The sequence below is a fragment of the Astatotilapia calliptera genome, chromosome 13, assembly GCF_964374335.1.
Source record: "Astatotilapia calliptera chromosome 13, fAstCal68.1, whole genome shotgun sequence".
In the NCBI taxonomy this organism is placed as follows: domain Eukaryota; kingdom Metazoa; phylum Chordata; class Actinopteri; order Cichliformes; family Cichlidae; genus Astatotilapia; species Astatotilapia calliptera.
The window spans coordinates 22,305,820-22,449,998 of NC_137434.1; the positions used below are offsets into that span (position 1 = coordinate 22,305,820).

At 40.7% G+C, this 144,179-nt stretch overlaps 5 protein-coding genes and 1 long non-coding RNA gene across 17 annotated transcripts in view; 3 read left to right on the top strand and 3 right to left on the bottom strand.

Moving 5' to 3' along the window:
- The first annotated feature begins 502 nt into the window (after positions 1-502).
- LOC113034862 (atlastin-2-like) lies at positions 503-20,748 on the top strand. 3 transcript variants are annotated; one of them, XM_026189979.2, is made up of 15 exons: positions 503-849; positions 10,339-10,511; positions 10,705-10,911; positions 12,697-12,831; positions 12,971-13,075; positions 13,195-13,245; positions 13,336-13,392; positions 13,624-13,716; positions 13,950-14,088; positions 14,525-14,652; positions 15,172-15,228; positions 15,311-15,382; positions 16,241-16,672; positions 18,186-18,329; positions 18,758-18,897. In XM_026189979.2, exons 1-14 carry the CDS (start codon positions 777-779, stop codon positions 18,321-18,323), a joined length of 1,860 nt encoding a protein of 619 aa, XP_026045764.1. In that variant the 5' UTR covers positions 503-776; the 3' UTR covers positions 18,324-18,329; positions 18,758-18,897. The 3 variants fall into 3 exon arrangements, with proteins under 3 accessions (XP_026045764.1, XP_026045765.1, XP_026045766.1); XM_026189980.2 differs by having other exon boundaries at positions 18,186-18,359; positions 18,758-18,879; XM_026189981.2 differs by lacking the exon at positions 18,186-18,329 and having other exon boundaries at positions 18,758-20,748.
- Positions 20,749-22,459: 1,711 nt separating this feature from the next.
- LOC113034677 (equilibrative nucleoside transporter 1-like) lies at positions 22,460-63,037 on the bottom strand. 6 transcript variants are annotated; one of them, XM_026189501.2, is made up of 13 exons: positions 62,881-63,037; positions 37,374-37,461; positions 37,109-37,190; positions 36,432-36,607; positions 35,058-35,197; positions 32,891-33,025; positions 31,986-32,083; positions 31,707-31,788; positions 30,052-30,137; positions 29,691-29,799; positions 28,706-28,791; positions 25,399-25,601; positions 22,460-23,872 (listed from the first exon to the last, which is right to left on the bottom strand). In XM_026189501.2, the coding sequence occupies exons 2-13, from the start codon at positions 37,400-37,402 to the stop codon at positions 23,761-23,763; spliced, it is 1,338 nt and encodes a 445-aa protein (XP_026045286.1). In that variant the 5' UTR covers positions 37,403-37,461; positions 62,881-63,037; the 3' UTR covers positions 22,460-23,760. The 6 variants fall into 6 exon arrangements, with proteins under 6 accessions (XP_026045286.1, XP_080144412.1, XP_026045287.1 ...); XM_080288286.1 differs by having other exon boundaries at positions 30,052-30,128; positions 62,881-63,022; XM_026189502.2 differs by lacking the exon at positions 62,881-63,037 and adding an exon at positions 48,766-49,107.
- A 5,467-nt stretch (positions 63,038-68,504) lies between these two features.
- LOC113034920 (uncharacterized) lies at positions 68,505-72,362 on the bottom strand. Its single transcript, XM_026190093.2, has 2 exons — positions 72,081-72,362; positions 68,505-70,134 (listed from the first exon to the last, which is right to left on the bottom strand). The coding sequence occupies exons 1-2, from the start codon at positions 72,259-72,261 to the stop codon at positions 69,134-69,136; spliced, it is 1,182 nt and encodes a 393-aa protein (XP_026045878.1). The 5' UTR covers positions 72,262-72,362; the 3' UTR covers positions 68,505-69,133.
- Positions 72,363-76,558: 4,196 nt separating this feature from the next.
- adss2 (adenylosuccinate synthase 2) lies at positions 76,559-101,512 on the top strand. The gene is made up of 13 exons (XM_026189533.2): positions 76,559-76,797; positions 87,160-87,262; positions 89,069-89,137; positions 89,229-89,279; positions 89,471-89,537; positions 95,086-95,193; positions 96,870-96,951; positions 97,070-97,196; positions 98,300-98,454; positions 98,852-98,976; positions 99,648-99,745; positions 100,002-100,151; positions 100,261-101,512. Exons 1-13 carry the CDS (start codon positions 76,636-76,638, stop codon positions 100,311-100,313), a joined length of 1,350 nt encoding a protein of 449 aa, XP_026045318.1. The 5' UTR covers positions 76,559-76,635; the 3' UTR covers positions 100,314-101,512.
- A 27,947-nt stretch (positions 101,513-129,459) lies between these two features.
- On the bottom strand, positions 129,460-139,873 carry zbtb18 (zinc finger and BTB domain containing 18). 5 transcript variants are annotated; one of them, XM_026190410.2, is made up of 2 exons: positions 139,399-139,873; positions 129,460-134,499 (listed from the first exon to the last, which is right to left on the bottom strand). In XM_026190410.2, exon 2 carries the CDS (start codon positions 134,480-134,482, stop codon positions 132,785-132,787), a length of 1,698 nt encoding a protein of 565 aa, XP_026046195.1. In that variant the 5' UTR covers positions 134,483-134,499; positions 139,399-139,873; the 3' UTR covers positions 129,460-132,784. The 5 variants fall into 5 exon arrangements, with proteins under 5 accessions (XP_026046195.1, XP_026046192.1, XP_026046191.1 ...); XM_026190407.2 differs by lacking the exon at positions 139,399-139,873 and adding an exon at positions 137,235-139,097; XM_026190406.2 differs by lacking the exon at positions 139,399-139,873 and adding an exon at positions 135,816-136,240.
- LOC145419601 (uncharacterized) overlaps positions 139,756-144,179 on the top strand; it is an 8,479-nt gene continuing 4,055 nt past the window's right edge. The window contains exons 1-2 of the long non-coding RNA XR_013900896.1: positions 139,756-139,880; positions 141,760-144,179. The exon at positions 141,760-144,179 is cut by the window's right edge and continues 4,055 nt beyond it. This is a non-coding gene — a long non-coding RNA (uncharacterized LOC145419601). The remainder of the gene's footprint in view (positions 139,881-141,759) is intronic.

A 144,179-nucleotide genomic window follows, 5' to 3' on the forward strand; every position in this document is an offset into this window, starting at 1 on the left:
GTATTTAAAAGCTGACTGTTTCAACTTTTGCAGCAGTTTTGGAATGACCTGTCTACCAGCAGAGTTCTCTGTTGTATGATGGAAGCAATGTACAAAGCATTTGGTACAACTGGTCTGTTGGCTATTCTTGCTTATGCTGTTGCTGAGAAGAGCAAAATAATAATGTACAAAGAACTGAAAGAGTAACAAGTGTTAAAAGCAATGAAAAGTGTCCATTGCAGACCAGTACAGCATCCACACTGATGCTAATGATGCACCAGACAACAGCAAGACCATAAGGTATTTGAACTCCAGTTGAACTGCAGCAACTAATTGAGTCATGGCCTCTAACTTGGAGGTGCTAATCCCCCACAGAGGTCCTGATATCTTCAATAAATAAAGAATAACTATACTTTTTAAATTATATTTTTGTAGTAAACAAACCCTAGATGCCAATAGAAGTGCTGTCAATGCCCACCAGGGGGCTGCAGCTCACACTTTGGGAATCACTGCAACAGGGGGTTGAGAGAACTCATTGGTACGCCCCTGAAATCAGACTTTATGCTGGTGTCAGGGGGACGAAATTTAAAGTTTGAATTGGTGCAATGATTAGTTGAACGTGTGCTGTAAACTAATTAAAGAAACACTTGTTTTGCCTCTGGGATATCTGTAAATAGTTTGCATTGCTGCGGCAGCAGCCACGGGGCGGGATATAACTTCAGCAGAGTGCGCGAGGAAAAAAAAAAAAAAAAAGACGCTCCTTTGACGTCAGCAACGGTAGGTTTCAGTAGTCCAAGATGGCGGCGGAGAGCGGGTTGGTTAACAGAACTCACTTGGAGAACAACTATAGCCACGGACTCGATGGCAAAGGTAAAGTATTTTTATTTGTGCGAAAATACGTGTGACAGCGAGCTGATGGGGAGAGTGAAGCCGGGACAGCGTTTACGAGTTAAAGTGTTTATGTTTCGGTGGTCTTTGTCCCAGTCAGGGGGGTTTACCGTTAGCCAGACGTTTCTGTTTTCAGTTGGAGAGACCCGTGGTGTCCTGCCAAATGCCCCAGCCAGAATGTGTCTAGTGTAGCTCGCAAACAGAGGCAACTTGGTTTAAAGTCTGCGAATTTTACTTGAGTTGAAATGAGGGTTTGAGTCCTCACTGTTAAAGTGTGGGTTTTTTCTTAAGTAACTTGGGGAGAAAACGCAGCTGTAGAAAAGTGATTCCGACCCGGATACAAAATTCAAACGCGACACCTGTCTGCTCGTTTGTCCGGGCCGTCACTTTCACCTGGTTTCAGGAAGGACCCACGGCTTGTCCGCGCTTTTTTTTTTTTTTTTTTTTTTTAAACTTTCCACATCCTGCATGCTCACTATAAACTGCCTTAAAGTGCTTTCATTCTTAAGTTTGAAACCAATGTCCTTAAACCGGATTGTAGGCAATACAAATCGAGTAACGTCGCGCTAATCTCATCCCACTAATGACTGGGATATTTTTACATACCCTATAAGTAGTCTGCTCACTTTGTTAGCAGACCTAAACAAGGTAATTGCCAATCAGATCTGCATTTGCTTGTGTTTTTTAGCAGAAAATAAAAATATCATAGCCGTGAACCTATGAAGATAATGTAGATCATTTGTCTCCTTTTTCATTTAGGTTTTTTGTATTGAATTTTATGTATTTTGTATATTCCTTGGCAGAGTTACATTAGCCTATTGCCATTGAGTGTAGTTGTGATGTAATACAAAGCTCTGACTTATTAACAATTTTAACACAAACGAGAGAATTTAACGTTTTCCAGATGATGATAACATGTCTTTGTGATAAAGCTTCTTAAGCCTTCTTTTCATCCCAGTGGGCAACTTCTATACCGTGCTGAGGAAAGTGGTTTTGCCATTTGTGTTTTTATTTTCCCTCCCCACACATTTGTCACACAGATAACCTGAGTAAATACAATATTCAGTTTTTAAATGAGGATGTAATTTATTAATGGAAAAAAGGTTAGCTACCTGGCCCTGTGTGGAAAAAGTAAGTAGCCTCCCTTATAAAATATGACTAAACACATTTTTGTGACCTTTCACTAATCACACCCAGCCCTGATTACTGCCAGACCTGTTGAATAAATAAATTATGCAAACTGAACCTGTCTGACAAAGTGAAGTCGGCTAAAATGTCTTAAAAAGTAACACATCAAGGAAAACTCTACTGAAACTCAACAAATGAGAAACAAAATCATTGACATCGATCAGTCTGGAAAGGATTACAAGGCTTTGAAACTCCAGTAATTCACTGTAAGAGCCATTATAAACAAATGGAGTAAACTTGGAGCAGTGGCGAGCTTTCCCAGGAGTGGCCTTTGGGAAAGTATTCTGTGTTCTGATGAAACAAAAATTTAAACTTTTTGGAAGTCAGGATCTGGCCTACTTGCTCTAATTGATGGAACCATAAATTCTATTCTCTACCACGAAATCCTGAAGGAGACTATGTGACTAGCAAGTTCAACCGCACTCACATTATGCAGCAGTACAATGATCTGAAACACACCAGAATAGTCCAATTCTGAATAGTTTAAAAATAATCATTTTGGAGTGACCTAGTCAAGTCCAGTCTTAAATCCAATTCAAAGGCTTTGGCATGACCTTAAACAGGTTGTTCAATCTCAAACCCTCCTGTGTGGCGGAATTAAAGCACTTGCGAAAAAAGAGTGGGCAAAAATTCCTCCACAGTGAAGTAAGACTCATTGTTATAAGCCCTGTGTGTGGCACAACCAGGTGTTAGGTTAGGGACCAGTTACTTTTTCACACATCAGGTGTTTTGGGGCTAATTTTCCCTTAATAAATTAAATCATTAAAAAAAAAGAATATCTTTGTCTAATATTAAAATTTGTTTGTTTTTAGTTATAAATCAGAAAGGGGCAAATACTTTTTCACAGTACAGTATATTTAATTGTCTGCTAAAACTACATAGGCTACTACCGCAATCTTTTATAGCATAACTTTTTAGTAGATTTCATTTTAGGGTACAAAAGTTTTTTGACACCCAGGAAAGGGATTGTGACCTTCCCATAAAAGGAAAAATCCACAGGACTATGATAAAAATACTTTTAATCAGTTTAGAATAGAATAGCCTTTTATTGTCATTGTACAGAGTACAACGAAATTGGAGTGCCACTCCCTTGGTGCAAGTTTCAATAATAAATATAAATGTAAAATATAAAAAGTACAAAAAAACAATCGTAAGTACTTTGGTCTTAAAAGTTGGGTTTAGTTTACTTAACCTTAAAATACACGTTTGGTTATCAAATAACCATAAATAACATGAAAAAACATTTTGTTAAGTAAGATAACTGTTTACATCAATAGATAACCCCTGAGAGAGCTAGATGTCATATAAATAGTCTAAACCTGCAAAAATAAATAAGGCAACTAAATCTATATTCCTTTACAGGTAGAAAGAGAGGTGTGGAAGGATTGATTTCAACATGCAGCAAATTTTACAGGAAATCTGCCATTTTTTATAGATCGTGCCAGGCTAAACCAGCAGTTTGCATAGAGACAATTTTCATTTTACCTCATTAAGACTGTGGTCAGGCAACAAGATATCCTTTTCATGTTTAACCCTGTTAAACAGACGGTTTGATAAAAGATTGTAATGGCTTTTACCTGCAACAGTTCCTTCAGTAATACAGTGAACAGAAGTGGTGTGCTATATCTTTGCTACCAGCTGTGTGTAACAGAAAGGAGAGGCTGCAGCTTCACCATAAACCATCATATAATAGCTATTGGTCTAAATTGGACTGTTAACTTGCCCATGATACTTTTCACTGTTTTACTGAGCTGTGGTCATAATGGTATGTTGAAATCTACAGTTAATGTTAAATGTTGTTAAAACCTGTCACATCTTTCCCGTCTATGTTGCCATAACTTCAACTTGTTTTACAAATGTAGAAAATGGTCTGTTGTCAGCAGTTTAATGCAGCGTACATTTGTTAAACCAATTCAAAATATTTGACTGAATACTAAAGAGTTGCTGCTGTGACAGTCAGGAATCCTTATCGTGATAACCCTTATGTCTAGTTTGGAACACACCAGCTGACTCTGTGGCAACAACAACATTCACTCCGGTTGCTCTTAATCTGCACTTTGTCCTCGCAGACTTCACATTGGTCTGCTTGCTGCAACTCAACATTTCCCCTTGTTGACTCGTGTCCAGAGAGGCCAAGTCAGGTTGTCTTTTAGTGTTGGAGTGCAGGGAATTTAGCATAGCTGCATCTTAATAGCCTACAGTGAACTCCTCCTTCTTTATGCATTGAATAAAAAAGTATCACCTAGTAGTTAACATGTATATTCTGGATGTGCTATGGCTGGAAGAAGGAGTTTTAACCAAGCTTGTGACTAGCTGGTGTTACTAATCTGTGGTTGCAACAGTAGATTTTTGCTTGAAATTTTCTCCTTTTTTTCCCCCCAACACTTTAAATGCCATTTTTCTTTCTTGTGACTCAACTAGAAATGTTAATTGTTTAATCATGCTTGACTAACTGGATATGTTTTCTTTTTATAGTACAGTTTTACTCCCAAAGGCCAGTTTCTTTGTAATTTTTGCACTCCTACACAGATATTGCCTGTTTAAAGTAGGAAACATTCCATATTTAGACAGCTGCTTAAGTTACTGGACTGTAGCTTTATCAAAGTCTGCCTCAGATGTAGTGCAGGAGTCGAGGGGAGGGGGTGAGGGCAGGGAAGCTCATTTGGGATATGCTGCTGAGATGTAGGCTACCTTGCATACTATTCTTGCACTTGATAGTTAAAGATAACTGTGTAATGCTTCGGAAACCTTACTGCACTAACCTGATGTTCACTAGGGCTGGGTATCGTCACTGATTTCTAGAATCGATTCAATTCCGATTCACAAGGTCCCGAATCGATTCGATCCACGATTCGATTTAATTCGATTCGATTCAATTTAAATCTGGGAAATTTTGACAGTCAGAAATATAATTCAGATCAGTACATTTACATATTTTTGTATCTATAAAAAGGAAGCTGACACTCGCAAGACTTTATCCAAGCTGTGAGCATCACAGCAGATGCCTTTGTGTCAAAGTAGCTGAAGATAAAACACAGAAAAACATGTAGGTGATTTTCCTGGCCTGGGATTTTATAAAAAATATTCTGCAGTACATCAAAAACGAAAGAAAACCATTAATTAATGAACATTACCTCTGACGTTACAGCGGTTTTATTAGAGACACGGCTAAGCATTTTGCATTTTGAATAATTTTAAAAAGTTTAAATTTGTTCAGTATTGAACAGCAGAAATGAGGTTTTCTTTTCGGAAGAATGTAAAAGGGAAAAAAACAGCGGCCGACAGCGCTGTAAACAACAGTAGACTTGTGCGTAACAAGCAAGCGAATAATGAAGAAAGCAAAACTGTTCGAGAGAGAGAGAGAGAAAGAGAGAGGGAGAGAGAGAGAGCTGCGCATCGCAATGGAAGCAAAACAGTAAAAGAGTGAATTCATGACGATGTTTATGTGAAGCGTTTGGATCTTCTTTTGCTGCTGGTTCGGTCAATATTGTTTGGAGAGAGATCAAACTAACAGCCTTAGAATCAGCGCATAAAGGGCGTGAACACAAAGCGCGGACCCGGATCAGCGAGCTGTCGGCTTTCACTTTCAGCCCCGACTGTGAGAAAGGCGACATCTAACTGATTCTGATCCGCGGGTCACGCCCTGTGTTTAAGTCTATGTGAAGAATCCCTGTACCTGCTCTCATTTACTGTTTGGTGGTTCTTGAAATTTTGTGAGATGTCACCAGAGATTCTGGCATTTCGGACAAAATAAATTTATATTAAAAAATCGATTCAGGATTTTAATGAATCGATTTTACGTTATCCAAGCCAGAATCGATTTTAATCGATGAATCGATTATAAAAACCCACCCCTAATGTTCACCTCTACAAATGACAACATCTTGTACTATACTATTGTTTCCTTTACATTTCTTGTTAATCTTTCCGCCATTATTCAGATTTCGACGGCATAACTACAGATCACTGCAGGCACACAATGCACAAGTATTAGTTCTAGCAGCAGTATTGGTCAGTTGCAGACTTGCATTCTGTACATAGATTGATCACAGAGGAATAAATTGCCCTTTAGTGTCCTGATTGTGTTTACATATTGCTCCAGTGCCGATTAGAGCTGACTACACCACAAGCAGCACTGGTTTGCATGGTTGTTTTACACTTTGCTTGTTTACATCTTTCTGTCACAGAAATTGAGATGTTTCAATCCATCCCGAGTAGCATTGGAGCATTTCAAACAATAGTTAACTGATGGGGATTGTTTCACATTAACACTAGGGCTGCCACAAACGATTATTTTGATAGTCGACTAGTCACCGATTATTTTTGCGATTAGTCAACTAATCAGATCATCATCCATTGGACGTACAGCGTACAGCTTATTGCACCAGCAGCATCTGGTCTTATATAACTATCATTAGCTTACAGCTTGAAGTGTTTGTGCTAACTAAAAATAAAGACAAGATGGTAGTTTATTAATTTTTAATGAAATTTGCAGATTGTTTCGGTGAAGTTTAATAAACTCCTTGCTTTCTAAAATATAACAGGACACCGGAGTATATTCTCCAGCGTCTCACACTTCTGATAATCAGCTGTCTGCTTGACAGTTTTAGCTGTGCAAAAACTATAACTTTAATCTCAGCCAAACTGATTTACTCAGGAACAAATAAAATACTAAAGAAAGCCAAACAATAACATTTTTAAGTTATCTAAGTGACTTATATATATGTTTAACCTGACTAGTGAAAGACGGCGGTGGGTTTGAAAACGATTTGCCGGGAGTCCAGTGTTCTCACGGCTCTAGTTAGCCTTGCCCCCGCCTAGCTAACGAGCTAGTGGGTAACAGACGTCTCCGAAAACGTCGGAGCGCTTTTGAAAATATGTGGTGTCTTGATAAACTGAGCAGATATTTGAGGTTTACACAGCTACATTCTCGCCTGAAAATATGTTAAACGTTTATTTTGTGACCCAGAAAGAATAATAAGAGTAAAGTTAAAACTAACTAGCTGCCGCCATTGTTGACAGCTGCGCTATGAATTCTGGGACACAGCTTCTTCTTCTTCTTCGGGGTTTAATGGCAGCTGGCATCCTTGTACATGCAGTGCTGCCATCTTCTGTTTCAGTCCGTTATTACACTCTTAAATCCTACTACTCATTCCTGCGTCCTTTGTGATCTTACAAAGCTTCGACGACGATTTTAATAGTCGACATAATCGTGACTAGTCGACTAATCGTGGCAGCCCTAATTAACACTTACACTTATTAAGAAAATAAGAAGAATTTGTCTTCTAACGTCATCTAATGAGGGATCTAGTGTTTAAATGGCTTGTCAACTAGTCATGCATATCTCTAGGATTTGTGTGCTGCTTTATGCTTGTGTGATGCAAATTCCTCATCATCAATTGTGTGTCAGGGAATCGTGTAAGCCAGTTAACATCTGCTCTGTGCCATCATAAGATAACAAGTTAAGGAGGCTAATTTTAGGCCTGTCCTCATTTTCTGGAAGCGGAGGAGCAGGGCAGTGCATTTGCTAATATATCATGAAGTGTTGTAGTGAGTGCACATATCAGCAGAGCTAATGGGGTTTTACTGTCTGTTATGCTTTCTTGCATACTCGGCCTGTATTGTTTTTGTTTTGCAACATAGGCCCCTCACAGTCCTAGCAGAATAGTGTCTTTGTGTAGGTCTCTGCAGTCTGTGCCACTTCATTCTGCTAAGTGTTGCTTTGGTCTTGATGGAAACCTGCAGTGCCACAGACTAAGGAAATGCTCAGGGCTAATTTGTGTGCAGAGGAGATTACTGTAACTGCCCTGTGCTTACAACACTGCTGTGGCCCGTTTGCAGCTCCAAGAGGGTCTTTGGGTGTCCTATTTACAGTTGTTCTCTTAAGAAATATCACCTGATGTTCTCAAAAGCTTAAACTGTTAGACAGCTGTAATTAATCTTCAGGTTATTTAAAAAAAAAAAAATTGATTGTTTGCTTCTCCTTTGTGAGAAAACATTGAAAAACAGTGTTGTTGAACCCTGAAAACCTAGCGTAAGGTTCCAAAATATTAGACTAATGGTAAAGTCCAAAGATCCACATTATTAGTAGAAGTAGAATATTACAGAAAGAAAAGAAGCAAGACATCATAGATGAGGAGCTTAGAAGTCCAAGTATCACACCATTAGAAAAGTTTGACCCATCACCACAGAACTTTCTACAACCTTATACATTTCAGAAATTTTCCCTTTCCTTTACTTTGGTACAAATAGAAATTTATTATAGAAGTAAAGAATTAGGTAGACAAATATAACAGGAAAAAGGTTCAGTTAAGTAAGGCAGGACACATTCTTTGCTTCAACGATATTTAGTCAATCACGCTTGCATGCAAAGCCACTCCCAAATCCAATTTTGAGCTAGGAAAAACTTGGTTATAAAACTTAATTTGAACATTTAAAATGTATATGAAGTTAAGCTTAAACCCTAAGTCCACACTTAATGGGTGTCTCTCACAGGAAATACTGCTCCTTAGTTGCTTTAAAAGTTCTGCAAGAAGTTGAGGCGTTATTTCTATTATTTGTGTATTTCACAATCAAACATAACTGCCCAAATGGCTGCCGATCTGAGCTAGTTTTTAGTATGCTCTTAAACAAAGAATAATCACCTTTGTTACTTTCCACCATTGCTTTCCTTGCTGCAGCTGCTTATATTCTCTAAAGCACGCCAACTGTTCTGTGCTGGCTGTGTTCACTGCTGTGCTGCCAGCAGTGAACACAACTGTCACAACTGAAGCCCTCTGTTAGCTGATGTTCTGGTCATGTGCTCTGAATATTTCCTGATTGGCTTTGTTTCCCTGAGAAAAGACCTGTAACCAAAGTCATTTTCAAAAATATTTATTTCCTTTTTTAAAAAAAATTAAATTAAATTAAATTTAAAATCTGTGTATTCTCACATTTGAAGAACAGCAAATAATTCAATTTTGGCATTTTTCTTGATTTAAAAAAAAAAAATCTTTTGTGTACATGCTCTACCGGTACTTGCACAACTTTTTTTTTTTTTTTTTTTTTCCTTCTTCTTTAGGATTTCCACTTTATCTAAAAACATGCTCAATTTCTGTAAGAGGCCACGGACTCGCAAAACAGACTATTAATTTCAAGACTTGACTTTCTTGTTTAGTTAAAATGTTCGACTGAAATTTGTGTTATACATAAGTGATAGCGCTTTTTAAAATAACTTTCTTGTAAAATGACTAATGGCACAGCTTGTGGTCATGAATAGAAGAAGTTGTGTATAATTGCTCCATTTGTTTTTCAGTTAAACACACAAGTAATGCATAACCTTCCACTTTCATAATTGTGATGTCTTATCTTGTATTGTCAGTTTTGTTACTCCTGATAAATGCTTAGTATCTTGATGGTGTTTATGAAGCAGGAGCTCATAGTTATACATTTTTTTTGTAAATATCAGGACTTCGATGGAGGTCATGTACTTATCAAGAATGCCAAGCAAATTAGAAGAGACTGGTCACGTTGCTTTCCAGACAGCCCATTTGAATCTTGTGACAGACGTGACTGAGACAACTTGGTATGAATGGCTTGTAACCCAACCTGTTTCATAGGCTGTCAATAATTTATATTTAAGTACACAGTGAACTGTATATTTAAATAGTGTCATTTTAGCCTTTACCTGTGAATATTCTGAATCTTTAAAAGAAAAAATGATACAATGTTTTTGTTTTAAAAGATGATTTTGTATGTCATTCAAAGATGCAAGAAGCCATTCATCTGTAAATAATAGATTTTGGAGTTCATCAAACTCATGTTTACTGCCTTTATGCCAATGATACAGGAAGAAGTCAGTTTTTAAGGAAAGGGATTTAAGAGTTAGTAAATATTTACAGGACATTTTGGGGAAAAGGCTGAGAACAACACTAAAAGCACTGTCCTGCTGACTTACTTTACTTGTCCTTTTTTCCTGGCCCTTTGTGATTTTTCAACACATAGCTATTTTAGAGCTTGACCTAGTTGAAGGGAACCAGAGTGGATAGCAGTATTTAGCCCAATACACAAAGCTGGAAAGAGTCCCGTCTTTAGTTTGATCCATGTGGCATTTCTTTTTTTCTCTCTCTAGCTTTACAGAACAGTAGTCTAAAGGAAGTTATTTTCCTTAGAAATAAGGAAGTAAGCTTTTCCTTAGAAAATAAGCTGGTCGCAAAAGTCCCGTTTCTCACTTTATCTTTTATCATCTAGCATGGTGTTATGTAACCACTTTCATTTTAGCTTTTTATCTCCATTTGGTCTTAGGCTCTAAAGGTGTCAATGGATTCAAAGATTGCACCATTTCCCAACGCAAGGCTCCAAAACCTGAAGCGAAATCTGAAGATGACAATGATTTGTTTCCCAGAACCATGGATTTGGGCAAAAATATCAGTCCCACCCCCCAACCAAAGGAAGGGAGTCAAGAAAAAGATGTGAAGGTTTGATGTGTTTTCTACCATATTAGTCTATTAATGAGATTTAGGATATGTAAATATAACAATACTTTTATAAATGTTTGAAGTAAGCAACACTTAGGAGAATAATGTGACCAACTGAATTCTTTGAGGGTCACTACAAAAATCACCTGAACCTCCCCGACAAACCTGACTGTTTGCAAACTTGTGTCTTCAGCCTGTGGAAGAGAAAAAAGTGGCCGGGCCCATCCAGATTGTCCAGGCAAATGAGCACAACTTTGAGCTGAACGCCACGGCACTGGAGGAAGTCTTGCTGCAGAAACATGTGAAGGACCTGAACGTGGTTGTTGTGTCTGTGGCTGGAGCCTTTAGGAAGGGAAAGTCCTTCCTGCTGGATTTCATGCTGCGCTACATGCACAACCGGGTGAGACGACTGTTGTATTTACACTTTCTGTAGTAGGGATTTAAAAAATAAAATAAAATAAAATAAAATTTTAAAGGTACACATATTAGTTGCATTACATTTTCCAAATATTTAAAGAAATGTCAACCAACATGCATTTCTGAGCTGTCTCTTTCTGTCTGAGGTTTGCATCTTTTTCTCTCAGCCCGTGTGGCTGTTCTGGCTTCCTCCTACAGTCCAAAGACATGGAAGTAATTCTAAGCTGGCCATAGAGTATGGGAACATGAATGAATGTGTCTTTCTGTATTAGTCCTGGACATACACTAGAGACCTGTTCAGGCTGTAATCCACTACTTTCCCTATGACTTCTGGGATAAGCTCATTAAATTACACTGTGTCAGACCTGTTGTTGTTGTTGTTGTTAAAGAGTCATTATTTAATCATATTGGTACAACAACCCGGAGCATTAAAGATATTCTTTAGATATAAATAAAGACAGTCAAATTGATGTCTCCTCATATATAAAATTTACTACTTTCATTTGTACACAGTTTCACTGAGCTGAGATATAGATTAGTGCTAATTTTGAACCCAAGATGTGTTTACATGAGCTAAGTAAACATAAGAGTTTATCCTTGCTCAAAGGGTGACTATTGAGTAACATTTTCAGTCAGTAGAGATTGTGAAATTGGGTAGAAATGAACAAGGACAGCAGAGGACACTTCAACTAGTACTTGCATGCACAGGTGACGTGCAAAGACGAGTGCTTCCAGTTTTGATTTTGTACTGAGATACTTGCTGAACCAGGAGAGTAAGATTTTGAGTGTGGTCCACGTGAGCACAGTATCTTGTTTATTTCCTATAGAAGTGTAAACGGTGAGTCTTTGAGCCCCTCTAACAGCAGTTGGACACACAGAAGCAGTCAGGATCACCTTACACTTATTTTCAAATAACACACACGTGAACACATACCAGGAAATACAAAAGGGTGTTGCAAGTATGGTATTTCTCAAAGTTGTTGGGCATGAACATGGGCATTCATGAAGTTATTGATAATTAATTCAAGTTTATTCATGACTTAATGGTACCACTAGACTTAATAAGTGTGTGCAGCTTTTTTTTGTTTTTTTCCTTTTTATTACAGGGAGTATTGTCTGCAGGTATTTATTATCTGTCATCACATCACACTTGGACACTGCACAGATATGTACTAATGGGGAATCAGTACTCTGATGTACTCTGACCTTTAAATCACACATTTGCTTTGAAGCTGCATTTCCTATTTGTGGTCAGTGGGATAAACATTCATTGTCACAAAGAGTTACCATTAATTGACGTTTGTGCTCGCAATCACAGCAGTTGACTGGCAAAAATATACTATATTATGTGAAATTCTACATTAAGAAATCATTTTTTTATTCTACATTAAGAAATCATTTTTTATTCATCTGTTTGTTCAGCTTGTGTTGATATCTCTTTGAACAATGTTTAGTTGAAACGTGTTGCTGTAATCATCATAGATGCTATAAAACATGTTGATGGTGATTAACCTTTGGTTGCTTTTCCTTCATTTGGCATACTGCATTAGTCTTACATGCACCATTCCAGAAACGTTACAACACACTGCACTGACAAAAGACCTCGGGTTCGGCCCCATTGGGCAGTGTACCTGTGCAATTTTCACTTTTATCTTTCATCCTCTCCCAGTCTTAGACAGGAATTCACATGGATCTAGATGACAAACAACCTTGGTTTTCATCTCCCTCTGTTCCCTTCTCTGTCTCATCTTGAATCTTTCCTTTTCAGGATAAAGACTCATGGATAGGAGGTAATGATGAGCCCCTGACTGGGTTCACCTGGAGAGGAGGGTGTGAGAGGGAAACCACAGGAATTCAGGTCTGGAGTGAAGTGTTTGTGGTGGAGAAGCCTGATGGTGACAAGGTAGATACAACACCTCCACTCATTGCCAGACATATTTATCATGAACAGTTATTTTAATATTTTGTTAATGAATTTTCAAGCATTTCAACACAAACTTGTGCTGAATGTGTTTTGAACTCGTTTAATCTCATCCCGACAGGTTGCTGTGCTCCTTGTTGACACACAAGGAGCATTTGACAGTCAGTCTACCATAAAGGACAGTGCTACAGTTTTTGCCCTCAGCACAATGACCAGCTCTGTTCAGGTGATATTCAAAGCATGTCTTTTCTTTAAATATAATATATTTACATATTTATTTTAACATATTAAGATGCAAGCCTTGCATTACATTTAAGTTCTGTTTTTTGTTTTTGGTTCTTTCAGGTGTACAATCTCTCTTCAAACATACAAGAGGATGACCTGCAGCACCTCCAGGTTTGTGTCATTTTGTTTCTTCTCTCACCAAAAAGTACCATCAGAATATTCAGTTCTTTCATCGTCATTTATTTTTCCTTTCATATGAAGCTCTTCACTGAATATGGCCGTCTTGCAATGGAAGAGGTGTCCGAGAAACCTTTCCAGGTACTGGCTTTTTCTTTTCGCTGTGTTTGTTGCAATTCACAGTGTACATTGTTTGAGGTTTGAGTCAGCCCTTTTACTGAAAACAAATGTAGTGTGGACAAGTAAAAAACTAAAAAAAGAAGAAAAATAGCCTCATTTATTTCAGTTACAATGTTGTTGTTTTGTTTATTTTTTTTTTCATAAAATGAAAGATATTCTCTGAGTTTCTGTACTGTTGGTTTTCTCTTTTAGTCTCTAATGTTCCTCATTCGGGATTGGTGTTTTCCTTACGAATTCTGTTATGGAATGAAAGGAGGCAATGAATTTCTGGATAAAAGATTGCAGGTGAGAATTATATTTCAACGCAGATTCAGAAAATAAAAGGGGGGAAAAGTGTCGGAGGTTACAGGCTTCTAGACAGAAGAAACCTACCATACCATACCCTGATGTTCACACAATGATTATTGCTTCCTGCAGCACAAATAATTTTAACAATGTTCCTGTTATGGATGGCGTATCTCTTCTTGAAAAACACAAAGTCAGTAACAAGCTCACATTTTCACTGTGTGTCGATGCAGGTTAAACATAATCAACATGAAGAGTTGCAGAATGTGAGAAATCATATCCAGCACTGTTTCTCCAACATCAACTGCTTCCTGCTGCCACATCCTGGCCTGAAGGTGGCTACTAACCCAAAATTTGACGGCAGGCTGAGAGGTGAGAACAAGGCACAGTAGTAATGTAGACTAATGGCTAAAGACGTGGTAGGTGCTGGTTGTACACGGAGCCTGCTCAAAACATTGCAGATTGGCGCCTATATGTTGTAGCTGTTACCTCAGCCAGTTTCAACTCTGCTGTCACTCCCTTTCCTGTTCATGGCAGTTTTTCAACCAGTCAACTGCCATGGATTTATGCATGGCATTGTCCCTGTCAGGCTTAAAACCAGAAACCTGAGAGAGAGAGAGAGAGAGAGAGACGGAGAGAGAAAATTGTTTGAGTGGTATTTCTAACTTCAAAAATGATAGCTGTCCTAACCCTTGCTAATACTGATAAAAAGAGAATTACAACGTGTCTTCAGAGTGCCAAGTTTTACTTCTAGGATTATGTTGCCATAGCTCTTTGGACTGAAATTACATAACTTTCCATGTTTTAGACATTGATGAAGACTTCAAAAAAGAGTTGGCCCAGCTCGTGCCTCTTCTTCTGGCGCCGAGTCAGCTGGTAGAGAAAGAGATCGGAGGCAACAAGGTCACCTGCAAAGATCTTCTGGAGTACTTCAAGGTGGTGCATAATTTTAAATAAATACCAGTCTATGACCAAAATATGACCTATTGTTGTTAAGATAAAATTACATTTAAAAAGCGACAGAGGTCTCAGTGTATACAGGATTACAGCTGCTTGCACAAATGATTCCAGTGCTTTTCATACTGACCTCCTGCACTACAAATACAAAGCTTCAAATTGTACACCCTTCTGCCTTTTTTTTTTTTTTTTTGATAAATCACAAAAGCTTGAGAGTGAATAAACGACACATAGCAATCCAGAGCTTTTGGTAAACTGTGGTCTCACTGACAAAAGTATTCAGTTCTTTGTCATCAGATTTCATTTCTCCAACTTTCCAAAATAAGTGTGCCCAGTCATACTTGCATTAAATTTTATTTAGGGGTTTTTGCAGTATTAAGTCATTTTTAAAGATAACATCAGCCTTTTACTTGGAGTACTTGTTAAGTCACCTACCTGCCAGAGTGTTAACTAAAGAAACACTTTGGTGATGCTGAGACTCATTTTTCTTTCCTGCAGGCTTACATAAAGATCTACCAGGGAGAGGAGCTGCCTCACCCAAAGACCATGCTGCAGGTCAGTAATTGGGAATCTTTTAAGTCATCTCATTTTGATTAGGGTTGTGTTCAATCTTTTTGTCTTTCATTTTTTTTGATAGGCAACAGCAGAGGCCAACAACCTGACAGCTGTGGCAGGAGCCAAAGACCTGTACAGCAAGAAAATGGAGCAGGTAAGGACCGGTTTATCCCTGATATTCATCATGAATGAAGTCTAAAAGGTGCCCAAGTCCAGGGAGCAAATATGGGAATATCACTGCCTTATTAATTGACCTGCGCTTCCTACCTGATAATCACCTGGCATTTTGGGCAATAAGTTTCAGGCTACATTTTCCAGCCTGACAATAATCCCTGAGACATTGCCAGTGCAGTAAGAGTGTACCTGGATAGAAAAAATCCTCACAGTGAATAATAAAGTGAAAAGAAAGAAAGAAAGTGTACTTTATTGGTCCCCGTGGGGAAAATCCCTCTCTGCATTTAACCCATTCACTCAGTGAAGCAGTGGGCAGCCATTGGGCGCCCGGGGAGCAGTGTGTAGGGACGGTACCTTGCTCAGGGGTACCTCAGGGTAGCTGTTCAGGGGAATCGAACCCCCGACCTTCCGATCATGGGGCCACGACTCTACCTACTGAGCTATCCCTGCCCTTAAGTCCATTAGAATTGTACAAACTCTGCCTTTGCCTTATCAGTGCATTTCTATGTACGTTCGACCATGTTTCAGTAAATCACTGCAGCGTCCTTCCTTTTTTCTTTTTCTTTTCACAGTGCTGTACTTTGAGTGCTGGTAATTCTGATCGATCTAATTTTCATAGTATCGCAGTCAAGTATTTGCATGGATGCATTAAGTATATGAAAACTATCTTGCTGACTAGTTTTACATGACTGACTCAGGAAAATACAGTAAATATTTTCCTGTGTAAATGTAATAAGGTACCAACAAACAAACAGAATGACTTAGAATTTCATACTACTTAGAAATAAAAATTTAGAAGGAAAGACTTTCTCCTGATATCATCTCCTCCTCCCTACAGGTCTGCGGTGGGGACAAGCCTTACGTCGCCCCGGCTGATCTGAAGCGCTGCCACGAGGAGATCCGCGATTACTCTGTGTCTTACTTCCGCTCTGTGAAGAAAATGGGGGGCAAGGAGTTTTGCCAGCGCTACCAGAATCAGCTGGAGTCAGAGCTGGAGGAAACCTACACCAACCTCTCCAAGCAGAACGAAGGCAAAAACATCTTCTACGCAGCACGCACCCCTGCCACGCTTTTCGCTCTCATGTTCATCACCTATGTGGTGTCTGGAGTGACGGGTTTCATCGGCCTGAGCACCTTAGCCACACTGGCTAACCTGGTCATGGGCGTGGCGCTGCTGTCGCTCTGTGCCTGGGGTTACGTGAAGTACTCAGGAGAGTTTCGGGAGGTGGGAACGATTATTGATGAGGTGGCAGAAGCACTCTGGGTGCAGGTGGGTAGACAGTGTGAGAGGAGGGAGAAAAGTGTGTGTGTCTCTGTGTGTGTGCACAGACTTCAATCGACTGGCTTGGTTTTCATCTCCTAATTTTTTATGGTGGTTTTTTGTTTGTTTGTTTTATTTTTTTGTTGATATTGTGGCATTCCTTTTTTTTTTTTAAGTCCAAAAATCAGTAATAGTTCAGTGCCTTTATATACTGAAAGCTAGCCAATAAGAAGGAAATCATAGTGCAGAAGCACCAAAGATCAGTTTGCAATAGAGGTTTGTCCTTTTTACATTTAAACCGAAACGTACAATTATGAACCTTATCGATGCATGAGTGTTCATCAAGCATAATGATCAGCCAGTTGTAACTCAAAAGAGACAGATTGACAACCATTTGATCTATTAAACTGTATCTCTGTTCACTGCGTCATACAGCAGCAGCAAAGCAACGGTTACTAATGGGAGAAAGAACAAGGCTAACAGCAAAGAGTCAGTAGTTTGTTTTTCACAAATAAAGACAACATTTTTGATTTGAGCATCTTGTTAGACACTTGTCAAAGCGCTATTTGCTTGTAAAGTAGCCAAAAAAAACCTTGCAAACTCCAAGAAGGGCTTTTGTGAGGCACTACACTAAAGCAGGGACACATATATATTCTGCGTTCACAAACTTAATCATCAGACTGTTAGCACGAGGGTCCGTGCTGACATCTGCGTGCCTGCTGGTTTTTGACCATACGAAGCAGGGGCTCTCCCATTGAGAATTTACATATCATCACATTACATTTACATTCTGTCAACCAGGAATGACAAGTATAATCTAGACTTAAATGTGAGAAACTAGTGAAGAGAAATTACAGTAGCTTGCAGCCCAATCTGATGCTGAGATGAAGTGAGAGTAGTTTGAATAATTCAGGTGAATAATTGGTTATGTGGTCCATCTTGGGCCAGTTAATTATTATCCTTCTAATAATATCCACAGAGTATAAATCTGATGGATTTGTGTATTTGTTCTTACTGTTTTGTGTATTTAGTTTAAGTTGAAGCTTAATGTAAAAGTCATTATGTTAACAGCTTATTTTTCTCCAGGTTCATTATATCTGTGCACATCTGGTTTATTTTCTTCCTTACATGCTTCTCTTCCTCTTTGTCTTCTAGCCTTTTTTTCTGTCCTCTTATCCTGTTATCCTTATATTCACTTCACCTTACAGAGCTCCAGTGAAACCCAGCCAGCACATCCTTCATCCTCGTTTGTTTGCCTTCCCTATTTTTTTTTTTTTAATGTTTTATCACTCAACCTTCCTGTCTCTGTTTGTGCCTCTCCTGCTGTTTAGAGGATGGTAAGAAAGGTGAGCGATGTTGATTCCAGTTTTTGTCTGCCTGCATCATATCATTTCCTTCTCTGTTCTGATTTTATTTATCATTTTATTTATTTTTCCATCACTTCTTTCCCACGGCCTCTTCCAGTATCAGTGCCTGGTTCCCCTCTGTTTAACTCTCCCGTTCCTCCCTGCTTTCCTCTCAGGTCATTTCCAAACTTTTGGAGCCCGTCAGGAGCTGCCTGGCGTGGCCTATTTCTCTCCTCCCTTCCCTCCCGTCAGGAGCAACACTGGAATTGAAAGCTCTGTCTCCTCTCAACGACAACTACAAGAAGACCAACTAACTGCTGGTCAGCTGGTGGATTTGCAGACTCGTAAACGTGTATATCTTGTATCAAAACCTTCAGTTTGCTGGCCTCTTGATTTTTAATTTTCAGTCTGTTGATGCTGGATTTTTGTACTGGGTGTGAGCACGGAGCACGTCTGGGACACGGAGGCTGCACAAACGGTTTATAATTTTATTCTGTGTGGATAGAAACAAAGGTTTTCTTTTTCCTTGGCTTTGTTGTGAATCACGCGTCTTAAGAGTTTTCAGTTGTTTCCCTGGTCAGCACTTTGAAAAATACATCCTTTTTTTGTTTTCATTCCTTTTAAGTGCTTTTCTTCCCTAACCTACTTTCTTTTAGTTTCTGTCTCCTTTATCGACTATTTGTAACTGATAATCAGTTTGATCATCCGTTCATGCAGATCCTTTTTTTTTTTTTTTCTCCTCCTGCAGGTTCTGAAGCCAGTTACTGAGCAATACATGGGGGATAACATGAGACAGACAGTGATGAACTCTATTAGAGCCAGCTTGACAGAACAAGGCTCGCAGCAAACAAGGTTAAAGAGTGATTGATGCTCTTCCTCCTCAACTCTACCTGTTATCTTCATTATCATCATCCTCCACTGACTCGGCGTGTTCAGTCCTAGAACTGTGAAACTAGTTCAACACCAAAGCTGACCCACTTTTTTTGTTTTTCCTGCCAAATGTCCTTCATCACATAGCTGCCCCCCTCTTTATTTGCCTGTCGAGGACTTGAGGCCCTCTGCCTGCTCTGCTCTTCATCGCCCCCCAGTGCCTCAGCTCAGATATTGCATGTTGACTGAGCAGAGTCCAGCCTCCTGCCAAAACACCTGACAAATCTTCTCCAGTGTGCCATGCTGCATTGTGATGCATACTGAAGGCTGGCACACACGCGCACACAGATTGATGCTGGTAGTGAACTGCACTCGTATCATGATTAAGCTGTAATTCAGGGAAAACTGACACAGCTGTGGGCAGCTGTTATCAGCATTGGATGCAAACTGAATTCATTTCGTCTTACAGGCCAGCTCAGTTTACTTCCTCTTCTGCCTGGTGATAGCTTGTCCTGCAAGAACAGACAACTAATCGACTTAAAAAGCTCATGAAGATGTGACGCCCAAGTTTCTCTTGATTCTACTGAAGTGAAAGTAAATTAAAATCTGAGTCGGAGGCAATTTAAAGACATTTATCTACCACTGAAAATGTGACTTCTGGATAAAAATCAAAGCTGTAATTCTTTTTTTCTCTCTCTTCTGTCTGCCTCCTTTATTAGTTTTCTGCACTACATTTGGAAGACAAGTTAATCAGGTAACATTTGTATAATCCACATCTGGGCTCCCATCTTTGCGCTTGTTTCATATTCCATTATTATCTCTTGAGTCTCAATCCTCTTGTTCTTTACGCGTTATATCTGGACTTCTTGTAACAGACCTGACAGATTTTGGCCCACTGCATGCTGTTAAGAGGAGCTGTGTTATATCATGAGGAGCTTTTAGAGTCCAGCTATAGTGAGGTAGTTCAGTTTAAGTCACACTAGTGCTGATTGTTTGCAGTTTTAGGACCTACAGGCTGTAAGTTTGACTGTTGCTTTGGGAGCCCCAGCTCAGATGTTTTGTACATTATTTATGGTAAATTTGATGCTTTTGTTTTTTTATAAACCTTATTAAAGGATTAAGTTTGAGGAGCTATGTTTGTCCACTTTCTTGCTGAAAGTTGGATGAGAAGCAACACTCAGCTGCTGGTTAGTTTAGCACAAAGACATGATTCAAATGAAACCAGTGTCGGTGAAGCTAAGCTGATCAGCTTTTACTTTAACTGACACAAGTGAGTGCTGTAGGTCTCGTCTTCTCAGCTCGCTCCCCAAACCCCTTACCTGACACTTTACCTGCCTTTTTGTTGAGGCAGCTGTCAGAGCTTCAATCTCCAGAATGAAATGAATAAAATGTGCTTGACTGTTAAATGATCTAAATAAATCTACCCTGTCGGTTTAACTCGTCGCACCTGTCTTTTTCACATCGATTCCATCCACTGCTCACCTTAAGCACCAGTCTTGTACTGTACAGTCTTTTGTTTTTTGGGTTTTTTTTTTTATGTGTTCATACTACAAATCGGGCATGTACGTTGGATTAAATATTTAAATAAACTTTGTGTACATTTTTATAGCGAATCAGTTAAATGGTTATTTTTTTGTTTTCCTCTCTTGTTGATCAACTTACCAGTCTGTGGTTTAAGAATAAGTTGCTGCTGTAGGTTTAGTTTCTCCACGTGAGGATTGACGTTAGCGGAAACGCGTGAATAAATCTGACAGGAAAAGCATAGATTGTGATGCGCGGGCAGGAGAAGGTGTCTGTCTCTTTTAAAGATATCTCTGGTAATTTATTTTTGAATAAGATGTTTACCTTAAGAATAAATCATCAACACAACTCTTTCGGCTCCTTTTGTCTTTTATTCCTTGATGGAAGCATCTAAAAGGACCAGCAAGCAACACATGTATGTCGTGTATATGAAGAGTTGTCTTAACTGGGAAATGTGAATATTTTCTGCAGACTAACCAAACCTTTAATCCAAAATCTGATCATCACACAAGTGTAACAAAAAGAAACCACACTTTTCTTTGCATTCATTTAATTTGTGTTTCAAACACAAATTAAATGAATGCAATAGGTTTGGATTCATTCATTTTGCCAAAGGGATTAAAAAGATTCCACTGTGTTTATATGTAAATATCTGTATTTACATATAAACATACAGGGTTTAACAAATGTGTAAGACCTGTGTAAGACCTGTTCAAAAACATTTTCGGAATCTGTCAAAACCCTGTTTAACCTGAAATCATGTTTTTATATACTCGAGCTGGCACACTGGAAATCTGAGGTCAGATTAATAAACTAAACAGTTCAACTGTTCAGGAATGCAAGTAAACTAATTTGGCATCTTAAAAAAATACTTTAGCCTTTTTGTGGATGCAAATTTGAACAACAATTATATTTTAGGGATAAAAATATCAGTTTGATCAAAGGGCTTGTGCATACTGGTGGATAAAACAGGATTCTAGTAATTAACAGTGCTGTTGATTTAGGGCACCTGTGACATAAACCTGGTGGACTAATAAAGCACATGGTATACATAGTAATAGTTCATGTGTTTCTTTCCTGATTGATAATGTGGAAAATGTTTGGGGAGGGGGTTGTTTGTTTGTTTGTTTGTTTTTGGTAACACTGCTTTTGATACTAGTGATTTAGAATTGTAAATCTCCAGAGTTTGAAAAGAATACATTCATTTTCTCTCCTAAATAATACACTTAAAATAGTTTTTATCCTGTAGGATTATCGTATATTCCTACATATCTATACACATTTAATGTTGCAAAAATTGAGAATTCTGGTTAAGAGATGAGGCGTCTGTTAATGTATTGTAAATGACTTATGGCTCATGTGCAGCACCAAGGAGCTGAGGCTCACATTTACTGTTATTTACAGGTTTTATCTTGATGTGAAGCATGCTGTCTTCCTATATTTAGAGAAGGTGAAATCAAAGATGGAATAAATGTTCACATTTTACTCCCTCCCACTGTAATCTGTAATGTAATGACTAAACTCAGTGAAGATGGAAAAAGATCTATTGAAGAAATCTTTATTTTATTTTATTTTTTTTAAGGGTGAAAGGTTTCAGCCTGGTTTTACTGGAGGTCTCTTCCAGTTGAAAGGAAGTTCTTCCTCCCCACCGTCACCGAGTGCTTGCTCACTGGAGACCTTTCTGCTTTAATTTTGCAGGGTCCTTACCTTACAATATAAATCCTGTCTGTGAATCCCCGGAAGAAAAGCTAAAACTAACAGGGATCTGACTAAAGACTGAAAAATATAAATCACCCTGAGACAGCTGCTGGTGTGAACTGGCATTACATGAATAAGACTGAACTGAATGGGCTTGGCATCGCTTATATTTGGAAAGCAATTACACCACAGTCCCCAGGTTTGTTGTTTTTGTTTGAATTTACATAGAGTATTTTTATAGTATGGATTTCTTTTTTCTTCAACAGTTTCTTCAGCACTGAAATGTCCCGAGACGTGAAGTGCTGCATTTCCAAAACTGACCAACAAGAGGAGCCAAAGTCTTAAAAATACACAGAATGACTTTATAGTGAAATACAACATTTTAATGGCCTGTGACAGATTCCTACCCACATTCAAACAGACTATAGAAGCCCAGACCAGAGTGCTTATAAACAAGCAGGCTGTTAGTATTCATATGAATCCTGTGTACAATTAAAGCAGACTTCTTAGAAAATAAAGCCCTACAAGGCCACCAAAATGCAACAAATGACCAATTTTTATCTCCTATTGAGATACGAACGGCTCCCCAAAATAAGCTAAAAACTACATTTGCTATAAAACGTACAGAACATTTAAAAGAGAAAATACGCCATTTTTAAAGTCCCAATCTCACTCACATTGCCATGTAACGTGACTGACGGCTGCACGTTTTGCATGTTCATGATGCATTTATTCACAAAGTCTCATTTTTATCAGGTAGACGCAGCAATTTAAGAAAAAAACAAAACGTGTGACATCTGGATGAGTCAAACTGAAGCAAGAGAGACAATAATAATAATAATAATAATAACAATAATCTGAAACTACAAATGCTCGCTAAAACAAAGAAGATTCAGCAGGAGAAAAAAAAAAGTTATTTATAACCTCCGCTTTAGGATTCAGTCCATCTTTACATTCTTTGAGTTTTGACGTCTTTGTTGAGTAAAAAAAACTGAGCAGAGAGGAGTGAAGCAGTTCCTTAACCGAGTGATGGGTCAAGATTTCCCTTCAGAGTTCAAGATTTTCCCGTGTTGTCTTCATTTATTTGGCTTGATCCGCGTTAAAGACTGCAACGGTCTGGAGTGATTAACAGTTGCGTTTCATGTCTGATGTGTAAACGTTTTCAATTTACTGAATGAGCCACCGAGCACCATCTAAAAACCTCATTAACGACAGATTTGTTCTTTAAAAATGATTCCTTGAAGTAACTTATTTTAAAACATTTTAATCCTGTTTTGTTTTTTTTAAATAACAGTTGATCAATGAGTCTGTGCTGTAAAGACTTTGTGCTCTTCTATAACAAGTACACTAAAACTAAAAGTTTTGGTTTTGATTTCCACTCCAAATATTGATCTGATCAGTGGTTACCAATTAGAAAATGTCCTCAAAAACAGGAGAAACAAAGGTTTGCACACTGTGCTGCTGAAAAAAAAAAAAATCCCATTTCAGCTCTTGTTGAATGGATGAGTCTCAACTGTACACATGTCGAAAACTGAGGTCCTCTAGCCTGCTGTGCAGTCTCCTCTCTGTTACTGAAAGCTGCTCCCATACAGGATCATGACAGGGAAGATGTTGGAGGAAAGGATGGTCCACCTAAATCTACTTGAGGTTCTACTGCAGGTTTTAGATCGCAGCCCGGAAACCGAAGGAGACAGCAGCTCCCAGTGCCAAGCCGAGGGACAAGAAGAAGGCCATGATGGCCCCCGCCGTCTCTGCCTCGTGCTGCGGCACCTTCCTGTAAGGTGACAGAGGGATAAAATCAGTTAAGAATGAGTCGTTAAGGAACACAAAGTGGAGTGTCAGTTCTGCTTTGGTGCTTTTTGAGAAATGGTTCACAAGCTGGGAGTACCATCCTCATTCAGGTTTGACAGGGTTTCTAGTAGCTGATGGCTTGGGCAAAACTTGAAGATTGAATCAGGTAGCTGGGCTCTGATGAACACTGGCACTGAAGCATTCTGGGATTTTGAGGTTGGAGATAATGACTCAACAGCTGGTGAAGTCTTAACGGTGAGTTTATCTTATAGATAGAATATGGAGAGGGGATTGTCTGGCTGGTTAGACTACCTTCAATGAAAACTTTCGTTTCATAAAAAACAAAAGGTACTGTTTGAATTCGGAAGGCCTATTAGCAAACAGCTTATAGTGCAGGGGCGTAATATATAGACAAAGAAGAAGAAGGGGCATGTATGGAGGCACGGTCCCACTCCTGAAATTCAGATTATTATCTCCACAAACACATTTGAGAACTGAAAGTTATGTAGTGTTGGAGAGAAACAATCCACAGAGGCCAAATGTTGTTTGTTTTCCAGTCTATTCATATCCCAAATTAACATGCGAGTCTATGGGGATGGGTTAGGTTTATGAAGCCGGCCTCAAATGGTCACCAGAGGAAATGCAGATTTGGAAACTTGAGCACTGGCATCATTTTCAGCCCTGCTCACAGCCACTGATGTCTGCAGTAGTGTGGTGCCAGATTTGTTGCTGCTTTAGGTAGAAACACATACGACCGGTTCTACGTTAGGCATCAATTTTTAATATTTTCTCTCTGCTATTACATGTTATGTTTGTTTTGGGGATATCATTAAAGTAAAAGCATGCTGCAGTTACCTCAGTGTGGACACAGAGTTAAAACAACCAGCAGCTTTCAATGGAATTCATTTGATTTTTACATTTGATCAAATGGTAAATGGCCTGCATTTGTATAGCGCTTTTCTAGTCCATAGGACCCCAAAGCACTTTACACTACATTCAGTCATTCACCCATTCACGCACACATTCACACACTGGCGATGGCAAGCTACATTGTAGCCACAGCTGCCCTGGGGCGCACTGACAGAGGCGAGGCTGCCGGACACAGGCGCCACCGGGCCCTCTGACCACCACCAGTAGGCAAACACGGGGTTAGTATCTTGCCCAAGGATATTTGGCATGCAGCCAGGAGGCAGCCTGGGATCGAACCACCGACCTTCTGATTAGTGGCTGACCTGCTCTGCCACCTGAGCTACAGCCACCAATTTGTATGTGGTTCGCAGTTTTAACTGAAGTTAGAAATGGGAACTATTTAATGATTTATTCACCGACTTGGCTTCTGTAGCTCTCAAAAGCCAAGTCAGCAGATGTGTACGAATTAATAGTTTTCATATTGTTTTGATTTCATTTAGCCTTTAGAGGTCCTGTTAGGAACAAGGTTTTAGGACAGGCAGGAAATATTTCTCCCCCCCGCCCCGATGGGTTTGTGATTTGTAGGTGAGCAGTCCTTACTTGGGTCCAAAGCACATGCAGAGGCTGGCCAGGTATCCGTTGGAAAAGGAGAAAAAAATCATGAAGATGATGTACCAGGCATCATGGCTGAACCACACGGTTTGGGAAATCACACGAGGCTGGACATTACAGAGCATGAAGAGGGGGATGAAGACGACCCGCAGGCCCACGAGGATAGGAAGCCAGATGCTGTCCTTGCCCGGCTGGAGAGAGAGAAACACAAAGAGTATTGATTGTTTGTCAGACAAAAAAAATATTTGAAGAGATCTGTTTGGTATCCAGAAACTAGCATTAGATAAGATACAATGCAAAAGAAGGCATGAATGCAATAAGTAATGAGATATAGATAAATTACAAAACAAGATTTTATAAGATTAAAAACTTTCGTTGATTAAACACAGCACATAACAAAACAACTTAAATATTGTGAAATAGCTCAAAAGATAATGTGAAATATGACAAAATGTCTCAATAACATGAAGAAAACAAAAAAATTACACCGACCAGAAAAAATGAAGGTAAAAATAAACTCAGTTCAGGCCTTCTCTCACAGCCCAAAGATTTTTCTTTTGAATGAATATAAATCCAAAATAAAATAATGTGTTTATCATGTATTAACTCAATATATAGTAAAGCCCTTCAACAGAAGAGCATTTTCCCCTAAAAGATGTAATATGTTAAATATAGAAATCTTCTAGAGCAGTGGTTCCTAAACGTTTTTGTTATGAGCCCAAAAACACAGAATCAGCATTCTAGAGAAATTAGTGTGATTTTTTTCCCCCAATGTCAGCGATATAAAATAATATCATGCAACGTCAACGTGCTCTCGATTTTTTTGACTTTCCAAAAGGCTCGAGCAGCATTAACACCACAGGACAAACACAGATGTGGAATCACAAAGAGAGGAAAACAGTCGCCAATCTTTCATCTGACGATTTAAAAAACACATCACATGGTGCTGAATCAGCTGACAAGCGTTATCTGCAGCGAGAAGCTGCATTCCTGCCAGGTCAGAGGACGTCAACAGATTGTACTGGGCTTGATGATTAAATTAGATGAGTTCCTCTGCCGCACAGGAAATCTGACCTTCTTGGTAATTTGTTTTTTCTGGACGAGGTTTCAAAAGGTTTGAATAAATGTTTTTACCAGAAAGGAAGCGATGATTCTAAAAACAAACATCAGCATGACGCTGAGAAGTGGTGAACAGGATGAACTTCTTTCTTTTTGTTGTTGTTGTTTTTTTAAATATGCAAGTGCCAGTGTGTAGGATTTTCATCATTATCAAATGACTGGATTATGTGTTTAATATCTTAATCTTTTTATATATGTTTTGCCTTCCTTAGTAAAATCATCCGTTTGGATGGCCCTGTCACACGTTTGTGATTGGTTATCAGCTGCAAACACCGCCTCCTTCAAGTCAATGCACTTGTAGCTACGCTGGGCTGACTGGGCCTAGAGACTGGTTAGCAACCCCCTGGCAACCAGCGGTCGCTTGGGAAAAACATGTATTGTCTGACCAGTTGGCAAGAGGTTACTAGAGATTGATGATGTATTTATAACATAGGATTGATAAATGACAACAGCATAAAGAAGTGATGGAAGAAACACCCATCAACCATGGCGCGCATATTGATATAGCATGGTTTGTTCACCAGAGGGCGCTCTGCAGCTTCCCCGTTTGCAACACAAAAATGCCACAAACAGGCGATCCAAGCAGAGCTGGTAACACCACATGAGGAAAACAAGATAGTTTCCAAGTATATTATCATGTCATCTGCATAAGTTTTCAGAAATAACTACATAACAAATGGGAAATCACTTAATGTTTTGTGTATTTGAAAGAAAAGAAAGAATATCGAATTTTTAAATCACCAAATATCAGTATCGATCCTAAAAGTCTTAAAAGGCTCTAGTTGGCAGGTGAAATGGGTTGCAAAGAGGCTGCTGCACCAAAGGCTTCCTTGTAATCGCTTTGATTGCTAGCAGATTGCAGCGGCTGCCAATAGTTTGCATGGAAGACACCGACTGTTAATCTCTGAGCTGCAGTGAAACTTGCAGAGAACATCTGCCTTTAGAGTAAAAGTTGTGCCTTACCACTGCAACCAACATAATTGGTCAGTGGGATATAATCAAGCTGATAAAAACCCTGTCAGACTGAACACTGAAGTTGGAGTAAGAGAAGCCAGATAAGAAAGACAGAGATCCTGGGCGTGCTTAACTTGCTTTGTAGTGCCGGCCTTAGATTAGGAGGAGACTCCCCAGCCTGGGCGAGGCACACTGGGGCCTAATAGGATCGAGGTAACCATCTCCAGACTCAAGAACATTTAAAAAAAACCAGCTCAGGATGAATCAATTGTGAAATTCTCAGCAGATACTCAGATTTTAAACTTTGAATTACGAGTTTGACGACACTAAGCTTTTTGTTTTGTTGTGAAGTCTTCTGCATAAAAATGTCTTTATTACATACTTTTGGAATATTTAGCAGAACTGATGTAACAAACCAGATAAATATTGATGACTGCCACTTGATTTTCAGTTTAATATCAGCTAAAATATTTATGCATCTCTGTTGCAAACCTAAAACAGTCTATTAAAGCTTGTAGGAGAATAAAAGTTATCCAAAAATTATTTCACAATGGAAACAGACACCCGAGGGCTTTCTGCCTTTCTACCCAGGACCCATTGTTCATCCAGATGTGAGGGAAAGATTAGCAAACCCTGAAAAACACCAGTCACTTTTTTTTGACCCCTAAAATCCCTTTACACGCACAACACGTATGTGCGCGCACACGCACACACGCACACGCACACACACACTCTTTCCTCCAATACAAACCTCTGATCTCAGCAGAAAAGCTCGTCCCTGAACGTCTTTTGTTTTTCCATCGTTCCCTTCATGACTCAGTTATTCATACAAGGGCAAACATTTTATGCAGCCAGAGGCTTTCTTTAATGTTGTTTGTAAATGCATTTAAAGGAGTTAATAATCAAGAATACTTGATCATCTGGTTCAAGCACTGGTCACTGTCATCGCTGCATATTTGTACAGGTTAAAACACGCTTAAGTAGTGTATTATATACTTTCAATGTGTGAGTTTTTGATGGATAAAGGCTTGTTAACTTGGCCGTGCAGCTATTTGGACCGAGCTCACAAACAAACAAAGCCAGCTCTGCACTCACCTGAAACCTGAAAAATTGGCTCCACAGCAAACAAGTTTCAACTAACTGTGGCTTTTTTTTTTTTTTAGCTTCGTGATGTGGCCTCACTGGTAATTTTGGTAAGAAATCTCATTTGTGATTTACTGACCCACATACAGATGGCCGTCAGACTCCTGCCAGCCCAGTCCATCACGTTGAAAAGGAGGAAACACGACACGGGGATGAAGTACTTTTCTGAAAAGAGATCAAAACAAACCGACTGTAGTCAAGAGCAACAAGACTGCAGAGATGCTTTCCTCAAATAAAAATACACAGGAATCCATTAAACCTCTGCTGGTTTAAGAGGAGGAGGTGAAGTTTGCTTTCACTTTTACGGAGGGATCCAGAGAACACCAAAGTAATTTCTAAAACTGATCTGGTGACACTTTAAACCTTATAGAAAAATGATGTTTAAATGGAAATAATTTCTAGAATTTTACAGGCTGCTCTGAAGTTCATAAATGAAGTCTCGCCCATAATATTTTCAAATGAAACTATGCAGATGAGCACAAATGTCAGGTTTAGTGACTCTACAACACTTAAGTCTGAATTCTGGATATTTTCCACAGCACTGCTGGAAACACTGTGATTTCTAAAAACACAGCTCGTGTGTGAAAACAGAGAAAATGAGCAGCAATTTCATAGCACGTTGAACTAAAAGCCTTTCAAAAAACAGACATTTGGAATCCACGTCAACCAGCAGGCACCCCCTAGGAGATAGGATCTGATCAGTTTTTGTAATCTTCTTGTCATGATTATTTCATTTTTATAAGAACTGGAAGGCGAATGAAATTCAATAACTTGTCCAGGCCTTAAAAATTCCCCATATCATGATTGGAGGTTAATGGGTAAGCAAATGATTCCCAGTTCAATCCTGGAAGGAGACAAATCCTTCTGGGGAAGAGTGTCCAACAAAAAACCCACTGTAACGACCACTTTCAGAGAAGAAGTTGAGAGCAGTTTCCATTACTGCTGGAGTTTAGGAGTTAAAGATTCTTAGCAGTCATCCAACTCCAATATCAGATTTTCAGAATTCCTGGCTCACTGATTACTGTAACAGTAACTGTTTGTATGAAAGGGACCTGCAGACTCACCCCAGGCACTTTCACCAGCAACTGTCGACTTGACATCGACAGTCACGGCTGGAAAAACTCCAATGGTGACAGTGAAGATGAAGCACACAGACAGAGCCATCACCCAAATCTGATTAGAGAGAACAAGAAGAGCTTTATCAATATTATGTAACCAGTCTGTCACACAGGTAGAAAATGCTTGCATGGAACAGATAATGTCCGACTTGTAATGAGATTGCTGGCTGCACAGCTTCAGTAGTAACTAGTTAATGTGATAGAAGCTTCTGCAACTCAATACACGATATTTATGATTTGAAAAAAAGACTCAAAAGTTTTGCCGGTAACAAAACCGGAGTTTCTGCCTTATAAGTTCTCATCTCACCTGCTTGAAGATGTTAAACACAGACGAGGTGGGTTTGGTCTCATCTTCCATGAGATTCACCACCGGCCGCTTTTCAGCTTCACGTTCTCAGGGGGAAAAAAACCCAAACTATTTATTGGTCAAGCAGCACCTGGAGTTTAGAGCATCATTACTATATTTGAGTGGGTGTACACACAAGATCCCCATTGTTACATCTTATATGTCAAAAGGGTTCCCATTAGGTACTCCTACTCCCTATAAAATTACACTGACTCAAGAAAATAACCTTTCATATCAAAGGAAACATGGTAAGAACTCCCGAAACAAGATGACTTCCCATTTATTTTCTCTAAAACCTCCAGAGCTGCAGGAATCCACCTCCACCCTGGATTCCTGCAGCTCTGTTCACCCGCTTTAATGCTAATCGTGCAGCCTCATCATCATATGTGCAGCTGTGCAGAAGTGAGGAGGGGGTTTATTTTCACTTCTAGCATTAAAAAAGTGGGCAAAGGTAGGCACACATCAGCTGAATGTTTAAAGGTTTTAAAGGTTTTCAGCTGATAAGCATCATTTGCCTGGCTCTTTATAAAGAAGCGAAAAAAGAGCAGTTTTCTAAACTGTCTTTGTGTGTTTAAACAGTTAACAGGAAGTTGGGGTGGGGGGTGAGGGGGTTCTTAGGAATAGTGGCTGCCACGCCTGTAATTACACTGGCAGAAAGACTTGTATGAAGCAAGCAGATTGAAGCCTTGGATGGAGATAAAGCCCTGCAGTCTGAATCCCATTTACCAGTCACATGCAATCTTTTTAAATAATGTCTTTGTCTAATCTAACAAGAGAAACAAAAGTACAATTTCCAAAGTGTTTCATCGTAGGAAACAGGCGAGGATGGAGCTTACTGAGTGCTGCCAACAGCACATGTGAGCTACAGATTGCACTTAATAGAAAACAGGTTTGTGGAATCTGCAGGTTTTGAGATTCTGGATCAGTTTAGATTTCAGCAGAATGTTGTTAAAACTACCGTTTAGATCAACCCCCGGGCTTTGGACCGGTACCGGTCCGTGAGTCGTTTGGTACCGGGCCGCGAGAGTTGAGGCTCAGGTGTGAAATGTATGGTTTTATTTTGTTATCGTTTTTATCATTTACTCGGTTTTCCTGGGTCTTTTCACGTGTGTTATGAATAAATCTTTTTTTTCGGTACCGGTACTAGTTTTATTTTGTTGTATTTATCCGCGACACCTTAAAGGCCGGTCCGTGAAAATATTGTCGGGCATAAACCGGTCCGTGGTGCAAAAAAGGTTGGAGACCGCTGGTTAAGATGGAAAAATACAAAACAGATGACAGAATTTCGAGAATCTGATCTAGCAGGGTACACATGTTGAACTTTATTGCTCTCCATGTGATGTCAGTTCTTGAGAATTTGCACAGCCAGAATCAAAGTCTGAGTTACAACAGCGTTATGCTTTTTTGCATCTGTAACATCCAAGAGGCAGAAATTTGTGACAGCACAGCCTCTACGGTACAAGCGGACTATAACGTAGCATAACATGAAAAGCTGTGTCCTAGCTTTAACCCCCTGACTAAAACATCTGCATTAGCTTCATTGCTGCTTCTTTTTTGCACACATCTAAAAGTTTCACACTGTTGTCCTTTTTTATAATGAGCAGGCCGGTAAGCACCTTTTTTGAGCAAGTCCATCTTGTTCTCCTCATCGGCTGATGGTGCAGATCTACTGCTCTCCATGTAGTACTGGAAGAACTCCTGTTAACAAAAACCATAATTAACTGATTCCACTAAACCAGCAGGACAAAGATGAGCAGCTTGTTCCCAGAGAAACTGAATTTTATTCGCCATCAATCAAAACGTCCTTTTCAAACAAATACCTTGTGAATAAAAAGCACTAGAAAGGAAGAAAACCAGGAAAAAATGTAAGTTCTATTTATAGATTGAGGCCTTACCATCTTGGGAAGAATGAGGTAGGACATTATAGCCAGAAGAATCACAATACAAGCTGTGATGAAGTAACCAAAAGCACTGTCCTGCAGTTCTGACCCACCTGAAGACAATCACACAGAGTCAGTGTGTTTTGTTATTATTGGATAATTTCATGAAAAATGAATCAGTTCCTCCCAAGTCCCTCAGAATCAGCTGATTTATTTCTCTAATAACTTAAGAACACTTAATAAAGCCACAGAAACTTTTACATTCTCGTTATGAACATTGTCAGAGTTACAGACCCCTGAAGTCCACAAGGGCTGAAATCTTGTGCCTTTAATTTCACATCATTTTTCCAGCCCTCATACCTTCTAAAGGACAGGACAGACTCAGGGGACATTAATAGGGCTGAAGAACACATTTACTCACTCAAGCATCACAGACTGAAGCCACTGGCACCGTGGCTTCACAAGTGCTTTACTCTGTGAATCACCATGTTGGGGGAGGAGCATGAACTGTGGGGTAAATTGACCCTTGATAGGGTAACCCAAAGCAAACTGGTTTTGGGTGAAGACAAAATGTGGTGATCCTGTATAAACTAAGTTACCTCACTTGGAGAAGGGATAAGGGGGAAACCACTCTGCAACCCTGGCCTTGTTGGCAAGTGCCTGCTCAAATAAACCACATGGGTTCACCACCTGCAAGAGGAGCTGTGGTGGTCTGGTGTTTTGTGGCAGTGACCTTGTCTGTTTGTTTTTTGGGGGCAATTCAGTGTAGTAGACATCTTGGGGTAAGTTACAGAAGCTAAAGTTTTTCATGGCTTCATTTAAAGTTGATGAACATAAAAAGTAAGCCGACTCAGAGGAGGGTCAGAACTTTTTCAGAATATAAGAAATGACCCCCGTATATTGTTTAATCCCAGACTTACTGGCCAGAGCGCAGATCATGGAGAAGGCAGCGAAGGTGCCGGCCAGCCCCTGTCCGCTCATGATGGGAGTGGTGTAAGAGGCAGGTAGAATCCCAGCCAGCCCGAACAGACTGCTCTGAAAAATCGCCCCAAACGCTGGAGAGGGATGAAAAAAGAGAAAAACACATTTGAGGAATTACAGAGTGACTGTGACACAGAAACACAAAAAAATGATCCACATCTACACAGTTATAGCCAACAAGCATGTGAGAGAGAAACAACATCCTTCTGATCAAAGTATTCAAGATAAGTGTTGCATAACACTTCTATCATTTTAATTGTCTCCCCTAAAAAAGGTTTTTTGTCAGTACAGACTTTCCAGACAAATTCCTTCCGCATTACAAACGAGTTAGTAGCTGCAGAAATCTCGAAACGTGTGAAACAGAGAGGAATGTGCCAACGCAGATATCAAAGCCTCAAAGTCACCGTGTCCTCCGCTCTAAAGCAAACACGATGGGCTGTTCCACATGCGAATCTGGGGGTCAGGACTGGCCCACTGGGGATAAGGAGGGGGGTAAGTTCATTCCTGCTGCTCTGTGGCTTATTGTAAACAAGCAAACACTGTGAGAGCGCAGCTTGTGTATCTTTGTCTGTGTGAATTTTCCCAACATGTTCAGGGGACGATTTTTATCAAAGAAAGATCCACAGAAATAATCAGTTATACGACTTCAACATGGAAATAAGGCCATGAATTAAATTCTTATTCTAATACAGATATCTTCATGAAGCTTATAATTGTTAGTTTTCTGTTTCTGGGCTCTTAAATTTATGATTATGTTGCTAATGCAGGATAATTCTTTGCAGATGTGCAGCAAGCTGTGTATCTTCATTTGCCTTTGGCACGTGCAGAAATCAGAAAACTCTCTGAGGCCTTTTCCCCACATTTTCTGTTTAACTGAACTACTTCTGTGTCATTTTTCCCCTTTTTGTACCCCTGGTGTGTGATTTTAAATGAATTTGTTGGTCACATCCTCATGTTTTGGCTGCTGTACCCCCCTTACCCCCAGATCCCCGTTCTTGCTGTTGCCATTTAGATGTACTGTAGTTTGAATCAACATACAGTTTTCAACCCTCCATCATCTGACAAAGAGGTCATCTAAATCAGCGGTCCCCAACCTTTTTTCCGCCACGGACCGGTTTATGCCCGACAATATTTTCACAAACCGGCCTTTAAGGTGTCGCGGATAAATACAACAAAAATAAAATTAGTACCGGTACCGAAAAAATGAGGATTTATTCATAACACACGTGAAAAGTCCCAGGAAAACTGAGTTAACGATAAAAACGATAACAAAATGACGCTAAAAACCCTGAAAACCATACATTTCACACCTGCGCCTCAACTCTCACGGCTCGGTACCAAACGACTCCGGTCCATGGCCCGGGGGTTGGGGACCGCTGATCTAAATAACTGTGGCTGTGGATAATTAATGAAATTTGATTGTCCTCTGTACCAACGTTTAAATTTTATTCAGTTTGTCACCTGAAAAAGTTGATTTTCTGGGGTTGAACAGGGACACTAATCTGAGCGGACAGATGAAATGTTTTGGGACTGAAAGGTGGTGTGATCCCAGAAGTGATGCTTTGTGACCCGGATTCTGAACTGCTAGCTGCTGGAATCTGTTTCGCTTGCTGAGGTAATTCGTCCTTGTTTTTGTCTTTTGAATCTAGATTGAATCAATATATGCTTTTTCATCAGCTGGCAAAGAGGTCATGTAATTGACTGGATGTGGACATTTAATGGATCCTGACTGTCCTCTGCACCACTTACAGGACACGAAGCTGAACACTTATCCAACATCCATTTCAACTCCACTGCCCCAAGCAGAGATGTAGAAAAACTTCATAAAAACCTCCTCCCACACTACCTGCACTCATTTTAAGCTCTCTATTGTTTCTTTTCATCTAGTATTATTTAAATTTAGATTTACTGAATTACGTTTTTCACTTTATTCTTCTTCAACAAAGTCATTTAACATTTTCTCCACATTTTACAAACAAAAGGTTTACATGGCCTACAGGTGAATGCACATAATCAAAGTACCAACACTGCTCTTGTTATCAAGTAGGCTAGTTTAGCCTACTTTTTCTGAAGAACTGTGCATTTTTTTAAGCACTAGACACTCACAGTTGATGCAGACAATTTTGACCATGGTCAGGACAAAGAAGGGAAGAGGAGCCAGTTCTACTTTAACAACCACCGCTGTCACCAGAAAAACCACCAGGATGACAGTCAAGCTGCCCGAGATTCTCAATTTCTGAGGAATCCTGAAACAAAGAAAAACCACATTTAAAAACGCCCATACTGAAAGCACACAAGCATCACTCAGTTACTGCTCTTCAAAGAAATGCAAATTTCAAGAAAGCGGAAGTGCTTGAGTCAGTTGCAGTGACTAAGCCCTTTTTTTCCCCATCTTAAGCTCATTTTTATGTCTTTCTGAAAGAACAGCAGTACATAGAAATGGCACATAAAGCAAAAACTAAGTGGTAAAAATGCTGAGAAATGAAACCAAGGAAGAGAGGGAGACAGAGGGAAACCAAAGTACAGCAAACCAGGAAGAGGTAAAGAAGATACATGAAGTAGGGAACATAAATAACATTCCTGAGTAAGCAGTGCAGGAGAAGGGTTCATTGTGGTTGAGGGCCACCCGGGATTGTTCTCAATCCTACTCTAATTAAACCAAACACACTAAACATAAGCTCATACAACAGGATCACGTTACTCACAGTGGCACGGGATGACTGAAGGTTAAGGGCAGGAAAAGTTTACACTGTGCGTGTTAAGTCTTGTGTACACAATCTTCTCCGAATTAATTAAAAAAAACAGCTATGGTAAAATTACTTCATAGTACAGAAAACAGTTATAACTGAGTTATTACACCAGGGGATTTATATTACACTGAACTTGTGTAAGTAATGAAGATGATTAGAAATTCGAGCAATTAAAAGTTTGAGCCTGATGGATGAATGTGGAGGTCTCCTAATATACTAGCTCCATTGAGGCTAACTGTTTAGACAGCTTGCCTTGTGAGTGATTGGTTACTGTCGTTATGACGATTGTATCAGCAGAGATACCTCCCCAGAGATTAGACATAAGCACTGTGAACCACTGAAGAAAAATCTAAATGTAAATTCTGCCTCAGAAAAATGCTGTATTAATAAATATTAGCTACTGGTGTACTCTCTGGAGACTGTCGATATTTATAACAATTAAAAACATTTTTTTTTAAAAGGGTTAATCACAATTAAAACAAAAGGGCAAAAATGTTTGAAAAACATGAAATATACTAATTAAAAATGTCTCAGTGCCATAAAATGAGAAAAGATACTAAACTGAAACCGAAAGCTAGTGCTGTTATTTCATTATAATGCAATACTGTGGCCACTAAACCCCAACTCGTGTTCCCTCAGATCTTTTCTCACTTCTAGCTTCATTAGAAATATTTACAGTTTGCCTCTTAATGAGTCGAGCTTTTTATTTAGACTGACGGTAGTTCGATACCTTTGGTGTATGAAGGAGTTGAGACAGGTGAAGATGAGCAGAGGCACCATGGCGCACAGCGTCATCACGTTGTTGAACTTGGACTCCAGCACATTGCGAGAGTCTCCGGCCGTCACGTTGGCTGTCTGATTGGAGGAGTGCACAGTGGGCACGTCCTTCAGTCTGCTGGTGAAGTACTGAAGATAACAGAGGGAAGAACACACATTTACCACAAGGGTTCTCCTGCAATTCATCACTAATATGGAGTCACAGGTTTATGTCACATGAATGTAATTTACAGAAAAAACTGAACTATGGGTGCAGTGTTTATTGTAGGACTCCTGCAACAGACTGAGGGTAAAATTTTGAGTCAAACTAAGCTGAATGAACATGATTTTTACACTCAAACAGTTTCCTGATGGTGTCAAGCAGAGCTGAGCAATCTCATTTTAATTTCAACTGAAACTTTGATGTGTGACAGCCACTAACATTAAGTGTATTAAAAAAAGAAAGGTACACCAGCCTTTGTTTTGCCAACCTTCCCATTAGTGAAGCCTAACCTTTCAAAGAACTACTTGTTAACCACAAAAGGCACCACCAGGGCTCTTCCTTTTATTTCCATCTGTCTCCTGATCTAGAGATAAACCACATTGGCCTGCAGACGCTCTCGCAATTACAAGATTAAAATTGTACTTTACCATTGTTGCCGTCATGAAGAAATTCCATGGCAAGAGGGTTCCCAAGCCCAGGATAAAGAAAATGAGCCATACTGAATTGTATCTGGGAAAGAAGCAAAAGGAAGTTCGCATGAAGGCACATCAATCAAGTCATTCATGTTAGTATCAACAAACAAATCGCAACAATATATACACTGGGACTCAACCAAATTTCAGTCAGAGAATATTAATGCCAAGATAAAACCCAACAAAGGCACAGCTTAAATCGTTTAAAAATTCTCCTTACTTGTCCCGAGGCGCATTGATGGCCGTCATGGTTCTCGATGGACAATCTTGGGGTCCGTGTTCAGTGTTGGATTAGTGCAGCACCAGGTCTGCAATGTGCAGATGACAAATGGAAGGTTACACGAGTAAAAATCTCCGACGTGTTATTATCAGCAGCCATTTGTTTCTTTCTGTATTTACATATTCACATGTAATAGAGTGAGCACCGAGTCTTGTGGATGCCTCAATATCCTCCACTTTCTTTCACACGATGCATTGTTTAACCTGGTTAAAATGTATACATTTCTCACCTCTCCTCTCAGCTGCGCTTGCAGCTTTGTTATACATTTTAAAAGCAATGCATAGCCTGTGATATCAAGTATTTACACGTGTTTTTTTTCCACTGGTAACTTTATTTATATACTGGTTAAACTCGTCCTGTAAATGAATCGCCTTACAAACTCGGAGTAGGATGAGCTATTTCTAAAAGAAACAATTGGAGCTTCTGCCAGGAGGAGGTCAGAACAAGCTGGCACGAGCAGGCCAACAGCTACTCACTCCCAACTAGGGCACTAACTAAAAGAGCAACTGAGCTTATTACGCTGCTGCTTCATTTTTTGGATTCTCCACCTACTCCACATGACGACCTTTTTATAGTTCAGAAACCCCCCGTTTTTGGTTTCCAAACAACCTCAGATTGAAAATCTAATTAATACACAAATTTCAATAAAAGCTTAATTTCATTTTCTAATTTATGCAACGTGAACAACCCCTCAGTCATTCCATTGTGTTTACAACACAAACTAACCGCAGCAACAAAGAGCAGCTTGACACTTCAGCAACAATAAGCCAGAGGCATCTTCCCACAAAGTTTTGAAATTCAAAAGTTCACAGCACAACTCCTCTTAAACACAACAAGTACAGGAACAAACAGCAAATAAACTTACTCTGAGAGGCGTTCAAACACAGACGGAGGCTCTCGCTTTCCACTGATCAGATCAGGGCTGAATAAGCTCTGCCTCGCTTATACTATACAGATGTTTCGTAGGCTGACACCCAACTGTCTTGTGACCAGCCCCCTTTGCATCTAAGTGCCCATCCCTCCTTCTTCCCTTTACCTCGAACATCTTGTTCTCCTCGAGCCCTTCCAGCCCTTCCTACACATTTTTACATTTGGAGCACACAATACTCTTGTCATACAGACCACTACTTTACAGAGTCGAGCAAAACCAAAAAAACCAAAAAGAGAAGAGTGATTAATTAAATCCACCAAGCGTCCCATCTGCGTGATCCTATTTTTCCAATCTATCCATCCGCATGTTCCCTTTCATCCCCATGTGTCCTACTGTCTGGTAATTTCTCATCTCATTTCATCCACTTTTCCTCCTCAGCAGTTCTTTTATTATCAAGTTCACACTTTGACCTGCTCCATCTATCACTTCCCCATCCACTTTGCTCTCACTGCCTCTTATTGACTTATCCAGAACTATTTGTGCTTCCCCAACTCCTTTCAAACCTTGAATCTGATGGAAGACATGTGCTCAGATATCTGTGTGACACACATCCAAACAGAAAATCTTCACTAGAAAACACTTACCCCTTTAAAAAAAAACAAAGCAATTTGGCATCAAGTCAATCCAAACAACATAAAGCAAAGTTTAAGCTAACAAACTGCACTATTCAACTTTAATGGGCTGAATTTAAAACGGTATCCTGTGGACTTGACGTATTCACAGTGGGTGCACTTCTTTGCCTCTAACATGGAGGGGAAACCTTTTTCGGTGAGAGGAAGTGTTACCCTAATCTGTCAGGGTGATCAGTGTTTATGGTGAAATTAAACACTGATATGGTGGTATGGTTCACGGCCGCACTCTCTTGTATCAAAAAGTCACTTTGTTTTGTTTGCATGAAATAGTGATTGGCTGATATGGCATTTTTATTATTAGTAGCAATCAGAAAGATTGATGACCAATATTTGAAGCAGATACAGTTTTGTAGTTTTGATTAAAAAGCCACACTAAAAATGAAACAAAACTTTCCTTCAAACACTCGTGAAGGATCACACACACCAAAAGTGCAGTCGGACCTGCTTGCACAAGCCGTGCTTGGGTGTAGCTCCGGCTTGTCGTGCACCTCTCCTATTGGACGCAGATGGGTCAGCTGTGACAGCGGGAAAAAAAAAACAAAACAAAACACTGACAGGTCTGTGGTGATACCACAATCTCGCAAAACAAACCAATGTGGCAACTACAAGGGGGCCCATAAGCTGTTGGAAATAGCGTGAGCAAGGCCACTGCAAAATGTTGCACTTTGAGCATTAACGTAACCGGGAGGCAAGAAATGAAGATCACATGACTGCATTTGTAACATTTGCAGAGATGTTTACTTCAGTAATATATGCTAACCTAACACTGAATCCCAGCTCTGCTAGCTCACACTGCTGCAGACCACAGTAATGAGAGGTGAGCGATAAGTCAGCCGAATGATGTGCAGACTCTGCCTTCTCTCATGAGCAACAGGTGACTGGCTGATGAGCCAAATAACACAGTACATCATGGCAAAGGCTACAAGAGAGGACACAGCCGACAAGTATTTATTGTTGAAAATTCTGCATTAAATTCAATCTGCAATGAGCGATTGATAGCAGGAGGATTTAATGCATATTTCAGTCTCCTGCCTTTCGTCAAGATAAAGATGACATGAAATCTGCAGCTTGGCGAGCGAATGATATCCTCCTCTCACATAAGATAATTTGTGGAACTAGACACTCCTCAGAAAGTAACACTACAGTCATAAAGGGTCACCCCATCCCTTATCACATAAGAAGTTGTCTGAAGCTGACGCACAAACAAAGAGCGTCTGTTTGCGTGGCTAAAACTGTTCTCTCTCACAGTCAGACAAACGATATGTAACTGTTCGACGAACAATCTGAGCTGCATAAAAGGTCAAAAAAAGAGTAACATCAGCGTATTTGTGAGATTTTCTAAGACACACAAAAAAAAAAAAAAAAAAGGAAATGTTTAAAATACTTCAAATTTAACCAAAATCATCAACAGAATGTGAAGTTAATCACATCAAGGAAACATATGTATACAATTTGACTTAGCTACAGTTGAATTAACTGCCTTTCCAAAGTGTGATAGAAGCTCTGTAGTGCTGCTGAGAGAACTTATGAATCCATGACCAGCCAGATCTAACTGGCTGGTCATGAGCGAGCTATGAGTGAGGACAGAGGGTCCTCTATATGCACACACAGGTTAGCTAATCGTACAAACATGGGACTGAACAAGCAGAATCCATCTGTGAGAAACCCCTGTCAGTGAGACGGGTCTATATGGATTGTTAGAGGGGCAGAGGACCAACAGACAAATACTGCAACAACGTCCCCTCACACTAGAAACAACCTTTGTTACATTTGTTACACTGTGCGCAAAGTTAAGGTTACAATATGCAAACTGAACGATGTGATTAAGAGTTTCAGCTTTCCTTTAAACACAGACACTATTCTTTTAAAAAATAGAGTTTGTCCTTGCCCACTAAAGGTTTTCACCATCTTCTGAATATTTCCCTACTTCCTTTTTCTTCCTCCCATTTAATCAACTAGGAAATTATGTATCAAAGCACGATTCCTGTTATGAAGGTCTTTGGCAGCTAAGTTTGACCTTTCGGGAAATTATCTTCGTGTTTCTGTTCACATGTGCCCATCCTGTCTCTGTGCTGCCTTCCTCCAGGTACTCAGGCTTCCTCCCACAATCGGAAGAGATGTTTGTTAGCTTAATTGATGAAAGTGAGTGTGTGTTTCGGTGTGTCTCAGTGTGATGGGTCTTACAACCTTTAATGGGATGAGCAGCTAAGAAAACAGATGTATGGATCCACAGGAGCACATATTGTCTGAGCTTTATTTATCCCCGTTTCCCCACACCTTTTCAATGTCAAAACTGAGAGAACTGTGACTCAACATTTTGTAACTTTCCAAAACCACTAATCTGACATTGACGCTCTTTTCACACAGTGACTAACTGGCTGCAGCCGTGCAGAAGTAAGAAAGGACCAGGATTAAACTTCTTTCTCCTGAAAAGCCTTTTGAGAATCACACCACTAAATCAGTATTTTAAACATCTCTCTTCTCTAGATAGACTGACATTTATCAGTCTATCAGAGCAGCTTATTGAGGCTTGATGTTGACCATAGCCATACACTACAGTGTGCTTAAAATTCACCAGCTTTGCCTTGTCCCAGATTCCTGTAAAGTATGCCTCTCTCAACCTAACATGCCATCAAAACGAGCCAGTTGGCATAAGCTGCCTGGTGCTGAAATGGTGCCCAGCAAACACACACTCACTCACACAGGCACTTTGCAGTCTGTAGAGTGGTGCACTTTAACACTTTCAATGGCTAGCCTCTCAACGATGTCCAAGTCCAACAATCAGCACTTCAGTTAACAAAGACTTAACAGCACTGGTGGCAATTTATTGTTTCCCCCTCTAGGAGAACTAGGGCAATTCAGACCAGCCCAAAAATGTATGTGAAAAATCTGGTCTGGTCACGCCACAATGATGCTACAATAAAGTGGGCTTCTCATCCCGTATTCACCTCATTTTATACTTGATAAAATTGAAAAGTCATTTTTGTTCTTCTCACATTTGTGTCATTAATCCAACTATAAAGATTTTACACAGTGTAAAAATGATCTTCAAACTTAAATATTGCAAGACCCATGTTGTTTTTGTGTTGGAGCACAAACATAAATCCACATCCTCATCACAACCTCAACCAAATCTGAGCCAAAGCTCATTTACAGGAACGAATGAGAAAGCCCTCACAGACTTCTACACAAATCAGGCTATCTAAAACCACAGGGCTCTTTCTCCTGGTGGACGTTACAAAGAATGCATGTTTCAAGCATGTCTTTTATTCTGATTACAATTAAATCTTGAAAAGTTCTCATTACTAAGGTAAAAATGAATTTGAAATTATTAATGTATGTACTCAGAACATAAAACTTGTGACTATGTACCTATGTGTATACTGCATCAAAGCAGAGACAAAGAAACTCTATTGGCATCCTTTTTTATAGCAAGTCAAAGCTTGCTGTAAAATAACCTATATTGTGCAGGCTTAAAAGTTAAAGAGGTTCTGAATGCAGTTTCCTCATTAAGTTAAAACCAAGCAAAACAGCACACATAAGGAGTCATGTGCTCTGGGCATGATCTAAACTTTACCATCCACACTGAGAAGTTTAACCCTCTCAAGGCAGGCGTTGCTGATTTGCAACAGTTAAAAACTAACAACCTGATTACCCCACATACATATTTTATGAGGTTTTTTTACTCAGAAGTACCACTGCAGGACTTGGTTGTGCATTAGCAACAAAAAGTTTAATTTGAGCCTGAGAGGGTTAAAAAGCAGTCGTTGAACGCAACATTCTCCATACAAATGTGTGTCCTGCGGGTATAGGTGGAACAATAGAGGCTGATTCCGAGAGCACAGATGGTATGACCATCTTCCTCATTGTGATCTCTCAGCAGTTATTGCTGGCATGTGAAAAAGAGTGGCACGTGCTATGGAAGTAATGCATGTCTATGTGGCGTGTTGGCCTGAATTTAGAGACAAGGACAGTGACAAGGGGTTTGGTGTATGGGGAAGTGAGCTTTTCAAAGTGGGATACAGTGGAGGGTAAGAAGTTAGAGTTAAAATGCCACTTAAATCAGAGCTAAACATGGATGGAAAAGGTTAGAAGTTCCTCTTTCTCACCTCTATAACAGAGACGCCTTTATCCCCAGGCTGAGTTACAGAATAGTTTGATGCTGGTCATATGATGAGGTGTGTGAAGAATAAACTCTCTCCTCGAGGTCATGTCCCAGTGCTAATGGGAGCCAAACCCTTTTCAAGTCACAGCATATTGACTTAGTAATATTAAACTGCAACTAGACTGGAACTGGATTGTTTTTCTAGGAATTAACCAGAGGAAATGGATATGGTGGTGCTGTTTATTTTAGCATGACTGCTGAAGACTGGATAGTTTTATACTGAGAATCTTGAAGAGACATGTCATGCTCAAGTTTGTGAACCCTCCCAACCCTGTGAATTAAATAACAGTCTGAGCAATAAGCTATCAGAACTTTTTCTGCAATTTGTACTGTTGAAATTAGACTTCTCTTTCTTAAATTGAGCTATTTTAGGGATTCAATAGTAGTTAAAGTTCTTAACACTCACAGACAATGGAGCTTCATTGGTCAGGCCCACTTAAGATCAAAGTGGGCTGTATGTGGCCCACGATGTAAAATGATTTTGATATCAGTAGCATTAGCGTGTGCCATTAAATGATCAGTGTGTGCAACCAGTAGGACGGAGGGGTGTTGTTAAAAAAAAAAAACAAGCAATATGTAGCTGTGATTGGATAGCTTTTCAGGTCCGAAATTTCTCGAAGACAGAGCATGGAAACTACCACAATAGTGGTTTTGATCTACAGCACTTATCATCAAGCTTTCCAATACATCCCCTCCTACAGCGCGGGATTCCCCATCAGTATGTATTTACAACTCTCTATTCTAGCTCCACAACTGCATCCCACCACCGCAACACAAATAAACTTCCCACTAAATAAAGCCCTAAAAATATTAACCTACAAATCTGAATGTTTTTGGAATCCTCTCTAAGGAAAAAAAAAAAAGGAATTTCTGCAATATTAACCCTCTGAGTCGTCATTGTGACTCGCTCCAAACTAGCTCTGAACCCGAACCTGAACATTCCAAGAAAGTAAGTTGGAATGATTTCCACAGGAGAACTTTTCTGAACTTCAATATGAGCAATTAAGGCAACAACAATAACAGTAAAGGATAGTGTTGATTGGCATATGACGGGGTGGCAAATACAACAGTTACCTAGGCAACTGTTACCTGCAACACCCACTAGCAATTGACCGTCAGCTACAAAGGGATGTGTGCTGAGTGAATCAGTTCCTGTGTGGACACTCCTTTAACTTTAACTGGCACTTCCAGTCTCCTGTTTTTGCTACCGGCTGGCTTTTGGCCCAGGTTGCTCCTTTGGCCGCCCTTTAGGCCATTCAGCACCTTTCCAGAAAGAATCTCACACAGTTGGATGTACTCCAATTCAACCTCAGGGACTGCTTGCTCTGCTCTGGTAATCTGCTGTGCACTTGAGGGCCAAATTAACCACAACCTGCAGGAGGTGAAAAGCTGGTTCATGTGCCGCTACGCTGAGCTCACCGAGGCAGCAGAGCAGAACAAAGACTACAAGCCGGCTGCTCCAGAGTTGGAGTTCATAAGCACTCACACAAGAGGCACATGGATATACAGCTGTTATTTTCACAATTTAGTTAGCAAATATAATGTTTGCAAAGTAAAACTTCGGTGTTTATTTGTGATTAATTGAAATCTGCACCTGACATCTTCATGTCTTTGACTGTAATATTTAACATAGAGAGGGAGAGAAAGGGCGAGAGCAGGATGAAGACGGCAAAGAGACGGAGCAAAAATAAACAGGTAAGACAGGACGTGTAGTAAAATTCACTAAAAATTATAAAGCTGTGTTGTCCCGTTATCGATTGTGGATCCCCCACTTGCTCTTATAAATTATTATAAGGTTATATTTTTGCCATTTTTTAATTTCTAGTTGAGTGCGGAGGATAGAGAGAGGACAAAGGAGAAAGAAGGAGGCAGCAGATGGTGAAGTTAGCTGGAAAAACAATACTTGGGTTTCACAAAGTAGTTTTTCATTTATTTCATGGATGCTTTGTGTGCTTTCCAGCAGCACACTTAAAAAATGCCAGTGGATATTCTAAACAACGCATATTAATATGAATGGTAGTTTATTCAGGATTCATACCACTCTAAACATGGCTCAAACAGGATGACTGCCACTACACTGACGAAGAGACTTCAGATCTATTCTCTAGTCATAAAATTGGGATATACGACGATACTTCTTTCCTGACTGAGCCTTTGCCTCGGGTTTGATAACTAAAGCCTCCACCCTAAAATGGCTGGATTAGACTGAGATCTCCGACTATTCACTCGGCTTATTCTTAAACACTACAATAGGTCATCCAACCAATTAGGTTGCTTTTGAAGGTAACATGGTAAAGCAACTCCAACTGAATTGAAGTTTGCAAATGTGAAAAGGGCTGATGACATTTGCAAACGGCATATCTTTTTTAATTAATTAGAAGGCACTGTATGGATAACGTTATGATTGGGAGCTGAAACCCTCTAGAAGTTTGAACTAGAATCGCCCTGGGTTCAAGTATGACACACAAACTGAGGCACACACAGAAATTTCTGTTTGCTCCACAGCTCAGACTGAGGACACCCAGGAATACTTTATAGCTACGTTGTAGTACGTTGACTTTTACAGTCTTGATTTCAATTTCACGCAGTCTCTCCTCCAGTTTGTGTCATGGACAGTTTCACTATCTTGATTCTGTCTAAAGAGAACAACAAACTGAACGACTGAAAAAAAAGGAGGAAGACATGGGTGAAGCAAAAAATTCCATTTAAAAAAAAAAAAAAGGGCCAGAAAAAATTTTCAACATGTTTGAGCTCATTTTTGAACAAAGAAGAGAGAATAAGAGAGGAGTTCTGGGTTGAATAAGGTTTACAGCTCAGTTTCTCAAAGCTTAAAGTGTGAAGCTGCGTTATTGACCATCACTTTATTGGCAGACTACATAAGGAAGTGGTTTACTCTGGTTGCCAATTCTCGTAGAGAGCGGGCAACCACTCACCCTGACTTTTATGCAAGTTAAGAGCAATGAACAGCAAAAAACTGCAACACTTTCATTTGAGATACAAGTTATATGCTGTCAAAGTATATATGTTGCTACAGTGATGTGCAAAGATCTTGAGCCACCCCTCATTTCTTTACATTGCGCTATCAAGGAGCTAGAAATGTGTCATTCATTTAGTCCAGTCCTGTACTTGACCGTTTTCAGACCAACCTGTTTTTGTGTGTGTGTGTCAAAAGAATTATTCAAGCATAAAAAAGGCACCTAATTAGAGGTGTGTCTACACATATGACAAAACCTAGTTTAAACTATGTGTCTAGTCACTTTGTTACACATTTCAATAAATCCAATGCATCCATTTCTCATGTTTCTATTCCTAATAGGATAAAGAACTGAATAAAGATTTGAGGGATGGTACAAGACTTTTACATGTACTTTATCTCTTAACGTATTTTAGGTTCACATGCTCATACATGTTCTTGCACACCCTCCTGCCTCACTGCAAACTAAGTACAGTAAACAGTAACACAATATCTTCACACTGCTTTCCAATTTTCACTGGGCCATGCATCAGTATAGCAACCACCTGCCCTGGCAGCAAATTTATGCTGCATAAAAGTTCAGTTTTTCATCACCTCAAAGCTGCTATTTGGTGTCAACGTCACAGTCAGTGGACATCACCAAACGCCGTGCCTGTACAGGCCTTTTATTCAGTCAGTGATAAAAAAAATAAATAAATACAAATAATGACTGTGACAGCTCATATTCAAGGAATATCCTGAGACGTTGGCAAATACCTTAATCTCATCACGTATACAAAAAAGGGATTTGAGTTGTCACGTTCACAGCAAGCAGACCTGCACAACAACCCAATACACAATGAAAGCAGATCAATGAAGGTAATTCAACAAACCTCTAACATCACTGGAGCTGGGAGTGGAAATACAATTGAAACACAATATCTGGCTTATTACTCATAACTCCATCTATTTATAAGAAGTGAAAAACAACAGGAAGCACTCTCTACTGCAATCTTTATTTAGAAACAAACTACTACCTACTGCAACCATGCTGTCTAGGTTTTTCCCCTTTTTAGATTTTACCTACAAAAGCAATCCAGTGACTTACATAGATTGCTGTCTCAAACTGGGAATAATTATTTGCATGGGCAAATAAGAGCAGGAATCAATAACACAGGGAGATAAGGGAGACTTCAGTGAGGTACTGAGAGTATCAGGATTATAAATCCTTAGAATTTACAAAGAAATCCAATTCACACCAGAAGAAAGGGTGTTAAAAGGTCTCCAGATCTGTTGTCTTCACTGTGACCTGCTGTCTTTACACTCATTTTCCTTTCCCGCCACTCTAGCGGGAGCAGGAACAAAGCCTTTCTCCAGCTGCCCGTCTTTTCAGTTGGTTCAGGTGGTTTGGATGAATAGCAGACTGGCAACAGCAGCTCCATGACTGCACTACAGTCGGCACAGTTGAGTTGAAATACAAGGCAGTGAGTCAGTTTAGCCTAATCATTTCCTTCACATTAGCCAAAAATGATCTATGCTATATTCTGTAACCAAGAAGACTGGTTAAAGCTCAGGAAACAGGTGAAAACTTAACTCCCACTCTTACTAGTCACCCTGTGGTGGTCACAGCACCATCAGCTGTTCACTGGGGGGGGGGGGGGAAGTTGCCATTCTGGCGCACTCTTCTCTCTGTTCAGGGGTCACAGAGTCACAAATAGACACAGATTCATGTGACCTGAAGCCAGGCCAGGAAAGACACTCAGTAAGGGAGAGAGCCTGCAACAGAACTACCCCCTATAAATCATCTAAGTATCACAAAACCACAAGAGAAAGAACCCCACAGGATGCCCACTCCCCTGTTCCAACCACACTTATGGTTTCAGATTACAACTGGCATGCTTAAGCGGTGAATGCATTCATTTCACCTGCTCATCAATTCATTTCATTAGCTCCTGTGTGATACCATCACGCACGTTGAAGAGCCCATTACAGCTGCCAACACACACACACACACACACACACACACACACACAACCAACCACGTGTCCAACGACTGATCACAAGGTTATCTAAAAATGTAGCACTGCTATATGCAATTCTTTCATTCGACAAGAGTTTCATTAGAGTCTTTTGTTTTTTAATCACAAAATTCGGGAAGAAGCTGCAGCAGTGGTTTAGATGTGTCACTCTCGTGCTGAGAGAAACAAGAACCGGCGAAATGCGAAGCGCAGGAATGAAAAAATGCGTTAAGAAACAGCGTTTTTTAGCACCACAATGTTCCCATTAGTCAGCCCTCTTCTCTAGCCGGACCGTCTGTGTCTAATTGCCGGGATAGAGCGCGAAAACGTGGCGCTAAATTTAATTTAAATCAACAAAGGACACACGCGGCCACGGAGTAACGAAAGCCCCGGTCAGTCTGCCTGTTTTTCTACCTCTTTAGATTATTTTAGGTATAAAAACGAACCACGGCCTCGTAACTTTAACATAACAGCACAAATCAGCATCCGATACAACAGCAACGTTATTTTTACGCTTAATCTGAAGGCGGTTTCAAACTACCGCGCATTTATGTGGCGATCCTTGATGATAAAGGTAAAATAAGCGTCTGTGAGTACAGACTAGCGCTCATTGACTGCAGTGTGAGGTCTTACCTTACCGGAGTTGGTGGAGTTTCTTGTCCCACTCGTCTACTCAAATGAACAGACAGACACGCCTTCGTGGCATGATCATCACCCAATCATTTATCGCAAGTTTAGAACAACAAAAGGCGCACAGGGGACGAAAATAAGCCTGTTATTGGGTGGTAGCCCGCCAGGGTATAAAAACAAATATCTAAAATTAATAAATGAGCCCAAACACAACACGAAAGGATCCTTTTGTCACAGTCTGTGAGTTTTGCTCCGAGCCTTTAAGTTTTCTGCATTGTTTTTAATTTGTAGTTCAGGCTTATTCGTTTCAGACAGTGTTTCATCGAGCTTTTTCGTTTCAGCACTATCCGCAGGGGCGGATCTAGAAGGGTGGCACGGGGTGGCATGGGGTGGCACCCCATGCCACCCCATGCCACGTTTTTTGTGTGATTTCAAATCAGTTTTGTTAATACAGTATGTCAGTGAAAAATAACTGACATAACTAAGGTTATTTTTTTCCTATTTTTTTGTTAAACACTTCCCATTTACACTTACTACAATGATTTGACATGCTCAACTACAACTACTAGATACAACCTTGCAGCTCAAGATTATTAATATATAACATAATAAACAAACAAACTGCTGTGTAGTAGAAGGCTGTTATATTAGCTTTTCCTCAATAAGCATATTTTGACACTAGTCAGGTGTAGTTTTTTCATAAACAATGAATAAAAAAATTACTCATAAGAAAGTGTTTCTACACTGTAATTCTATTTAAAAGGAAAAAACGGAAAGAATACAATTTATGGAAACACACTATAAAATGTTATGGCTCGGCAAGTCAACTGCACTTTCAAAATCATCCCTGAATGGCACGCCGTGAAGCCTAACCAGTGACGAGGCGGAGGAAGCTTGAGTATTCGATGTGGGACGACAATAAAATGTCATCTGCCACCCAAGACTTTCTGGATGTGTAATGCCAATGTCTGTGACTGTTTTTGAAACATCTCTGATGAGTAATCATATCACTACTGATGTGACCAGCACAACCATAAATGTGGAAATTATATCACTCTAAAGAAGCAGCTTGTGGTACAAATGAAACCAAGTAATGCAAAAGTACTTGCCACAGCACAGCATGGTTTTTCTTTGTTTTTGCTACAAGAATTCAGAACTTCAAAATAACAACGAAAAAAACAAAGTAAGCAAAAATACCACCAACTAAATATATTCTATAACAAAGCAACCACCTTTTGCTTTGATAACACCTTTGCACAGTCAGCGTCATAAGCAAGTCTTGAGGGAGTTTCCACATTTGCTGAGCAAGAAGCACGAAACAAAGTTTCTGCAAGGCACCATTACATAGATTGGAAGTGATGCAAACAGAGATAAATCCATGTTTGAGTGATGTTTCAACTTTGGTCATGAAAACCCATCAGCTGCGATTCTCCCATAGAGGAAGAAAAGGAATTTAATGTGTCTTCTACTTGAAGCCTGAGAAGCAATGATTCAGAATTCAATCACAAAGTTCGACAATCCTAATGAATGTATTCTTTGATCCTATTCTCTGATGTAGACAGAAATCAGTACATAAGGCAAAAACAGAGTTTGTACAGTTATAATTTTTGAAAGAGTTTGAAAGTCAATATTTGGTATGAGCACCTTTACTCTTCAGCACTGCCATTCTCTTAGACAAGCTTTCTAGTAATTTCTTAAAGTAGTCTTCGGGAATACTTCTCCAGGCTTCTTGAAAGACAATTAAAGCTTTTCTTTGAATGCTGGCTGCTTTTTGCTCCGTTTTCTATCAAGATGATCCCACACTGCTTCAGTAATGTCAAGTTTTGAGCTCTGCCAATCCATGACATGACATGCAGAAAAATAAACCTGTTGCCAAAAAAGACATTTTTCAGATGGTATCAGTGGTTTAAAATCAAACCCTTCTTTCTGCATTCCCAGCTCCATCAGTTTTGACAAGATCCCCAACACAACAGGCTGAAATGCAGCCCCACACCATGACAGAGCCTCCATCATATTTTACAGATGCTATAAACACTCATTGTTGCACCTCTCCTCACCTCCTCCAGGTGAGGAGAGGTGAGGTCAGTTCCTTGATCATTAATATGCAAATATTCATGACTACTGATCAACAACCACTGATCTTTTTGGATTTCCTTACCTGGATGATTGAGCTTGCATCAAAATGGTTTTCTCAAATGTTTTAAGGATAGATGTTACTGAGAAATATCTAGTTTTAGCTAATATAGCTCCTTGGGAATCACCTTGTTGGGGCAACCACTTTTTAAAATCAGATTTTGCCATGTGCCATGAGTTCGGCACATTTTATGCTTGAGTGATTCATAGGTCTGTGTTAAGTGGTTTAACAAACAAAACAACATTCTGGTCAGATACAAAGACTGGACTGACAGTGAGTAAAAAAGCAGCCAATATCCAAAGACAAAGATCTTCAGAGAGCCTGGATAACTATTGCCCAAGACCCCTTCAGAAAATTACAAGAAAAGTCTGGCTCCTTGGAAACAAAATAAAGAAATAAGAGGTATCTCAAGAGTTTTGCACAGTACTGTATTTCCAAAGCAGCACAATACAAATAGTTACCAGTAATTAATTTGGTGTTAAATATGGAGGGAGTTGATTTAATTAAAAATGTACAATCAATTATTTACCATGCATTACTATTATTCACACTAACCTACAGTATTTTCGAATGCAAAGACATTAGGCACAGGAATTTTCCCTGAAGGCCAAAGCTGACTAAGTTTAACAGTCTGAGGCATATAGAGAAGGGCAAATCACCCACAGACAAGATTAGAAAGCCTATTTAGTATTCCTAAAGAGCTGTATTTGTGTAAAACAAAAAAAAATGCCGAAAACATTTTTTTTCCCTTGTACTAGAAGAACTGAGTCCAGTTTTTGTCGTGATCAAAAGCTGGAAACAGATGGAATCGGTTATTGCTGTTGTGCAACACTTTGGCCTGCTGTATCTCTAAATAAAATACAAACATCTTACAGAATCTTTTAGAGTACAGCTTGTCTCAAGAGTGTGCAAAAAGAGACACCAGCATATAATTTCATCATAAAACGTGGGCCGTTGTTTGTGGACATTTTTGTGTCGAGTCTGGATACACTTAACCCTGTTTACTCATATAGTTGTGGTAGGTACACAGTCATCCACACCCTGTCTCCCCTCAGTCTAAAAAAAGCTTGCGGCGGTTTCGGACAGAAACCATCTGTGACGGAGAACAAGTCTGTCTGCTTCCCTGCAAACCCAAACCCAGTGAACGACGAGCTGAGCAAAGAGGACTGAGGGTCCACTGTCTCTCTCTCTCTCTGCTGGTGTGAAGACACAAAACTGCACAGCATTTCCATCACTGGCCTTTCAAATGTATTTTTGTAACTATATATGTCTGTGGCTTGTTTATTGGCTTGTGTAGCCAAAGAGGAAAGTCGGTTAGCAGCTTGTCAGTGCTGTAAGGCACAAACTTAACTGGGTTTTTCCATGAAGAGGACTGAGACTGCCAGGGAGAAGGAAAATAAAAGAAAGGAAAAAAAGAGAATATGGGTTCTATGAGAGACTTCTTTCATGAGGCAATGTTGAGCATGAACGCAGAGATATCTGACGGGTAATGTGGGAAAGATAAATGCAGGTGACGACCAGAAAATTGGGGCAGAGAAAACAGCAGCAACTGTAACCCAACGGGTGTGCGTGTTTGTGGTCTTTGGCGAAAACTGACTCCTTTGGAGCGCCTGTGTGACATCTGGCAGAGGCGGTTTTAGCCTGCACAAGCTGAACATGCAGCCAAAGCAACCTTTCATATTGTCAATGAGAGCCTGAAAAAACAATCAATGGCCTTCTTCTTTTTGTTGTGTCGCTGTCAGATGAAATGCTTAACCCCTTCGCTTCCCGCTGACCCACGAACAGCTTCCTTGTTTTGCCATTTTTAGAACAAAAGTTAAGCAAATAAACATCACACGTCTAATTCGAGAACATCTTGTGAAGTTTGTGGCATAAGAGGTGCACGCAGAGAGAGGAGGAGGGCATGACGTGAATAGGCTGGAAGTGGCTTTCTGACCACATACTGAGATTTAAGAAGACAGTGGTAAAGAAAGGAATCCCAACGGATGGCCTCTAAACCCCCGAATGGCTTAGGAAGCAGGGTGAAGTAAGCTCTCTACTGGAGGATGAGGATTTTAAGACCTGGCTCCATTTTTAGGGTTTAAAACTTGGACTGAAGTGATAAAGACAAACAAACAAAGAAAAACTCCTCACAAAGATATGTGAGAGTGGAATCCCTGTTTTCATTACCTCAGAAGCCCCTTCAAACTCCCAACTGAGTGCGAGTCGTTGCAAGGGTCACGCGGTACTATGAAATCCCTGTCACAATGGACCATCAGCAAATCTGCTACTGCACAGACAAGGAATTCCCCTCAATCTGGAGGTGCGTTGAGGGACAGGATTTTGAAACAGTCCATTATGGGATTTACATCCAAATCCGGAAAATTTAAAACTGGCATTAGTCCCAAATTGTGCAACTTGAAGAGTTGCTGCTCACATTCTTCTGTGTGACCATGAAATAAAACAGAAACCATCAGACTTTAATTTGCTGAATTCCCTTAAATCACTTCTTCATATATCACTAACTTGGTATGTATAAGTGTTGATAAAAGCTTATCTAAGCGTATCTGAAAAATGAATCGCTCCTGCACATAAAAATGATCTTTTCCATCAATCACTGAGCTCATTTTTCATTTCAGGATGGACAAACAGGTGTGCACATTTATACGAAACTGGAGACAGAGAACAGAAGTTATTTAAGTCAGTTTGAGCAGGTTTTAACCTTCCACTGAATGCTGTTAAAATGTATGAATTACATGATGTTAAAACAAAGAAATGCTTCATTTTACAAGGTGTGTTTGTTCTGTACACAGAAATTTTGAGTCCATCCATGTGCAATGAACACACACGGAGAAGGCAGCGGGGAGAAGTCGGGGGGTTAGGTGCCTTACTTAAGAGCACTTGACACGTAGATCTTCTGAGATAGCGGGAACCCACCCACAAATTTCTCACACCACTCTCAGTCACAGTTGCCCTCAAAAAAACAGTTGCGAACAGTTGCGAGTCTGTTCTGCACATGCGGAGGCGGAGGCTGTGTGAGTGTGCATTCTTGTCATTTCTACATTTCTATTATCCTTAAAATTAATTTGTGTTGTAGCAGATTTGTTCTGACGACAGGACAGAGACCAGTTCTCTGGAAAGAGCTGCTGTTATCCCAGGAAATAAAGTGGTACTAAAAAAAGCCCAGAAGTATGGAAACTGGAACCAACAAACAATTAATTGCTTTATTCCACAGTTCATAACAAATGGCAAGTGCTTCTCAGGCATAACAGGTCAACATTTAATACATTGAAATGTTTGCAGTGCATTTCAATCTAGGGTTTTAATCCCAATGTGGTGTAAGGAAGGTGTCAGCAACCTGCAGCTCTGAACCCAGATTCTTAACGTGGCTTTATCTGATTTCATCCTTAAGACTGCTGGCTTACAGGCATGGTTAATATGCAGCTGGAGTTAATTCTAAATTAACTGAAGAAATCCTTCATTTTACAAGGGGTTGGGGGTCTAGGTGCCTTACTTGAGAGAAATTGGCCCTTTATTTTAGACTCTTAACCAGTCTGTTGTAGGGCTAACACACCATTGAGTCTCACACCTACATCCAATTTAGAATCACCACTTAACCTAACATCTAACATCCATATCACTGGACTTCTGTAGGAAGCCAGAGTAAGATGCAAACTCTGCAGGGTCCAGGACCTTCTTGCAATGAAGCAGCAGGGCTAACCAGTGCACCACCATGCAGCCCCTAAGCACAAACCAACATTCAAGAATATTAAACAGGAACTAAAATCTCAAAGCATCACGAGTCCCAGGTACCAAGACTTCAAGCCATGAGTTACATTCACGTATCATCATCATCGTTCAGATGAGAATTGCAGAAAGATAGAAAGGTATAATCGGTGACCAACCGAACACAAAGCAAGAACTGTGTGACACACAAACCAACCTAAAAAAACATCCACGTTTTCCCTCACTCATTCTAGAACTGAATCCATCCAAGCACTATCATAAAAAGCCTTCCCACAAAGCTCTATATTGGCTAATAAGAAGCACTAAAAACATGCTCTGTGCATCCCTGATTAAAGCTCCTCCAGCAAGTCTCCTCTGTCCTTCTGATGCAATCTAGGAACTGATTGCATCCAACATGACACACTGAAATTGCTTTACGTGTCACAGGCAAGTAGACAGAGGGAACGAGGAGGCACAAATTAGAGATGACGAAAGCGCTCTGCCTCTATGTCAAAACTATGCAAACAGTGTCTGAATATCTATCTATCTATAAGGTCAGTCAATTGTAAGTGAGCTAAAAGTGTGTTTTCATGTAGAGAAAAGCAGAAACTGCACAGAAAAAACCCCACTTAAAAACATAAAATCCCTGTTTTTATGTGGGCACTAGCTAACTCAATCTGTGATGTCACAACATGTGTTTTTCATAACTGCTTAACAAGGTTAGTGTCTTTGAAATTGTTGAATCCAAAGTCTCCATGCCCAGTTTTACTATGAACTAACCGCACAGACATTCACCACGACACACACAACAAATATTAAACTGCAGTAAATGTGAGAAATCTCGCGATTCTGCACATGATCTGAACTGCAGCTGAAGTCCATGACTGCATGCGTGTAAACGTATACGTGTTTGCATGCAGCCGCCTGTGTTTTCTTTGAGTATCTACTTACATAACATCATCTGTGAAAACAGCTCAGGAAATCTGAATTCCCCACTGACAGACAGCTGTTACAAGACTTTAGGTCCGGAGTACATTTGGCTATCAGATCATGACCATCTATAGATCTACTCTTCTCCTTGATGTTGTTTGCCACTCTTCTTAATGCCATCAGTTTTCGCCCAGGCCCTGCTTTACATCTTATCAGGAGCTTACAGCCATCCTGTTGGTCTGTCCCCATAAGGGAAAATAATCAAGCAGAGGTAACCAGATGCAAAGGCTTTATTTTTTTAACATTTTGGAGGTCTGTTTTCTGTGGTGTGGTTGCCCATTTGAAACCCAGTACTCAATTGTTCTTGATTTCCCAGTCTTATTTAACCTTGACTGTTTTCATCTCCCTCCACTTCACACACAGGCCATCTGTTGAAACCATAATGGAAACAAAGGCACACTTGAGGCTGTAATTGCTTAAGAAATGTGTTTAGTGAAATTATATTTTCACAGTGGCACAGCACATAATTTCAGACTGTCAGAGTCAGGTGATGAGGCTCTCTACAGTCACTTTAAAAAAAAAAATTGCAGTTCTTCAGTTTCACCCTGGATTTCAAAGGATTAGTAATGGAGTCAGATATTTATTTAAACTATGGAAATTTTCTGCATAGTTTATCCAGAACATTAACAATGAATTGCAGTTCATGTTCTGCATGAAAATACAGAGTTTTTTCTGTGCTTGGTCTTAGGAATTCATATAAAAATGTTGTTTTCACTCGCTGGGCCCATGTCCTCATTTTCGGTTTGTCAGCGTCTTAGTAGGTAAAGGTGAATGGCTTGGACATGAATTGAGCTGCGGTTTGGGGAAAGCCTCGAAGGGGAATGGCTCCCGGGCCTGGCAGATCCCCATGTGCCAAAGAGAATTGAAGAAGTTAAAGAATTGAAAAGGGGAGGGAGGGTGGGGCACGTAAATGAGAATGAACAGCTTGTAGAACTGGGGGAACTTATATAGATGAGAACTGGAAGGAGGGTGTTGGAGGCAGCTGCTAAAGTTCATTTTTAATTGTCAAAAAAGTAAAATTAAAATTGCTGGTTACAATAAGCCTGTGTGTGTACGCAATGACTGCAGAGCTCCAGTTAGTTAAAAAACTGGATGCACTTCCAAAAGTATGAGTATTTTCCTCAGTCTCCTGACTAGTCGTGGTGTTGTAGAGCTTTATATTCTACTTCCATCTGAGAATAGTTTGAAGCATCTACAAGGATGTCCAAACAGAGTGGAAGTGTGTAGGATGTGTGGGCAGGATTGGTAGAAAAGTAAAGGGACACCTTTGTGGTCAGGCTTTATTCTACGTGGCCATCCTTCCACCTTTCCCAACCTCTCGGTCCTTACCAACTATATCCAGCATAGAGACAGTTACAACCGTGGGCCTAAAGAACCGTATCTCTGGTTGCTTTCTTTCAAAATTTTATGTCATAATCACTGATCACATGAGTGCTCCTTGATGGCAAGAAGAGTCTGGATGGTCAGAGGAGTCATCAAAAAAGCAAAGCTATACAACGGCGCAGTATAAAGTGATAAAAACAGATTTATTCTGTTTTATGGAGAAAAAAAAAACAAGACTTTGGTGATATTGTTCAAGGTTCAAGGTTCTTTATTTGTCACATACATAGTTATACAAGTATAACACACAGGTAGAGGAAGAACATTATATATATATATATATATATAAAAAAAAACACCCAGCACGCCCCTGCGGGCGGTTTATCCTTCAAGCTCGGGTCCTTTACCAGAGGCCTGGGAGCTTGAGGGTCCTGCGCAGTATCTTAGCTGTTCCCAGGACTGCGCTCTTCTGGACAGAGATCTCCGATGTTGTTCCCGGGATCTGCTGGAGCCACTCGCTGATATATATATATATATATATATATATATATATATATATATATATCACTGACCCTTTTTGAAATAAGTTTAAACTTGAAATTTTATTTATGATAAAATAAATGATAAATGATTATTAAAAAAAATTACAGAGTTTTGGGCACAAGCTTTTCAACTTTTGAAAGGCGGCATTTAAGAAAGACAGCCACTAGCTTAAAGAGAGGTAGAAGGACACTGTAACAGCTTGTTTCACACTGAGGATGAACTGTAGGCTGGCCTTTATTTGCTCGTTAAGCTGACACCAGATCCCTCAGCTGCGTGTGGACCACATGGCAGTGTGACACTTGATGATTAAGTGTAAGGCATCTGCCACATGCATGGCCAAACAGTGACTGTGAGACGTGTCATGGTCACCATCATCAATGCATCTCAAACAGAGATGTGGGAAAGGTTCAGTTCTACAGTTTTTCATTTATTATTAATAGATAATGAACAAAAGAAGCATGTTTATCATATATTATATTGTGTTTGTTTACATGACACCTCTACTCTCTTTTAGCCTCAAGTTGCACTGCTGAGACTTTGACCACAAGTGGCATGACATCATCACACAGACGATCATGCAACAGACCCCGACATCTGTCAACAATATCATTATTTGGAGGCGGAGTTAGCATTTTGCAAAAGCATTGTTTGATAAAGGTGTGATATGCTTTTAAATGTTTAAGGAGGATTTAAGATCTCAGTAAATCAGAGATAAAAGACTAAATGATGCCTCAAGGATTTTAATTTTTTCCAAAAGGTTTTTTAAAAAAACTGAATATGAAACAAACAAAAACAAACAAACAACGCAACAGTATCTAGAATCTAACAACATTCATTTTTGTAAAGAAAATAAAGATAAACATTCTCTTTTTATACTGACCTTGGATTTATCTATTGTTTAGGATGTTTTAATAGACGGACTTATAGACATTACCCAAAGGAGGTGAAAGTCTTTTACCTGCCAGCTCCCAGCTAAAAAACTATGTCATGTCTGATTGCACTGACGTGAGAACACTCCAAGTAATGGGGCACAGAATAAACCAGGGAATACACGCAAGAGTGAGAATACTACTGATGCAGCTAGTCTCCTGCTGTGTGCTACATATGAGGAAGGACGAAAAAGGACACTGACTCTTCAAACATATTTAAACAGCTACAGACTGGAGAACACTCTTTATATGATGTAAAGATACCAAAACACAGGAAAGCCTGCTTTGCCCTCTTATGCATGCAACCTTGTCGCACTGGTGTGCAATGAGCTTGTGGTTGTCTTGCAGTCTAGCCTGGTTGCAAAATGTTTTCAGAATTAAGGAAACCATAAACCTCAAAAGACGTATACTGTGTGCTGTATGCGTGTATCACAAAATGGCATGCATATATCAGTCTGCAGATTTAGATATGTTGGGCAACAACATTATTCACATGACTTGAATGTTTTTTGAGTAGACCCAAGTCATCTAGTAAGTCATACATTTCTATCAATAGCCTCAGAATTGTTTCTCTTTCTTCTAAATCTTAAACTTAGTATTTCCCAGATCTTTGGGTAAAGCTTTGTAGTCCAGATCAAAGAAACTGGGCTTAATTTCAGTGCAAGTGAGAAGAGAAATTACAGTCAGCCTTGTGCCTGTAATCCATTTAGTTTTCGCCCTTGGCTCACTCTTTGTGTGTGGTCTTGACTCTTGCTCATTCTCCACAAATGTCCCAATTATACCACAGTATCAAAGTCAGCCCTGTCCTTTTCTTTCATCTTTTCTTTCTTTTTTCTTTTGAGGAAAAGCAGCAGCAGCAGCAGCAGAAAGCTGTGATCCTGGTGTAACGGAAACCAGATTCACAGCACTCAACATGGCATATCAGAATAAATACCTCGTACCAACTGTCAACCTTGGTGGTGAAGAAGTGATGATTTAGGCTTGTTTTGCAGCCACAGTCACCATTTTTTGTAAAATTATTCTTCACAAATCTGATATAAGATCGGATTAGGAATGTCTGATAATTATCTGAATTTCTGCTAGTGTTTTCTCAAAGTGTGTAAAAAGCCTTTTGCTCTGTTATTTACAGGCAGTTTACTTTGTGGACACTGAAAACAACAAATTTGAAGCTGCCTGGAAGTTAAACAACGTTCCGATGTTAGCTGAAAGATTTAAATGGCAAACATATGTTTCTGATTATTTCGAGGAGTTTCCCTGAACTCTCATCATTGGTATGTTATGTAATCGTAACTTCTATCTTCACATGAAAAAACATGAAGCAACTACCTCATTTTTATGAAATCTACTTTGCTTGACCAGCAACGAAGACAAATAGGCGTGAGCCTTAGTTGACAAAAACCAAACGGACCTCAGTTTGCTCAACTAAACTCAACAAACTTCTGTGTTTGTGTAAAATATGCCTTATTCGACTTCTGAAAAAAAACCTGAGATTATTTACTGATGAAACTTAATCAGACCACATTCCTGGGTATTTTCTGCAGAAATACGCTCAGGTTATTTGTAATCTCAGACTTCTTTATTTTTAGTGACTGTAGAAGCCCTCTCAGTTTAGTTCAGACACCCTCCTTTTGTCCCTTTTGTTTCTATAGTAAGTTAATCATAATATCCATCATGGAAGTCTGTATACATACTAACAGCTTTGTGAAGTTGTAGTTACATGTTAACCAGTACTTAACTAGTGATACACTGTTATCAATGCAGATGTTTAAAATAACTAGCTGACTGCAGTTTCACTTTTTCTGTTTCTTGCTTTTGTTTTTGTTGGTATTTACTTTGTGATAATGAACTAAATAAACCTTCTTTAGATGAGCACAACTAATTGTTTAAAGTCTTTCAGCACTTAATCATGCTTATTTTGAACATTTCACAAAGACAAAACTGCCCTAAAACATTTCAACAAACAACTGCTCTTGCTAATGGTAAAACAACACTGCAGAAAGCAGTGTCACCTGAGTATGTTAGCACACAAACTAGCACTACTTACAGTAGACTGTAAGTGAGATGCACAAGGTCAGCAACAATACTGAGGTTTTGGGTGTTTAAATGATCCACGGGTTCAAAGTGCGCAAAGAAAATATGCCCCACACCCTTACACTACAGGCACTAGCCTGAACCTTTGTTACATGCCAAGATGGATCCATACTTTCATGTTGCTTACACTAAATTCTGACTCAGCCGAATGTCGCAGCAGAAACTGGGACTCATTAGATCAACATCCTATTGTCTAATTTGTCTAATCTGTTTCAGAGATGCTCTTCTGCAGATCAGCAGCTTCTACAATACTCAGACCAACAACCATGCTACATTCACAGTCACTTAAATCCCCATTCTTGCTCATTCAGCAGATCATCTTGACCATGTCTACATGCCTAAATGCATTAAGTTGAACAAGTGTCCCTAACAAAATGACCATAAAGTGTACATTAAACAATAAGTAGACATCTGAAGCGGTTTGTGCCACCAAAGATGAAGAAAGGTTTGGAGGTAACCAAAGACACTGGGATCCTCCTCTGGGCCATGTCAAAGCAGGACAGGATTTCCTTTCCTTTGCATTTATTTCAACTGTTGTTTTCATGAAACTGTGAAGGACATTTCCTTCTATTTCACCAGTTAAATACATAAACAGATTGGTTTGTCTCTACAAAATAAAGTCAGTTGTGTTTAAGACCTTGATTCGGTTTTGGTTAGTCCACTGCATCATGTTACCCTGCTGCACACTCACACTACGTGCTGTTCCACCCCCGTCTGATTTTCAGATTGAACTTTCTAATTATAGCTGCATAATTGTCTCAGGGCATAACGTCCTGGTAGGAGATCAAAATGAGAGAGCTGCAGAAAAGGACAGTAAACTGGGCTCAGTTAATAAGGTGCTGAAGGCCGGTTACAGAGCTAGTAGGGAGTTCAGCATCTTGCTCAAACTCACAATGATCCTCGGCTTCTGCAGTCTGTAATCTAATCACTTCTATCTATGTGCCTCTGTTACAAGAACAAGAGAAAACAATCAGGATGTCACATAGTTTTATTGTTTTCCTAATGAATAGGAAACTTACGGTAACAGATTTTGCAAACAAAGGCCCATTAACTAGTAAAGTGCTACTCACTGGGGTGTTGCTAAAGTGGGGACATGGGGTGGGGGTGGTTTCTTTTCCCCCTGGAATTTGATTGACATCCCCTCCCAGTTTCCCCCAGAATTGTTTTATCAAATCAGTGCAAGTGGGAAAAACTACAGGAGGGACGAGGAGGTCTGGATCCAGTGATCGGGTTCACTGCTTAAAGTACCACTCCCTAAACTCCATTACATTTCAGATGTCAGCCTAAAACTCTGTTCTACAACTGAGCAGAACAAAACATGCTTACAGTTGCAACCAGACTGCACTTTGTTGAATCTTGGCTGCTATGTTCTTATAGGTCAGCTGCATCTCCGAATGCATGGCTAAATTATGGAAACCGGTAATGTTTTTAAACCTCCGAAGGAGGAGGAGCAGGAATAGCTGACACCCGATGATGTTTTAGTGATGTTTATGGTTTTGTATGGTTTGGGGTTTTTAATAATCAGCATATAGGAAATGTAGTTCTCCTTTAATTGGCAAGTCTATAAAATAACTGAACATTAGGAGCGGCATGAGTTCACAAAGCTCTGCGGTCATCTTGCCTTTATCTTTTGTCAAGTTCAAATCCAAATATTTTCAGTTTCAGTGAGATAAGACTGAGAACAAATCAATTCTTCTAATGATCAACTACATTTTTGATGACTGTTTTCGAACTGAGAACATCAGCTCCAGTGAGGATGTAACCTGCTCCTCTTTACATGCACAGCTGTGTTCACTGCAGGAGAAAACCAACAGACCATATTATCACTGAGAGAATAGCAGCTTTCTCAAAGCCACAGGAGCGCTGATATGCAAGCAGCTTTAAAGGTGCAACACACTCCACCAACATTATAGCAAGCACACAGAGGACAGGGAGAGAGAGAGTCTGAAATGGTGTGTGAGCACTGAAAACACCAGCCAAATGTTCACATGATACAGTAGTGTTTTTAGATCAGTGGGGTCTATTCTCGGAGCTCTTTCATGTTATCTCCTGCTGCATAGAGTGTGTGTGTGAGTATTTGAAAGGAGGGATCTCCATTCTCACACTGCCACCTGCTGTGGCGCCTCAACTCAAACCGTGCACAAGTCTCAACCTCTGGCCTGCACCAACGTTGAGTCCAAACGAGTCATCTTTCAACTTCCTCTGCAGCTATCACAACAAAAACGCGGGGTTTGTGTGGACTGTTCCACAGCTATTCCGCCTCACATCAAAATTCGAGTACAGCTCTCTGCCCTCAGTCACGCGTCATCTGGCGCACTTTCAGCACCATGCGCAGCATTTGACCTTGTCACCGGTTCTGCTGGAGTTTCACCAGCTCGTCCCAAACAGACAGGAACACAGACTTACCTAATGCAACCAGCCTGCGATAACCTCACATTCGAGCAGCACGGAGCTTTGTGGGGAACAGCGTTGACGCGTTCATTCGTCTGTTTTCTCTCGTCTCATTCAGCCGCGAAATTAGACCCTGTTCGTGCAGCTGGCACACATAGATGGGCTACTGACTGCAGGGTGGGGGTGGCAGGCGAAAGGGATTTCTGTGACTGGTCTAGATTTCGTCAAATAGCGGGCCAGGGTTTTTACAAATAAGCCACCAGATTATAATCCTTTTAAAACTACAACCAGAGCTTGATACTGGGTCAGAGAGAGAGAGGACACAGTTATCTAAGTATTCGTCCATGCATTTTGTCACCACAGTCTGTCTCACACTGTTGTGGACCAGCAGCCACCTACTCTTAACCATAAGAGTCTCATAAGAGTGTTAATTTATGCACTATTAATTGTATGCATCCTCCCAGGTCCCATGTATATCTTCTACATATACTGCAGCTGTCTGTGTTTAAAAGTAAACATGGCTCAAATCGTTGTAAAGACTTGGAAACAAATTAGATACACTATCAGTGAATATTTCGCAGGCATGTTCTGGATGAACATTTCGTGACTTTTTTATCGGGGAGTGCTGATAAGAAAATGCAACCCATATGGCATTATTTTCATTAAAAACACGGAGAGGTATTTATTGTTACAGAGTAGATGTTGCGAATCTGTAAGAAGTGAGAAATGTTTTAAGTAAATATTTTTTCAAAAAATAGCTTAAACCTGATATTTATGAGCGAAGTCCGGCGCAGAGATACGATTTCCCTTTCGGGATTAACTTGGTGATCGAGAAAGGAGGGTGTAATTTGAGAAATGTTTGCTTGAATTAGTGATGGTATATTCTGAAACTCACCAATAAATTAGAAGGAAATCATATTTATGGTTGGGGGTTTTTTCTCACTTAATGTTGGATAAGAAATGTGCGCGCCTTCTGTGGATGCTTTACAGCACAGATGGTTTATTTTGTAACCCCGAATTCCATTTTTTATTCATGTTGCTGGTTTGTTATAAATAAAGTTACAGATGACAAAACGAGGCTTTGCTTGATCCAGCTCTGTGCAGAGAGCTGGGACATGTGAGGAAACAGCTTCTACCCCCAGCTGCAGCATCATCATCAGTTATTCTTTCTTCTTTGGAGCTCCTTTCATCTCAAAGGGTCCAGCATCTGATTTATATATTGCGGGATTAGCAAAAGAAGGTAAAAAAGAAAAGAAAAAAAAGGGGGTAAATGTGTCATGTGGCCTGCTTCAAGGTTTTTCCACAAACTGTCTTTGAGTTTATGCCATTTAAAACATCAGCAGCAGGAGCGAGATGAGACCTGCAAAACAAAAACAGAATGGTCCACCAGTATTCAGATATTTACTCAGTGAACTCACAGAAATATCTGGTGTGCTATTCACGGTGCATTTTCACAAATATGTGAACATGATGCAACTTATTTCTATTTGCCAACACTTATTAGTGTGACTATGCATGCATGTTTTATTTCACACGTTTGCTGTCCTCCTCCACACCAAACCCAACCTAACAGTGGGCGATCGTGTGTGAGGCAGAGCACATCTCTCCTCATCCACAACTGGATTCCCCTTAAATGTTCGTCCTGTGTGTTTCCTTCATTGGACGGGATGGAGAGTAACTCACTGACCCTGTTATGCAACCCTGGGTTTGTAAAATTCCTGATCATGGCTGAATCCCAGCTCAATTCAAAGTCTTATTACTATACTCAGTGCACAATACTACTTCTCAGATACCCTGCAGACACACACACAAACACACACACTGAGAAAAGCATAACCCTTCTTGTCATGAGCTCAACTGTGAGACACGTCCTGACCCACATAAGGAAAATTCCTCCAATTCCCTTGCGTAAGTTTCACATAATTTAAATCGCAGGAGATTAACCACTTGACTGTTTTTTTTCTCAACAAGGTATGGGAGGATTATATCAAATAACCTTAGTTAGGATCAAACACTGCTGCTATATAGAGACTATACACTCTTACTTACTGTAGCTCAGACTGTCTATATGAAGTAGTGGTTGAAGCACATCAAGCCACGTCAGGGAACTGTAAACAAATTATCTGGTGAGGTTTGAGCCACTGAGTCTCCATTTGGGCTGGACATGAACAGACATGTGGGAAATAGTGTCCAAGGATCCAGTGGTGTCTGCTGATGATCCCGTGTCTTTGTGGGTGGTTGCATAACCAGATTAGGGCAGTTAGTTTTAGGCTCTGGGGTCACTGGGGCCTGATTATGCTCTTTAGCTTTTTCAATCTGAATCGCCTGAAGCAGCTTCCCAAACACTGAGATTCCTGAATGTGCTGCTGTTCTGTGTGAAACTTTTAGGCCACATGGAAGAGATTCTCGGGAAAGGCCTAAAAAAAGGCTTAACAAGTTCCTGAACAAGTCATAGATGATGGCGAATGTAGCTTTCCAGCTGCTGTTCTCAAGAGTGAGTGATTAAAATTGAAAAATGAAAGCTCTAGAAAAAATATAAACCATGACAGAAAAAACATTTGAGGAGTAAATACCAAGTTTAATAAAGGTTTTGAAATCAATGCATGAACAGAGTTCATTTAGTTGACTAAGATGTGCTACATGTCATGATTAAGCAGGATTGTGAGGCAAGCTTAAATACAACAATTGAAATGTTCAAAAATCAACTACTGGAGGTGGGAAAATATATTTTCTTACACCGACTGAGACGTTGGATAGATAAATAAAGGTTCTTGCAGTACCACCTAGTGGTGAATTATTTTCTTCTCAGGCTGGACAGAGGTATGCAAAAAGTAAAGTGGGTAAACGCTTCAGGGTAAACTCCATTATTAACCAATCAAAACACACACAAGACACTGCACAGCACACTCTCTGTGTTGTAAACTGGAGGTCATATATATCACTCAGTCTAAAAAATAAAGGACTTTTTCTTTGCAACTGAACTGAATTATTTTGTCAGTTTGCACTATGCATGTGCACATCCTGAATTAATCAGTGATAACTTCTCTTGTAAATGTAAAACTAGTTAGCCTAGAAAAATGAGAGCACGTGAGTACTAGCTACACTCATGGCTCACTGGATATTTTTTGCGTTTTGTTGCAGTTTCAGCCAGTCTGGCGCCTTGGTCACTTAAACCAACTTTGTTCCTCAGCTTTAACTTCAACAGGTTGTTTTGATTATATCTTCATGTCTAAATGCATTGAGTTGCTGCCATGTGGCTGATTAGATATTTGTGTTAATGAGCAGCTGAACAGGTGTACCTATTGCACAATGATATAATTCACTCCCAAATTTCCCAACCTGCGCTCAGTGTACAAACATTCACTCGTGTGCAGACTGTTTCGATGGTTTTGGATCTATTCCCTGGGTCCTTGTGTTTATCTTCTGATTTCTGTTTACTTTGTTCTGGACTTTGTTATTTTATTGGACTTATTTCAGCATTAATGCTTGTTTTTTTCATCAATCATTCTATCTCTGGTGTCCTGCTTTTGGCTTCTCTTGTCCACATAATTGATGATAATTCCAGCTCTTCTTTTACTTTTTAAAATCTGTTTTTAAAACTGTGTTTTGTCACGTTGACCTCTGTGCATATTTGAATGAATGGTGCTGTAAAAATGACAATGTAGTTTCCCACCGTAAGCAAACACACTTCTAGAGAGAAGCAATCATCTTGAAAATAAACACTCTTATTCATTAGACTGTAGTAGTCCATGATAATTCACCACTACAGCACACTGTGGAGGTTATATTTCCAAACTGACATCTGAAGATTGTTCACTTTCAGAGTTACATTCAGATACTCTTGAACTCATCTACAGCATGAAGGCAAAACATGTCTGGATGGAGAAACAACCAGTGAACTTTTACATCCAGAGATTCTCTGCAGGTACATGAGGTCATGTGACCAGAGCCTGCAGGCTGTGCATCACACAGACTCCCCAAGAGCTCTCGCCCAGTGTGAAGTTAGTGACAAACTTGTGATGAATGTAAAACATCTAGCTGGTAAAGAAAAGTGTCCTTTTGAGACCAAAAAAAGAACTGAAAAAGAAACAGAGGAACAGAAACCAAAAAAAGAAAAGATTTGCTATGTAGATGTTTTTTAAACTTTTAAGCTGATTCTGAATTTCTTCCGTTAGTAGAAAAAAAAACAATTCAGCACTCGTGGTCCATCTTTACATAGAAATATAGCTCAGCGTACGCACTAATGCACTAATCAAGTATAACCAAACCCTCATTATTATTTTTTTAGTGATGGGAAGCACAGAAAAATATGACTCTGCATGTATGCAAATCTTCATTTCTAGAAAAATAAATCAGTAGTGATGAACGAATGCTTGAAACTGAGCTACTTTCATCTGTAATAAGAACCTACTGCTTTGAATTAGTTGAAATGTGACCAACTGTGGTCTTTGCAGACCACAGAAGAACATTATACAGACACAAATCATTTTCATTCCATCATTTCTATCTATTTGTTCCTAATGACGTGACAATGCAGCTTTGTTGTGTGTTATTGCTTTTTAAAAATATAAATGTTTTGGGGTTGCAGGTGAATCGTGTCTGCAGTGGTGAAGAGAGAGCTCACTATGAAGCTGTCCATTTATAGGCTCATATATATTCTGACCCTCAGCTTTGGCGATGAGCTCTGGGTTGTGACTGAAAAATTAAATTGTTGATGTATGCAGACATGAGCTCATTGTCAAGAATGTCTAGGCTCTCCCTTACAGATAGAGATGTCTTCACATTGTTTGGGTATCCAACCACAAGGCCTCCTGGACAGCCCTTAAATATGGGCAAGTTCTAGGAGGACTGAACCTGATAGGTTATCACACAAACATGTCATATATGTTTACTGGAGTTTGCATGTTCTCCCAGTGTTTGTGCTGGGATAGGCTCCCGCCTCCCCACGACCCTGAATTGGATAAGTGGAAGAGAACGGACGAATGGATATTATTTGGCTATTATAATTGCTCTTAACAGTAAATTATTCTTGGTGTACCCAAAGATCACAGGAAGTACATATGTGAAAAAATGTCAGTGGGATGATTAGTAGGAAAATTACTTTTAATAATAAAGGTTATAATTAATGAATCACAGAGCAGAAGAGATCTGGTTGATGAAGAGGTCGGCACACGGCTCTGAAAGTGTGACAGTGTTTTAAGTTTGCATGACCAGGCGAGCTGCAGCTGTACCAGAGAGCACATCTGCTGAACATCTGCTTACTTGAAAAATAAGAGTGGAAAAGGGCACTGTGTCCCACTTTGCTCTTTCTGAGTAAAATAAACTGATGATTTAACACCAATCAGATTCTGTTGTATAAAAGCAATCATTACAAGCTGGACGTTATCGGCAATGTTATTGCTCAAAGTGGGGATCAGAGGTCATGTCAACAGTAAAGAGAAACATAGTGTGAAGCTCAGAGCCTGCGCTCATCAAACTGTTAAAATACTTTTCCTTCACTTTACTTTTTAGCTGGTTACACTGCTTAAATTTAAAAGAGGTTTGCAGCTTTCTTTAGCACTTTTCATGCATCTTATAACGATGTTATAAACAAACACTTTTATTTAAAACCCAAGTTAAGAATTCATTTTCTGCTCCACTTTGGTTTTCTATAACACATCTTTCAGTGACATGTGATTTTTATTAAAGAAAATGAATCAGATACATCAGAACATACAGACGATTAATCACAGTGTCACCTGATAGCAGCTATTAAAGAGAAACTACAAAACAACGAAGTGTTAACTTCCAGAGGAAAACCTTCCTTAAAAATGTATTTTAGGGGAAGTCATCGGACATTTTAAAGTGCTTTATTTAGTTTTGAGATTTAACTGGTGATTCTATACATGCAGCATCAAATTTCAAGTTAATTTAGTTCATGCTTCAATTGATTTCTCAAAATAATAACCTGCTGCTGAGTGCAGAGACTTGTTTTTACAAGGGTGCTGCTCAGAGGACCTAAAAACATGTTTTTCAGGCAGTGGATGAACTGGAGGGCTGCACCGAGGCCCAGAATAGAATAAATAAGGATTATTTTGAACTGTGAATCATGCAATGCCCAAGAACAAAAACATGGAGCTAAAAATAATTGAATTGGACCCACTTTAAATGTTACTGACATTTTGCTTTAAGCATCTTTATAATGGGTCTTCTTGCTCTTTACAGCAAAGTTTGGCGTCTCTGTTGAACATTTTTCATTATTAAATATGAGCCCAAAGGGATGAATGAGTCAATATTTCTGAGTGTGAGTCCCCAGGTGATATTTCAAGTGTGCACTCTGTAGAAACCCTCTGCCACAGATACCACAGCGGTGAGGCCTCTCGCCTGTGTGGCTTCTCATGTGCTTCCTCAGGTGTCCGCTGTGGGTGAAACTTTTGCAACAAAAGGAGCAGCAGAAAGGCTTCTCGCCCGTGTGAATCCTCATATGTATCTTTAAATCCCCTTTGCGGCTGCACTCTTTCCCACACACGTGGCAACGATGCAGTTTCACCCCGGCGTGGCTCGCCATGTGCTCGGTCAGTGCGGTCGTGCTGTTGCACTGCTTACCGCACATGTGGCAACATTTTGAGCCCTTGTGCGATTTGAGGTGCATGTTAAGGCTTTCGGTGGATTCAAACATCTTTCCACACACGGCACAGATGGCACCTGCGTCTGCTGAATGCACGTGGAAAGCATGATTTATCAGGTGATGGCTGGAGGAAAATGATTTATTGCACAAATGGCAATGATAGTCAGGTGCAGCAGAGTTAAAATGAGGTAACTCAGTGGATTCTCTGAAAGTGCTAAAGGGCGCCTGGGTTTGTTCTGATGAAAAACTAGCAGCAGGTCTTTCGCTTTCCCTTCCGTCCTGGACGCTTTCACTTTGGGCTAGAGTTTGTGAAGAAGATGTCAATGTGAGAGGCAAAATGAACTGCACAGTTCTGGTTTCCTGCTCCTCCAGAAACTCCTCATCACGTTCACAGTTTTGCACTTCAGGCTGCAGAGACGGTTTCGTGTCCTCTAGCTCATTTTCCTCCCAAACAGAAGAGTGAGGTGGATATGAGGCATCAGCATCATGAAACTCTTCGGCCTGTTTTTCATCTTGCTCCTGACCAGCCCAGAGTTCGCTGTCTTCCTCTTTAATATGTTGAGGCTCTGCATTGCCCTTATGGACGCTGATGCTCGGTGTGCGCTCACATGGCTCCTGCTCAGGCGGTGACTCCTCTTTACAAACAGACAACTGAAGAACATCTGAAAAAGAAAATGTAATCTTTCTTTTACTACTTTATTACTATAAACAAGGATTAACAATCATGTTTGTTACTCTCAAAAGGTCCTTTAAAAGCTTTCAGATGATCAAATACAAATGAATTAAAACCTTATCATTTACTGATAAAAAGCAGATATCAGCAGTTTGCTGGTCTGGAGCATTCAGGTGTGTGTTAACACAATACTACAATCTTCCCAGGAGTGGACGTTCACCCCAACTCACCCCCTGAAGCTGAAAGAAACCCAAGAGCTACATCTCAGGCTCTATAGGAGAAAGCCTCAGCAGAGCTTAGAGCAAACCCCACGACTTCTGACACAATGTCATGCCGACTGTTGGTGGTGGAGGGGTAATGATTTAAAGCTTGTTTTGCAGCCACAGGTCCTGGGCACCTTGCAAACGAACACTTCTTTGTCCTAAAGTATCCTAGAGACAAATGTGTGGCCATCTGTTTGACAGATGAAGCTTGGCTGAAAATGGGTCATGTAACAGAACGCATTGCCAAGCACAGCAGCAAATCTCCACCAGAAGGGCTGAAAAAGAAAAGATTCAAGATGTTGCAGTGGCGCAATCAAAGTCCAGACTTCATCTGACTGAAATGCTGTGGTGGAACCTTAAGAGCAGGGGTGCTCAATACGTCGATCGCGATCGACCAGTCGATCGCAAAGGTAGTATTGGTAGATCGCATGGCATTAAAAAAATAGATGCCAGCCTATCATCCATCCCGTCACTTGATTGATACAGGGAAGCCAGTCAGATGACAGCAGATTTTTTCTGACGCTTAGGTCGCTGCGCATGCGCAAACAGCGGCGCGAAGTGTAGTAAAACTGACAAGCTAGTCAGCGAGTTAACTCCAATTTTTAGCTCTCGGTTTTTTCTCTTAAACCTGGCCGTCAGCAGCTACTGTCCGGACTATGCATCCCTGGCTGATTCAATTCAGTGCAAGTCATCAGAGTAAACTCAGGTAATGACAAAAAATTTACATAGTTAATTGTGTTGTGAAATATTGGATATTGCGGTTATGCATGTATATACATTGTAGATATAAAGAATCCTCAATATATTTATAAATAAGTATATGTTTTGGATTTTTGTAGTGGGTAGATCATTTTGACTTGGTCATTTTATAAGTAGCTCACATGCGGAAAAAGTGTGAGCACCCCTGCTTAAGAGAGCTGTGTGTAAACAAATGCCCAGAAACCTCAATGAACTGAAGCAATGTTGGACAGTGGGACAAAATTTCTCTACAATGATGAGAGAGATGTATAGTTGTACAGAAAGCGATTATTTCAAGTCACTGCAGCTAAAAATGGTTCCATAACCTACTGAATGATGTGGGTGCAGTGAATCAACTTTTTCACATGAGAGTATGAGGTCTTGAATAATCAGGCCCCAACACGGTGACCACAACAACACCTCATAGTATCTTATTATTCAAACAGTGTTATTCTCAGACTGCAGGCTTACTTGCACTTCCTAGAGTTTTTAAAAGTAGAATGGGAGGCTGGGCCTTCAACTATCAGGACCATCTGCTGTGGACCCAGCTCCCACTTTGGCTTCAGGAGACCGATACCCTCTCTACTTTTAAGATCACAATAGAAACTTGACATTTTGATAAAGTTCATAGTTAGTGCTGGATCAGGTGGCCCCAAACCATACCTTAGTTACTACTAAGTAAATACTTAATGCTTGACTATTATTTTTTCACAACATTTCAAAATTCCTCATTCAGGAAAATCAGAAATAATATGAGTTTTAGACTGTCTTCCAGTCAGTTGCTGGAGCACAAATTAAAGTGTTAAATAAAATTAAACACACTTCACAAATTACGTTGCAGAAAATAAACTTCGTCTGCAAGGTTACATTTTAGGTTAATAATTCCAGTCTAGTCGGACACCCACAGATAAGTAAAAAATAAGACCCCACAGACCTCTTTTCTGGTTTGTCATGAACTCCAGCAGCAGACCTCTGAGTCGCTCGATCTCCTGCTGGGAGCTGCTCGCTTCTTCCTCATATTTTTCTATCGTCCTCTCAAACACCTGAAATATTTCCTCCGCGGCGGCTGTCAGGCGCTCGGTCACGAAGGCCCTGAGAAGAAGCGGTGAAGACATTTTAGAATACGTGTTACTCTAGAAGCACGGGAAGAGGTTTAAAAGACAGCGGGGGTTGCGCTAGCTAGAAGCTACGGAAGCAGAAGTAAACAAAGTACCGAGAGGAAGAGCGCTGACAGCACCCACAAATCAGACAGGTGCTGCCCTCTGGTGGACACCAGCGAAACTGCTCGGAAACCTTTAACTGGGCATGTTCTATGCAAGGTGATTAGACTTGATGATTTTATAAAAATTATAGTTAACTCAATTAACTACCCTCTGCACCATAAAATAAATATTTAGCTTTCAGTTGCAGGAAGTCTTCATTCTCCTGTTGCTGCTTAACTGCTCACCTCAGCATCCTGTGCTTGGCCTGTCTCCTCCAGCACATTTTAGTGCATCATTTGTATTTGTATTCTGCTATTTTATGTTATTATTATTATTATTATTATTATTATTATTATTATTTTGTTGTTTTATTTTACTTCACAAATGTGTTTGATTTGTTGTGTATTTTTTACTTTTAAGCTCCTTTATTTACTTTATTTATTATAAACATAGCTCTTTCATAGTGAGTATTTGTTTTTTTCTTTTTAAGCTATTTTGATTGACTATATTGTATTTAACTGTGGAACTTAATTGGCACTAACACAGACATCTCACATTTTTTAATAAATTAAGTATATCTTTATAAAACTAAAAGAATCAAATAAAAATGTAAGCATGTCTTTAATATTATTTTTTGTTATTTTCACATTGAACACAAACCCTCATTCTCATTTACTCAGAAATTGTTGAAAACTCCTGCTAAAACCGGGCAAAGACCCTGTATACCCCTTAAGCTATCGTCCAATATCCCTTATAAATGTAAACCTTAAAATAATCTGCAAAGTGCTTTTAAAGAGATTAGAGAAAATAACCCCCCTCTTAATTCATCCTGACCAAACTGGTTTCATAAAGGCACTCATCTCATGAGTAGGCACTCATCAACAAATACACGTAGATTACTTAATTTGATTGACTACTCATGCAGTAAAAACATCGAAACTACAATATTATCTCTAGATGCAGGAAAGGCGTTTGACAGAGTTAACTGGAAATTTTTATTTGCAACTTTACACAAATTTGGTAATCAGTCTTTATGCAGTTGATGTGTTACTTTTTCTGGGGTATTTGCATTGATAAACTCTTTTGCAAGAGTATCAGATTATTCAATTAACTGGTCAAAATCTTCAGTCCTTCCGATTAATTGCTCCTTCCTAAATTCTTCTTCTACACCACTGCAATCGGGAAATATAAAATATTTAGGTCATAATGTTTCTCCCAAGCTTGCAGATTTAACTAAATTAAACCATATCCCACTTTTAAAGTAAGTTGCTGGATGGAAATGTCTACCCATATCACTCAGGGGAAGGGTTGCCGCTATAAAAATGATGGTCTTACCAAAAATAAATTATTTATTCTCAATGATCCCAACTAAACCACCACAAGATTGGTTCAGATCTCTAGATTTGTATATGTCTAAGTTCCTTTGGGAAGATAAACCACCACATATAAGCTTAAAAACACTACAAAAGACCAACAATAAAGGAGGATTCGATCTACCTAACTTTCAGGCTTCAATTTATCTCAGGATGGCTAAAACATACCTTCTTAGACGACCTTGGCTAGATGTAGAACAAGCACTTATAATAATCTAGAGATTTCAGACCTACCATTTATCAGCTCAAACATCCAACGACATGAATGCTTTAAAAGCGTCAACATCAGCTCTTCTCTGACAGCATGGTGGGAGTTTCTAAAATTGATGGAGTCTTTATTAATCCCATGCAAACGTACACCTATCTGGAACAACCCTGACATATTACAAAACAATAATATGATAAACTTGTCAGATTGGAGTGGTAAAGGACTCAAATACTTAGAACATATATTAGAGGAACAGAATTTATTCCATTTGACAGACTAGTTACACAATATGGGATCAACAAGAAAAGATTTTTAGAATATCAACAAATTAAATCCATAGTAAAAAAGAAATTTAAACCGGGTCAAGTTGAATTACAAACACCACTAAGTGTGGTTCAATTTCTTACTTATAAAACCCCCAAATTACTTTCCAAAATATACAGATTGCTTTCTGTAACACTTTGTATTCAATTAATTCAATACAAAATATTACATAGAGTACACTATACAGGTCATCGGATGATTTCTGTGGGTGCTCCGTCTCCAGGCTGGGGCTCTGGCTGGACCTTGGGGGCTTGGGTCCTGGTTGGTGTGTCACCGAGGTTGTGTGCGGGTGGGTGCATGGGGGCTCAGCCCTGGTGCGGGGTGCCTCTGGTGCATCAAAGTTGAAAAGCATGAAGCAATAAAATGAAAATGTATAAAATCAAATGTTTAGTTAGGGAAATATGCTAAAATATAAATCAAATGCATGTAAGTCAAGTAAATTTCATGTCCCCAGATTCTATTAATTTAGATTTATTGTATCACTTCTTTGTATTTTTGACTACCACATCATCCTATTTGTTGCTGGTATTTGTCAGCAGGTAGGAACTTGAAAGATTTATGCCAGCCTGACTAGAGGACTCATCCAGTGAGTCTCGATTAATAAATTAATAAATCCATATTGTTGTTTCATTTCATAAACCAAGGTCAGAGTGAAAAACCTTTGTAGCATTAATTTATAACTGACTCCACAGAGTCTGAGTCGTGACCTGGGCCCACTGCTCCCACACTGTGCTCTCCTGTCTACCCACTTGACCATCTGTCCCACGCTGAGCTCAAAGGAAACAAAAGGGACATGATGTAAGCTGTACCTGGCACCACTGATGTCCATCTGCAGCAGGTAAACAGTTAGACTTTGTATGTAACACTTGTCTAAAAATACTAGGCAAATTGCAGACATACTTTTATATTGTTTTATTTTAGGTTTCTTTTCACTGCTGAGCCTTTGTCAAGGAAACAGTTTCAACCAATCCAGTAATGCTCCAGGGATATTGGCCTTGCATGCATTATGATCACCAGCAGAGGGAGCTGAATAATAAGAAATATATCTCATATGCAGTACAACAAGACTGCGCGTAAGTATGTTTTAACTTGGTTTTAATGAAAAGCTTGCTCCTGTTTCTGTTCATTTCACTCCTTGACTAGCAGGACTGTAGTCTGCAGAATATTTGCTTACAGTCAGATTCTGAAAACTTTAAAGGCTCAATACTGCACATGCTTTTATTCGACTTATTCCACTGTGGTTTGAAGCTGCAGCTGCAGAGGTCCTTGTGGGTTTTCAATCCAAACTTCTGTATCTTAATTGCGATTTCAGACTCATGCACAGAGTGTACCGCTAACTCAAACAGCCTTCATGTCTAATATGTAAGTTCATGTATTCGATCACAGATTAAAGACGAGAGGTTATCAGCTCACTGACTTGCACTCTCTGGTGAAATGTGATCTGTCATGATTTATTTGATGGCCACTGTGGCATAATGTGGAGTAACCTGCAAATAAAGCTGTTATGTTATTACAATTAAACACCAACAATGATAATAATAAGTTTAATAAAGTGCTTCCCATTAAACTCATAATTATTTAGACACGTACTTTATGCATCCAGCGCAAGTATTTCTCCAGCTTTTATTGAGAAAATGAAATTAGTCTTTACCAAAATAGTAATAAGTGTGTTATTAACTGTTAAACTCCCTCATATATTAGCCTCCAGGCAATCAAAACATGCATATATTTATTAAGAGGAAACATTTAATCTTTTCTAAATCTAAGAATCTACTGGAATTTTTGAAATTACTTAAAGAACATATTTTTTCTTTATTTTTCCTTTCTTTCTTTCTTTCTTTCTTTCTTTCTTTCTTTCTTTCTTTCTTTCTTTCTTTCTTTCTTTCTTTCTTTCTTTCTTTCTTTCTTTCTGTTTAAACTTCCATCAAGCAGACAAACAAATATAGGAATATTAACATTGTGCAAGCTCAGAAAGTTTGCTATAGGAAAGAATAATAAAGTACTAAATTTAACCATCTCCTAGTATAATAGTAGCAATAAGTAATTTCAATTGTTTGTTTGTTCTTTTTAAATCAAAGTGTGATAATAATGAGTCGTACTTAGGTAGAACAAACATAAAAACAAATAAATAATTAAAATACGATAAAACGGGGAATATTATTATCTCAGAAGAATGTTGTGCTTTTCTTTGTCTAGAAACAGAAGCTGCACAAAAAGAAACGTTTTGCTCATTGACAAAACTGAATTTTATTGTGAAAGGACTGGGAAGAAGAATTTTTCGCACATGCGTAGAATAAGCTAGGTTTCCGGTTCGGCTCAGTTGCTGGTAGTTCCTCCAGTCTAGGTCGGTGAGGAGTGGAGACAGCCAGGTACCGAGCTGAAATGTCGGACAGCGGGAGTCAGGAAGCCCCGAAAACACGGATACCCAGGCCGACGGTTGGCAACAAAGTGACCGTGGTACTCGGCGCTCAGTGGGGCGATGAGGGGAAGGGGAAAGTTGTGGATCTGCTGGCACAGGACGCGGACATGGTGTGCAGATGCCAGGTACGTTAGGTGAGCTCTGTCGTCAGGAGAGAGTCCGCAGGTAACTGCTGCTCGTTAGCTGAAACACCCGCCTCTCTGATGTTCTGCCGCATTCTTTATGAAAACCTACTGTCAGCTTCCGACTTCCAGCCACTCAGTGGGAGCTGTCACGCCACGGAAATATTGCGCGAATCATGCAAATACAAATCTGCACGAACTCGACAGCAATACATTCAGCTCCTTTTATACAGCACCTCTGTTTCGTGCCGGGCTTCACCCGTACTGTCCCGAACTACCAATACCCAACATAACAGGTGCGATTTCACCAATTTCACACCTCGTGAAAGTGGTTAGCACCGGAAAAAGCGGGGTCTTCCTCCCCCTTTTTTCTGTCATCCTCACAAGACCGTGTGAATTGAATCCAACAAGCCAGCGACTATTTCCTGGCTGACGAACATCCCAGGCAGGCTGGCTCTCTGTGTTTTTGCTAAAGTCACCTTGAATTCCTGCTAGCTGCCTAGCTCCCCAAACACCTGTAAAGCTGTGGTGACTTCATGTGCACACGTAAAACAGATACCTAGAGCTGGTTATTTAAAGAGAGAAGGCGCAAAACAGCGGCTATCCTCGGTTTGTGTTTATTCTCGCCGAGCTCTTCATTAATGCTTGTGTCTTGGCGGTATTGGCACAATTAAAGTTATCTTAAGGCATTTTCTTCTTCTTTCTTTTCTTCTTTTAAATCTTAATTGCTGTTGGCCTCAAAATTGACCCGTGTTGACATTTGACAGCGTTTCAAACGTCACCCAAAATACACAAAAATATAAACTTTAAAAATGTGCAGGTACTACAAACTCTAACACACTGATGCTGTTGGAGTCAAACTAGAGACTCTTGAAACTCTGAAGTTGTACATGCCATGTCTCTGTGTATGTTTTTATGGGACAGTGGTGACATGCGATCTATCTGTGCACCTGCTGGTCTTTAAAGTGTCATGGGAGGAATTGCTAAACAGTGCAATAGTAAAACAGCACAGGAGGGATGTGTATGGGGGCACAAAAGGAATAGAGGTCATACAGAGGTCAAAGGTTTCCTTGAGAGAGGGTACCTCAGTGCCACGGTGGAAAGGTGGGTAATGGTGTTGCTTCACATAAAGAAGGTTCCTGGTACCAAGCCTGTCTGCGTGCAGTTTGCCTATATGAGTACTCCTTTTCCTTGTACAATCCTACGACACACATTGGTGAATTGATCATAGATGTGAGTTGCAAAAAGTGCTTGAAGTTTACAGTACTGTATGAATATGTGGTTACAGTGTAACTTGCAATTAAAGGCACTTTGAGTGGTCAGTAAGGTTATTTTTCCTCCAAAAACAAGTGTTGTAAAACCTAAAGAATGCCCTCTTCCTGCTTTCTGAAGCATTAATTAAGGATTACTAATTGATTACTAATAATCAGCATTTGTTGTAGACACTTACTTTACCTCATAATAAGTGACGCACTTCAATTCTTTTTATATGAGGACTTTATATACACTCCACAATGCTTTTGTATGTTTTATACAAAAGCATTTTAGAGCCATGTTTATACAAATTCAAAAGTAGATGGAGAGACTGGCATAAGGACTGTTTTCAATACTTGGATAAAAATCCTTTGCGGTCAATGACTGCCTGAAGTGTAGAAACCATGGACGTCACCAAATGCTGCGTGTCCTCCCCTGAGATGCTCTGCCAGACCTTAACTGCAGCCAGCTTCAGCTGCTGCTTGTTTGTTTGCTCTCTTGGGTTGAGATCAAGTGACTGACTATGCCATTGAAGAATATCCCCTTTCTTTGCCTTGTACAGTTTCTTTTAAAGCATGCTTTATTTACATTGTTCATTTGCTCTGTGAAGCGTTGCCTGGTCAGTTTTGCAACATGGAGATTTGGGTGAATCTCCATGTTATAAGGAATATTGACGTGACACTTATGGTCCTCTGTAAGCATTACCACGATGGTCACAGAGTGGCACAGCTTGCTTTTAGAGAGATTTTAGTGTTTTAGCTTTTTTAAAACCTGTTAACTGCATAGACAATGGCTAGAGCCACTCATTGGTTCTTTTGACCATCTTTTGAAGCCAGACATGACAATTGAGGCCTGACGGTGACACAGAGGACACTAATTTCAAAATTCAAATTCAAATTTTTATTTGTCACGTACACAGTCATACACAGTACGATATGTAGTGAAATGCTTGGACAACTGCTCGTGACCTAAAGAAAACAAAAAAGGAAAAGGCTATGAATAAGATAGGAAATAAATATGAAAAATTAAAAAGGGTAAATTTAACTAGGAAGGAATAAAATATAAATTAAGGTTAAAAATGAAATAACTGTACAACACACTGGGAAAGAATAAGATAAAATATATAAATTAAATTGAAAATAAAATAACTGTACAACAAAATACACAATATAGAACTATATAACTACACACTCATTGGCTAACAACTTGTAGTTGACAAAATCACGAGCCAGTGAGCATACCCTAAGTAGTCCTCCAGACTCTAATAATGACCACAATCTACAAAATGAATTTCACCTTTTTAATTTAGCAAGACTAAAGACAGAGCCCATAATCTCACATACAATAAAATTAAGCTTGCTAGTAAAATGGTGACAGTACAAAGACTGCAAGGACTTTTGAATTGCATCCACTGTGGTTTCCTCATGCAAAATGAGTGGATTCAACTTTAAAATACCCGGATATGTTATCCCTGGGCTTTTAATATGCCTCTCCTCTTTTTGTCCAGCCTGTATCTGCCCTTGATCTGCTTAAATAAAAAGGTTTAAAACCCTCAGTTAAAAAGAAATTCTTAAAACCCTGCTGTTATTGTGGAAAGCAACAGAAAGAAGACTGCTGACGTCTGGCAAGGCTGCATCAGACTGCTTATATTAGGGCTGTGATGTATGTTGTTACGCATCATACAGTGTCTGGATTTGAAATGCAGCAACCTTATGTTTTGGACTGGTTTAGGTATTGCCTTAGCAACAAAACATGCAAACTAGTCAGCTGAGTGTGTTGTGTTTGCAGAACAATGCGCAGGACTTCCTATTTTGGAAGAAAAGGCATCAAAGCTTTGCAGATCGCAAACAGGCAGTTTGTCAGCCTGAATCTGTGCATGTAATGCAGTGAGGAGTGGGGAAGCAAACTAATCACAGTATGTTTTACAAGCCTGCCAGGCTTATGCACCAGGTTTATTATTTTCTTTTCTAGGCAAAAGCTTCAACGGTTAAGTCTGTCTCTGTTAACTGTTTTTGTATGCATTTAAACAAAAAGCAGGTGAAATTAAATACTTTATCGCTCTGTCACAATGAGGTAAAATGTGATTTTGGTACTTCCTCTTCATGCTGTAAGAGGGAAACAAATAAAAACCCCAGTGCCTCCCTCCTCTTTCCAGTAATCCGGCTGTGCCTACGCACAATTAATAACAGCGTCAGGATAGTCCACATCAATTCACTGCAATGTTAATTTATCCTCCGTATACCCACTTCTTGGTTGCAGCAACTGCGATGACAGATTTTCCGACATGTCCCTGTAGTAATTGCACAGATTGGCTCAGAAACACACTGGTTTAAATTCTTCTTGGCAAGGTGTGAAAATCTGATTCAGAGGTTTGAAACTTGCTTGAGAGAAGTGCCTTAAAAAGAGAAAAGCATCACACCGTTTCACCTTAAAGATCTGATCACTAACATATGGTGAATGCATTTATGATGTGTTGTTCTGGCCTCCAGCACTGTAACTTTTTTGAAAATTAGACTCAAGATAGTCCTTTCAGCTCACCTAGCTCATGGGTGTCAAACATAAGAACCGGGGGCCAGCATCGGCCCGTTAAAGACCCCGATCTGGCCGGTTGGATGGTTATGGAAAATGTGAAGGAGGGCATAGCAAAGCAGTATTTCTTTACCATGTAGACAAAGTGAGGCAAAATGTTGAAATATCTCTTCTTTGTCTTATATTAAAGTATCTAATTGATTAAATATGCATTTAAACTTTTTACACTGTCAGAAATTGGAGTTTCAGCAGTCCATCCCACATAAGATCAAAGTAAGCTGTTTGTGGCCCTCGATATAAAATAAGTTTGACATCCCTGCTCTAACTCAAGCTCAAACCTGCACTCTTCCACTAAGTAGACTCACAAAGCTCCTACCAAGTGAACCGGCAAAATATTAACCATATCCTCTAATCAGGCAGCGATACCAAAGCAGTTAAAATGCATAATAAACATCTCAAAATTATGATTTAAATCTGTTTGACAGCAGATGGGGAGGATTTCCTGTTAAACTGATAAGCACTATAAGCAAACCTTGTTCCTAATAAAAAAGCAAAGCTTAATAACACCTTGTGATGTGCACTTGGTTCAATTTTTAATTAAAATTTTAATGTTGGCTTCCAAAATTATAAAACAAGATACTGAGATAAAACAATTACTGCACCACATTTATTGCTCTCCACTCAAAAAAGTCCAAATTAACCCACAACAGTCTGTGGCTTCTTTCTTTTTTTCAGCTGAAATATAATTAATGTTTAAAGAAGTCGATGTAATTATACAGAATTGCTCGATAAGCCTAGAATTACTTTTGGAAAGTGCGTGTATAAACCTGTCAGATAATTTCAACAGGAGCCAAAATAATTGTGGTTTATAATTCTGCTGTAATCAAACAGCCTCTTTCACTAACGCAGACGGTCCAGTGAATCTGCCGAGTGTCAGGCGACCCTGCACAGACGTGCTTCCCCTCACTGCATTATGATGTTATGACATGTGTGCTTGATGTGTAAGTGAGCGGTGAAGTGCTGCAGCAGGCACCCTTAGTCTTTTTATAAAATCAGCTTTGCCAAGCAGTCCTGCTCGGTGTCCCTTACAGCCCAGACCTCTAAGATGCTGTTGGTGACAGTTGGGTGTGTGAGTCAGAGGTGTGTAGCAGACAGGGCGTGATACCAGCAAAACACATTTACAGTAATATATTTCTGTACAAGCTGCTCACACCTTTTAAACGTTTAAACATTCGTTGAATGCACAATGCGAAGACAATTCAATCAGTGATTAAAGTAAACTGTGACTGCGTGCTTTTAACAAAAGGAAAACATACAAACTGTAAAGTGTTATAGCTGAGTACATTGATGCCTATGTGGGATTGAAATTACTCAACACGTACTTTAATAGCTGATTATTTAAGTAGTTTTCTAAACAACAGCTCCAGATTGTCATATTTTTACTTTTTTATTTATCATTTTGGACAAAGTGTTTTTCACTATTCAGACATTTTACAGTTAAAAGTTTAGAGTGGCTCGATCACCTGATCGGAGATGGGAAACGTACCTGATGCAGAACAAAGGGCTGTGAAGCAAGGTTATCTGGTGAAACTGATAATACTTCCTCTCAAGTTTTAAAGCCCATTTTGTCCAGTTTTGTTTACAGTGTAGGTTTAGCTTACAATGGTTTGTATTATAATGGTGTACGAGTTCAGCTGGAGACGTGGTTGCCGCACGTCGACTCAGTTTCTATAGAGATGTTTGCAAAAGGAAAAGAAAACAGAGACTGTTGCCCTGTTAGCCCTTCGACTTTGATGCATTTGGTCTTTCAAGACTTAAAGGGATCCGATAAAAATCGTATAAATCATCTGTAATGAACTGAAGTCAGACCTTCCTACCAGAAAAAGAGGGGAAATATCAAACCACGGCAGGATTTTTCCTGGCTCACAACAGGGATTCACATAAGGAGAACTAATCATTAGTTTTTATATGCAGGAAAGCTTCTGCACAGTGACCAGTTAGAGGCAGATGCTGGCGGTCAATTTTAAGTTAAAGACCCCTGGGCACAACTATGTGGTGGGACCAGAGCAACTTGGTTTGATTCAGCTAATCTCATCAATAACACAGTCAGATCTACTGCTCACGGATTAATGTTGAAAGAGTAATAAAGTATAGAGCTCAGAGAGCTTCTCGGGTAAAATACTCTTGCCCAATTAGAAAAGGAACTTTCTTTGTTGAACAAAACATAAATAATAATGCAGGTAAAATATTCTCTCGATATTCACTGCTTTGGTCGAGAGCTGCAGCAACCCCTGCACTGGTCAGGGCAGCCTGGCTCCTTCATTTAGATTGGACCAAAGTTTCACGTCATAAATTCACTGCATTGCTAGTTTTTCCATTTTCCTCCATCACTTCTGTTTCATTCGTTTTTGTAGTACTGTATCATTTAGCCAGCTGACTCTGAGAGTTACTACTAGCCTCACCAGTGTGTATGATGAACTACTGTGTTCTACCAATTATATCATTTAAATAGATCTGCGTTTTGGTAATATATAGATTGAGGAAACATTTAAACAAATACAGTTATATTGTTTTTTTTCATTTGCCCGTTGGATGGGCTCCTAACTGTACATGGGCACGAACCCAGAATGGAGTGGAACAAAGCCTAGGTTTAGCTCATCTGGCCAAAGGATATCTCAGTCTCCTTCTGTGCTTCTTTTTTGGGCCTTTTATTTATTCATTTATTCATTTATTTTCGAGTGGAAGGCCAAAACTTTTTAGAGGGGGCTTCTAAATCTTTTTGAAAAACCCCAATCTGTTAAGGTTGCTCGGGGTGTGATCACATCCAGCCTTAGCTTAAACTACCTGCCTGTTTTATGTTTTTTTGCTTGCATCACAAAGAAGAAAAGTAACTGTGAGCATCCCCAACGGCTAGTTAATATCTTATAAATATACATACACGCTCCAAGTTCTGGAGTATGGTATTTGATTTTATTTAATGATTGATTCGTAAGATGTAGTTAATCTTTTGCAGCATTGTAAGGTAGTACAGAAAATGACAGTGACCTGCAATTTAGTGTCAGAGTACACTTGAGTAAGGCAAATGGTTGCCAACAAAACATGAGCCTGTTTAGGAGGAAGATCCTGTCCTCACTATGACTCCCTGGTTCTCAGAGACAAAGTGTCAGGTACAACTGATCTGTTTAGCAAAGTTGTTATCTGGCATTAAATGACTGAACAGAACGGAGTTGGTGCTGAACGGTTTTGACTGTTTTGCACATTACTTGATTCAGATGAAAAGCGGCAGCGCTAAAAAAAAGTCCCTGTTTTTGTGCTAACACATGGGATTCAGTGTGGTAACGTGAACACAGTTTGGTGAGGCGTCAAAGCTTTTTTAAAATAAGTCAAATGTAATAACTATATTTAGTTTAAAAAGCAGGATTTGTGGTTGAAGTAGTCCAGTGTTCTCCCAAACTCTCAAAACGTCTATGAAAAGTGTTTCTTTCTCCAACTGCAGATACTGTGTCCCATCAAGCATCACTTTTCCTGCTGTGGTATATCACAGTATCTTCTGTGAAAAAAAACAATATTTATCTGACAGCGATCTGAGATATAAATACTGAGTCGTACCCAGCCTCTGAAAATGTAAATGTCTTTGAATCTACTGAACCCACTGCTGTCTCTGTGTAAAACTCTGTGGGTGACATTTGTAAAAATCAGGTTTATCTTGCAGGTAGGATCTAATAATGAGTCTGATGAAAAGTATCATGTTCATCATCAAGGCTGAGTGTTATCCAATTATCATGATCATACTCAAAAAGTCATTCAGACTCTAAGTTTTTATTGAGTTTTTGGCCACCTGCTGAATGTAAGTTGAATACTTTCTATCAGTTCTAGCGATGTGTGCCTGCTGTTCGCTGTTTGGTATGCCCAGTGGGTTTGAGCAGTTTGGGTTTTCTTTTCAGTGCTATTAGTTGTAAAAGTAAAAAAAGAAGAGAAAATATAAGTGTGAACATCAAAACCGCTGAACTGAGCTCATTTTGGAAATCGATGCTACCTAAAAGATCAGATGCGCCAGCAAGACATCGACTTACCCAACTTACCATTCTGACATAGCAGTAAAAACAGAGGCGTTGAGACATTAAAATCTTATACATTGAGTAGAAGTTTCTGCTTGCTCTTTTCTAAGCTGCTTATTTTTGCAAAATAAATGAAATCTGAGACCAACGAGTGCTTTTCAAAAGTACCGTACTTGCATCACAACATTAATGAGAGGATGGGGCAAAAAATGCATTTTAAACACATTAACCAAATAAAGATCCAAAGATTGGATCAGCTTAAGATCTCTTAAAGCTGAAGCCAAATAATCTGTAAATTAATCTTATGTAATTATGTCTTTCAGAAGAAACTACCAGTAGCGCCTGATGACGTAGGGATTGACTAATTGTCCAGTTAATTCCAATGGCTAAGAGATGCATAGCTGCAAGATGAACTCATGTTTTTCCTTTCACATCAAAGCATTTATCCCAGGTTAGAGTCGCATGATTCATTATTACCAACAGCAAGGTCAGATTTTTCCTCAGGTCCTTTATCTATTGTCAAAAAGCTTCTACAGCTTTAGTTTTGTCTCTTTTTTAATAATAGTAATCATTTCTGTTATTGTTGAAGTATGTTTGCATAGCAGAGACCTTCTATTGTACCCTTAGAGCAGTAATCACACTGCCCCTGCAGTTCCCAAACTAAAGGGCAGTAGGTGACCATTGTAAAAATTTGTGTCTTGTGATGGGTACGAGAAGCCGATCATGGGACTGCTGGAAGACCGGAGTTCTTCGGTTCTTTGGGGGGATGGGGTGAATCGTAAAAGTCATATCTAAAAAGGAGAGGCATCTGCCCCCCATCTGTTTCCCCTCTCCACCTTCAGGGTGCTGCTGTAGCCAGGAATAACTCCATGTGACCAAAGCACATGCTGAGCCTGATTTATGTCCACAGGCATAAGTTGAATAGGCACCGTGGGTTGTGGGTAGTGACGCAAGCTGCAGCAGAAAAAATGGATCAGCAGTTTAATTTTTCATCACAGCAAAAGAAAAAGAAATTTAAAAAATGAAGTACTTGCTTAAGTATCTGTTTGTTTCTCCCCTTCTTTTCCGTGTACCTCGTGTTCTTTTTTACCTTAACATCTGACTGATAAACATGAAGAAGAGAGGAGTAAAGCAGGTCAGATTGTGATGTTCTAGTCCAAGAACTCACCGTTCCTTTTCTGGGTCCCCCCATTTTTATCTCTAAAGTCAGATGTGCTAAATCATCTGCAGGCGTCTGTGCTACATCCTATCAGATTAACTCACAGAAGCATGATTAAATACAACAAGATTAAATGGTCTCTGCTTGTCTGAAATTGTAGTTTCCTTTAGCCAGTGGATGTCTTGTGCTGCAAACAAATTGGTGTACAGATATAGTTCAGTACTGAGCGTCTACACACCGATAGTGATACTGCTTTCGCTTCTCAGAACCTGCACTTCCAAGAGTCCACAGTCTGAATGATTAGCTGATTTTGTTCTTGTCATAAATTTGTCATCACTATTGTGATTTATCATCACTATTATCATAAAAAAAACTGATGAGGTTCTGTTTTCTCACCGACTTAGCTGTCAGGCAGATAGCGTCGTCTTGTTAAGTGTGAGGAGTTGGCCTTTTATACATGTCAAAGTCAGTTTAAGTGTTGGCGAGCGTTGCTGCAAATGTGAACAGTGTTTGTATAAAGTTGCACAGAGTCTGATGAGCTATTATAAGTGTCGTTGCTTTGCCTCACTGGTTAAATACTTAAAAATTAGAAATCTGAGTGTGGAGTTGGAAAGAAGTAGCATTACCATATCCTTTTTTCTTGCTAGTAATCTCTTCTCAACTGTAGAAGATTATTGAGGCCATATAAGCTGCTAATAAGGCTCAATAAACAAAAAAGACAGATTATGGTTAATATAGGCACCAATTTTGACAAGAAAAGGACTGAAGAGCTTGTAAAGCCCTATATAAATCTAAATTCTGAGTATTAGAACCTGTAGACAAATTGCATATTGTTACGCAAATATTATAAACTTCAGTCTAGCTTTTACTTTTGTAATCACAGCTTGTTGTAAGGAGGGGCGCAAGAACTCGTTATTCCTCCAGCTTCATTTCCTTTCTTGGAGTACCATGTCCTTCAGGCGTAACTACGAATATTTCTTTATTATATATTCTTAAAGTGTACGTTTGTAGTTGTAGAGTCTTGACAGAACATGTCGCTGTGTTTGGGTGTGCAGACTAGAGGATTATGAACGCGTTCTTAACACACATTACCAACAGTTCGTTTGACATGCCCTTCCATGCATCTGTCAGTAGGTTTAAACTGGGTTGATACCTCTGCTTTCTGACCTCAAAGTAAACAGAAGTTTCTAAGCAACAGCGCAGAGCAACACATACCCTAACAGGCAGCGCTTCGTGGTTTGTGTATGATGCTTGTTGCTTCTCGCCAAACTATTTGGCTTTTCAAAACAAAGTTGGAGAGCCTCCTCTAGTTTCTGTTTGGCTTTAGTCATCAGTTTCTGTTTTTCCCCCCCTCTCTCCCTGCAGGGCGGCAACAACGCAGGACACACAGTGGTGGTCGACTCAGTCGAGTACGACTTTCACCTCCTACCCAGCGGCATCATCAACCCCAAGGTCACCGCTTTCATTGGTGTGTATTGCATGCAGAAATACACTTACATTGCTGCACGATACAAACACAGTTCCTCGCTATTTTCTTCTTGAACTGATCGCGATCCCTTTTAGTTGGCTGTTCGTCATCGCTCATATAGCCTCCATCCTGACGACTCTTACAGCGAGTGCGATCGGCTTGACTCGGAGCCAGACTGCAGGCTACATCGTATCCACCCATCTGCAGTAATTTCATTAGCTAATGGATCCAACTTTTCCTTTAAGGCTTCCAGTCCCTGTACACATCTGCAGTTGACCACGTACAGTCTATCAATACTTAATACTGTTTCTGCTTTGTTTTTGCTTACGACTGTGGCACTCATGTGTAGAGGCTTATTTCTGTTTGTTGTGACATAACTTTGCCTCCTGTGTAGATTTTGAGAACGTCTCATTTAGTGGGCACATTCATTCTGACAGTGTCATTAAAAGAGCTTTTTTAATGCTTTTATAGCTAATTTCCTTGTTTCCTATATTTAATTTGGTTAAAGTAATTACCTCATTGCCTCCACGTAATGAAGCTCCAGTTAAAAGCTAATTAGAGCCAGCTGTTTGAATACTCCAGTGAGTAAAGAAAGCTCTGCTCTGTCTCTTGGCATTACATTCAGGCACACCTAAGACTGCTTTCACAATGACGGGCGCTGACTTTGGTTTAGATGCAACTTACACACAGTCGAATGAAGCGACTCTGCCCACAAATGGGAATGATAAGCTTATCTTCCAACTAAGTTAAAACATTTCCAGATGCAGGCTATCCTGTTTGGCCAGTTCCGCATTCAGGTTTGCTTCCACTGTGGTCTGAACAGCAGACAGTATAGAACAAACAACAGACAAGGCAAATTTAGCGTCACCTATATGTATTTTGAACCATGATGCGAGGAGTAATGGGTAGATCTGACTGAAACGAACACTGGTTGGTGCTCATGAAACAACTGTAACTGTACAAAAGTCTTGATTAGCCAGGATGAGTGTGTTCAAGGTCACAGAAACTTTCGATGCGACTATTCGCTGGAAACAAAATCACTTATCTGTGAAAGTAACTGTCAGCTCTGGCCAGAAATGAGAGGCTGGTATCTAAACGCTTTGTGCCCTGGTCAGAGGAGAGATTTAAGATTCAGTAACACATCTGTTAGTGTCTGGGTTTCAGAGGTCACACTCTCTCTCCTCATTTGCCCTTAATTTTCACTCTCTCAGAGCACAAAGCTGCTTGATAGAGGCTGACTGCACAGTAACACCAGCAGGCTGAAGTTAATACAGTGGAGTGCTATAAAGACAGGGTTTAAATTTGATCAGGTTTATTTTAGTTCATCCAGAGTAATAAGCCTGGATTGGCCTCGATATCACTCCATAGAGCTACTCAGGACATCTCCGATCGACAGCATCACAAATGACAGCCCCCAACAGAGCTGCATCATCAACAGTGTGTGAAGCATAACATGTCAGAAAGTTTGACTTGTCTTTGTAATAAGTTTTGTTTCTAATATCATTAATGAAGCCTCCGTTCTGTTCAAACATCCCAAAGTGTGACATTGTGGTGATGATAGAATTTTATACTACCTGTAATTTCTCTGTTGTAGGACAATCTGAACCTTCACTGTGGCATTGAAACATTTTACTTTCGTATCAAAAGTCACTCTTCTTTCTTTAAACATAATTTTGTGTATTCTTTAAGGGATCATAAACCAAAATAGGGCATATACTGATAGTTTACAGAGAAATAAACTCAGCTTTGACTCTTTTGATTTGAAACCAAGAACTGTAATGTCACATAGCTTTGTTTTTACATCAGGCAATGGTGTGGTGATCCATCTTCCAGGCCTGTTCGAAGAAGCAGAAAAAAATGAACGCAAAGGAAAAAGTGAGTGCTGTACTTACTTTTTTTTTCTTTTTCTGAGCAAAACATGGTGTTAGTTATCTGTGTGGAACTCACAGCATATATGCGTGTGTAGGTCTAAAAGGCTGGGAGAAACGGTTGATCATCTCGGACAGAGCACACATTGGTAAGTCCTCACAGATCTGCCCCTGCACTCGTTTACTTTAGAGAGTGTGCGACAGTTTGAATGCATGCAAGAAGAAGTGTGTGTGTGTGTGTGTGTGTGTGTGTGCGCGCGTGTATGTGTGTGTGAATGCGGGAGCTCTGCTTTCTTTGAGGTGTGTGAGTGTGTGTGTGTCCTCTCTCCCTCCTTCGCAGTGTTTGACTTCCACCAAGCGGTTGATGGCGTTCAGGAACAGCAGAGACAAGAGCAAGCAGGCCAGAAGTAAGAAACCTGTTGCTTACAAATGGCTGCAATGTACACACAGCGTGCACACACTTTAAGTTTCAGGTACTCCGTATATTAGCAAACACAGCTTCAAACACTAAAGTTAGTCGTTGATTGAATAAATGCCACTCCTTGTGTTCCTTATCTTGGATTGCGTTCTGTTTTCGGTATTCATCTTTGCACTGAGTCAAGCTTTTCTTTCTTTTTGTCATGTGAATCTTAGTCAGGCCTCTGGATAGTTTTGCAGTTTGCTGTCACAGGGTCAGGGTACTATTCCACATGTTACACACTAACAGCTGCCAGCTGTAGCTGCTAGTGGTGCACCGGATCACGGTTGAGCCGAAATCCGAACCGATCCCGCTCCACGGTTCGGTATGCGCGTGATCCGAAGATTCGAGAAAGGGGAAAAAAAAAGTATGTGTATGGTGCGCGTGGTGGGTCTGTCAAGCGGTGGTTATGGCAAGCGCTAGCGGTCCAAGTGGCGGAGCAGAGGAGTTTGCGGCATTTAAGCAGCTCTTTGCTGCCCAATCCAACCGGGTTAAAGATATTACAAAAGCTACTGGGGTGTTTAGCTGCAGACGGGAGGCCGTATTCCGTTGTGCAAAACAAGGGGTTTAAACTGTGATAAACGTGCTTGAGCCACGCTATGATATCTCGTTGCGCGTCCACTTCAGTGACAAGATCGTTCCAAGCAAGTATGCGCAGGAGAAGTTTAAAGTTATGGCTGAACTGTCCCAGGCATCTTCTGTTGCCTTAACTACAAATGGGTGGACCTCCAGGTCAACGGAAAGCCACGTGACCGTGACCGCTTGTTATATCACAGCGGAGTGGTAGATACAAAGCCCTGTACTGCCCTATAGATCACATTAGATTAGATGAAACTTTATTTATCCCTCGGGTGGGTTCCTCCGGGAAATTCAGTTTCCAGTAGCACAGCACCGACAGAAGTTGCAGAATCTGAGCAGAAATATACCATATATACACAAATATAAATACAGAGTATACAAAGGGGATAAATAGAATAATTAGGAATAAGAATACAAGGAATGGCACATTTCAAGTATTGTGAGTCTATTATACCGTTGGATATTAACAAAAACTATTGCACAGTGAAAAGGCACTACAGCTTATTTGTTGCCCCTCCTTTGTCCCCGTTTCCCCTCCCTCTCCCCTCCAGCGAGGAGTTAAACAGTTTGATGGCGTGTGGGACAAAGGACTTTTTAAGTCTGCTGGTCCTTGACTTTGGGAGAAGCAACCTGTCACTGAACAGACTCCTGGTTGTTTATGGCCGTATGCAGAGGATGCCCAGCATGGTCCATAATGTCCATATTGCACCTTAATTTGTTTTTATATAAGTGCGTGGAATGAATCTTCAGTTGAATGTTTTTTAATAGGCAAAAAATACTTAAATAAGTAAATGGCGAGTCAAATTTTTGTCTTTTTTTTTCTATTTTTGCTGATCCGAAAATTGAACCGATCCGAACCGTGAGATTTTTGATCCGTTGCACCATTAGTAGCTGCTGAATGCGGTTAACAACAGTATGACTGTAAATCCAGGTAGAAGAATGTTACGGCACCTTTGAACACGATCCCAGCATGTTGGATTTCTTCTATAAACATCTTAGTCTCCTTTCTATAAATAAACACGACATTGATCCTCACATACAAACTTGAAGCACTGACATTTTTTGTAATAACACCTAAAACTGCTCCCACCCTCGGCTTTGCAGAGCATCGTGGTGACTCTCGGCTCCATGCACACCTTTCATTTTCTGTGTTCTCATAGTGTAATTTTACACAAGGATCTCTGAACATCCACTCTGTGCACTCATCGCTAAACAGCTGAAAGGCAAAGAGACTAGATGGTGAACATCGTGGAGGATTTAGCAGCCAAAATGCCAGATATTTCCACGAGGAGTTAAAAGCGGATTATTGGACTTAATGTCATCCTGTTGCTGCTCGATGTGTAAATATTCAGCTGTTAAACAAAACAGCTTAAAACATAATATGTTAATGTTGTTTGTAGTCCGTCGGGAGGTTTAAACTGGGTAATTGCTGCCAAAGAGTGTTATAGTACTTTGGAAGATAAACCTCATTCACACAGACCTAGAGACCGGTCGACAACGTCCTCTGGCAAATTCCAGCCGCTAGGGAAAAATTTTCATCGACAACTCGGTCGATCACATCTGCTTTTGTGTGATTTGGTTGCAGAGAAGGAACACACAAAAATCGCCTTGTGATTGCTTTATTCTCCCTGCAGATGCAGTTTTCATTTTAATCTAATTTAATTTAATTTAATTTCTGGCTTGCAGTGAAACTTGAAAAAGTTCTGAGCAACACTGAAATGTTGACCAGCCACCTTGAAAGTCAAAAGTTTGCCACACTTCGCATCTTAAAAGGTCTAACTTTTTGAAGGTGAATGTTTGTGTTGAATTTTTCACACTTTCCACACTGTTTGGTGAGTAGTTAGTGTTTCCGGTCAAGTTGACATCTTCCATACAAACTACTGGTGTCTGTGGCAACCTGCCTGTGACCATCAGCAACCACTCGTTGGCTTGCTAATCTCAGAATACACATTTTCCTCTAGACCGGTGGTTACCAGGAGGTCACTAACTGGTCTCTAGGCCTGCATGAATGGAGTTTAGCAGTCGATTTCACAGCAGCTGCCAGCAGCCTGTTGGGGAATGCATGATTTTCATTTGTGACCAGAGACCACCAGATGATTTCCCACAGGTCTCTAGGCTTGTGCAGGTGAGGCCTTAATAAAAGCATTTTTAATATCTCTTGCTGATGGTTTCAATAATAGGTTTACCTGCCATCAGACAGAGTAAGAGGGCCTTACTCTGTCTCTACTATTAATTAAATCCTCACAACAAATGGGAGTCTGTCTAGTCTAGTGTCGTTAGTTTGTGTCATTGTGTGACTTTGGCCATTTCATGGGTCAGTACAGACCGAAAGTAGTTTGTTAAATTGTAAAAGTCTCAGAAAATAAACCAGGATTTATTTGCATGAACAAATCTACAGACTCTTCTGTGTGCTCCCTCACCTGCACAGTTAATTTATTTTGTATGAATACCTTTAAACTTTGAGTTATTTTCCAATTTTGGGGACAGAATTAGCTAGATCCTGTAAAATGTAACAGAACTATATTCATATATACAATACTGTTTTATTCTGTATCTGAAACCATATGGATACATATCACAGAGCCCATTATATTATATATAGTAACTTAAAAAGATAGATATAGCATTTTCTCCTTTACTTATTCACACATAGGCTTATCTTTACTTTGCATGTGTGCACGAACGTCTCTCCACAGTGACACTGTGCGTGTAACCTACGCGTTCCTCTGCCTGGAGGCGTCCTCGGAGAAGTTGGAGGGCAGGCAGAGAGTAGCAGCCCTGCAGCAGGTGTTGTTTCTGTAGCGCGAGACAGAGTAGCACAGCTACAGTCAACAAGTGACTAAGTAAAGCAGCAGGCTCCTGCTGACGGTCTGCCTTCTAAACTCTCCACAAGGACACAAGCAATAAAATAGGTAGTAAAACGAGATATTCAATCATCTAATTCAGTACTCGCCCGGGCACTGCGTCATACTGATATGTGTGAGGAATGTTATGCTAAGCCTGAGGAACATTCAGAATGCTAATCTAAATTCAGACCCAGCATACTCCTGTTAAAAGCAGCCACTGTCCCAAACTCACAGCCGGCTCACGTGTTTCTGAGAGCGACAGAGTGCATGTGCTTTAATGGCCGAGTCATTATAAGCTTTCAGCAGATTGCGATGTCAGGCTGGTGGATTTCCAGCATCTGCAGGCACGCTGTAGTGTAAGGTCTGCTGAAAGTCAGAGCAGAATACGATCACAGAACCAGGCAACACAATTCAGAGTGCTGGAATATCACAGCAGCCGGTGTTATACTGCTGATCTAACCTCACACATTTAAGTTAGTAACTCTCAATTCCATGTTATAATCAAGATTCATAATCAAGATTATTCTACCATAAAATTAAAAGTGTCTGTAAAACAGTTCAAGGCTGGGATCTCTGTGCGACTGTCATAAATTTCATCTCTGACAAATTTACCAGCATTCCAAGTAAAAAAGAAACAAAAACTTTAATATATAAATTAATATTTAAAGTTTTCTACAAATATTTGAAAAAAGATGATGCGTCACTCATTCCCAGCTTTGCACTGCTGTAAGATCACTCATTTGCCAGTAAAATGGACATTAAGTTGCACACATTTAATTTTCCACTTGTCTAATATTTCTTTTCAAATTTTGTTGCCTCACTTTAAATGTAAAGTCTACTATTCCGTACTGTATTCAAACTTTGGGGGTAAAGCTCAAATTAAATCCAATTTAATTCCACTGAAATATCATGCTTTATATTGCACAGTTTTTTTTATCACAGCTATTGTAGATTGGGCTCCCCTTTGCGTCAGAAGTGACTTAATTGTTGTCGCACAGATTCCACAAGGAACTAGAAACACTCCTGCTGCTCTGTTTGAACTTCAGCAGGACATCTTGACCATGTCTGCTTGCTGAATTGCACCGAGTTGCTGCCATATAATTGGCTGATTAGATATTTGCATCAGTGAGCGGTTGAACAGAAGTACATAACAGAATAGCCAGTGAGTGTAGTGTTTCTGAGTTTGTTCCCAGTTGTACTTAAGAGTTCATCCCTTTTCAAACATCTCTGACAGTTGTATTTAAATAAGTGTTATTAAGATGTCAAATGATGCAATATTTCAGATAAAGCAAAAATGTGTTTAAAAATAAATCAAAGGTTTGTACGACTGGACTTTCCTTCTTACTTTCTTACTTCTCTGGCAGAAACAGCTGACTTTTCACTCATGCACATTGGCACATATGGTTACTGGATACTACATGAGTTATATTGGCTGCACTGATGATGAAGTGCAATAACTGTAGGGCATATTTATCTATTTCTGTTCTGTAGTTGCATGTATGGTGTAAATATTCTGCTGTGCCAAGACTTCCTTTTAATAGGGCGTCTTATTAGAGGTACATGATGACATGGTAAGCTTTTGTATGTAGATGTGTATTTAGGTGGGCATGCTGTCTCTGTAGTAATTCTGTGGTGATAGCACGTCAGACTGTAATACTCTAGTGTGAGAAGATGCTTTCTGTCTGAGTTTATAATATTTTGGAGTCTGTAGAGAAGAAGCAAATGGCTCAGTGACAGTTAAACATCTGCATTTTGTCATTTTTCAGAGAATAAAAGTTTCCACATCACGAGTTTGGACTTGCTAGTCTGTGACTATAACTTGAAACCGTTTTAGTGATATTAAATGAGAGGTGGCAGGTCAAATGTTTTTTATGTTGTATTGTTTTAGAAACAGCGTAATGAACTTTTGTTCTTGTGATAACCACTGAGCTGCTCCTTTTTCATTTGTGTGCAACTGTGCATAGCATGAAATGATTTTACAGTTTCAGAGTTCATGTTGCGGAGTAAGACTGCATGTAAATGCTGTTTTTCTTTTCTCTGTGTTTCCTTCCCTCCTCTCTTGGCCTTGCTCAGCCTCGGGACGACAAAGAAGGGGATTGGTCCGGTGTACTCGGCTAAGGCGGCACGCTCCGGGCTCAGGATATGTGACTTGCTGGCAGACTTCACACAGTTCTCTGAAAGGTCAGTCTCACCAACAACATTATATATGTCACATCTACCTTTCAGAATACAGGTTTGGACACTGGAAAGGCCCACAGTCTATAAACACTCAACATGCAGTGCTCGTTCACCCTGATCACTTTTGCATATCAGCAGCAGGAGTCTGGTTGTCTTGTAACTGTTGCTGTTGTGCCAGTATCACAAAAAAAGCTTTAGACCATAGTTTAGACCATAAATGATATAAAACTTGGATGCAACCACCGTGTTACCCATTGGTTAGTAAAATAGTGTTTCCACCATCGCCATCTAGTGTTTTGAAACGGCATGTGACCAACCAGTGGGTGAATCTGGCTGTGAAACCGCAAGCCTGTGAAAGTTGCTAGCTAATGAGCGTACCCTGGAGAATCCTCCTGACTTCTACTTTCCAAAATGAACTCCAGGTTTTATTCAGTGTAATCTTAAACTAGTGATCGAGTCCGTAAAGTTATCAGGAAAGCGTTCACAGAGCTCACAGAGGAAGGCAGCTGAGGGTCACTTCCCCACAGACTTCCACCAGTGGATTTGCTCCATTAATAAGTAAATGTAAATGAGACATTGAGTCTCAACGGGACTGTCTCTGTAAGTAAGGGTTAAATAAAATATCTTATCTTTACTTTTCAGAAGCTGAAGTTGGTGTGAAGCTGGTTGTTTAGTTTAGTTTCAGGTGGACTGGTTTGCAATTTAAATATGCTGCATTAATAAACAACTGTAGAAGTGAAACAAAAATAAAGTTGAACTGTTTAAACACATTTCATTTCTGCAGTCACCGCTCAGCCTACCCTGACAGTGACACTGTCACTATGCAAAGGTTTAAGATTACTAATTAATTAAAGGCTGAGTAGTATTTTATATCTTTTGAACCACCGAGCTCAGAAATTTTAACTGGCTGACGAGCCTTTTTTCGGTGCCATAAACTCAGGCGCTTTTACTGGAAGCAGATCTAAGCAGGTGTTCAGATGAAATCCAGCTCTGTAAGTTGCTTCACTTACTCAGAGTTGAAATTCAAGATGGTTCAGCTGTTATGGTCATCTCAAGGTGGTTTTGAATACTTACAGGGAGAATTTTACAACTTAGGTGACGGTTATGCAAAGTGATTAATTAAAATAAAGTTTCCAACCAGTTGCTACCTGCTGTAGTAACTCATTGTGATTAAGGAAGCAACCCCAAAGTATTCACACAGACCAACAGAAATCTGCTAGTGTTATTTAACTATAATCATTATTCAAGTGAAAAGCACAAGTGGACATGTCACAGTATGGGAGGGGAGTTTTATGGAGGGTAATGTAAAAGGAAAATAAGAAATAAGAAATATAAAAAAATATCTTTATCTCATATGTATTCTTTTAATAATCATTGGAGGTAGAAAAAAATGAGTTTGATCGCACAGGCCTAGTAGGTAACACCATGATAGACATTTGAATTTCTATGCTAAACCCTTCTACTTTCACTGACCTCCTTCAAAGGGTTGATCTCTTTCTGAATGTGGCCATTCCTGGTTGTTCCTACTTCCCCGCCAGAAAAGGAGGGGGGAAATAGTCCAACCGATAGTTATTTTCTGTGCTGCTATTTTTCATTTGTGTTAAAATGCAAACAAAAATGAAAAGTGTGACCAAGGTGCATGAATGATTGAAATAAATCAGAATCATTCTTTGTTGCAGGTATAAAGCTTTGGCCCAGCAGTACCAGTCTATGTACCCCACTCTAAAGATCGACATAGACGGAGAGCTGCTCAAGTTAAAGGTAATAAAACTAAAAGGAAATCTGAAAACATTTAGCTGTGCTCTTTGCAGATCTCCCTGTATTTTATTTATTATTTATGTTGGGTTTTTTGCGAGTTTTTTTTTATTTTTTATTTTAGGACTATGTTGAGCAGATCAAGCCCATGGTAAGAGATGGTGTGCACTACATGTACGAGGCACTTCATGGTCCTCCTAAGAAAATCCTGGTGGAAGGAGCCAATGCAGCGCTGCTGGACATCGACTTTGGTCAGTAAATCAGTGTTTACTTCACTTCTTTGTTTCTTTGTGCTAACCTGTAGTGTCAGTATAAATCTTGTTTCTGATTGCAAAGTGCTGTTTAGTGCACCCACGGTGAGCTGATGACGTTGTCCAAGAAACACTTAAAGCTTTGTGATGCTCTTTGCAAAAGCCTGCATGGAGCTCAGGGTAGGGACGATGGTAAGTTTAAGCGTTATTATTGCGCTTTGTGCATCTGGGCTTGGCGTGCACAATCACAAGTTCAAACCACTCACCTGTGCATGAGCACGGAGGCACCCTGAGTCTATCGGTCAGTTGATCAGAATTAGAGGGCCTCTTTAACTGTTCTCATAATACTTTAAAGTATGACAATTTGATTGTTCCTTTCATTAAATGATACGGTAGACTTAACCATAATATCTCTCTGTAAGAGCATAAACCTGTCATTGAGAGCAGATTAAATTACAGTCAAAGTTCAACATGATCCAGAGACGATGCCTGTAGTTTCTGTGGTGTCAGAGCGAAACACATCCCCTCTTTCTGACAGGCTGGATCTACACATGATCAGAACATGTCACATGGGAGCATGCAGGGTGTCGGCGTTTACATAAAGAGCACTTTGACAGGACACGCTTGATGGTTTAGACACCAAAACTGCTGTTTGATTACACAACAGTCTCTCCTCACAATGGGTTTACCTCCATGTCAGCAGCCTCCAGCAACTGGTTTTGTGATCCCAGCACTTATTTGCTTTTAAAAATTTCCAAGCATGTCATTTTTCTGATTGATTGTTCTGTTTGTGTCGGTCTGTCTGTATGTTTCCTAAGGTGCAACCGCAGGTCTAATCAGACAACAGGACAGACTAGGAAAATTACTTTAAATTTAACTGAGTGTCACGTAGAAGCCATCTGGTTTCTAGTCCAGTCACAGCTTGTTTTGCAGGTTTTGTCACAAATCTCTGGACAAATATGAAAGCCTTTGTACAAATCAGTACAAATCAGGACACTTGCTAAAACAAGCCTGCGATGACATCACCTTTTCAGAGCTCACACCAGTAAAGGAGATGTGACATGAGAAAGTATGACCCGACTTCACCTCTGGTGTCGTTGCAGGAACGTACCCGTTTGTGACGTCGTCCAACTGCACGGTGGGCGGGGTGTGCACGGGCCTCGGGATGCCGCCTCAGAACGTCGGCGAGGTTTATGGGGTCGTCAAGGCGTACACCACAAGAGTGGGCATCGGTGCTTTCCCCTCAGAGCAGAAGAATGTACGAGCACACACCGATACGAAATATAAACACGATAAAAGTTTGGTTCAGATCGGGTTTTATTTTTAATAAGCACGACTTCATATTTCACATGGAGAATTAAAAGCTGCACGTTACATACACATTAACTGTTTCGTACATACAGTATCTACTGTGTCTGCATGGTTAAAACATGGCCTAATCACTTAATTTGTCTGTGTGAAATATGAGTAGATTTTCAAATAGCACCACCTGGAGGAGTTTTGCCACACTGCCAGCAGTAAACCAGCTGTAGCTTAGAATTCGTTTCAAAGATTTAGAGACAAATTTAGAGTATTTTTGTTTTCTGCGATTGCAAACATTTACAGAAAACCTACATAAGAACTGATGTTCAAGTTTAGACTCTTGTTTTCATTAGGAGATCGGAGACCTGCTGCAGACTCGAGGGAAGGAGGTCGGCGTGACCACAGGCAGAAAACGACGGTGCGGTTGGCTGGATCTGGTGCTCATCAAATATGCACATATGATTAATGGCTTCACTGCGTGAGTTTTAAATCATTTTTTTGTATATTTTAAGAGAAAAGAAAGTATTTTAGAGTAGAGTCACAACTCCAGTTAGGATGCTTGGGCACCTTAGGGCACAGTCGCAACACTTTGGCGAGATTATGTCACTAAGTTGGTTTTGTGTCCCTACAGAAGGAAGTTTCTGTATCTTTGATTATTGTATCTAAACACTTCAGGACATCATGTAACCTGTTTATATGTTATATGAAGTATTTAGAGGAAGAGAAGAAGAGAGGGAACTGCTCTGTTAAAAGCTTACATGGATATAAGGGAGTTTTTCCTTCCCACTGTCGCCAAAACACTTGGTCATATGGTCGGGGATTTCTCTGTTATCTCTGTATTATTGCAGGATCTTGACCTTACTATACAAAGCACCTTGAGGCAACTGTTTTGTGAATTGAATTGAATATTGTGATGTGACGCTAATAGGTTTTAGGACCACTAATAGGTTTTAGGACCGCTAATAGGTTTTGCCGGTGACTATTATTCATTTTTAAAAAGTCTTGTTTTTCTTGTTTTCTGACAGTTTTTCATCCCTTTTGTCACATTTTGTTTAAAGCAGATTTGTTTTATCTGTTTACTGATTTACTGTAAAAATATATAAAGTATCTTTATCCAGTTGTTGTAAAGCTGTCCGTCTTCTCTTTCAGTTTAGCTCTCACCAAACTCGACATACTTGACGTTTTCACCGAGATCAAAGTGGGCATAGGGTACAAAGTCGACAACCAAACTATACCTCACTTTCCAGGTGAGGAAAAATTTGAACATGTGAGCTATGTTAATGAATTTTGTTTTGCTTGGTAGTCTTAAACTGGATCTTGGTAGGTGGAGAATCTTCTGCCTTCATGGGAGATCATCGGGCAGCCTTTTCTCTTCTTCCAGTCTATTTGATCATTTACAGAGAGCTCCGTTTTCAGAGAGAACACATCGATCTGTTGCTGTTGCCCTTCGAGTGATTCCTACTGTCAAGTTAATGGTGTGATGCTGTTATTGATTTGTGCCAGCCAATCAGGAGGTGCTGCAGCGTGTGGAGGTTCAGTACGAGACCCTGCCCGGCTGGGACAGCGACACTTCGGCCGCTAGAAGCTTCGAGGAGCTGCCCGAGAACGCACAGAAATACGTTCGCTTCATTGAGGAGCATGTGGGAGTGCCTGGTAAGAAGTCACGCATGGAAGTGCAAGAACTGATGAGCAGCTTTTTAAATTGATAGATTTTCAGTATTTCCCCTAAGATGATTGCTTCTTCTGCTTCTCACCTCATCAGTCAAATGGATCGGAGTAGGGAAGTCCCGGGAGTCCATGATCCAGCTCTTCTAGACAAATGGAAAGAAACACAGCCTACCTACCTGTTTTAAACCTCCAAACAAAGACGCCACCGTCATCAGACTGTGCCGGACTGGACTTCTCCAGTCTGTTTGGATTTTTAACAGTTTTAAACTTTATTAAAACAGCATCACAAGGCGCTCTGCTAACATTGCAGCGTTTTGTTTCATATACAACACACTGGGCAACGCCAGCTGCCATCAGGTGAGGGCGTGAAGGAACGGCCACGAGACACGCAGGCACCGGATCGCTCGTTTGGTTGAACACATTGTTTGACTGTATTTTGGTTGATCTATGCTGTGATTTTAACGCGCTGTGTTTTCCCCCTCAGCACTTTAGATGCTTTGGACTGTATGTGCTTTATGTTTTATTCTTCCAGGTGTACGGCGCATCCTCACACGATAAAGGGATCGGTTTATATTTTAAATGTGTCTTTCTGTGTTCTCAGTGTTAAAACTTGCCTTGTCATTCAACTCCAAAAAAACAAAAACAAAAAAAAACCTAGCTTTTAAATTTTTTCCGTAGCTAGCGGTTGCTTCCACTGATCGCTGTGGGAACGCTTGAGTTTTAAGGATTAATCTCAGCAGGTGAGCTCTCCTCTAACCACTAACAGGCACAGAAATGTTAATGTAACTTAGATTTTCGAAGTAAACAAATCAAATTAGTCTGTCAGCACTTTTCCACGCCTCACATTCTTGTGATTAATGTTGTTTTGTCTTTGCACTGTCAGCACATTGTTCTGGTAACATGGGATGAAGGCAATGATTCGATGTATGCTGTTTTTTTTTTTTTTTTGCCCAGTTTTCTGCAAGACTGTAATTCCACAGTCTTGATTTAGAGTACTGCATTGAATCCCCACCTTAGTGGATGACGACATTGTTTGCATTTACAGTTCTGTGCAATGAAGACATTTTGTGTGTTGGATCAAAAGGTGATCATGAGAAGAGACACAAAAAAGTTTCAGCTTTTATTCAGTATACATTAAATAAACTTTAGATTTCCTGTTTCTTCACTGGTCATGCCTTTACAGGATTTTACTGCACCATCATGTAGTTGTCAGATTTGTTGGGGTTTTCAGGTTTTTAAGTGCATGGTCATTATGTATCCTGCTGAAGTCCTTTGTTGAGGTGGTGGTGTGCTTTGGATTATTATCTTGCCACATAATAAAGATCCTCCTGATTATTTTGGATGAATTTCTTTGTAAATTGTCAGAGTATGTTTTTGGAGACTTCTTCATTCATTTTGCTACTGCAGTCATGATCAATGAAAGCGACGGAGCCCAAGCCATGACAGCACCTCCACCGTGCTTTATAAATGAGCTTGTATGTTTAGGATCATGAGCAGATCCATGCTTTTCTGCAGACACTGGTCTTTCCATCTATATGGTAGTAGTTAAGCTTTGTCCCATCAGGCCATAAAGCTGTTCCCTAACTGATGGAGCTCATATCTGTACAGTTTTGTAAATTGCAATCCTGTTTTTTGATTTTTGCTGCTGGTGAGTGGTTGGCATCTTGCAGTGTGGCCTCTGCATTGCTGTTCTCAAAGTCTCATTAGTGTTTTGGGGGTTTCCTTGCTGCTTTCACCATTTGTGTTTTATCAGCTCTTGTTTTTTGTTTTGTTTTTTTTTTAGCTTGGAGAGCCATTTAGATGCCTGTTGCTCTGTACATCATTTCTTTTTCAGGACAATCCAGATACTTTTACTGACTTTGCTCAGCTTCTTTCCAGTTTCTCAGCTTCAGAATAACATGCTTTTCTCATTGGTCTTCATGTTGGTCTACCCAGAGGTGAAAGCTTAAACTGAGAGGAGATATCCATGATTAAACAATGGACCTTGTGGAACAACACTGTACCACAAACTCACCCATGGTTAGCTGTGGGGGGAAAAAAACTACAACTTTAGAAAAAAGTGAAGAAAAATGCAGCTGTGAAATGAGTGTGAGCAACAGGAAACATGCTGTATGAATGTGTGAGCAGTTTAAACATTTTGGTCAGTCCAGCTCAAAAACATCTGTGCCTATTTGAAGTATGGAAGAAAAGCTGCGACTGTGTAAGTTTAGAGACTTAAGTGTCACAGAATCTGAGCAAGCTTCACCATTAAATTCATGTTTAAATATGTACAAAACCCAGTGGTGTTTAAAATTCTCAGTAAAGAGTGAATATAAAATTAGATTTGAACGTGGGCTTACTCTCTGTGCAAACTTGCACAAGGGGAGTCGAGGAATCTGTGTTGGGCTACTGATGTAAGATATCACTGACATCCGCACACAGAGGTTGGTTTGATCTTCCAAGAATTGTGACGACATTTTCTGGAGAATTAATTGATCAGTGTGCTGCGATTTTGTAAAAGTTAAACTTAACCTGTTCCTGGTTATAGAGTCTAACCCAGCTGTCATGACGCAAGAGGCAGGATGCACCCTGGACAAGTCGCCAGTCCATCACAGTCAATACTTAGAGACAGACAGCCGCTCACACTCACATTCATACATATGATCAATTTAGAATCACCCATTAGCCTAACCCCATGCGTGCCTTTGGACTACAGAGAACCCAAATGGACGGTGTGAGGCCCAGACTGTGCCGCTCATCTAGATGTAAATACCAGGAAATAAAAGCTGAAACTCTGATCTCTCTTCTCATGTTCATCATTCAATCTCACACACAAATGTCTTCAGTGCACAGCAAAAACAAGTTAATGCTGTATGCTTTTAAACTTGTGTGTCTCCACTGATCAAGAGGGAAACTGGGCTGCTCTTGTTGGACTTGGAGCTAATAATGAATAACATTACTTTTACTGAGACAAAACTGAGTCGGCGTGCATACAATGAATGTCAGAGCAATGAAAATCAGAAAAATGGTATACGTGCCCACACAGTACTAGCAAGCTGGGTACAACTGCAACAGTTTCTGAAAGGTATTATCTCTGTGCTATTTAATATACTGTGTCTACATGGCGTATTATTACTTACGATAGCTACGTGTGGTTACATATTTGGGAATGTTCACGTTCTGCCATGAGTTGGATTTAATACAGTACTGTAAATGATGCAGAAACAGCTCTGATTTTGTTTGTAAACCTAAATTTGAACACTGTTTCTTTTTTTAAAGGTGTTGTTAAAGAAAACAGTCCAGCATGAACTGATACAGTGACTTCAATGGGTCTTCTTTTAAACTGAATAAAAAAATAAAATAAAGGGGTCTGTAAATTAAAAAAACAACAACTATATAGTTTGTCTACAAGGTGATTTGGCTTTTGAGGCAAAAAAGGGTGAATGAAACCAGAATCTGGATCTGGCAACCAGACCTCAGAGGAGATGTGAGGTCACCGCAGGAAAAATGGTAACGTGTCTAATCCTGCGTTCGTATTTCTTACTCCAACGTGGGCGTGCTCACAGACCAATGCAGCAAGGCCGCCACGACAGCTGCTTTAGTAGCCGCATTGTTTGAATTGCGTTAATCAGGTGGAGATTCCACGTATGGGTATAAATGAACAGTTTAGATCGGTTTGCTTTGTGCCATCATCAGAGTGTATTTAATATCATCTGCAGCCATTCTGTCGAAGGTTTAAAGGAAGCAGCTGATGCAACATTTTCCCACTTGGTTCAAATGTTGCAGCATGAACATGGTGGTAGTCTTCCACTTTGTTGTGTAAATCGGCTTTATTTATTGTTTGATCTCATCTTAAGATGTCTGGATTTGAATGTTGAAAGAGTTTTCATGTTACTAAGTAAAGCTCTTCCATAACGTTGTGGCTCAGACATACTTTTAAAACAAGTGTGACACCTCGTACCTCCCTCCACATCGTGTGTGAATCGAGTCTCTGGATGTAAAAATATTTCAGGACACTGGGATAATATTTTCTGGAAAACATGATGACGTTGTGTGGCAGTACTTCATGTTTCAGTTTGTATGCATATGTGATGATATGATGAGAAATGTTCAATCTTCCTTAATCTCGCAATAGCCAAAAACAAAAACCCCAAATACTAAGAGTTCTTGGATCCAGATCTGGACCTACTGCAGAAGTTAATCACTTTTAATATTTTGAGCAATCCTGCTAACAAACTGAACCCATTGCATAACCTTCTTGGCAATCACAGGAAAAAAGAGAAAGCAGAGGTCTGAATTATCCCCAATTTTTATCCTAATGAGGTGTCGATTCATGGAAGGATGGTGCAGACGGAGTTTAATCATTTTCGCAGCAGCAGCAGCTTTAAAGCTGAGCTGTTTTAAAGCTTCCAGGGTTGAGTTTTGATGTTATTTACAAGCTGGACGAGGTGCTTCGACATGAATGAATCGACTTGACATGAATGTAGCATTTAATCAGACCTCAGAAAGCTCACAGAGCAAATAACGCCTGTGTTTACAGGCTACACATGACATGTAAACAAAACTTTAGGAGTACAATTCAGTTGAATCTTCCTTTAATGAGCTGCAGGCGGCTGCTCTGATCCAAGGTGAACGTTGGAAATTTCACACAGACAAATAAAATTTACCATCACGAAGAATACTCTGCTCTGTATTTTTAAAACCACCTTTTCCAAAGCAAAATAATTAAACTGGTGATGGAAGTTATATGATACTGTATATGATCTGCCTCTCATCTGGTGTCCTAGACATCGCACTTATACAGTGAGGACATTAAAAAAAAAAAAAAAAATTTGTATTTTTTGTGTTTCTGTTGTTTGTGACTCACTCAACGAAAGTTGGTTTTTCCTCATATACTCTTATAAGCAGAAAAATGGTGTTTTCTGATTTCCTGATTGTCTCCTGCTTCTGTCTGTCCACAGCAGATGTTGGCACGTTTGCTCTCATGAACTCTCTGAGCCTTTATTTCCTTTTTCTTAACAGCAGCTCTGACTTTTTTTTTTCTTCCAGCTGCTGTTTCGAGCGAACTTTTATCCCTTTACTTGTCCAAACTGCCTGAATCATAAACAGACTAAATGGCTGCATGCGCACAATGTTCACACGAAACCTTACCATGTTACACTGCCTCTTTTTGTCCTTAACACTTTTAAACACAGTTTTCCTTTTCAGGTTATAAAAAAAGTCTCCACATCTTGATATTCCTCCTGTACTGCTCGTGTATTTTGTGACTTTGGGATCTTGACTGGAATTTCAAATAAAGTTCTTCGGGTTTAAACAACATTTCGCTGCAGAGTATTTCTTCAGATCTGAGGAATGTCTGGCACCGATGAAAACCAGATTTTATCAGACCTCTCCGTCAGTGTGATCTTATAAACTTTAAATCTTGAAGTTTTGCTTTTAACCTTGATGGACTCTTGCATGCTTATAAGACACCTTGGCCTGGAAACTTTCCTTAATTTTGATTGCTGTCAGGTGAATTTCTTTGGGGGGGGCTGATGTGGGGATACATCTCTTGTATTTTTTGTGTTATGTTTGTATCACTTTACTTTGCGTGTGTGTGTGTGTGTGTGTGTGTGTGTGTGTGTGTGTGTGTGTGTGTCTGTACATGTTTACATATCCTTGTGGGGACCAAACATTGGAAGATTACTTGTGGGGACCAACAGCCCTTATGGGGACAAAGTCCCCGTTCCCATGAGTTTGAATTTTTAAGACTCAAAACATAGTTTTAGTGTCAGGATTACAATTAGCTTAGATACAGTTATCACAGTGTTTCCAATTATCAAGAACTGGAGTGACAAATTCAAAGAAGACACTCTGTACAGAAACAACATTGGGAGAGGTAGAAAGTGAAAGATTTCAAAGACTCTGGACAGAAAACTAGTGAGAGATTTGTCTAAAGACCCCAGAACAGCTGAAAAGATACTCGTTAATGTTTTGCCAACTCAAGAATGTAGTCTCAAAAAGGCAACAGGAGTGGACTGTGAGGTTGCAGATCAGTAAAACCTTCACACCTTGAAGTAGGACAACCTGGACAAAACTCATGTACTGGAACGTATTGGAAGCACGTTCTTAATTAAGTTAGGTGAGGTGAAATTACAGTTCTTTGGATACAGAGATGCTGCTTATGCTTGGAGAACAAAGAACACCATCCCCACATTTAAACACGGTGGTTGGAGTATTTTGAGAACTGAAGACCGAGGTCCACCCGAGAAGACTATTGATTAAGAGAGATTTGCCAAAGAAGAATGGGATTGCTCAGGAGATGTGTGCGAGACTTCTACAAACATGTGTGAAAGAATGGGTTGTTCCCAGGAGCTCAGTGAATTCCAGTGTGGTAGTGTGATCAGCTGCAACCTGTGCAACTACTAAATATTGCACAATATTGAAAGACGTGAGACTTGAAAACTAAACGACTACAGGCTCTTCCAGTATACAATTATCTATTAGCATAGGGGGATAATCATTTTAACCCTTGTAGTAAAAAAAAAGAAAAAAAGCTGCATTTAACTTTTGTCTTAAACACCAGGTGACTATTGGAAGAAAGACTTTTATAAAACCTTTAATTTCAACCAGAATCTCTTCAGCATGAAAAGAGTTTTTAATTTGTTTTTTAAGGTCTTTTGCAAAGGAGATCAGGGCTTTACTGTTCCATATTTATGAAACAAGCAAAGCATTCACATCAAGACCTTTTCATAACTTTTAAATCAAATATTGCTTTTTAGTTGCTGTTACGTCACTTTATTTTAATCTCTTAGCTGCGCAGCGCTTCAATAAACACCTGGTGCTTTTAAATGTCCTTACAAACACATTGACTTACCTATTTTCCTTTTTGTTGCTGATCCTTGCACAATAATTTCGCAGCATGTGGCAGATACAGAGCAACAGTAAATTTGCAGACCAGAGGACAACTTGTTTTGATCAAATCTAGGTTGCAGCTTATTGTCTACCTTATCACAGCTGGAAATAACAGTTTTAAATTGCTTTTGGGAGAGTGGATGGTTTAGATTTCCTGATATACATGCTCTTATATGCATAAATGACAACTGCAATCGCATTTTGCCCAGTTTTTATTTTCTTGTCTCTCACTCTGGTTTAATGCCTGGGATCAACTGCAGGCTAAATCCAAACTCATTTTATTTTTCTTTCTTTTAACCTATTGTTTCTGCAACAGTAACTAGCTTCATTTCTAAAACTGCAAAAAGCATGCTAAAGTTCTTTTTATGGAGAAAATTTAATGTCACTATTTTTTTTGAAAATATGGGTTTTGACGTGAAACCCATATTGACCTGCCTGGGTCCATAATATAGGCTACCTCAAATAGAGTGTGCAGTGTTGTTAGTTGTTCTTTATTCATGAATGTATCTGCTTCTCATTAATAGGAGTTTGACAACACATCTTTACAGCACACATGCTGGCCTGTCATAGCAGGAATTTCACAGTTATTAATGGTTCTCTATTGATACAGTAACGCTGAAGGCAGCAGTTAAATCTAGTCACACTAGCAAGGTGAAACAGAATCTTGCTAGTATTCCTGTATTCATTACACTTCCAGCACTTTGAGTGATTAGATATCCCATTTACAGTGGCTTGCAAAGGTATTCAGCCCTCTTGAACTTTTCCACATTTTGTCACATTACAACCACAAACATGTATCAATTTTTTTGGAATTCCACGTGAAAGACCAACACAAAGTGGTGTACACGTGAGAAGTGGAACAAAAATCATACATGATTCCAAACATTTTTTACAAATAAATAACTGAAAAGTGGGGTGTGCATAATTATTCAGCCCCTTGAGTCAATACTTTGTAGAACCACCTCTTGCTGCAATTACAGCTGCCAGTCTTTTAGGGCAGCGGTCCCCAACCCCCGGGCCTCGGACCGGTACCGGTCCATGAGTCGTTTGGTACCAGGCCGCGAGAGTTGAGGCTCAGGTATGAAATGTATGGTTTTCAGGGTTTTTATCGGTTTTCAGCGTTATTTTGTTATTGTTTTTATCGTTAACTCGGTTTGCCTGGGTCTTTTCACGTGTGTTATGAATAAATCTTCTTTTTTCGGTACCGGTACTAGTTTTATTTTGTTGTATTTACCCGCGACACCTTAAAGGCCGGTCCGTGAAAATATTGTCGGGCATAATCCGGTCCGTGGCGCAAAAACGGTTGGGGACCGCTGTTTTAGGGTATGTCTCTACCAGCTTTGCACATCTAGAGACTGAAATCCTTGCCCATTCTTATTTGCAAAACAGCTTCAGCTCAGTCAGATTAGATGGATAGTGTTTGTGAACAGCAGTTTTCAGATCTTGCCACCGATTCTCGATTGGATTTAGATCTGGACTTTGGGCCATTCTAACACATGGATATGTTTTGTTTTAAACCATTCCATTGTTGCCCTGGCTTTATGTTTAGGATCGTTGTCCTGCTGGAAGGTGAACCTCCGCCCCAGTCTCAAGTCTTTTGCAGACTCCAAGAGGTTTTCTTCCGAGAGTGCCCTGTATTTGGCTCCATCCATCTTCCCATCAACTCTGACCAGCTTCCCTGTCCCTGCTGAAGAGAAGCACCCCCAGAGTATGATGCTGCCACCACCATATTTGACAGTGGGGACGGTGTGTTCAGAGTGATGTGCAGTGTTAGTTTTCCGCCACACATAGCGTTTTGCATTTTGGCCAAAAAGTTCCATTTTGGTCTCATCTGACCAGAGCACCTTCTTCCACATGTTTGCTGTGTCCCCCACGTGGCTTGTGGCAAACTGCAAACGGGACTTCTTATGGTTTTCTGTTAACAATGGCTTTCTTCTTGCCACTCTTCCATAAAGGCCAACTTTGTGCAGTTCACGACTAATAGTTATCCTATGGACAGATTCCCCCACCTGAGCTGTAGATCTCTGCAGCTCGTCCAGAGTCACCATGGGCCTCTTGGCTGCATTTCTGATCAGCGCTCTCCTTGTTCGGCCTGTGAGTTTAGGTGGACGGCCTTGTCTTGGTAGGTTTACAGTTGTGCCATACTACTTCCATTTCTGAATGATCGCTTGAACAGTGCTCCGTGGGATGTTCAAAGCTTGGGAAATCCTTTTGTAGCCTAAGCCTGCTTTAAATTTCTCAATAACTTTATCCCTGAGCTGTGTGGTGTGCTCTTTGGACTTCACAGTGTTGTTGCTCCCAATATTCTCTTAGACAACCTCTGAGGCCGTCACAGAGCAGCTGTGCTGTGAGAGACTGGCAGCTGGAATTGCAGCAAAAGGTGGTTCTACAAAGTATTGACTCAGGGGGCTGAATAACAACGCACACACCCCACTTTTCAGTTATTTATTTGCAAAAATGTTTGGAATCATGTATGATTTTCACTCCACTTCTCACATGTACAGCACTTTGTATTGGTTGATTGTGGCTGTAATGTGACAAAATGTGGAAAAGTTCAAGGGGGCCGAATACTTTTGCAAGCCCCTGTAGTTTAACATATTTAAATATGTCTGGTCGATGCACAAAATTATAGTTAAACTCAGAAACGTGAGGGATTGTCACTTATAATAATAATAATTTTATCTATTCATTATTTATATTTAATAATAATTTATCTTTATGTTTATTTAGTTCATTTATCACATGAAAATTTCACTCCTTCTTTCTTTTTTCTTTTAAATAAATCAAACAACTAACCAGAGAGACATAGGTTAAAGTCACAGCTTATATAACATTTAAGGAAGTTTAAATTAACTACAACTGATGCAAATTAACAACTAATATATTGTACAACCTTGCGAAAAAACTTTTTTTTCAGTATAGTTACCAGTTTATTGCATGCAATGCACCACCTAGTGGCAGGTTAATGAGAGAAAATGCCCCCCTGAGTTTATTCCAAACAGGTCCTGGATGATTTAGAAAATGACAAATTTAAATAAATATTCAAAACAACATTTTAAATACAAGTAAAAAGCTGCAGATGAAATTGGATTCAGCTGAATAAAGTTACAGAAACAAAGCTTTGGTTTCCAAAAATACCAGAAGATTAAAGATTTAGATTCAGAGGGAAACAGAGCCCAGATGTGGCACAGACAGAAGCACGAGACTTTAAAAAGTGTTACACAGGTGTGCAGAGTTAGGGAGTATTGAGCTGCATCTGACTGAACCGACTGAAGTCGTATTAGATTTTGGAGAAGCTTTCAGGCAGTTCAGCTGCATTAATATTTGTTAATTAATACTGTGGTGACTCCCAACGAAAACATGAGCTTCTCCACTTCCAGCCTGGCCTCCTGTGTTTTTATTAGTGCCAGACTAGACATCACTGCAGTCTTGGAAACCCAGCAGGCGTTCCTGCACATTCCTGTTAATACTGTTAAGTTTATGGATGATCTTTAAAAATTTGAAAACAATTTACAATAAAATCAGTTTAGTATCTTTTTTTCCCCTAAAATCAACATGTGGCTCTTTGTTGTATTTTTTATACATTATCGAAAACCTTCCTGGGCCTGTGTGGAAAAAGTAACTGCCCTTTTTGATAAAAACATGAATTAAATGATTAACCGAGTTTTTTTGGAAAGCTGAGTTAAATTGATTTAGCCACACCCAGGCCTGAACAAAATCACCGACATCTGTCAGTGCAGAAAGCTTTGATTCTATAAACATGAACTCATTTCAACCATAGGGTTTAATATGATGTCGGCCCACTCTTTGCAGATGTAACACCACCAACTTTCCTGGAAATACTTTCCACAAGGTTCAGGAGTGTGTTTATAGGAATTTTTGACCATTATTCCAGTAGAGGGTTTGTGACGTCAGACACTAATGTTGGATAAGAAGGCCTGGCTTGGACTCTTCGCTCCAGTTAATTCTAAAAGTGTTCTGTTGGGTTGAGGTCAGGACTCTGCAAGCCAGGCGAGTTCTTCCTACAGTGAGTGTGGTGGAAACTCGCTGATCCATGTTTTAATTAGCCTTGCGTTGTGTAGTTGTGTTTGCTCATGTTGGAACAGGAAGGGGCCATCCCCAAAATGTTCCCACAAAGTTGGGAGCATGAAATTGTCCAAAGGGCCACAAGGGTTGTTCTCCTGGCAAATCCAGACTCATCCATCAGACTGACAGATAAAAAAAAAAAGATGGAGCTGTCATTCTAGAGAACACTTCGCCACTTCTCTAGAGTCCAGCGGCGGTGTGCTTTACAGCACTGCATCCAGTGCTTTGCATTGCACTTGGTGATGCAAGGCTTGGATGCAGCTGCTTGGCTGTGGAAACCAATTCCTTGAAGCTCTCTCTGAATCCGAAGCACTGTGTTGCTGAATTGGTGTTGTTCCAAATGGCTTTCACTATGTGATAATACCATTAACAGCTTATAACCTTACTTTATCCTTATAAATGATTGACCCAATCGTTTTTTAATCTGCTTCTGTGGTCTTTGCCAAATGTAAAAAATAGTTTTCTACATAAGCACTAGAGGGAGCCATTTGACTGCAAATGAGTGCAAAACAAATGACCAGCGAGGTCATTTTCTCTCCTCGGGATATTTTCCCCCTGTGCAGATATATATAATTCCACAGAAAACCAAATAAACCACACAAAACTAAACTCAAATCTCAAATAAAGGGGTTTGCATTAGCCTCTCTGCCCCCTTTATTTGTATTGACTTTTGCTGTGACCGCAGATTGGCTTTAACCACAGCCTCACCTGCAACTCATTTCCCTGCTTTTGCCAAGCTTCCTCTCCTTATTTGACTGCATCTGAATGCCCCAACAACCTCTAAAAACTCACAAAAACTCACAGAGGAATCGTCCAGATGCGCCTCGCTTTCATGACGAGTACAAAAACACCTCGCCTGCATGTTTATTCATCACCGAGCTCACAAAACTCCTCGGCTGCCCAGAGTGAGGCCATCCTGTTGAATAAAGTGTGTCACCTTGAAGCGCACAGAAACACACGCAGTGGCATCTGGCACGAAGCCTGGCCTTTTTACGTATTGTGTGACTATGTTGATGAGAGGTTGGGAGGCATCTCAGCAGGCTGGAAGGCACCACTGCCCCACAGTTTGGTCTGGAGGTGCACAAACACCTCTCCGCCTTCCTCTTCCTCACCCCTCAACATCTCTCACCTCTCTTCTTCATGCACAGCTCATTCAATGCTGTCTACATAACTCAACCTCCATACTCCACCAATAACCCCTTCAACCTCCCTGCCCCCTCCTCCCCCTTCATTTGAATCCCACAGTGAGGCCTCTTTGTCCAGCAGCTGCATTGTGCTGCGAAGGGAAGCTCAGTAAATGGACAAGCAAATGAGTTTTCAGTCGACTGTGGTGTTTGGACACACACTCAGCCTCATGTGCACAAACATACAAGCAAATCACCCATTCAGGAAGCTTTCAGTGTCTTATTGAGCTGAATATCTGTTTGTTGCTTGTCTCTAATCTTGGACCTGGAAACAGAGGCCTCTATAAGAAAGGGAAGACAGTGGCTAGTACACTTTTGACCATATTCACTGTGATCTCCATCTTTGAGGCTTGATCCTTTTCATTTAATATTTTGTTAAATCTTCATTTCTCTGTTAAATGCTGGGACTTGTGGTCACCAGCTTCTTCTGTCAACCATTTGGCTCCTGGCAGGTAGGGCAAAACTGTGTTTATCTTATCCTTTTATTTGAAACAGCTGCCTGCTGCAGCTGGAAAAGTAACGAGAGCAGAATGAGAGCGAACCAAAACAGGAAACTGTGGGCTGTGAGGCCAAAACATGGAGCTGAAAGATGGTAAAATGTTCCACATAGCAGATCTGGGCTCCTCTCTGCAAGCAGCTTGCTTCACCTTGCGCATACGATTTATTCATTTAAAGAAATAAAAATGTCAACTGGCTGTAACCTTTCTGGAACTCTGAACTGAGATTTAACAAACTCAAAAAAGAAAATTGTCTTAAAATTATCTTAAATATATTATTTTGTTTTCAATTAAAAAAAATTGGAAAACTGACACAGTTAAGTAAATAAGTTATTTCTTTTTAACACCTAGCATACAGAGGAGGAAGTAAATTTTTTCTATCATCTCTTATAGTTAAAGGAATAGTTCAGTAAGTACACATATTCACTTTCTTGCATCTACAGCACTTTTTTAGAAGTATTAATCCAACACTGAATTTGGAGAAAGTGAGCTTAAGCTTTATATGAAAGGCTTGAAACATAAGAAACAGCTGGCCCGCACTGGCACCTAACCCTGAAAAACCCTGCAAAAAAAAATTGTCATTTTTACACTTGAGCTCCTGTTAAGGTAAAAATAAACGTGTTAATTAACCTAAAAGGTGCTGGTTATATTTGTACAGGCTGCAATAACTTATTGTTCTAAAGTTTGCAGCCATAGACTGAGATCTGAAAATGCACCATGCTCATCATTTCAGCCGTTGCTAAGCTGGTGTTTTGAAAGTGGTTGTGATGAACGAGGTGCAGATCTCACTTAGAACCTTAAAGCTCGCTGCTTTCGCCTCCTCTTTGGTTCTCAGTGTGACCAGAATTGAGTAAATAAAGTTAATGTTCCTAATGTTCTAAGACCATAAAGCCATCAGGAAAGTATTTAAGGAGGTTACAGAGGTCAACTGTGCTCGTTTTTAGAAGCAGACAACTTGCTCCCCTAGTGGCTGCTAAAAAGAAAAGAAGTTTAAGAAGCTTCTCAGTTATCATTGCTTTTCAGAGTCAGGTGCTATATACATCTTTTATATACAGTCTTGCAGATCTTGCATTTATCTTCTAACTCAAAAAGATTCCTAACGCCACAAACTATCTCTTTAAGTAACAGATGTGATATATTGCTGAGGTGTAAGGTGGAAACGTACGCTTGCCTGATGGTGTTTGCCCACAGCTCGTGCTATCTCTTAAGGTGGTCTGACGTGTGTGCAAAGGTCAACAGCTATAGTGGCGTTTAGGTCACACGTGTGCTTTTGTTCAGGCCGAGCTGACCGCATTTTAATGCATTCCCACATTTTAAAGGGACTTTTGACCCCCAAAATAAGTTAAAAATTAAAGATGAATAAAAACATTTTGTTCTTTTCTGGGAGTTTTGTCTTTGAGAATGTAATATCAACCACGCATGGGTAAAGTCATGCTGATGTCAGGTCTTCTATCTGAAGTTTGTAGGTTATTATTCATTTATCTACGAAATCCAGCACACAGTCTTTTATTTGCCTTTTCATTTTATCAAGCGCTACCATTTATTTGATCGCTCTGCACCACTTCTTGAGCAACCCAATGACCCTCCACCCGTGACTCTGACCCCTCTGAGGAATGCGTGGCTGTAAAAAGCCTGTAAAGTTGTTTTTATTCACCAGCTTCTTTGACCCTCCTTCACCTGCTTCAGTTTTTCTCTCCTCCTGTTTTCCAGCCCCTCCCTCCCCTCTCAGCTCCTGAACTGTGGCCGCTCTGTAAAACAGCCCGATCACAGCAGATGTGTGACGACCGGCGCTGCTAACAGCTGTCAGCTCTTATATCAGCTCCTGTTCAGCCTCTCAACCGCCCCCAGCACACACCAGCCCTCAGTTTACGGTTTCCGAACAACAATCTCGAGCAGTTGCGGTGCAAACTTCAAGGGTGTCTGCTTTTTCTTCATGTCTCTTACATATCTGTAACATCTTGCTTTTTCCTTATTCACCTAAACAAAGTAGCAAGACCAGATCAACTGTATGCTTCTATTCAAAAACAGGCAGGTGAAGAGCACAAGAGCTGCCCTTTAATTTTCAGAGGGAAAAAAGTTCTGATTGTTCTTATTATCCTATTGCATGCATGCGGGGATCTCTTTAACTTGGATGTCTTCATTTTATCCATATTTTTTGCTCTATCCCCTAATTATTCACTCAGTCTATAAAAAATCAACAAACTTCATCTGAGTTTGAAGTTTGGTTTATTTCATTTGCTCACGACGACAATCAAAAACACACTAATGTCCTGTTTCATTTGTACTATAACACATAGGTTATGTTAATGCTTTAGTTTTGTTGTCTTATTCTAGATGTTTGCCCATGTTTTGTACTGCAGAATGTTTTTTTTTTTTGCTTCTTCATAGACGCCAAGAGTTTGTCTAACTTTCAGAAACCAGACAATGCTGCATTCATGCACGCCTCACTCCGTGATTGGTCAGGTGTGTGGAGGTGTGACGGTAGGCTGGATTTGTAGCTTCTCCAGATCTCACGCTCTTCTTTTATTTCACAATGTGGTAAGTAAATCTGAGGAGTGACTGTCAGTAAACCGCATTTATGTTTCACCTACTTTTAGTAAGCCAGCGGGTTTTCTTTTAGATTCAGAAGTGGACTGCATAGTTTGTTTCAAGCGCACCCCGGCTCAAACTCTACTTGATCCAACCTCATTGTTTCTTTCTGGCATCCATCCCCTGCTCAGCATCTGGCTGCTGTCCAAGGGGCTCGCTGCTCATCTCTGGCAGCTCTGTCCCTAGCCTGTTACCCCTACTGATCCCCTCCCCTCAGCTGAAAACTCACTCCTGTCTGGCCTTTAATGTGCCCCCAGCTTCAACTCTGTTCCCACTTCCAGCCTGTAAGCTTCAACCCCCTAGCCCCGACCTCGACTCCAACCTCAGGGTCCCAGCTTCTGGCCCTGAGCTTTTACCTTCTCTCCAGCCCAGCTGCTGTCGCCTTCCCAGCCGTCCAGCCCAGCATGAGAAGCCTAGCAGCTGTTGATCAATGGGCAGCCGGGGCCAACGCCTGCCTGTCCCCTCCCCTGACCTCCTACCCTTACACACACATACACACACATGCAAGCACATCCACACACGCGCGCGCACAGAGAGATACACACACACTCACACGCTCCCTCGGGATGCAGCAGATGGGGGTCAGCCAGAGGAAAGGGTTGTGGTGCGCTACAAAGGGTTGGATTAGGTGTGTTTTCTGTGTGTCTTGGTTGTGTATGTGTCTCTTTTATGTATGTGTGTTTGTGTATCACACAGCTTATTCCACAGTTTGTGATAAATTTGTGCGTGTGTGTGTGTGTGTGTGTGTGTGTGTGTGTGTGTGTGTGTGTGTGTGTGTGTGGGGCTGTGGTTGGACATTTGCTAGCCGCGTGTCCCCAGTATGGACAGGTGTTGGCGTCAGCAGTGTCCAGACTCGTTTCGGCAGCTGCTGCCACCCCGCTTCTCCACCCAGCTCTCCCCTCTCATCTCTCCCCCTCCGACAGATGTATCCACACCACCACCACCTCTCAGCTTTTTATGGGCCCAGCCTGTTTTGACTTTAAATATTTGCCCAGGAGGCGCTTGTTCTCTATGGGCAAAGAGGGATTGAAGAAGAGTGGGGTATGCGCATGAAATGACACACACGCCCATAAACAGGAGTACAGTAAAACTCCAACAGGTACAATCTACGCAAAGCAGTTATGTGTCAGAAATGTGCATATTTGCACCATTTCTTCTAGATTTCAAAGTGCAATATTAGGATGTATGCTCATTTTATTCTTAGATTATAAAGTTTTGCTGTTTCCTTACCTTTGTATTCAGATAAAAGCCTTTAATACAACCTGAAATGTTTAATTTAATCTAATGCACGGTGGTTTAACTCTTCGCTGGGGCCTTTGTGGACATTAGGTAAATTTAGTGGCTTTCCTCTGGCATGCCTAACTCCAAAAGACAAAACATTATCACAGCCCACAATTTGAGAATAAGAATGAAAGGGAGTCAGAACTGCATTTAAGATGAATAAAAGTTAGAACAATAAGATTAATCTCTTCTCACATTTTCCTAAAAGCAACAGACAAAAAGCCCCACTGGATTAATTCATTTGATTTTGCCTAAAAGTGCAGGTGTACGATATGAGAGAGCTAGAAAAAGCTTTGAGTTGGTAAAACCAGAAAAATGTTCTCTAAATGTCACTCAGTTTCAATGTGTGCAAATCAATAAACATGAATTAATGTGTTGCACTTTTATGTTTTTTAAAGGTCAGTTTTTGTATCATCTTAGAGGCTGACAGCAGGTCTTCATGTGACATAAACCATAAAGAGCCAAATAAGTATGCTTTGTCTAGGGCAGTTATTGTCCTAGTAAGAAGTCATTGTGCCCCTAAAGGTACAATCAGGTACTTTATTTTCTGAGAGTGTGCTCACACAAACACAGTCATTGTGCGTTGAATGTGAGCCCCTCCTTTTCATGTATACACACCTGGATGGGCAGTGGCTGGGGGCTGATTTTTCCTGTTTTGACTCAGCAGAATAAAAGCCTGGTAGCAGCCACACATGGCAAATAAAACTGTTCATCCAGTGATGTGCACCCCTGCAAAGATCAGCTGGCACCTGTGTGTGTGTGTGTGTGTGTGTGTGTGTGTGTGTGTGTGTGTGTGTGTGTGTGTGTGTGTGTGTGTGTGTGTGTGTGTGTATCTTTACTGCATGGTTACTCTATACCATGGGTCAGTGATATTCATAGTAAACCTCAGTCTTCGCCTACATTGCATGTTGTATTCTCAGGTCAGATGGTCCTCCCGTGGGCTCAGCCGCTGGTATATTTTTACTTATAAAGCTATTCTCAGTCTGCTTTCATCTTACCTGTGCTATTTCATGCAACGCAGCCCTGAATTTTTCTGCCTCACAGAGGTGCATATGAGAACAAAAATGTGAGAAGCAATCAGATCAAACAATGGACAGTCTTTAACGACTGAGCTCCCCTCTAAATATCCTATGTGTTGTCCAGTTTTTCCCGAAGTGTGAACACAGCAGCTAATGTTCGGGCGCGTTCACCACTGGGAAGTGGGCAAACTGCTTTATATAGAAGGCTGTCTCACCTCAACCAAACAGAGTATTTCCAGGAGTCCAAAGGTGTTTGAATTTAACTACTTCCTGTTATGTGCCCTCTTTAGGTACATACAGTATGTCCCTAAAGGCCAAGAGGGACCTGGTGGAAAAGTTGCCTGCTGTTGAAAGCCAGGGAAAAATGGTAAGTGGATGCTTGGACATAGCATGTTTTAGATAAAGTATGCCTATTTCTTCCCTTGTGTTATCATAGTTTGCTCACGTCTTTGTGTGTATATTGTGTATTTTACCATAAAAACCAAATTGAGTCGAGTCGAGCTGAGCTGAGTAGGCACTAGTGGAAAAGGGAAATCTTTTCTCCAAAAGGAACATTGTTTGCAAAGTTGCATCTGAACAAACAACGAGACTGCTGGAACAATGTAGACCAAAGTGGAAGTGTTTGGTCATGATATACAGCAGCAGGTGTGTTAAAAACCAAACGCAGCATGTCAGTTCAAAGGTCTCAGTGCAACTGTCAAGCACGGTGATGGGGGGGATGTAATGATTTTGGCTTGTTTTGTAGCCACAGGATCTGGACATCTTGCAGTCATTGAGTCGACCATGAAATCATCTCTCTACTAATGAATTCTAGAATCAAACATGAGACCATCTGCCTGACAGCTAAAGCTTGGCCAAAAATGGGTCATGCAATAGGACAATGATCCCAAGCGCAGCAGCAAAAGAAAAGAATGAAGGTGTTGCAATGACCCAGTCAAAGTGAAGACTTCAGACTTGATTGAAATGCTGCAGCAGGACCCTAAGAGAGGCCACAAATCTCAATCAACTGAAGCAACGTTATAGAGAAATGTGGGAAAAAATGTCTCTGCAATGATGTCAGACACTGATAAAGTCATATAGTAAACAGTGGAAGTTATTGCTGCTAAAAGTGGTTCTACAAGCTGTTGACTCATGTCGTGTACTTACCTTTTTCTTCATGGCAGCTTGTGAAAATCTTTTTTGTGACTGTTCACAAATCAGGACCCTAAAATGTGTCTCCAAATAAAGATTGCTGTTTGGGTAAATTATTGTCAGATCAAATTCATTAAGTGATTTTATGCCGTGCTGAGTTTACAGTTACAGTATCAAACACTGAGCTTCAGATTAAGAAAAAAAAATTCCACCTATATCACTGTGTAAATATTGAAATAATATGCAAGCTTTTGGGCACATTCTTACCTTTTCTGCATCCAGTCAAAGTGAATTTATGATCCCCTTTGATCCTGCACAGTAGCCAAATAATTCCTCCTCCTATAAGGAACCGCCGAGCAGACGTTCAGAGAAGAAAAACCACTGCTGCTCAACCTTTTCCATGTTTTATACAGAAACAAAGGCAGATAAAGTGATGGAGTAAAACTCTACATCAACAAATGCTAATCACAAGGTGACACATGGGCGGCGAAATGTTGTGCTTTTCCAAAAATCTCTAAACACTGACTGAAGCTTCTGCTTGTGATCCCAGAGAGAGGGAGAAAGAGGAGTTAGAGAGGAATGTGGATATAAAAGAATGATATACAGTTGGGGTTTGGAGTTGAAAGATAATTAGAACAGCAGTGAAGGATTCTGCTGCTGATCCCAGAAAAAACACCTCCGCCAGCTGGGTTCAAAGTCCAGGAGGGAGAAAAGACAAGAGGAGGGGAAGACAGAGAGAGGGCCACAGGAAGGGAGAGATTTGGGGATCTAGCAGAAGAGTGGTGGAGCGCACCTTGTTGTGCCATCTGGGCCGACTCCCCCACTACAAACACACACACATATATCTCGTTCCCCTTCTCCTCCTCCTCCTCCCAGCCCATTAGGATGGAGGATTAAGGTGGTGGAAATTACAAGATGCAGCAGACAGGAGCGTACCTGGCAATACATTTAACTGTCCAGGGGAGGAAAATGAGAAGGTGAGAGAGGGGAGAAACCGAGGAAGGCTGCAAAGGAGGAGGAACAAATGAGATGGGTGGGGGGGGGGGAGATAATTAGGGAAAAAGAGGACAACACGCTCACATCAGGACTGCAGAAAAAAGAAACTTTCTTCATCGCACGCTCAGCCGACTCATCTTCAAAAGTGGCAGTGTGAGCAAGAGGGTGCCAAACAGATGCTGGTACAATTGCTGCCATGCCCCCCACTCCCTACAACCACCACCACCAACAACTCTGCTCCTCACCCATTCCATCCACCTAGCCAGCCAGGGGGGCGGGGGAGGTGGGGGACTACGGCTATGGATGGCGCCCATATGGCCGCAGCTGATGGGGGTGATTGTCGGTATTGTTCACTTTGTCAGCGATCCTGGGGATGCGGGAGAGAGCTAATGATAATGCAGAGTGCAGATGTGCTCCGGAGCAGCCCAGTCGTTAAGCAACAACAGCTTGTGTTTTGTGTGTGTGTGTGTGTGTGTGTGTGTGTGTGTGTGTGTGTGTGTGTGTGTGTGTGTGTGTGTGTGTGTGTGTGTGTGTGTGTGTGTGTGTGTGTATGAGGAAAAAAGAGAGTTACAACCACAGCTGCTTGCCAGCCTGTCTGCCTTCTTGTGAAGACCTTCTGGAAAGCCCACTATATGAACACACACAACCTTACATGTCACGTTGACGCACACAGACACACACACACACACACACAGCTGTTTGGTTCTTTAATGTTGATCTGCACGTTTACTCATCCAAAATGTTTCCTGTGCACAACATACAGAGCTCGAGCTTTGAGGTGTTTTATAGAAATAAAATCTTTCCAAAGTGAGTTATTTTTGGACTTTTTTAAAGCGTGTTTGCTTTGTCCACTCACTGAAAAAGTGATGCATCGATGGCATTTGGACTGATACTGACCTGCATCCAGAAACAGCCGTGAATAAATCACAGCACAGTAAGTGCTGTGTCCTTATCGAAGGAACATAGTTCCTCTTTTTATTTTTGAGTATTTACTACTTTCTCTTGTTCTGTTTATTTCCTCACATTTCCATTTACCAGACATCACCATACTGGATTGATGATCTTTTCAGCCCCTTCCCTCAAGCCAATCAGTCTTTGGATGCTTTTCTTTGGATATGATTGCAATTCTGTCAGTCTCCAGAAGTCCCGAACTAAAGGTTTCCATCAACCACATGCTGGCTTTACTCCACTACAACCAGCATCTGGACTCCAGGGGATCTTATGAAGATGTATCACGCATCAAACTGCCAAAATCCTTCTCTGCTGTAACCTCAAAAATATTCTTTAATACTACTGATCTCTGATTGAGCTGCCAGTTGTTGTTTTTGTTTTTTGTTTTTATAAAAAGTCAAGAGGACTACCAACTTAATTTTTAGTGACACAACACTCACTGGTCTTGTGCTGCTTTTCATAAAACACACTGGAATCTAAACTGGGGAAGTAAAAACTGCGGTCCAAGACAAATTTAGTGATCAGGTTGCATGCGACATTTCTTTGCATACTTGTTCCCATCATCACTCATCATTTGGTAAATGGTAAATGGTCTGTATTTGTATAGCGCTTTACTCAGTCCCTAAGGACCCCAAAGCGCTTTACACTACATTCAGTCATTCACCCATTCACACACACATTCACACACTGGCAATGCCAAGCTACATTGTAGCCACAGCTGCCCTGGGGCGCACTGACAGAGGCTTTGTGTGAACCAGTGTCTGTAAATAGTTTGCAGGGGTACACAAGTTAGTCCGTGGATTATTTCCTCATGTTGTTACACTATCCAATAAATTATATAAGCTTTGGTCTGAAGAAGCTTCTCAGATGAGAGGTGAAACGTCTTCAAGCAACTTAAAGAAGTCCAGACGCTTTTCTTTGCAAGCTCCTTTGACTACGTTGACCTGGATGACTGAGAACCTTCACAGACAAGCTTTGGTCTTGAATCTCTCCTGGTCATTTTAATGCAGAAGGTTCCGTTAACACCACTGTTAGCGACACTTCCTGACACACGGTGAAGGTTTAGGGTCAATTTTCAACATGATTAGGAAGAAAAACATACATACATCCAAGTCAGGAGGTAGTGTGGCTGGCAGATGGCACAATCACATGAATCACATCTTCAGTGTTTGAGGTCTGGGAGGGGATCATGGTTTGTTTTCAGTACATCCTTTCACATCCTAAAGCACACGTTAAAAGGCAAATTTCCCTTTTCAACCAGTCTTTTCCTTAGCTTCTTTAGCTATCCCAGTTATGCCTCCTATGAATGTGACAATACCAGCTGAGCATTTTTGCCCCTAAATTCATGACATCAATGTCCAGTGACTCCTATTGAACAATATTTGACTAATCTGCACATTAAAACCACTATGGTCCTAAGTATCAATATGTAAAGTCTTAGAAGTGAGAAGTGGTGGTGATAATGCACACTCATCCTCAGTTTTGGCCAAGCTTCAGCTTTTGGAGAGATAGCCTCATATTTGATTCTGAAATACGATTCAGAGGAGTTCATGGTTAACTCACTGACTGCAAGGTGCTCGGGTCCTGTGACTGCAAAACAAGCCCAAATCATTGCTCCTCTACCACCGTGTTTGACATTAGGTGTGAGGTGTTTGTGCTGATGAGCTGCGTTTGGTTTTCTCAAAACATGGTGCTCCACTTTCCCAACTTTGGTCTTTGTGAAGTTTTGTGGTTGCACCTCATTCATTTGTCTCTATTATCAAGTTTAGTGTTAGCCTTCAGCTTTCAGTGTCAGTTAACTGTCCTTTGGTTACTTCCTGTTTTACTTTGAAGATCTCTTGTGTCATGTTTGGTTTTACTTCCTGTAATTGTTTCCCTCCGTCCATTGTAATTGCATGTCTTGCCCTAATTCGTCTCACATGTGTTGCATTTCAAAAAAAAATTTTTTTTTCCCATTTTATCCTTTTCAGTTCATGTTTTTGCACCATGTGTTTCATTTATGTTCATGTGTTTTTGTCTTTCTGTGTTTTTATCACCCTCTCTCCACCACTCCAACAGCCGCATTCTGGTAGTAAAGTTTGCTGCCATCTCCCAAAAAAATCTGATTTCATATTTGGAAACCACTTATTTTATGCAATGAGATGACCTGACAATAAATTCTGTATTCATGATCATGAAGCTGAGGCAGGTGAATTCACCTGTGTTGGATTAGTTTGCACAGAAGCAGTGTAAGAACAAATCAAAGATGCATACACAAAGAAGGAAAACATCTCTTTTATAGCTCACTTTCACTCCTTTGGTTCTTTTCTGTTCTCCTCTCCTCCTTCTCTACTTCTTCCCTACCAACATACAGATGGTCCCAAGCTGCCTTCAATAATCCAATGCACAGCCATGCCAGTACACCCCAGGCTACACCCCTGATGCTACACTACTCACACACACATACACAGACAGTGCCAGTTCCCTAGGCAGGACCCCTGTCTCTCTAGCCCAGATTGGATCACTTTGGTTCAGCATGGAGCAGTAACACTGGGCCTTAGGGTTCTACATGGGCCTGCAGGGCCCCACGTTGGCCCCGACTACCTTGGGCTGCAATGGAAAAAAGCTCTGAGGCTTGGTTGTGTTATCTTTTGATGATTACTATTATTATTGCTACACAAGCTGGAGTGGCCACATGTTTTGTTTTGTTTTCTAATCAGTTTAAGCCTGTGCAGGCACTCGAGAGCTGACAAAGACAATAAAGATAGAGTGGTGGAAGAAAAGCAGTGAAGGAGAGATGAGCAAACACTGAAAAGGAACTTCTGAGGAGAAAAACAGAGGACTTTCCAGAGAGGACTGATAAAGTAGGAGAAGAGCAATGGTGATGGAAGGATGGAGGTAAATAAAGAAACAGGGGGGATGGAAAAGGAGGATGGATACGCAGAGGGAGGGATGGACAGAGTGTGGTGGATGGGGGAGGGATGGAAGAAGGGATGGAAGGAAGAATGTGACAGATGGGTCGTGCCTGGCCAGAGCTGGGAGGGTGCGGAGAGGTTGGCATCACAGGGTGAGAGAACACACACAAACACACACAATACACACACTAACTGCACGCATACACGCGTGTGCGCTGTTTAACTCATCTCACGCACATTCTCTGCTGTCAGGAGTGTTTTCAATGTCTTTCCTCGTGTCAAGAAAACGTCGGCCATATGATAAATAGACAAATAAATGACGCAGCGGACATGTTTCGACATATTGCTTGCATAAATTTATTTTCTGCTCCTGCAATCAATTTCCCCGTTGGCAGGCTGAGATAATAGTTCAATATGTTGGGTCTAATTTATGCTTTCACATCAGAATTGCCCAAAGTTGTCTATGAAATCAAGATTATCTTAAGGCAGTAGGAGCAAAAGATTACACATTTAAGTTGCTGAAAACAGACGCAACAGATATGTGCTGTTTTATACCTTAAACAAAACCGGGCTTGTTTATGATTGATTTCAGTGGATAAAGTATGTTAAGAAAACTACAGAGATCTTTATCTGAATAGTAAGCAGAGTCAATATGTTTCAGTGTGTCTGTCCCTCCTTCGTGTAGCACGAAGAATAAATAATCCCAATACACTGTATAGTATTAGATATTATGTGCGCCGCATCAAAAGATGGCAGAAAGTGGATTCTTATTTTAATGCTAAGTGTTTAGAAAACTACTCATATATGATGTTACTTTGACAGTGCAACAAAACTTCATTGAAAGAAGTGTAATTTGATTATTTTTACCCTGTGCAACTTTGTGGCTTGTAACCTAGTTCATTCTCTATAGGAACACTTCTTTCTTCGATGGCTGTATTTGTGTTTAGCATGCCTCTCCTGTCTCAGTGATCTATGACAGATATCTAAATCATCAGTGTAATTAATTTATACAATTATTATGCAAAACCAGTTAGAATGAGGATGCAAGCTTCTGCAGCAGTAAATCTTTGTGTCTGTTAACCATTGGTGCACTGCAAAATGTAATGATTAGCAAGTGGAAAATTACAATAAAATCTTCCATCCGTCCATTCAAACATGCAACCAACCCACCCTATAATGTCAGAATATATATACATATATTTTCAGGGTCATAAATGACTTTACACAGCCGTCCATTATTCTCAAATAGCAGACAAATTCAATGTAGGTAACATTTTCACAGTTAAAAATATAAGCGCAGTGCATATATAGCTTTACATTAAATTCATTCAGTTCAATTCAGTTTTATTCATATAGCGCCAAATCACAACAACGGTTGCCTCAAAGCCCTTAATATGTAAAGAGCCTACTCTAATAGAGTGAAAACCCCCAACAATCAAACCTATGACCAGCACATGGCGACAGTGGGAAGGAAAAACTCCCTTTTAACAGGAAGAAACCTTCAGCAGGGGTGGCCGCATGTTTTAGGGGTGGCTGTAGCTCAGGTAGCAGAGCGGATCAGCCACTAACCAGAAGGTCAGTGGTTCGATCCCAGGCTGCTCCAGTCTGCATGCCAAATATCCTTGGGCAAGATAATAACCCCATGTTGCTCTCCGATGCATCCATCGGAGTGTGAATGTGTATGAATGTTAAATACTTAGCACTTAAGCTTAGAAGTGCTGGTGTGATTGGGTGAATGAATTAGCTGTATAAAGCGTGCTCGGACAGAGTAGAAAAGCGCTATATAAGAACCAGTCCATTTACCATTCAGCAGAACCAGGCTCAGGGAGGGCAGCCATCTGCCTCGTCTGATCTCCTGTTGGCCGTGTGTTTTAAAGTGAGTACATTATGTGTTAATATTCCTCTGTGTGAATGTGCAACATGAACATGTTCAAAAACATGAAGGAACAACGATGTTTAATAACGCATTTTTTTATTTAAATAATTGTTTAAATAACGTGCCTAGTTTCTCCTTTTTTAACCTTTACTAAGCTTGTTTTGTTGAATCTGTGTTTTGTTTTGTTTTTTCATTTTTTGCAGTCATCGAGTCAATAAACTGTTATCTTCTTATATAGGAGCTGTGAACGAACAATATTGTTGTATCTGTAACACTTAATATTTTTTTTAAACACAAGTATGGCTTATTGCATATACGTGATGCATCCATGTAAAGTGCTACCTTCTACCTTCCTCTTTGTTAGAATAGATTTCAGACTGAACCTGTGCTTTGTTTTGCTGTTTCCTCTTGTGTGAATATTTGGACAGGTGTGTTGTGTGTACGCTTCTCATAACAAAACTAAATCAACTTAGTCACTGCACATTTTGTTCGAATTCTATTGAACCACTGAGCTGAGATGGGCTGATGCCTTCTTTTGACAGCACGTCTCTGTAGCTTCAAACCCTAAACATTTAGCTATTATTATAAACTGACAGTTGAATGTGAGACACACACTGTGCCTTATTCCTACTGATTTGAAAATGTACCGCATCCTGACAGCGCTGAGACACATCAAACTGGACTGTGAGTTTTGGGATCTGCTAGATAAGAAGCTGCACACACAACTGCAGGGATTTACGCTATTACCCAGACTGCAGTTTGTCTCTTTTATCACGTCTCCACTGCGTTACAGCAGGAGGAAAGACACGACAGGGAGAATGAACTTGACTCTTCCGCAACACCGCCACAGCTGGCTAACTGCTGCTCGCTCGTCGCCCGTGTGTGTATGTGTGTGTTTATACATGTGTACAGCTCAGCAGGTACGTGCAGCAGATGTCCACAAACACACACACACACCCGGTAAAGTAACAGCGTTACCACAGAAGACAGCAGCAGCCCGACAGGCTGAGTTAGTGACACTAAAGGTCCTCTCCCTGCGTGACCTCATCAGGTCACCATGGCGGTGATAAAGTGCTGAGTTGCGCACATGTGTACCGGTGCCAGCAGTTCACAACAACACCCCGAACACACCCTGTTAATGCCCCTTATCTACCACACACACACTCGCGCACACACATGCACGCACAGCTGGGAGAGGATGGCAGAAGTGTGGAGGGTGATGAATGAAAGAGAAGCTTTCATTTCTGCCTGTGGGGCTTCATTGTTGCTTTAACCTTAAATCCAATTAATCTGGCTCTTTATCGCAAACGCCTCGTCTTCAAATAAGTCCTTGTGATTCAAAGATTTGTCTCTCCATCTCCTTCTCTCTCTTTCTCTCCTTTTTCATTACCATTCTGTCTCTGTTGAGAGTTCATGGCTGCTCTCCTTCCATACAAGAATTACACAAAGGACAAGTACTGTTTAATCCCATCGTAGCCCAGCCCTGAAGACATACCAGCTGGAGGCCTTTGTGTTTGTGCTTGTGCGTGTGTGTGTGTGTGTGTGCTAGATGACAGGTTATATAAACCTGTGTTACTAATGTGTGTTTCTTGCAAACGTGTGAAAATTGCTCATCAATAAGTCTCTTATGTGAGGTAGCTGTATGTGTGGAGGATGTGCATGGGGGTTGCCGTGGTTTTGGGGGGGGTTATGTGTAAGTGGTATTTGGGGCCCCTTCTCACAGAGACACACAGATATTCAAGTTCGAGTTGCATCGCCTTTTGTTTTCAGGAAGGCAGAGGAGGGGGACGAGAGTGCGGTGGGCGGCTGGATGGATGGATGGCTTGCTGGGACACTGTGCCCCCTGATTTTCCCAAAAATCCTCCCCCCTCACATCCACTACCTCCCCCATTTCAGCCACCCCACCCCAGCCAGTGTAGTGCCACTGTATTGTCTGCTGCAGGCAGGCCGCTTGTTGCTTGCCTTCTGTCCTGCTGTGCTGAGTGCCTGACAAAGGCGCTCTTTTAAATATGTAGACAATCCTAGATCACTTGCACACACACACACACACACACACACACACACACAAAGGTTTGTCCCAGCTTTCCTCTTTCGCTCCCTTGCCATCGGTTCTTCTGTGCTTCGACCTGTCCTGGGAATATTTCCTTTTTCATGGCAAATCAACAAGTCCCCGACATGAGAAGGAATACAGGAAGCTTTTCTCCCGTCATTGCGCTATAAGCTCTGAATGAATGCGTGAATAGCGTTGCCGTCTCGTCAAGGCTAAAAGCTTGAATCCTGTTTGTTATGGAGCTTTCGTTTTACTGTACATTTAAACAGATTCATTTTTATGCACAGGAAGAGAATCCATTTTTTTAATGGATTGAACATAAATACATGAATAATCTTTTTACACTGCTACACAAAGCAAAAACATAACAGTCTGGTATTTGCATGCTATGGAGTTTTAAGACGTAAACATCTGTCTCGAGCTGAGTTTTAGAAGTTCCAAAGTTAAAGAATCCTTTTTTTTCTCTGTTCAACCTGCAGATGTCATTTTAGAGACAAACCAAGACACAACAGCCAAACATCAGGACGTTTCCACATGTCCACATGACACTCTTCTCTTTATCTCTTCCTCCCTCCTCCCTCCCTTGGTACGAGAGTCCTCCCTGGCAGCTTGGCAGAGTCCGCTCCCTCACGCAAACCAGCAGAGTGCAGGGGCCCGGGCCCCAGACAGGAGCCCAAGCTGGTCTCAGCCTCCCAACATGTTGAGCTGGCCCGCCTTGGGCACAGCCAAATGGTTCTGCAGCTGCCCCTTTGTCCCCCCTTCCTTAAGTAAACAAAGGACAGAAACAAATTAATGACCTACATTCACAGCAAACCTCGCACGGCCTCCTCATACAGAGAGAGAGAGAGAGCGCGCAGTTGTCTACAAGCAGATGTTCACTTACAACGCTGCAGATTGCAATTAATGATCACCAAGTAGCGCAGGAGCAAAGGAGAGGGTTAATGTATTTTCTGCCTCTGAAGATTTAAAGAAGGTATCTCAAAGAGACTTTTTTACATTGTCTCGATATCTCAACTGAGAAAAAAGGGTGTTTTTTCTTTTAAAATGAAATGTCTCCTACTGTTTTTTGACAAGTTTTATAATAAAATAAATATATTCCAAATAATGGCCAGCCACTGTGAGTAACCTCACCTAGTAAAATAGCTGCAAAGTTGAAATATTGAACTTTCCTTGAAGTGGACGCCACACTGAAATCTTTTTAACACTTCCAAGTTTCTTAAACTGACATTAGGCATTCATCAGACAGGGGACAATGTCATAAAGATTAGGAGTGAGCTTATCACGTGAGTGTGCATTGGGGGCTTATCGAAGTGGCCATCTGTGGCCTAATGAACGCTGCTCCTTGGCCTCCGAGTGCAGGGGCTTTTAATGCATCTGTAAGAGCCGGTTTACTGAGCAGCAAGACATTAGCTAAAGCTGATTTCTTTACTGGAAACTTGTGCCTGAGAACCTTTAGGAAGAGGCTGTGTGCGTGTGGTGCAGGGGATTGGATCTCAACAAGCTGCTGCACATTTTCTTCTCAAATGCAGCCTACACTTCAGCCAGTGCTGCAGATATATATCAGGAGCTGTGTGAGTACACACACAGCGAGTGTGCAGGCCACCACGCTGTGTCCAGGCACGGCTCGCTGTAGAGCTTCTCAGACACACACACACACACGTGCACAGCTTCCACCCACATGACAAGTCATTGCAGAGCAGGATGCCAAGACCTCCCAACTGGCCCTCATGCAACCTGTAACTCGTGAGCGCGCACACACAGAGTTAAATGTCGCTAATCTTCATTATTTTAATGGCAGCGAGGAAACTGTGACTTTTATGAGTAAAGTTAAACACAAAAAAGAAAAAAGCTTCACACACACATGGGTTGAATTTCAAGATTCTTATAATTTATTGCAGTTTGCACACAATTTAAAAATGTCAACAACAGCACACCAAAAAATTACAAAACTAAACACAATTAGAATTTACTCCCCTTGAGAGAAAAAAAAATCAACCCAACTATGATTGTCAAAGCTAAAATGACTAAATCTGAAAAAAGGAACATAAAAGAAAAGCAAAGGAAAAAAATTGTAATCTCAACAGGGAGTAAATAGATCTCAATTGAAATCTGCTTGTCCCCCCCCCCCCCAGACAGTGATTGTCCTTTTTCAAAACAGACTCAGTCATTTCATGCCCTCTCCCCACCCTCCAACCCTTCATGTTCTTTACCATAAACTGTCCATGACATTTGATTATTTTTTTTTAATTTTTTTTTTTTTATATACCTTACTTAAAAAAAAACCAACAAAACCCCCCCCCAATCTATCCCCTTTTGTTTTCAAGTAAGCACAGCAAAAAGATGGAGATGTCCAGTCGGGGTGGTTTACTTCACAGCGTCTTGAGTGGTTAACATCACTCCCGCCACTCCACCCCACACACTCACACTTTTAAAAATAAAATAACAGCCCGGACTACAGCAGTTTAAGGCGGTCAAGTAAAACCAGAGGAACAGAACGGGGAGGGAAAAAAATGAGAAAAAACCCCCCAGCAGTAATGATGAAAACAACAGCAGGATGGAGGGAGCCCATATGCAGAGACGCTGCCAGTGAAGAAATAACATTTCGGGACAAAAATGAGACGATGTGGTGCAAACTGTCGCAATGTCACCCACACTGTTGCATTGGCAGAGCCTGTAGGTGCCACCAGATGACGGGGCGGCATGTACATATACCCCACCCACCACATGCACATCTGCGGGGACACACACACTAACACACACACACACATACATATTTGAGTGAGTGAGAGAGGGGGGGGGGGTAATGTGGAGTGTCAGTATCTTTCTGAAAAATGTTTTTGGATTGTATAAACGCTCGACCAATTATTTTGAAATTTCAATAAAAACAAGAAAAAAAGAAGAAGAAACTGATGTAGCCCTGACCCAAACGCAACATTTACATACAAGAGTTTTCTAATCACATGATCAAAATAGATAAATTCAATAAATTCCAAGAATTTACACAAAATTTTCAACAGCCATTTCTCAATGCTTTACAGTATCAAATACATCACAGCATCAGAAATGTAATTTTATTTTTATTTTTTTTAAATAAAGGCATCTTTTCAGCAAAAAATCTGATTTCATGTCTTTAAGCTTAAAAAGGTGCATTCAGGCATGCCAATTCTCTCCCATCCATCTCAAAGTAAGGATTATGCTTTAAAAGGAAACACACAAACAGACACGCACGCACACACACACAGACGTGACATCCGCTGCACCTAATGTGAAATGCACACTGCACTGAGCTGAGTGAGTTTAACGGCCCCGCTCAGCTCAGCACAGCTCGGCTCAGCGTGAAGCAACAGTGTGGCAGAGATATCTGACCCTTCAACTTTCAGCAGGACAGCTCAGGTTCAGCCTCGCTCCTTCCTTACTCCCTCCCTCCGTATCCTTCACACTTCAGCCAAGCCACAATTTAATAAAAAATGTTTTAAAAAAACTGCACTCAACAGACCTGAAACGAGAGCCCAAATCTGCAGAAATAATTAAGAAATGGCTCGACCGCGTTTAGAACTGGTGAGGACGGACACAAAAGTTATAGCAGTAGAGACATTTAACGCCTGAGGAGGAGCAAGAGGAGGAAGTGCTGGGTGGACGTAGATCTTCAGTAGGTTAAATTGACTGGTGCTAACCAAGTCACACGCTCGTAAACACACACGCGCACGCACGCATTAACACACACACACGCGTGCAGCAGAAAGATCAGTGCATATAGACACAGGCTTAAAATGCTTCATCATATCGCTTCAACATCCGACGGAAACACATTCGGTAACGTTCTTCTAGGATCCCAGCGAGTAAAAAATATCCGACTTTTCACTGTCAAAAGTGTACGGTTCAAACATTCCCCCTCCCCGATGCAAAAACCACAACTTAAAGGTTTAAGACAAAATCAAAATTTCATGCATTTTTTTTTCCATAGTCGTGAGAATAATATTCAGTTTTTCAACAGACCGCACCCTGGATAGTATTCACAAAGAAAAGAAAAGAAAAAAAAAGGAAAGCCCGTTGTCAAATATTTGATCAATTACAATGTGTACAGTAATACAGCAAATTCACATTTTTTATTTTAAAATATACAGGTTTGGACGTCATGCAACAACAGCAGGTCCCATTACAAAAAAAGTAACAAAATAATAATAATAATAATCATTAATTTAAAAAAATGCAAAGAATTAAAGTTTTTAAACTATATCAGAACAATATACAACAACCTTAAATTAAATAACTTTTCAACAAGAGATGTTTTAAAGACTGCCAGCTAGATTTAAGAAAAAAATTCTATCGATAACAATAATAATTAATAATTATTTGTAAAGGTCTTTTCATTTTTAGAAAATACTTCAAATTGACTGGAAGTGAAAAAAGGAGGCTGTGCATTGCATGAGTGCCATCAGTTTATCTGTCAGTCAGTCAGCTTTCCCCTGAACACACAACACCAAAGAGCTTAACAAGAGAAGCGGGGAGCGCTTCGCCAACGACACCTCCGTGCCAGTAGAAAATAAAATCAATACACACAAAACACACTCATACACACTCACGCACGTTAGGTGAAATTTTTGCCAGAGTAGTGCAGTACCACACACACACACACTCGCGTGTGCGCACGCTAATTCAAACTGTGTGTTTGGTGGCGTCGACTTGTGGTGATCACAGTACCCGTTTAGTGTATTGTAATGCTTTTTCACTTCAGTGTGTTCGACCTGAACTCCTGCAGTGGTGTTTTGCTGTCTGTGGAACTGGGACCGATACGCTGGCCAGCATCGGAGTGTTGTGTCTGGGATGAAACACAAACAGAGTGAAATCTCTTCAAAAAGGCGAGACTTTCTCACTGGGACCCGTGTCCAGAGACGCAATTAAAACCACCAACAGGAGAGAACTTGCGCGAAATAAAAATGAGGATTCAGAATAAAATAGAATAAAACAAAAATTACCCCAAATAGGAACAAAAAGAAAAGAAAAACAACTCAGTAGTAACATTTTCATGTGCTATTAAAGTGCTATTGAATGAGATGTTGCAACAAACAAGAACGTGACTCACTTAAACCCCGAATATCAAACTCTGCCGCCTCCCTCTAACCTCCCCACGCCTCTCTGCCTTTCTTTCACTCTCCGTCTTTTTCCCTTTACCAAACCTAGAAGTCTGTTTCTACTTCCACAGTTCCTGGGAGCTGTCCTCGATCGCCCAATCCCTGACATTTGGGAGCGCCAGAGGTTCGCTCTTCACTGACAGCGAGTTGACCAGTTCGCAATGGAACTTGCGGATGTGTCGGTAGAGGTCCCCGGATTGCGTGAAGCGCCGCTCGCACCACTTGCAAGCATGAGGCTTCTCACGCGTGTGCACCACTGCGTGGCGGCTGAGGTTGTGTGAGTACTGGAAGCTCTTGCCGCAGGTGGTGCAGGTGTAGGGTTTTTCACCGGAGTGTGTCCGCTCGTGGCGCTTCAGCGTGTACATGCAGGAGAAGGTCTTGCTGCAGATGTTGCAGGTGGGCACGTTGACGTCTCCGGCGGGCTTGGCGCGGATGCCCTCCTGCTCCCTGAAGTGGGAGCTGAGGTGAAGCTGGAGGATGTGGGGTGAGGGGAAAACCTTGTTACACAGCGGGCACATGAAGATCTGTGTGTGTTGAGCCGACAGCATGTTGGAGACGTAAGGCAGCAGCGAGCTATCCATGCTGGCCGCCTCAGCCTGAGCGCGCTCGTTTTCGCCCCCCAGGATGTCCTCATCGTCTGCTGTGGCTGGAGGCTTCTCCTCCCGCTCCAGCTCTGAGGCCAGGGAGGCTTCTCGCAGAGCAGACAGGTGTGCTTCCAGGCCGAGCCTCCGCTGGGCCGACAAGGGCCCTCCGACCCCGTGGTGGGCCAGGCCCCCATTGGTGTTAGGAACCGTGGCCTTGGTGAGGCCGCTATGCTCCATGTCATAGTCCCCACCTCCCAGTTCCTCTTCCTCATCTGAAGCCACGCCCCTTTCTACCTTTACCCTAACAGCCAATGGGCTTTGGAGGCTGTCTGGTGTAGCTGCTCCGCTGAAAAAGGATTGGTGGTGGTTAGTGTGGTTGCTACCTGCAATTGGCTTGACTGACAGGTCCAGGACGCAGTCAGCTGCATCATTTGACACCCTCCTACCCCTGTGGCCCCCACGAGAGCTCACGGAGCGGTGGGACCTCTGGGAGAGAGATCCAGTGGAGCTGGTGGGGCTGCCGGCCGGAGAAAGGAGCTTTCCTCCCTCTCCCAGGCCTTCCCCTGCTTGCGTCTCCGTCTCACCCTGCCCTGGACTGGTTGTAGCCATAGCTGGTGTCCCTGGTCTGTCTGCAGACGGCAGCCTCAGCCACAGCGGCCCTCCCTCTGCCTTTCCCTCCTCCTCTTCATCGCTGTGCAGCAGGTCGGCAGTAGCAGGCCGGCCTGTGGAACTGTCTGATAGACTATCGGCTTTATCAGAGCAGCTGGACCCACCGTCATCCTCTCTGCGCGTGCTGTCTGCCTCCGCTGTGGCCTTCTGCTTCAAACGTTTCTTACACACCTTGACAATGTCATACATGTGCAAGTAGCTGGCTGCTGCCAGCACATCCTCCACGGGAAGGTCCTGGAACTGCAGTTTGCCCTCATACATGAACTCCAGGAGCAGGGAAAAGGCCGGAGCTGTGACAATGTCACTGTTGAGGTGCACCACGTCTCTCTTGTCCAGCTGGTCCTTGTAGAAAAGGTGAAAGTACATGCTGCAGGAGGCCAACACAGCACGATGGGCACGGAACTGGGCATCGCCCACCAGCACCGTGGAGTCACACAGGAAGCCCTGATGCCGCTGTTCGCTCAGACACTGGAGTAAATGTCTGCTGTGGTCTGGGAACTCCATCCTGCCGTCCTCATAACCTGAAGCCACACACACAGACACAGCGTCAAAGTTAATTACATCTCGTAAAGTATCAAAGATGTCTTTCATTTTAAACCTACAGTTTTTATTTTTTGTTATTTTAATGATTTCATTTAGGGGGTGTAATTAAAAAAAACAACCTTTCCATGAGCATAAATATGCAAAATATAAAGAATTAAAAGGTAAACAAGAGGCAACCAAGATTACATGAAATGAGGAGCAATAGAAAACTATGGAATCTAAAAAGGTGGAAAACAAGTTAAAAACGTAAGCTAAATAGAGAGACCATGATTTAGTTTTTATCACCACTAAGACGTTTCTTTTAACGCCACAATTTCTGTGAACAAAATTTGTATTAAATCTGGTAAAAAACACAAAAAGATTAAAAATTAAGAGACACAAGGACAGAGAGAATCAGTAAAAAAACATATCTGATATAACGACGGTGACAACAAAACAAGAAAAAGACAAGAAAACACGAAAGGCACAAACAGGAAGAGTAACACATGAAATAATAATTTTAAAACACATAAAAAGTTAACTAAAATAAGCCATGACCTACGCACAACCCGGATTTTTTTACTCCTCATCCCAACATCGACAGAAACAATTCTCGTAAAGTCGTGCACACATTCCTTCATACATCAAACCAAATGTTCATTTTCTGCTCCAATTACTTGCTTAATTTAAAATAAATAAAAAGTAGACAAGAAAAATAGAAAGAAAATACAATTTATGGTTTCATTTAAGAAAAACCACTAACTCAGTTTTGTACCAAGACAAAGACTCAATCTCAGGTAAACCACCAGCGACCGATTCTTCTACTCGGTCTCTCCGCTCTCACTCTCTGTATCTCTCCAACTCCTCTGCCTGCACTCCTGGATTGTCGCTGCTCCTACGCTGGTTATTTTTATTAACCCACTTTGGCCTGGCCTGGCACAGCCCTTTTAGGTAACCGGCTTTCAGCTGCACACGCTGTCCTCACATATAAAACACAACACACACACACTTAGTACCAGCCTACCTACCAACCACCTCCACAGGCTAAGTCGAGCAGCAAAACTGGCCAATTGAAACAGCACTGTCAAAAACAAAACAGCTTGTCCCTTGTTTAACCTGCGAGCTTCGGCTTTAGGTGTGAGATTAGACGTGGAGGGAAAAAAAGGGAGGAAATTTGCATCAATGCTCTGCAGGTGTTCTTAGAGAAGATTTGCTGGAAATTATCGAATTAATAAAATTAATTACCAACTAATTGTGCAAAAAACCTTTGATTCCAGAAGACAATAAGAAAAAAGAAATGTGTAAAAGGTCCCACCTGTTAGCCAAGTCGATTTGTCCTGCCTGAGAAAATACATTGGTCCCGCTCTGCACTGTGTTAACCAAAGCAGTTAAATCACCTCATTTGAATGAAGCTAAACCAAGAATGTCAGTGTGTTAGACTGTGTGTGCGTCCGTGTGATGTGCATGTGTGTGTGTGCTCGCCCTCCGGCTTGTTCAGACTGCTTTTAATGAGGGGGACTTACAGGGACAAGGGTGTACCACCTCCCACCTCCCCCCCACCCCACTGTCCAGCCAAACCCCTCTACCACCTCCTCCTTCCACACACACACACACTCGCACACACATATAAACCAGCCGTCACTCATGCACTCCTTTCCATCTGAATCTTACAAGAAAAACCCCGCACATCCGCCCCATAGTAGAAACTGCCCTCTTCCTAAACCCCCTCCACCCACCACCACCCAGAAGAGAAGATTTACAATACAATCACTGTAAGTGCCCTGCTCGTCACAGCATCAATCCTAATCCTTAAAGATGGCTAAAAATAAAGACGACGGTGGCGACGGTGGGGAGGGAGCCGCCGGCGGAGACTCAGGAGGGCAGCAGCCCAGTCACCCAGCCCACCCGGCCCCGGCCAGCCAGCTCAGGCAGGGGTCTGAGAGAGACACACACAGAGGGGCAGGCAGGGAGGGAGAGGGTGAGGGAGAGGCTGGGACGGCCGAGGAGGGAGGCTTACCCACATCTGATCCAGCTGACGGGGGCCATATGGCAGCTGCTAGCCAGATAAAGAGATTAAGACTAGGAGGGAGTGCGATTACAGCTGTCTAGCCAATTCAGGCAGCTCAAATCTGCAACTTCTAAATTAGTCTCCTCTACTCCAGCCGACAGGAGGGGGAAAATGGGTAGAGCGCACCGCACATGCTTTCAAGTAATTTTTCAGCGAGCTAGAATTAACAGGAAAAAAGTAAAGTAGATAATACAGATTAAATAACTGCTCAGTTTATTCTAGGGTTTTTTAAGCCTATTTATTAGCTAAAATGTGTGTTTATTGTCTTCTCTTAAAATGTCTAAATACTATATTTCAAAGGAGACTTACTTTTATGATTTATGATCACGATTAAACTGCAAAAAACTACACTTCCCTTTCAATTAACAAGTGTCCCGACAAAACGTCTGACAGCTCAAACAGGAAGCAGCAGCTTAAGTTTTAAATGCACCCCTCTCGACTGCAAGCTAAAAACAAGCAGACTGCTCCCGGGCTGCAATTACCCCTCAGACAGGCAGCACCGGCTACCTTTGCCGTTTACTTCTGAAGCACTCGCCAGCAGTTTCACGCAGTTCTCACACTGGTTTGACACACCGGAGATCCCCCACAACAAAACAAAACTCCACCATCCCGGACTCTCCTACTGTAAACACACGCACGCACACACATACACACACAAAACGATACCTGCAGCAGTATGCATCAACTTGATTAACTCCACTGTAGCAGAATAGCCGGGCTCTCTGGCTGGGAATGGCTGTGTATCGCCCTCTCCCTCTCTCTCTTTCTTTCTTGCTCTTTCTCTTGCTCGCTCGCTCTCTCTGAATCAATGAGTGGGTAGAAGAGGAGAGAAGAAGAAGAGGGAGGCAGGCAGGCAGGCAAGCAAAAAAAAAAAAAACACGCTGTTCAAACTGCGAGGGACAGATGCAAAGTGGAGGAGATGTTGGAGGGGGAACGAGATACCACCTCCCTCCTCCTCCTCTTCCTCCTCCTCCTCCTAACTGGCGCTGATCAGCAGCCACAAACACACACACACACAGCGTGCGCACACTGCACACACACACGCACAGCACTGACTCTCCCAGGCTGCCGCTGAGACTCACAATAAAGGACTGGGGAGGGGTGGAGGCAGTGGAGGGATGGAGGAGGAGGAGGTGGGGTGGATGGCAGCCTGTCAGCTGCTCTGACATCATCCTCAGATGGAGATGCTACCTCCAGCTGTGCTCTTTCTACAGCCATATGCTGCCTCCTCTACACTCCTGCCACCAGACTCCTCTTTCATTCTACCAACACCGCACAACTTTGTCTCTCTTCTCCCCCTCCTTTTTTTCTCTCTCTGGGAAATAAAACACAAGTCGGCTAAAATATTCTGGGATTTGGTGTTTGGAGTTTACACATCAAAATCACTAAGCTGCAACTGCCACCAAAACTATTAAGGAAATGCAAAGTTTACGCACTAAAAAAACACACATACACACACACAAACAACTTTTCTTTTACCTGGCGTCTAAAATCATTTGAAATGCACTTCTCTGTCCTTCTCCTTCTGTCTTTTTCTCCTTCCAGTTACCATAAACAAAAGCCAACACGGCACATTTGCAACTGACAGACGCACGCAGCTGATATTGTTTTCCACTCTTTTACGGTTCAGCGCCGCTACCTCGTCTTGTATTCACTCATTCATCCGCTCATCCATCCATCCATCCATATATCCATGTATCCAGCAACCACCACCCCCTACACACCACCACCACCACTGCCCGGACCCTTCGAACGACTCACTGGGTGACAAAAATGAGCCGAAAGAGTCCAGTGAGGGCAAAACAAAAGGTGTGCAGGGTGTTTAATAGCCGGGGAGAAACTTATTACACTTATTATAACGGCTGTATTTCGCTTTCGTTTTGGGCAAACTTTCTGTAACGTTTACAACTCTGCAACTTTTATTTTCTATTTTATTTTGGCTGTAAATAAAGTTGTGTGTTTTTTTTTTTAAATAAAATAATAGCAACACCGCCCACTGAGTTTCCACAATAAAATGTGATCACAGCTGCACACAAATGTGGAAATAAATTACATTTATATTATTTTTTCTTTGTTTCATAATCACCCATTTCAACATTTTGTAAGTTAATTAGAAATATTTGCCGTGTAATCTCCTGTAATGAAAATTTTCACTGTGTCAATAAAACAGAAATAAAGTGCGGGAAACATCACATTAATCAACTTAAACTTCTAATTAACTTCACCACCGGAGTTCTTTTAATTACACGGTTTGGAAGTCGCTTTAAAAAAATCAATTTCACCTCACTTTGACGCGTTTTTATCACCTCTAAAGTGCTATCAAATTTAGGAGAAAGTCTGCTGGAGTTTGTTTTAATTTAAGACTCAATTTTCAAGCTGCCTGCCCACGACGGTCCGGAGAAAAAATTAGCATAAAAGTCCAACTCCTGCTACCGCTTACAGGCTGTTCAGAGACAAGTCTCCGAGCGAGAAAAGGAGTATTGTAATTAATTTCTTACCAGAAGACACAACAAACACAGAAAAACAGGGAGAGACACACACGGAGACACACTGACCCACGCAGCTAGCTATAGCCCGATCGCGGCTAACAAAAGTAAGGCGGACGGGCTGCAATATTGAGCTATTTACAGTTGTTCGGGAGGCCCAGGTGCTATGACAACAGCCCCTAAAACACCGCGGAGGGACGGCTAACATAGCAACTATTAGTGCGTGGAGACAACACAGTCATGCTAAGGAAGGTTTAGCTACTTTTTCCCCTCCGTAACCCACCCTCTCTCTCTCTCTCCTGAGCCTCCTTTAATCGGACTCCGGTATTAGAAGCAGCACTTACAGACAAGAAGGTCCACCGTCTTCCCCGCTTCCTCCGTCAAAATCCCCTCTTTTTTCCTTCGGAGACAAAACTAGATTGACTTTGGACTAATTTCCATAACAGGCTGCCGAGGCGAGCAGGCGCAGGGACGGGGAGTCTAGCACTCTGCGGCGGCCAGATGTTTCCGAGCTGTTGCTGCTCAACTCGGGCTGGGGAAGGAGGCGAGTTGACTGGCACGGCACGGAAGCCAATGGTGCCGGCGAGGAGGAAAGTGAAGGCAAATTGGAAGCGGCCCTCTGACAGAGGAGAGGGAGGGATATGTCTTCTTCTCCCGTCGGCGTAGGTTGACACCAGGCAACAACAACAGCAGCAGCAGCAGCACACACACAGTGAGAAGGCAGGAAACAAGAAGCTGGGCCAAACCAACTGGTTCTGCGAGTCAGTGAGGCGGACTGGCGCAGCGGAGAGCGAGGGAGAGTGGAGAGCGGCGCAGTGCGCTCTGGGTACTGTAGTCAAACCTGGAGCGAGAGGTGTCGGGGGGGGGGGGGGGGGGGGGGGTAGGAGGCAGGGAGGGAGGGAGGCTAAGGGGGTGGAGCTGATATGAGCAGGTGCACCACCTTGACAGGAAGTAAAAACATGTGGTTGGGTTTTCCAGTGGTGCTGGATAATGCTTAAGACACAGGCATAAAGCCAGCTGCACCACTTCCAGAGGTGGACATGTATTATGTATGATGACCAGATGAAGATGTGATAAATTATTTATATTGCGTAGTAGTTGTAAGCAAATGCGAGCATTTATATTAGTGTGTTTGTTAATGCACCGCTGATAAACATTTTCAAGTGTTACAAACAATTTATTACGTATTTACGTAGTTGATAGATAATTAGGAAGATGTAAAGTCAACAAACCTACCTTGCTCACTTACCTTACTTCATTTTAATGCCACCTCATTTTAAAAGTGTGTGCTGTCCATCCAGTTAAAAATATAATTTTTTGTTCAATCAATAAAAAAAGTTTTCTTTGCCCGATGAAGGGATGCGGAGAAGTTCATCTACTAGTCAGATAAGTGTCCTTGGGCAAGATACTCCACTCCAAGTGATGGATAGAAAAATACTGTATGGTGTGTGTGAATGGGTGATTGCAGCTTGTAGTAAAAAGTAAAGAGGTTGTGTGTCTGCTTCAGAGTTTGTTTCTTCAACACAGTTAACCTTGATCCCTCAGATAGATAGATAGACAGATAGACACAGTTTAACTTTCACTTTTTCATAATGCACCTTTGGACAAAAACATGCCCCCATCCCTATAAAGGAAGTGATGTTGGCATCCCCTTGTTAATGTTGCCTGTATGTTTTATTTGGCCCCCAAGCCAAAACGCCTTGGTCAAACCATGAAGGTATTTTGTGTGCCTCAGTGGCTGCAAAGAGGCGCCTACCTGCTAATATATACCAAACCTGTTTTGACTTGCCGAGGTAGGAAAAGAACAAAGTGTTAATGATGGCTCAGCTGGCCTGTAGGTGCATCAGAAAGCCATGGCAGTAGATCAGAATCCACAAAATTGAGAATACAGCTATTGATAATACCGCTGTCATTTCCCTATAAAGTGTCTCCTGTGGCAAATCCTCAAACCTTTTCCAGGTGTGGCTCTGATGCAGTAGTAGTATGTGGGTTTTATTCAAAACATTTCAGAGCCCATGTTCATTATAATGCATCTGAGACATGTTATCAGGCCTGGTCTTATTTGTTAGAAGGAACAATCTACGCTTTACTACTTTCATAATAATATCAAAATTGCAGTGTATAACTAGGGTGATTCTTCAAAGCACAAAGAATAAAACTGATTAACATTTTATCTGCAGTTAACTGTTACAAAGGCCTTAAAGGCATTTTTATTTAATGTGTTTTTATTATTCATTAAGTGACTAAATAGACAGACAGCTCTGAGAGGCACAGTTAACAGTAAAATGATCATTTGTTTTACTTCTTTGACATGTTATGAACTAAACAGCAATTTATCTTCTGCTTAAACACAATAAAAATATTAATCACTAATAATATGATTGCTTGAGTCACATCTGTACACTATGAGCTTGTCCAATACCAAGAATTTCTTAAAATCTTAAACTTGTCTTTCCTCTGTGAAAGCTTATATCTGTATTTGAACTAATCCAAAGACATGTTAACATATTTGAGGAAACTGTCTCCTTAACAGAGGCTATGATGATTTTTGGAGTGAGAAAAACTAATGTGCCTCTGTTGCTGTTCATGCTTATAGCACGGTTAAAACCTATAATAAAGTGTGGCTGCCTAAGCTGTGTGAGTCAGAAGAACAAATCCAAAATGTCTGTAAGGTGTAGTTAAAATGTTTGTTTTGTCTCCACCAGAAATCACTCTTACAGGCGTCAATCGGAGTCTGAAATGAAAGGAGGAAGAAGGAAATTCTTTTCTGAAATGACTAATACAGGCCCAGCAGTGACCTTGGATACAAAAGGGTGAATAAAAGTAACAGGTTCCTGTGCTGGCTGACAGGTTTTAACTGCCCGTATCTTTCCCGGGTGACACATGAGTTGTCTTGGACTTCTCTTTCACGGGAGACCTGTGACTTGCTCTGTCCTCCTGAAGTAACATCAAGGCTTCTGGTGGCAGGGCCTGTCTAACCTGTAAGTGGCAGTTTACAATAAACAGGCTGTTGCACATTTTTACACCGGACTGGTTTGTTCCACCAGTAACGGGCGAGCAGAAATCAAGCTGATGTTCTTTTTTTTTTTGGTTTGTTTTAATTTAGTTGTTTTTTTATCAGTCTTTGTTATGGATGCCTTTAGCAGTACGAAATGCTTCACAGATATTGAGGTTGCACGTTTCCTACGTGACAACTGAGAGAAGAGAGCACTGAATCTAGGACACGGCGCAACATCAGCAGCAATATATCTTCCTGTCCAGATAAAGGGACACCATTTCACAGATTTCAAAATAAGGATGTTCAGAGACTTAAAGCTTAGAGTGACACACAAGATGAATTTATTTATTACCCCACTTACCACAAATTATATGCTTACAACATATTTTTCAACTTCTCACAGATGTGGGTCACTGGGACAAAAACCTTTTTTGAATGTGTGTCTGTCATGAGAGTCTCTATGTGAAAAAGTTTGGGGCAGCTCTGCTTGGTGCGTCTGAGGGCCTATTTGCATCTCGTGAACCTGTCCCAGTAAACTAATTGGCGTCACTAATAGATGGCTGGATGAACCGCAGCCCTGTATGGTAATGAATTCACACGATCTGGTGTCATAGCTGAAGGACTTGTTAAAATGCAAATGAATGATGACCCTGTTATGTGTCTATCAATTTAGGGATCCATGTTACCAGCGCATTACAATGAGCCCCTTGTTCATGCACGAAAATACGCAGTTCAACGAGGGGGCCTGTGCAGGAAATTGGACTGAAGGACAGGCTTTTAAAAACTGTTGGCTAATTTGTGCAATAAACGTATGGCAGTCAAAGCATTTTAGATGTAGCCATATTTAATATACGCTGCCATTTAGAGTTTCTCTTTTTCACTTTGGCTGTATTGGAAAGCTCACCTCTCCGGAAGTGTCTTTTGTAGCTTCTGTATATGATGACTGAAAAGAGAAAGATAGCCTTGGATGTACTGAAATCTGTTCTCCAGAGACTCCTGTGCAATTTTCTAAACTTCTTTCACCTTTCTCGTGTTCCCTCCTCTGATCCACATATTGTTTTGCCACTGACAGATGCCAGAATACAGCCAAGTGTGTGAACATGTGAGCCAAGAAAGCAGAGCTAGACTGATGTTTGAAATTATCTGCACTACTGTTTCATCCTCCTTACAGCTGAAAGACAAAGCAGACGGCAGGCAGAAGGGAGAAACATGCAAGAACCAGTATGCATAGCAGAGCTTATTATCTGTAGCAGAAGTTTTGTTTAGGTTTAGTTCTCCTTCTTTCTGCTTAAATCTCAGAGGACATTAAGAAAGAACAGAACAAAACATCTACGAATAGTCTCGTATATTTATGTTGCAGCACTCAGGCCTTTCTCACATTTCTGTTGTCTGTTACGACAATGACAACAATGCTAAGAGTTGTTTCCTTTAAACATGAATCATGCACAATGCTTCTAGGAAAACATATAGAGCCAGACTAATTACAGCATGTGTTTCGCTTCCGAATAAATGCAGCATTGTCCTGAGTAAGTGTTATAATTTCTGCCTCTGGAGGTCGCTGTAGATCCCATATTTTACACACCGGTTCACTCTCTGTCCAGTAGAATTGACTTCAACTTATCTTTGCTTGTTTTACATTTTGATTAAAAATTATTCTGATAAAGGGCATACATGCAAGAAAGGTACTAGACTGCATATCTGCACATGTTTAAGCTCTTACCTAAGGCTAGAATATAAAAAAATCACTTCAAAGAACGATTGGAAGTGTTAAATATCTCCTTCAGATTTAAGCAGACTTTCTTTATGCTTCTCTGGCTTGTAGTTGTGTTCCCAGTGCTTATTTTTCTCTGTTCACTCTTTTTTACTGTCTTTTAGGAGAGAGTGATTGATGCTGCTATTTATCTTTTTGTTGGAATAGATAGTCCTGAGCAAAGCTTTTTCTTTCTTTTTTTTAAAGCAAAGAAAAAGCATGTTGTGCATCTGGCAGATGAAGTAAATCACTGGAAACCTCTGGCCATACCTTAGATATTAGGACTGCATGCTTCACATCTTCTGGCTTTCGCTGCCAGCATTAATTATATTTTGCTTGTTAAGGGGTTTTCATATTCAAAGTTTTGTTTTTTTTTA

Bases quoted from the DNA above. Each gene is read 5' to 3' on its own strand.
- LOC113034920 (XM_026190093.2), bottom strand. From the start codon at position 72,261: ATGTCTTCACCGCTTCTTCTCAGGGCCTTCGTGACCGAGCGCCTGACA. The intron at 70,135-72,080 runs GTCTGTGGGGTC...TTTCTTTTTCAG, and splicing joins CATGACAAACCAGAAAAGAG to ATGTTCTTCAGTTGTCTGTT.
- zbtb18 (XM_026190406.2), bottom strand. From the start codon at position 135,855: ATGTATTTTCTCAGGCAGGACAAATCGACTTGGCTAACAG. The intron at 134,500-135,815 runs GTGGGACCTTTT...GTGTGGCTTCAG, and splicing joins CAAATCGACTTGGCTAACAG to GTTATGAGGACGGCAGGATG.
- LOC113034862 (XM_026189979.2), top strand. From the start codon at position 777: ATGGCGGCGGAGAGCGGGTTGGTTAACAGAACTCACTTGGAGAACAAC. The intron at 850-10,338 runs GTAAAGTATTTT...ATTTGGTCTTAG, and splicing joins CCACGGACTCGATGGCAAAG to GCTCTAAAGGTGTCAATGGA. The intron at 13,393-13,623 runs GTACTGGCTTTT...TTTCTCTTTTAG, and splicing joins TGTCCGAGAAACCTTTCCAG to TCTCTAATGTTCCTCATTCG.
- LOC113034677 (XM_026189501.2), bottom strand. From the start codon at position 37,402: ATGACGGCCATCAATGCGCCTCGGGACAA. The intron at 33,026-35,057 runs GTGAGTGTCTAG...ATCCCTCTCCAG, and splicing joins CAAAATTGTCTGCATCAACT to CGTTTGGGGCGATTTTTCAG. The intron at 30,138-31,706 runs GTGCTTACCGGC...TTTCCCCCTGAG, and splicing joins GATGGACTTGCTCAAAAAAG to AACGTGAAGCTGAAAAGCGG.
- adss2 (XM_026189533.2), top strand. From the start codon at position 76,636: ATGTCGGACAGCGGGAGTCAGGAAGCCCCGAAAACACGGATACCCAGG. The intron at 76,798-87,159 runs GTACGTTAGGTG...CTCTCCCTGCAG, and splicing joins ACATGGTGTGCAGATGCCAG to GGCGGCAACAACGCAGGACA. The intron at 89,538-95,085 runs GTAAGAAACCTG...GGCCTTGCTCAG, and splicing joins CAAGAGCAAGCAGGCCAGAA to CCTCGGGACGACAAAGAAGG.